The following is a 137,476-nucleotide window of genomic DNA, read 5'->3' on the forward strand; positions in this document are numbered from 1 at the left end:
AGAGTAGCTTGATGTCAGCAGCAGCCACAGACATCTCCCAGCTGTGAGATCTTAGGGGCTCATTCTTCAAGGGCTGGGATCCTGTTCTGTTGTTGTGCAGGTGGATTACCTGATAGCTTACAGTGTTCTCTGTGTGCTGTGTCAGCCTTTGTTTTATTCTGGTGTTCATCTTAATGGTTAACACAAGATGGATGAATTTTTAATATGGTGGGATTCAGAGAAACACCCAAGATGGCACTTGGGTTGCTCTTCCTGTTTGTTGATAGTATTGGAGAATATAAACTGTGGTTTCTGTGGTCTGAGCAGTGACTTTCTGAAGCCACACTGCCTAGGTTAGGCACAGGTAGAAATCTGCTCTTCAGCCATCTTCTGAAGATCTTCAGTTGTCCTCCTGCCTTCCCAGGGGTTATCTCAGAGTTCAAAAGCTGCATTTCCAGGCTGGTCTCACAGGACTGGAGCTGTGTGTTGGCTGCAGAGCCCAGTGGGAGCATCTCTCCCCAGGAGGCCAGTGAGGGGACAGGGTTACATGGGATTCCATTGTGCTTCAATTTAAAGTTTTCTCTTTCTGGAGTGCTGTGCATTTGTGTTTCGTGGAACATGGCTGTTCTGGTCACTGAAAGTGGGCTGATGAGTGGCAGTGTAGTGGACAAAATACCTGTGTAAGCCTCTGACACCTGTCTGATCTTTCTTTTTCCTCTCTTTTTCAGTTTAGTCATCAAAGAAAAGACTTAAGAAATGAAGAAGAAGAGAAAATGAAATTCCAGCAATAAGAAATGAACAAAAGAATTGGAACTGAAGACCTTAAGTGCTTGCTTTTTGCTGTTGACCAGATTACTAGAACTATCTGCATTATCTATGCAGCATGGGGTTTTTATTATTTTTACCTAAAGAAGTCTCCTTTTGGAAACTATAAACACGTTTTTTAAAAGCCTGTTTTTTCTCAATATACCTTTAAAGGTTTTTAAATTGTTTCATATCTGGTCAAGTTGAGATTTTTAAGAACCTCATTTTTAATTTGTATGAAATATACACCTGATTTTTTCAAGTCAAACTGCAAGCATCTGTTAATAAAGGTCTTAAAGAATTGCCTTGTGTGCTTAGTCATTTTAAACTCGCTTCTGGATGAGGGGGTTTCAGTTTAGTGTTCATAAAGGATTGGGGGGAAAATTGCTTTTATTTCTTCAGGCATTCAGGCTGTTGAGGTAAAATGTAAAAAGAAGTGTTTGAGCCCTATTGCAGCTGGCTGGGAAGTTGGGTGAAGAGAGATCCTTGGTGTCAGTGCAGTGCATCCCCAGGAGTTCTTTTGCTGCCATGTCCCAGCTGCAATTTGGTTGTCAGAAAACTGAGGTGATGTGGGGGTTCTTGAAAAAAAACAAAACCAACACCATCAAAAAACCCCCAGAACTTCAACTAGCACAGCTGGTCTTGTTCACTTAGAACGTGTTTTGGTACAAGTGAGTTGCAAGAATTGCTAGTGAGTGGGAAGGGGAATGGAGGGAAAACCAGGGTTGGTGCAGGAACGTGGAACCTGCAATGCTGGGGGCTCTGGTGTCTGCCCAGGCTTGGTTCAACCATCCCACTCCCCTCTACGTGGGCTGCCTCTCCTCTGGAGGCAGATTTTGGAGAACCCAGGAGCCTTTCCAGGTGGTGACAGGCCCCTGGTGTCCCTGTGGTGTCTGACCAGGCAGTCTGCCAGCCCTTGGGTTGCAGAGCATGGAAACAGTTGCACCTCGCAGAGGAACTGCCTGTTGCTGCACCTGGGGCTGGGGGGGCTGCCCCGGGGACTTCCCCAGCTCTGCCAGAGCTCTGCTCCCAGTTGCTGCTCACACAGCCCCACAGCTCACTGGGCTGGCTCTGGTAGCATCAGTTAGAAATTGCTGGTGATGAACATGCCTGGCATCAAGCACCTAGTGGGTGAGCATTGCTCTGCTGGCAGGTTTGAGAGCTCTCCTTTCTGTGTGCTCATGAGCTCTCCCGTTGTGTCCTGCCAACTCCTGCTCCTCCTAACTTTCCCATGTGCTCCAGTGCCAGCCACTCCACAGGGCTGGTAGGTCCTGCTCTCTCACTCCTGACTGCCCATCCTCCAGGTGTGCCAGCCAGGAGCTGCCCATCCTCTGGACCACAGACACCCTGCTGGGAGCAGCAAACTGTTAGTCCTGTTCTTTGTCACACAGCTCTAGTGATTGGATTTCTTAATTGTTTGTTTGTTTGTTTTTCCAGGTCCCAGGGGAAAAAATAGTAGCTTTTAAAAAGGTGGTAATTTCCTAATTAGCCTATGCTAATAATAGACTAACAAAGCAAGACAGACTTGCTGTGTCCTGCAGCACGGGAGTGGGGCCAGTGGTGGTTTTGCACAGCTGCAGTGAAGCAATAGAGGAGCTGCCTCTCAGCTTCATGTGAGACTAGAGTGATGGCCCCATCTTCCCTGGGACAGACACTTTGGGAGGACCCTTGAAACTCTTCCTGTGTGTGGGGGGCTGGTGTTCTGCAGGCTGCCTCTGTGCCTGAAGTGCTGCTGCAGGTCTCTGCTGCAGGAACTGTTTGTAGCTGTGGGGCAACGTCTGCTCCAGCCAGGGGCTTGGTCTGCTGCCTTTTGGTGTCTCAGAGCTCATAGTGAGGAGCTTGCTTCCCAGCTTCCCTGTGCTGACATGGTTTCTGTGCTCACCATTGGGTGGGAAGTGAGGAAATGAGGACAGAAACAGCATTCAGCAATTGGAAGGAGTGGGGTCGTGATAATTTTGGAGTCCAGTTTGTTTTCATCGTGGTTTGCAAGTGAAGGTGGTTGATAATTCACATGAGAAACCGAATTAGAGCACCTGCAATAGGCTTCAACCTGACTTGCCTCTACGTGCTGCTGTGTCTGGCTGCAGGGTTCTTCCAGGGATCCATCACCCAAGGATAAGATTAATGCTTCAGGCTGCCAGCTTCACCCAGTTTTTGGGTGCAAACCCTGTGCTGCCAAATTTCTGAGAGCAAGGGCAGTTTCCAGCAGGGCTGGTGCAGGGTGACCAGGGCTGCCAGCCACGTGGAGCCAGTGTTGCTCCATCAGAAAAGGCTTCCCCCTGCATTCCTCAAAGCAGCAGCTGTGTCAGAGAACCTCCTTTGCTCTCCGAGTCCCAGCAAGCTCCCCAGGGGTCTGGAAGCATCTTTTCTGAAAGGAACACAATTCTGGGGTTTGTTTTCATGGAACCTGGATGGAAGTGTAAAAAGAAAAAAGACCCCTTCTGAGGGTGACTTTTGGAACACCCTTGCATTTCTGCAGCCGCTGATGCTGCAGCTCGTGTGCCCCTATGATTGGAGCCTTAAAGCAACCACAGAGATCTCTTGGTGTAGGTGATGGTGCTTTAATAGGGTCAGCCTGTGAGGAGAGAGTTGTCCACAGTGGGGCTGGGGGCAGGAGGTGCCCATCACACACGGGAGTCCATGGCATACATCTTGCTGGTGGTCGTTCGGGGCTGGGGAAGCCTCTTGGGTTGCCAGTGGCTGCTGGGGTCTGCGAGGAAAGAGTTGGGCTTGTGTCATGTCCATCTGCAAAGCAGGGGGGCTTGGGGTGCACCACAGCATGAGGATGTGGCAGGAGATATTAACCCAGTCACCCCGTGCTGTGTGGTCAACTTCCACCCCTTGGGACCAGACAAGGGCTGGAGATGATGCCTGGCAAGGCATCACCTGCCCCATGTCCCTGGTGACCCCCACGGCCAGATTGCCACTGGCACATCCTTGTAGCCACTGGCACATCCTTGTAGCCACTGGCTTAGGCTGTGGCTGGTCACAGTGATACAGCTCCAGCACAGCCACTGCTGTGGGTAGAGAGGTCAACACACATTCACCAGGACTTTGAGGTCCCACAACTGTGGATGGAGCATTTTTGCACCCCCTTGGTGCCCTTATGGGGTCCTCACTCAGCACAGTCCTGCCTGGAACGCCCCAGCTGAGGTGCACAGGCAGCTGTGAGGGGGCTCCCCTTGCTTTGGCCGGACCCTGCAGTAAGTGCCTGCACCCTCTGAGCTGGTCCTTCACCCCGTGTCCATCCTGCAGGGCCAAAAGTTACTTAAGGTGGGGTGGGGTGGGACAGACTGACCTGCGCGGGTGTAGAGGCAGCAGGTCAGCAGAACAGATGCCATCAAGCAGCCCGTTGAACCAGCCATCCCCAGCCAGCATGACCACCCGAAGTCATAGTGGACTCCCAGGAATATATTGTGTGACACCAGCGTGGCCCTCTCCACATACACATCTACTGCATACCACACGGAGCCCACCAAACCCAGAAGGCCTAGGAGGAGGAATGGGGCTGGTTAAGAAAGGACCATGCAACCCCCCCATGCTCCCCAAGACCCCCTGAGGGGGGACCCCTGACTCCCAGCATCCCTGTGGGACATGAAGTCCATCTGCCCCTGAGCTCTCCCAGCCACATACTTGCAACACCAAGGATGACACCAGCCCCATAGCACATCTTCAGTTTGACATGAGGCTCTTCCTTGAGGAGCTTGATGCAGTCAAGTCCAAGGATCAATGTAGCCAAAGCCAGGCCAGCCAGGAGGTCCCCTGTGATCAGCAAGGTCCTTGTCACCACAATCTTCACTGAGCAGGGAAGGAAAAAAGCCCAGAAAAGGGAGTGAGGTATTGTCAGAGGAACTGGTCTCCCCACTCCAGATTGCAGTCTGTGTCCCTGCTGGAGTCATCCAGCTCTCCAGTGGTCATGTCCATAGGAGATGTCTACACTAGAAGCCACCAACCCCATGCCTACCATGGTGCTGTAGGCAAGGTGCTTACCAAACTCAGCTGAAACCTTGCAAGAGGACTGAATAAGCCCTTTATATCATGTAAGTTATTAGACCAGCTCAAGGCACCAAACAATCTAGGTGCACCAATCAGCACCTGGGATGTGGTCCAGGTGCTCGAGACCTTCTTGCACGGGCTTCAGCTGAAGATGCTGCTGTCCAGCCTGTCTGGTTTTTCCTCCCAGTTGTGTAGCGGGTGTTTTGAACAGCAAACATCAACATACCACTGAACACCAGGAGAGGTGGTGGGGTTGGCATCCCCAGCTGTGTGCAGCGTGACTCCTCCCTACAAAGCTTTGTCCCCAGAGCAGCACCATAGCCCTGCTTTAGTCCATGCTGACCTCTTGTTCCCTTGTTCACTGCCTGAATTTATGTTGTCCCGTGTCATCACCCTATAGGAGGGTTCTTCTGTGCAAGGCAAGAAGTCTCCAGACCAGGCTATGAGCTGTCCATGAGCTGAGGACACAAGTGGGAATGGCCCTCACACCTGCAGGCAGCAGTGACAGGGTTGCAAACCCCACCATGCCCCGTAGGGTAGGAGCTGCACTTGGGCTCTGTGTGCCAAAACACCTTTGCTGTCAGGTGGCACAGCTTCATGGCCTCTCTTCTGCTTGGTGACTCCATGGCAGGTCTGGCTGAACCCTGGGTTCAAGCTGTGCTAAAGGGGCAGGAGACCCAGAGAAGCCCTGGACCTGCCTTGCTAACTGGTGGAAGTCAGCCCTCTGCATGAGGATCATCACCTCAAAAAAGGTAAGAGGGAAACCTCTCAGCTATGAACTTGAAAAATGCCTCCAGGCCGTGGTATCTTACCTGGATGGTCTGCCAAAATGGAGTCATACTGGTCACAGGTCCTGACCCCATCCTGCATGTTGGTGACACACTCCCTCCAAAGCCCCCGGCATTTGTGACTTACCTGGAAGCAGAAGAAAGACACCCAAGGAAAAAACACCAACAAGCACCCCAGCTTCCCAGAGATACCCCAACCCAGCAAGGCAGATCTGCAGGCTATCTCCTCCATAGCTGGACACGTCCCTCTGACTCTCTACCCATGCCATGGTGTTTGTCTTCTCCTTTTGCTCCAGCATTTCCCTGTCTCTCCAATCCTCTAATCCTCCAACTCATGCAGAAAGCAGTGGGTTTGTCCCACCATGTCCCCTTTCCAAGCCCGTGGAGACGTGGTGCAGCCCCGTGGATGTCAAGGCACTCACCTTGCTCCCAGCTGCTAAACTTGAACATGGTTGCTCTGCTCACCTCCAAGCTGTCATCTGCATTCACCATCCAGCAATCCGTGCACGTGGCAAGGAGCAAGAAGAGGGTTGAGAGAAGAGCAAGAGCAAAGGCTGTCATCTGCAGGGCTGTGCTCATGGGGCCACCTGCAAGGACACAGAGACATCTACCACCTCTGCTCTGGCCACTTCCCAGGTACCTGATCCATCAAGAGCAAAGTGCCACCTAGGCCAGGGAGTCCTCTGGATCCCTCTGAGTGATCTGGGCCCCATCTGATGGGTCTTAGTGCTGCCAATATTATCTCATACCCTGAAGAGGGGTTGAGCAACCAGGTTTGCATAAAGGTGGGGCCTTTAGGGATACATTAATTTTGGAGTGGAGTGGAGACATACCCCCATCAGGTTGCTCTCTAGATGTCCTCTCTTCCAAACAGACCATCTGAAGTTGCCAACCATTAGTACTTGCTCTTTGCAAATCAAGAGCTGGAAACTGTTGTCAACCTACTACTGTTGTCAAAGCCTGTGATCTGAATGTGTGTCTCCTGATATCCTGAGGTTTTCCAGATGCCTCCAGTGCTGCAGCCATGTGATGCAGTGGGAAGATCATCTACCTTTTCTTGCTTCCCCCCCCCCACAATAAAAGCAATGAAGTGCTGAAACATCCAGGCTGGAGCACAAGCAGATGTGCCACGGAGGTGTCCTAAGCTCAAACTGCAAGCCCAAAGAGAGCATCTCCCATTATGGAGGTGGATGAGGGCTGCTGGAACTTGATGTGAGTGCCCTTGAGTGCTGCCAGGGCTTTCCAAAGACCAAAAAAGGATGGACCATCGTTGCCAGAGATGGAGGGACTCTTCAGAGAGGGGACCCGTGCCCAAGGGGTGGAATGGAGGACACGGTATCTCCACAGCCTGGCCATGAGTCTTGCTTTGCTCTGTCTTGCACCCCAAGATGCTAAATATTTTAGTGCCTTGAGCTGCAACCCCTGAGACAGCCCTTTGAGCAGAGAGGTTCCCGTGAGTAGGTTAATTAACGAAACCTCATGGGTCTCTGAGCTGCTTGGGTTAATTATGCTAGGGTGATGACTCTTCACCAGGGAAGAGTTGTGACCTTCAGCCCGACGCTGCCCGCCCTGGCGTGGCACTGCCTTGTGCAGCTGAGGTAGGAAGGAATTCTCCCACAACATCCCCTCCTGGCATGTCACTGGGAGCAGAGGCACCACTGACCCCACCTCTTCAGGCATTGCCACCAGCTCCAAGCTGAGAGTGTCAGTTATTAGCAGGCAGCCTCTCAGACCCTAATTTACACTGGTTTTTAATTTCCCAGACTCCCTTCTGAGCTAGCTCTCTATAACCTTGGGGTTTTTTTTTCCACTAGATCCTGCCTGGTTTGGAGCTCTTGAAGAAAATCTGTTCAGCCATTTGAGCCCTATGAGCAAGTAAAATAAGAGAAGGAAGAAAACGAAGCAAAACCACGACCTGAAACTGCAAAGGAATAAAAAAGGGCTCAGGGGGGAGCGTTACCTTCACTGCAGGCTCATCCTTGCTGGGGTGGGACGGTGGCAAAAGATCCTTGTCCTCACTGTCTGGGGAGGTGGCTCTTGAAGGTTTTAAAGGGCCGGGGGGATGTGGTCCTGACCCCAGCGGGTCAGAGAGGGGCAGTGCAGTGCCTGCTGGAGCCTCTGCTGGGGTATATAAGGTTTCTCTGAGGCACGTCAGATGGGCTTTGTGCTCCACAGCATGATGGGCTTCCCTGTGGTTAAAACTCTTAATACGGTGGAAGCAGAGCCTCTCAAAAAAATATCACATGGGGTAACCCGTGGAAACCCGCTGGGAACACTCCCCAGGTGGGAGACTCTGTGTCCCAGGTGAATATCCCACAGTTTCTAATTAGAACTTTTAATTACTAACCCAGGGGCCTGAGATATGCTGGGTCCCCAGGTCTGGTGCGAGGGAATCGGAGTAATAGAGGTGGCTGGAGAAAGAAGCTCAAGTGTGAGTGGGATAATTAAAACCCCTTGGTCAGGCACGCAGCCAACAATTAAGCCCTTTTCATTTTTCCCATGAAGTGGAAAACAAGCAGTAACCACTGCAGTGGGTAATGGCTCGGACAGCGTGCCTGGTCAGTCCACAACAAGGGTTTTGTGATCCTGGGAAGTTGTGTCCTGGCTGCCTGGCCCTTGGAATTGCCCTCAAACCTGCAGGTTTGCTAGCTGATCCCTTGCTATTTGGAAAAAAAAATTGGGTTTGCTCCCACTGTCTTGTGTCGTGGCACCTCCTGAGCAGCCCTGGGATCAGCCTCCCCTGCAGGGCCATCCCTGCACCCTGCTCACCCAGCCCCACGGCAAGCACAGGGAGTCACAGAGTCATGGAATGGTTTGGGCTGGAAGGGACCTTCAAGATCATCCAGTTCCAACCTCCTGCATGGGCAGGGACACCTCCCACCAGCCCAGGCTGCTCCAAGCCCCATCCAACCTGCCCTTCAACACTGCCAGGGCTGGGGCAGCCACAGCTTCCCTGGGCAACCTGGGCCAGGGTCTCACCACCCTCACAGTGAACAATTCCCTCCTCATGTCTAATCTAAATCTCCTCTCTTCAAGTTTAAACCATCCCCCCTTGTCCTCTCCCTCCCTGCCCTTGTCCCAAGTCCCTCCCCAGCTTTCCTGGAGCCCCTTCAGGCACTTCAAAGCCACTACAAGGTCACCTCAGAGCCCCCTCTTCTCCAGGCTGAAACATCCTTATTTCCATTTGACAGGTCATATTTAAGAGATGCACTTGGGGGTTTTTGAGTGTGGTGGGTTTTTTTTTGTTGTTGGTTGGTTGTTTTTTTTGTTTTGTTTTGTTTTCCCCTGATGATAATGCTCTCTGCAGCACTAAACAGGGGGAGGGATTTTGGCAACACCCCTGGGTCTTGGCAAATCCATGAGCTTCAGCCCTGCCGAGGCACCCGCTGGCTGGACGGCTGTGGCTGCTGCTGCTTTGTTGTGGGTTCTCCTGTTTTCCCAGAACTTCAGCACATGGCAGGTCCAACACTCAGGCATGAGTACTGAAATGTCCAGGAGGGTTTCTGTGCTTTCATTTCATTTTCATGGGCTGCATCAAAAGACACACAGCCAGCTGGTCAGGAGAGGTGGTTCTCACCCTCCGGTCTGCTCTGTGAGACCCACCTGGAGCTCTGTGTCCAGTCCTGGAGTCCCCAGCAGAAGAAGGACATAGAGCTCCTCAAGCATGTCCAGAGGAGGCCACGAAGATGATCAGAGGGCTGGAGCAGCTCCCCTGTGAAGACAGGCTGAGGAAGTTGGGGTTGTTCAGCCTGGAGAAGAGGAGGCTCCGTGGTGACCTTAGAGCACCTTCCCAATATCTGAAGGGCCCTACAAGAAAGCTGGTGGGGCTTTTGACACGGGTGTGGAGTGGGAGGACAAGGGGCAATGGTTTGAAGCTTAAAGAGGGGAGATTCAGGTTGGATATTAGGAAAAAGTTCTTCCCTGTGAGGTGGTGAGAGCCTAGCCAGGTTGCCCAGGGAAGCTGTGGCTGCCCCATCCCTGGCAGTGTTGAAGGGCAGGTTGGATGGGGCTTGGAGCAACCTGGGCTGGTGGGAGGTGTCCCTGCCCATGTAAGAAAGTTGGAACTAGATGATCTTGAAGGTCCCTTCCAACCTGAGCCATTCTATGATTCCATGATTTTCCATCACTTACATTTCAGGAACTTGGGGCACTTGGACATCCACGACATGAAATTCTGGTGTAGCCCCAAGCAACACAAAACTGCAGGTGCATGCCCTGGGGATACCCATAAAAAGGCTTTATTTTTCTTTTCTGCTCATTTAAACAGTCTGTTGATTATCTATCAAACTAATCAGCCTTGTCAATTATCAGCTGAAACCTTTTGGAAGTTTCAAAAGATACAGGCAGAGGGGCAGATCTATCAGTCGTTGAATAATGAAGATAATTTCCCTGGTTAATGAAGCTGATAATCTAGGTTGGTAAAACCAGTTTGCTAAAAGAATTGTGCTGACAGGAGACCCAAATCTTTGTGCTGGCAGGAACAAATGAAAAGAAATAGAGATGTTTCCTGTGATGGGACCATCTCATGGAGGTGGAGGAGTCTTGGTAGGGCACGTCAACAAATAAAATGGAATCAAGATTACTAAAAAAACCCCCAAAGAAACCAAAATGAAACCACCATCAAATAAAAGCAGTCGTGGCTCAGAAATGTGAGAAAAGCCCCTTTGCTTGTGGAGCAGCTGCCCAGGGCAGCTGGATATAACAAGGATTGTTGAAATGGATTTTTTTACATTATGCTAATTTATTATCAAAAATTATCATTGTTTTTCTCCTACCCTGTTACTCATGTGGAATTTATTCTGCTGCACTTTGGTGAGATTTGCCCTGATCTTGGGGGGGATTGGGGGTGGATTTTCCTTTTCCCCCTCATTTCTGCCTATGTAAAACTGAACATAATTTCACAGGGGTTTGTATTCTAGCAAGAGGTATGACCAGGGAATGAAATCTTGATCGTTATGCTGATTTTATTAAAGAAAAGCAGTGTACTGGGGAGGGGGGGGGGACAACATTTCAGGCTGGATGGGGTGGGGACTGAGGCAGATGCCACGTGTTGCAGTGCGCCCGGCGTCCCGTCCCCATGTTTTATCCTGCTTTGCCCTGTGCAAAACACACGAGGGATTGTCTGGAGGACAGTGGGGGCCTTTATACCCCTGAGCATGTTATTGCTGCTCAGCTCTTTTTTTCCCACCCACCCTCCTCTTTGTTGTGCTTCCAGCCTGCGTGTCCAGCCCCAAGGAGCCTTCGGGTGACTCATGCGGATCTCGTGGGAGCCTCCAAGGACCTCAAATCCCTGCTCGTGGAGATGGGGTATGTTTGTAGGCCAGGTGCCAGGAGCTGGGTGAGGATGCTGAAATAAGAAACTGGATGTGCAAAAACCCCGGGTGGAAAGTAGAAGACCCCAAGGAAAACCAGGGACATCATCATGTGGGGGAGGGGGGGGGGTGGGTTCTCCCCCTTTGCAGGGAAAGCAAAAACCATCTTAAATTAGCAAAATGCCTAATTAGGCACAAGCCAGTTCTGAACGAATGGAAAATGGGTGATAATAAGGGAGAGCCCAGCTCTGAGGGTCCAGAAGAATGTGAGTAAGAGGAGGGTGCTGGTTGCACTTCAGCCTTGGGAGGAGCCCAGCTGAGGAACCCGCTGGAAGCACAAGATGCTGGGTGCAACCCTGCTGCATGGACATCTGGGCTTCCATCATGGGTCTGGCTTTCAGCCAAGCAATTTTTAAGGCCCTATCCCCTCCTCTGAGGGGCAACACGTGGCAAAAAGGCACAAGACACTCAGCTGGCACCTGCCCAGGATGGCAAAACCTGCGCAGCATGGGGAGAAGTTGCTTTGACCCAGCCAAGGAGCCACTTGCAGGGGGCTGGGCCAGATTTGGAAGGAGGGGGGGGGGAAACAAAGAGACAATTTTAGGAAGGCACCCAGGACTGGAAATATTTTAATACCACTGAGTCACAATTTTTAGTACAAACAATCAGCAAAAAAAAAATGCATTTAAAAATCCCAACGGGTCCCATCCCCACAGCCACGCACGGAAAAGTTAATGCAATTTTGTATTAAAAGAATAAAACCACTCTTGTACAGAAAGCTGGACTCTTGGGATAAAAATACCACTTTAGATCGATTCTTTTTTGAAGCACAAGTATTCCTTTTCAATCCTTACTGCAGGAGCTTTTGGTGTGCATTTTTGGAGTGGAACCCCCAGAAGTCGGGCTCCACCAACCAAGCACCTGATGGGTGAAGACAAGACTATAAGCACTGTTCTCCCCTGATGGGTGAAGAAGACATTTTTACAGGGGGTCTGCAATTTAAAAGAGAAAGAGGGATGTTAGTCCCAGGTGAGAAAGAGAAAACACACCCTCTGGACAAAAAATAGCATCACTTCCCCTCCAGCATGGACCAGGACCCAAAGCGGTGCATGGACATCAAACACTATAGAGGGAAATAAAATCAAAAATTAAATAAAATCATCAAATCATAGAATGGGTTGGAAGGGACCTTCAAGATCATCCAGATCCAACCCCCCTGCATGGGCAGGGACACCTCCCACCAGCCCAGGTTGCTCCAAGCCCCATCCAACCTGCCCTTCAACACTGCCAGGGATGGGGCAGCCACAGCTTCTCTGGGCAACCTGGGCCAGGGTCTCACCACCCTCACAGGGAAGAATTTCTTCCTAATGTCTCACCTAAATCTCTTCTCTTCAAGTTTTGATCCATCACCTCTTGTCCTCTCCCTCCCTGCCCTTGTCCCAAGTCCCTCCCCATCTTTCCTGGAGCCCCTTCAGGCACTGGAAGCTGCTCTAAGGTCTCCCTGGAGCCTTCTCTTCTCCAGGCTGGACACCCCAACTCTCCCAGCCTGTCCTCATAATGACCCTTTGGATCATTTTTGTGGCCTCCTCTGGACACGTTCCAATGGGTCCACATCTTCCTTGTGTTGGAGAAGAGAGGAAAATAAAATCAAGCCGAAGAGAATTTAAAAATCAGCTCCTCCAGCTAATTTGGGTTAAAAAGAATTAAAACAATAAAGAATAATCAAGCTCTTTGGATCATTTCTGCTGTTTGGGGCAGGTTAGCTGGCATAGCAGGAGCAACATGGATGGACAGATGGAGACAAGGGGAGTCTTGGGGGGGTTTATGGATGAAATCAGAGCTGTGGTGCTTGCAGAGCCGTTAGGAGCCATCAGGACGAGGTACAAGGAGGTGGAGACAATGAGCACGTTGGTGTATGATGACTTCACCGTCAGCTCCAGGGAATGGGGGCAGGAGGGGGTGGGAAAGAGGGATTTGGACTCAGCAGGGAGGCATCAAAACTGATGTGGCTGTCCATCTGCTACCTGACTGGATCAGGTAAAATAAAAACAAACCGCTGGTTTGTGTTCAAAGCCCCTTTTTTTGCCTGCTTTAATTTGTCCAATGTTATTTATTCTTCTGCTTAACAAGGCCACATACTTTCTCCCTGTGCCTGGTGAGAAATAAGCCCAGGGCAGCCCTGAGCTGGCAGAGCTCAGCTGGAACCCCAGCAACTGGGCAGCTTCTAATTCCTTGTCTGCTCGAATCAAGAATTAACAATAATAATAATTAATAATTGATAATAATAGTAATAAAAATTCTAAATGTTTCCTTTGGGTAGCAGTGAGGCAGAAGCATCCCTCTGCCAAAAGTGGGGACAGGCCTCCTTGAGCCCCAGGTTGGGCTGGGTCTGATACTTGGTGGGCTTCATCCTGGGAAAACCGAGCACTGGCTTCGCTCCCCACTTGCTCTTGACACCAGGGCTGCAGGATGCCCAGCCCGGGGAGTCACAGCACAAAGCACCTCCACGCAGAACCTCCCAGGGCACCAGCACCAAGCCCCTGCAGGGGCCAGCTTGGCTCTGCTGCTGCCTGTGCTCCACAGCATGTGTGGCAGACACGGTCCTGCTGCCCACAGCCCGGCCATCCCTGTGGGGGCAACCCCTCTGGATGGGGCGAGCAGTGACAGCTACAGGAGCTGTGACCCCCCCAGAACACCCTGGTTTAGAGGACGGTGCTGCAAACAGTTCTGAACCCTGGAAGATGAGGAGGAACAGGAAGGTCTCCTGGGGCATCCGGGAGCCACGCAAGGTGGGAGCGCCGGGGTCTTGCCTGTTTTTGGGAGGGGAGGGAGGCGTTGGGTGGCAGGAGGGCAGGGTTAGGAATCAGACGTACTCCCGGGCCGTGGAAGGCTGTGACTGCTGGTAGTACTGCTGCCCTCGCCGCTCCTTGGTGGGGCAGGAGCAGCACAGGAGGGACCCCCCCAGCACGGCGAGGCTGGCAGCCCCCCAGCCGATGAAGAGAGCCGAGCCGAACTCGTACCTGCAGGGAGAGAGAGGGGAGCATCAAGGGAGGGGGGACAGAAAAGCCAGGAGGGCAAACTGAAACAGGCACAAGGATGCTTGAAGGCCTGACTACAGCAACAGGCAACATCGAGGCACAAGTTGGGTTGTCTTCTCTCTGGCCATTCCCATCTTTCATGTTGGCTGGATCCAGCTACTAGGCTTCCCTGTGCTTTCATCCTCTCTTGGGCTGAAGCTCCAGGTGAGCACTCTTGCTCTCTCCCAGATCAAAGTCGGTGGTGGTACCAGCTACAGATTTTGTACCTGGGAGACCTTCTGCACCACAGCAGCTGTGGGATAGCATAGGTCCCACCACGACTACTCAGCGCATCTGCCTATGACCCCGTGGTGCCAGAAGGGGCAAAGTCCTGCAGGAAGCACAGCAACAAGGTGGGATTTGGATAAAGAGCACCCTCCAAGCTTGGCTTTACCTGGCGTTGACGGGGACAGTGCTCTCTCTGAAGAACTCGTAGGTCACCTGTGTTGCGTACAAAGACACGGCGGCCAGGGTGCACAGACCTGGATGTCAAACATTGAACATCAGCAACACCCAGTCCATCACCAGACCAGCTCCTCACCCTTTTTTTTTTTTTTTTTTTTTCCCCATCAAACAGCTTTTAGAAAGTGTTCTGAGTTCTTCTCCATCAGAGAGGCCCAAGGGTTGGAGCTGCCTTACCGGAGAGGACGAAGAGGATGCCACCAGCAACAGCGATGCGGCTCTTGGTAACAGGGTCCTCTTCTCCAACTTTGGTGCATTTCATGCCCACCACGCTGACAATTATGCCGAAGAAGCCCAGGAGGAGAGAAATCACCATTAGAGCCCGGGAGGTCTGGATGTGAACTGCAAAGGGTGGGAAGAAAAGCCACTAGCCAGCAAGTGCTTCCAGGGAGAGCCGGGCTCTCCCAAAGCAAGGTCACCTTGGCCTGTGCTGGGGATGAACCTGCCCTCAGCCCCGTCACTGCTGAGTGGCTCCTGGGTCCCCCCCCTTTCTTGCACTGCTGGGGAGACCTCAGCTCAACTTGGGGCACAGCTCCCAAAGCCTCTGTGCTCTTCCTCTGCCACACTCCTCCTCACCATGAGTTCCCAGGCTGAGAAGCACTTGGCTTGCAGCAACACCACAGGCAGTGATGCAGAGCACTGGGGGTTATGATGTCCCCACGGGGCACTGGTGGTCCCCAAACATGTTGCCCACCCCGGTAACCAAACCCATAGGGCCAGGGCAGGTCTCAGGCACACAAAGGGGCTCAAAGCCAGGGAGACCAGAGGGGCCCAGACCCCTCCGGTGTTGGGAGCCCAGAACAGCTCAGATCCCAAAGTGGAGGGGAGAGGCTTGGACTCACGTGGGGGCTCATACCAGTGGGGGGCAAAGGGGGCTCAGACCCTTTTGAGGGGGGCTTAGGAGCATTAGAGGGGCTTAGACCCCTGGCTGAATGGCTCAGACCTGCAGAGGACACAGATCTCTGGGGGGGCCAGGGTTGTTCAGAGCTGTGGGGCCACTCAGATGTGGAGAGGGTACAGACCTGCTGGAGTTGGGGTTTCCATTCACAGAGCTCAGACCCATATTGGGAGGGGGATCAAACCCACAGAGGGCTCAAACCCATATTGGGGGGATCAAACCCACAGAGGGCTCAGACCCATATGGGGGGGGGATCAAACCCACAGAGGGCTCAGACCCATATTGGGGGGGGGGTGGGATCAAACCCCCAGAGGGCTCAGACCCATATGGGGGGGGATCAAACCCACAGAGGGCTCAGACCCATATAGGGGGGGATCAAACCCACAGAGGGCTCGGACCCATATTGGGGGGATCAAACCCACAGAGGGCTCGGACCCATATTGGGGGGGGGATCAAACCCACAGAGGGTTCAAACCCATATTGGGGGGATCAAACCCACAGTGGGCTCAGACCCATATTGGGGGGGGGGGGAATCAAACCCACAGAGGGCTCAGACCCATATGGGGGGGGATCAAACCCACATGGGGGGATCAAACCCACAGAGGGCTCAGACCTATATTGGGGGGGGGTGGGATCAAACCCCCAGAGGGCTCAGACCCATATGGGGGGGGGGATCAAACCCACAGAGAGCTCAAACCCATATTGGGGGGATCAAACCCACAGTGGGCTCAGACCCATATGGGGGGGGATCAAACCCACACGGGGGGATCAAACCCACAGAGGGCTCAGACCCATATGGGGGGGGATCAAACCCACACGGGGGGATCAAACCCACAGAGGGCTCAGACCCATATGGGGGGGGGATCAAACCCACACGGGGGGATCAAACCCACAGAGGGCTCGGACCCGCAAGGGCAGCTCGGAAACCCAGGGCAGCTCCGTCCCCCCGGAGGCAGCGGGGCAGCTCCCCAGCGCTCCCTCCCCCCCTGTACCCACCGTCGAGGGAGAGCAGCGAGTCGTGCAGGCGGCACTGGACCTGCCCGGTGCTCTGGGCAGCGCAGCTCATCCACAGCCCCTCGTGGAGCCCCACGGCCGTGATGATGGCGTCCCCGGCGTACGAGCTCTGCCTCCACTGCGGCAGCACGGCCGCCGCCAGCGCCGACACCCACCCGCCCAGCGCCAACAGGTACCCCCCCAGCTCCCGCGCCCCGCCGCCCATCGCCGCCGCCTCGGGCCGGCCGCGCTGCCCCGGCCCCGCCACGGCCCCGCGCTGCCCCGGCCCGCCCCCGGGGAGGAGGGAGAAGCCGTCGGGGGGAGCTTGAGGGAGAGGATGGGGGGGGGCAGGACCGGGCTGTGGGTGTATTGGGTTCTTGAGGAGGGAGAAGCCGTCGGGGGGGAGCTTGAGGGAGAGATATGGGGGGGGGAGGACCGGGCTGTGGGTGTATTGGGTTCTTGAGGAGGGAGATGCCGTCGGGGGGGAGCTTGAGGGAGAGATGGGGGGGGGGGGCAGGACCGGGCTGTGGGTGTATTGGGTTCTTGAGGAGGGAGATGCCGTCGGGGGGAGCTTGAGGGAGAGATGGGGGGGGGGGCAGGACCGGGCTGTGGGTGTATTGGGTTCTTGAGGAGGGAGAAGCCGTCGGGGGGAGCTTGAGGGAAAGATGGGGGGGTGGGGGGGAGGACCGGGGTGTGGGTGTATTGGGTTCTAGAGGAGGGAGAAGCCGTCGGGGGGAGCTTGAGGGAGAGATGGGGGGGGGGGAGGACCGGGCTGTGGGTGTATTGGGTTCTTGAGGAGGGAGAAGCCGTCGGGGGGAGCTTGAGGGAAAGATGGGGGGGTGGGGGGGAGGACCGGGGTGTGGGTGTATTGGGTTCTTGGGGAGGGAGAAGCCGTCGGGGGGAGCTTGAGGGAGAGATGGGGGGGGGGGGGGAGGACCGGGCTGTGGGTGTTTTGGGTTCTTGAGGAGGGAGAAGCCGTCGGGGGGGAGCTTGAGGGAGAGATGGGGGGGGGGGGGACGGGACCGGGCTGTGGGTGTATTGGGTTCTTGGGGAGGGGGGGCGGGATGCGGGGCTTGGGAGAGACACGTTCGGGTGGCGAAAGGGGGGGGGGGGTTTGGGGCGCAGTGGGGCTGGGTTTGGGGCTTGGGTGTTGAGGTTGGGGGAGTTGAGGTTTTGAAGGGGGGAGGATGGGGATTTGGGGTAACGTTTGGGTTGAGGGGGGGGGGTGTGTGAAAATGTGGGGCCTGGGTGGGGGGAGGTTTGGGGGGTGGGGGGAAATATGGGGGGTGGGGGGAGAGGAGTAGCGTGGTGGTGTGTGTGTCTGTGTCTGTGTCTGTCTGTGTGTAAGATTGGGGTCCAGGGGAAGAATTTGGGGCCCGGAAAGGTGAAGATGTGGGTTTAGGTGTGGAAAGATTTGGGGGCCTGGGGGAAGAGTTAAGATTTGGATCTGAGGGGGAGAGATTTGGTTCTCAGGTGGAGTGACTTGGGGCCAGAGTGGGAGATTGGTGATCTGGGAGAAGAACTGGGTCTTGAGGGGATATCTGGGGCATGGGGGGGTCTTTGGGGCATGGGGGGTTTTTGGGGCATGGCGGACATGGGGACACCCCAACTGACAGTGAAAGGACGTGGGAAAATGGGGGTCCCCATGGGAGTAAGGGCAGGGGAGCTGGCAGAGGTGGGCCCCTACCCCATCCATCACCCCTGCCTGGGAACAGGGCAGCCCCCTCCAGCTGCAGAGGCTCCGGGGGTAGTTCCAGGCATTCAGCACAGGAGCAGGGAAGGGAGTTGTGCCCCCCACACACACTGCCAGGCCTGACCCTCCTTCCCCTCTCCGTGTGGGGAATCCTGGCACAGCACCACGGGCACCCACAAGAGCTGGCATTGACTGCGGAATCACCCTGCAGGAGGGGGACGTGGGGGGGGGGGTGTGTGTGTGTGTGGGGGGGACACGTGCCACTGCCTGGGTGACACCAAGCAAGTGGCAGCCCCGGGACCTGGCAATCGTTAACTGCCCCAGCCTCATCAGCAGTCCACTCACGCGCTTGGCTGGCCAGGGGTCAAACACCAGGATGGTGGGCAACCACCAGTGGGACCATCCACCCATTCATCCTGGAGAAATCATCCCCCAGGACCCACCTCACCCCTCTCCTCCCACCTCGATGCTGGGCCCGACCTGCCCTATGTCCTCTGCAAATATTATGGGGGGCGGGGGGGCCTGGCCCCACAGCGTGGGGCAGGATTTATGTCCTCACATTCCCCAGATGGTTATGGTAATGGCCAGGGCTGGACACCCGCAGGAACAATTCTGTGCCCTGTTCCAGGGGTGCCACCCTGCTCAATGTCCTTCTTGTTCAAGGACGGTTCCCTCCTCCCCAAAATTGTGGGTCCCTTCCCACTCTGCAGGAGTGGGTTCCAAGGGATGCTGTGGCTCTTAGCCAGGGTTTGCATTGTCCCTGAGGAAAATCCCCTGGGACCTGCTTGCCCCCTCAAAAAAAGCCCCCCCCAAAACACCTTCCTGGGGTTGCAGAGCTACAGAACGCTTGGGTAAATGCTGACAAGGAGGGAAGGATGTGTCCCAACACCAGATGACAGCCAAGGGTGGGGAAAAAAGCAGCCTCCAGTCCCCAACTCAGCGAGTGAGAGCTTAGGAAAAAAAAAAAAAGGGCATTTATTCATCCATTTTCTACAGAAGGCACTTAAATAGTGGCAGTTTTGGCCAAGGGGAAAGGCACGTGTCCACTACCATGGAACTGGGTCCTCATCCCTAAAAGAACATCCCTCCCTTGTCCCCCATGTCCACCCCAGAGTCTCTGTGGCAGCCCCAGGTCAGCTCTGCAGGGGGGATGCTGGATGTTGCAGGGGTGGTGCAGGGCACCCCCAGTTCCCCATCCCACATCAGCTGGGGGTGGAGGGGGGTCCAGCCTGGCAGCCCCATGGCTGAGCAGCCTGAAGCCACAATGCTGGTGGCACTGCTCCTGGCAGGGAGCTCCTTGTCCCTGTGGGAAGTCATAGCTCATCTTTCCCCACCGCAACAGCAGCTGGTGGCTCCTGCTTCGGCTCCTGCAGCAAATCCTTCTCTTCTGGGCTGAAAAGCATCTTCACCAGGTCGTCCGCTTGCACACGCTCCTGTGGGGCAGACCCACGGGGGTAAGCATGGCCATTATCCCCCCCAAGGACACCCACCCACTGCCAGGGAGGGAGCCTACCCGCTCGCTGTGTCGGGGGTCCAGGGTGAACCAGAGGGCGATGGCACAGCGCTGGCCCTTGGTCACAGCTTTCACCCCGTGGGGGTTCTCTGAGCCAGAGGAGAAGCCCACGGCACGACCACACTGTGGCTGAACCTCTGCCTGCAATGGATGGAAGAGCCTCATCAGGTGAGGGGGAGAGTTGGTCCCCCTCAATCTACGTTCAGCCCTTGAAGTGGCAGCAAGGACTTCCACAGAGTGATGCTGGTTGGAAAAGACAGAATCATAGAGTCATAGAATGGTTAAGGTTGGAAGAGACCTTAAAGATCATCAAGTTCCAACCGTGAGCAGGGAACCCAATCACTAGACCAGGTTGCAAAAAAACCTTGTCCAACCTGGCCTTAAAAACCTCCAGGGATGGGGCATCAACAGCCTGCTGGGCAACCCGTTCCAGTTCCTCACCACCCTTATGGTGAAGAATTTCTTCCTAATATCTCACCTAAATCATTGAGATCATCGAGTCCAACCATAAACCCAGCTCTACCAAGTCTGATGCTAAATCATCTCTCTCAGCACCAGATCTACATGTCTTTTAAACACCTCCAGGGATGGTGACTCAACCACCTCCCTGGTGGGAGCCTGTGCCAGTGTTTAATTACACTTTCAGTTAAGAAGTTTCTCCCAATATCCAGTCTAAACCTCCTCTGGTGAAACTTGAGGCCATTTCCTCTTGTCCCATCACTTGTTCCTGGGGAGCAGAGCCTGACCCCCCCTGGCTCCAACCTCCTCTCAGGCAGTTGCAGAGCCAGAAGGTCTCCCCTCACCTCCTTGTCCACAGGCTGGACACCCCCAGCTCCCTCAGCTTATATTCAGCTGCTGTTGACCAACACCCCCAGGTCCTTTTCTTGCTGGGCACTTCCCAGGCACTCTGCCCCAAGCCTGGAGCATTGCAGGGGGCTCTTGTGACCCTTGTTGAACCTCATACAATTGTCCTTGGCCCATCATTCCCAGGGGATGGAGCCAGCAGGCAGGAGCTGGGATTGGTGCTGCACATGGATCCTTAAGGAGCTGAGCTACTTACAGTCTCGGTCTTGGCATCCAGCTCAGTGAAGTAGAAAGCTCCTCCTTCAAAGTCCCCGTTGAGGTAGAGGATGGCACTAAAGGAAGCAGGGGACAAGCAGAAGTGATCATTATCACCCCAGACCACAGCTCCAGTAGCTGGGAGCTCCTCTAACACCACAGCAAGAGCTAGAGGCAGGAGAGCCCGGTTTGGGTTGTCAGCCCACCCTGCTCCTCCCAACCCTGGTGCCACAAAGCCATGGTGCCCTCAGGTGAGGAAGCTCTGATGATACCACTAGTACCTGTAATCCCGGAAGGTGTAGGCTGGAGGTTCCTTCACACACACCAGGGCTTCTGCATTGAGGATGCAGTTGTCCACGTGCACCTCATGACTGTTGTCACTTCTACCTTCTTGCTTCTCTAGGGTGGAACAAGACCTGGCACATCAGGATCCCTTTGTCCCTGCAGGACCATGAACTATCCCAAATCACCAGGAGCTAGGAGGTGACAAGAAGGTCACCTGTAGCCTAAAACCCTTTCATTTGCTGAAGTGACCACGAGAGGCCATTCTGGCAGCACAAGCCTCTGTTGACTTGTGCCACAGCAATTCCATGGTTCTCCAGTCACAGCCTCTCCCAGCACCCAACCCCAACTGCCTCTGGGTGATGAAATCTGGTATGGCATGAAGCCACCTACTCCACTGGAGACAACCAACAGAGCTGCTCATCTTCCCAAACCAGGCTTAGGGATGAGCTCCCCACACCTTCCCTTTGGGAAAAGGAGCAGGTTAGGGAGAACCAAGGAGGTCTCCAAGGAAAGGTCCAAGACTAGACCACCCCAGCTGTGGGAGAGGGCCCAGACAGGACAAGAGGCTGAAGGGAGATTTGCTCCTCCTTGGCCACGCTCACCATCAATGGCTGTACGGCACACCAGGTGGGAGTAGGAGAAGTGGAGAGGGACCTCCAGGCGGAAATAGGACTCCATCATGTGCCGCACCTTCTCTGTCATGTTGTAGTAGAGGTAGGCACTCTGCAGGGGCACCCTGCCCTCCTGGCCCAGCTGTGGGGGATGGACAGGACATGGGCTCAGCCCCAGGCAGGCTGGGCAAGCACGGGCAGCTGCCCACCTTCAAACCTCTCACTCTCTTGCCTCCACAGCCTGTTTCCAACCCCTTCCCACAGCCGCCCTAACCTTGAGGGCCTTGAGGACAGTCACACCATGGAAGGTCTCACTGGGAGTGTGAGGAGATGTCTTCCCACGATAGCCATCCCCGGCCGAGGCAGCTGCCTGCAAAGCCCAATCAGAGAGTTACCAGTCTGACTTCTGAGCCCCAGGATGGGACTCTTCAGCACCGTCCCTGTCCGCTCCTCCTGTCCCCCCACTCACGTTGGAGAGTGCCTGCAGCTCTTGGCACTCCTTGGTGGAAAGGACCCCATCCACCACCACGCGCTGGGAGCCATTCAGGGCCTTGGAGTTCATGGTGACACTGGCTCCTTCGTACACTAAGGGGCCACCTGTGGCACAAACGGGATCAGAAGGGAACAGGGATGGGTGCCACCAGCCCTGGGGTACAGCGCTGGGGGAAGCAGCGGTCCTGCCACCTGCTCCTGCCACAACCCATGCAGAGGGCCCGTGAGCTGGCAGAAGGGACGTGGAGGTCCCCACCCCACTTCCCCTCCTGGCCCTCCACACCTTCTCGGATGAACTTGCTCATATCAGCAGACTCCTTGGCCTTCTCCTCGACCAGCGTCTCGATCTCCTTCATGAGGTTGCCGATCTCCTCCGAGATGCGCGCTGCCGTCTCCCGCTCCACCCTGGGTGTGTGTCAGCCATCAGCTCCACTGCCCCACGGCCCCACGTCAGGAAGGAGGGGCACTAGCACAAGGGCAGGACAAGCTGTCTTCAGGGACTGGTGACAAAGCCCAAGGATGGAGAGAGCCATCTCGACGCAACCCTCACCCTACGCTGCTCGGGATGACCTACCCGTTCTTATCAGCCCAAGGGTTGATGGGGAGCAAAGTTCTGCTCTCCAGCAACATCTCCCAGCCCCAACATCAAAATCCCTCCCTGGCAGCAGCTCCAAGGCCTTTGGCCCAAACCCCCTGGCGGAGGAGGAATACATCCCATCAGTCCCCACATTGGGTGGCCTTGGCCAGTGGCTTGGGAGAGGACTCACTTCTGTTTCTCTCGCAGTCTTTTTGGTATCACCTCTTCAGGTGTCCAAGTGTCCTGCAGCCAGAAGAACAACATCATCAGGAACTGGATCAGGATCGGGCTGCAACACAGACCCCCCCATCCTCCTTCACCTGTCCACCACGTTCAGGCTGGTCCAGCACCACTCACCGGATCCACGAATGGGATGCCAAAGACATCGTAACTGAAGAAGAGCAGCTCCTTCTCCATCAGGCTTCGTTGGTGGTACACCTGGATCTCCTGGATGAGGGGCAGAGGGACAGGGTGAGGGCATGGCAGCAGGCCTCTGGGAAGACCCTGAGCAAGGGCAGGAGGGCGCAGGGTTTACATCATTCCTGCAGTCCTTGCTCCAGACCCGCAGCCCTGGTTTCCTGGTCAAGTAAGTGGCTTTCCCCATCCTGCACGAAGCTCCCTGTCCTGTGTGGATGAGCCCTGGAGAGAGGACGGGGAAAGACAGAGGCACAGGCACATCCCTCCTGCAGGAAGCTCTCTGGAAGCTGATTCCCTTCCCTGCTCCACCTCACACAGGGCAGAAACCTCCACCCCACCTGCTACCTCCCAGGCAGCACCCAAGCATCTGGATCCAGCTATTTGGAAGCCAAATCCTCTCCTTTTTAAGCAATTTCACTTCAGTTGTGGAAGTCTGTACCAGAGGTGGGCTCAGATTCTCTGAAGAAGTCTGTCCTTTTGCTGACCTCTCCCACAAGAGCTGGTCCATCCATACAAGCTTGTATGGATACAAGTGCTTCACTTGGCCAAAGATATTTTGCCCATGATGTTTCTCAGTCTCTCAGCTTATTTTCCAGCTTGTAGGGTCTTGCATGCATCCATTCCTCTCCACCTTGACACCAAAGGGTGGCTGGGCCAGAGCAGACCCCAAAATCTCTGCAAATGCTACGAGTCCCAGGAGGGGAGAAGATGTCCTTGCAACAGCTCATCCTAGTCAGTCACTCACCTCTCGGGGTTGGATGGGTCCTGCCAGGTTCTCCCCCAGGACAGCAGTGTAATAAGCCAAATTCTGGTTCATCACCTCATCATTTGGGAAGAAGAGCAAATAGGTTTTGGTGCATTCAATGGCTTTTTCATAATTTCCACCTGCAAAGAGAAATGGGGCTGTTATGGCACGGGCAAGAGCATAAGAGATGGAGCAAACATGGATATGGAGGAGGCACAAGAAAGTCCTTAGTGTTCTCCAAAGAGGCACCCAAGTGGGGTAGATACCCTGGAGCAGAGAGAACTACCAACATGGGTAGAGCTTTTGACACAAGTGTGTAATGAGAGGACAAGGGGCAATGGTTTGAAGCTTAATGAGGGGATATTCAGGTTGGACTTTAGGAAAAAGTTATTTTCTGTGAGGGTGGTGCATCAAAAGAAGGGTGACCAGCAGGTCAATGGAAGGGATTCTGCCCTTCTACTCCTTCATGAGATGCCATCTGGAGGACTGTGTCCAGTTCTGGGGTCCACAGCACAGGAAGGACAAGGAGCTGGCCAGAGGAGGCCATAAGAATTATTTGAGGGCTGGAGCAGCTCTGCTGTGAGGCCAGGCTGAGAGAGCTGGGGTTGTTGAGCTTGGAGAAGGATCCAGGCAGATCTTGTAGCCTTTCCATACATAACAGAGGCTTACAAGAAAGATTGAGAGAACTTGTTACCAAGGCTTGTTGTGACAGGACGAGGGGCAATGGTTTGAAGCTGAAAGAAGGTAGATTTAGGTTGGGTGTAAGGAGCAAAATTTGTATTATGAGGGTGATGAGACACTGGCCCAGGTTGCCCAGAAAAGTTATCCATGACTTGAAGGAAGTGTTCAAGACCAGGTTGGATGTGGCTCTGAGCAACCTGGTCTAGATGTCCCTGCATCTTGGGTTGGATTAGATGATCTCTGAAGGTCCCCTCCCTCCTCAAACCATTCTGTGGGTCTGTGATTTCTGCCAGTGAAGAACAGCCCATGCAGTGCATGATGTCCAGCAACGCTGACCTAAAGAGGACAGGGCAATGAGTTACTTACTGTTGTAGTAGGCAAACTGGAGGTAGTTGAAGTGTGAGGGTAGAAAATCCTCCAAGGGCTTCTCCCTTCCAGGCTGGGAGGCCAGCTCTGTAACACAGCCCTGCTTGCAGCTTAGTACCTGCATGTAGTGATCTGGTGGAGACAAACCTCATGTCACTGTTCATGGTCACCCAAGGGATGGTGGATAGAACCTTGAGGAACATTAAAGGGTTTCCACTCCAACCCTGCCTGCAGCAGGGCTGTTGACAGCTTCTTGGTGTTGGAAACCCTCGAGGATCATGGTTGCCCACCCCTGTGTGACTGGTGGTGGGGGTGGTGGGGAGAGCTGTCCCCAGCTCTCTGGGGACAGACTGGCTATTGTCAGCCTCCCACCCTTGTGTTCTGGTAATCCTCTACTGGTCCTCCACATCCCTCTGGAATTTGTGGGGGCTCCTGGGCATCACCCCCAGTGCTGAGAGTGGACAAACACCTACTGCCACTTACTGGCCACGTTCCTCCTAGTGAAACCTAGGGTGATGTTTGCCCTCTTTGGGGACCACCACCACCTCCCAGGACTGTCTCCAACTCTCGGGACAGGACACGGCACACGCAGCTCCTACCTGTGATGGCCTGGAAAAGGTCTGCGTTGTACTCCAGGTAGTTGTAGCCCTCATAGTCGTAGGGCCCCTCACAGAGCGCACGGCACTCGGCGTCCGCCAGAAAATACTCCTGCAGGGCCTTCTCCAGGTGCAGGATGGCAGCAGCCGGCTGCTCCTCCGTGTAAAACCGGACACCCAGCCTGAACTCGCTCTGCGGAGGGATGAGAAACGAAAGGGGGACTCAACACCCCACTCCCTGTGGTGGAGCATCCAGGCTGCCTGGTCCCCACGGGGTAGGGACGGACCCCCCGGCACCACAGCCACGTCTCACGAGCTCGCCCAGCTGCCGTGCGACCTCCCTGGCTGCCCAAGCTGGGAGGGAGAGAAGGAGGGAGGGAGGTGGTCTCACCAGGTGAGGTTTGGCCTCCAGGTCGGTGAAGTCTTCCTCGAGGACGCCGGCCATGGCTTGGTAGTACTCCAGGTTCTGCCTCATCTCCTGGTGCCCGGGGTTGGCCACGAAGAAGGTGTGGGCGGCAGCAGCGGCCTTTGCCGGCCGGTTCATCTGGGTGGGATTGGGGGGGGGGGGGGGTTGAGCTGGGTCCCGGGGCAGAGGGGTGGGGGTCCCGGGAAAGGGGGTCTCGGGGCAAGGGGTCCCGGGGAAGGGGGAGAGGGGGGGCCCGGGGCAGGGTGGTCCCGGGGCATGGGGGGGATCCTGGGGCAGGGGGGAGGGTCCCTGGGCAGGGGGTCCCGCGGTGGGGCAGTCCCGGGGCAGAGGGGTGGGGGTCCCGGGGCAGGGGGTCTCAGGGCAGGGCGGGAGGGGGTCCCGGGGCAGGGGGCTGGGGGTCCCTGGGCATGGGGGGGATCCTGGAGAAGGGGGGGGGGGTCCCGGAGCAGGGGGGGGTGTCCCGGGGCAGGGAGGGGGTCCTGCGGCAGGGCTGGGGGGGGTTCCCGGGGCAGAGGGGGGGGGTCCCGCGGCGGGGCGGTCCCAGGGCAGGGAGGGGGGTGTCCCGGGGCAGGGAGGGGGTCCCGCGGCGGGGTGGGGGGGGGGGTCCCGGGGCAGGGGGGCGGGTCCCGCGGCGGGGCGGTCCCAGGGCAGGGAGGGGGGGGGGGTCCCGGGGCAGGGAGGGGGTCCCGTGGCGGGGCGGGGGGCGGTGACGGGGGCGGCTCCGCCGAGCTCCAACGTGGCACTGCGGGGGGAGGGACGGGCAGGGCCCGGGGGCCGCCGTCCGACAAACCAGGACCGCTCGCCAGGGCGGACAACCGGACCTCTGGGGTCCCGGGACCCTCCCAGGGTGTCGTGTGTGTTCCCCCCTCCCCCCAATCCCGGATCCCGCTGCACCGGGACAAGCCCCAGCCCCTTCCCGCGGTCATTGCCGGTCCCGCCGCCCCCCGGCCCCCCATCCCCGTCCCGCTCCCGCACCTTAAAATAGGCGACCTGCAGGTAGTTGTAAGGGCTGCGCTTGCTGAACTCGCGGTCCAGCTCGTCGCCCAGCCGGTAGCGGGAGGGCGCGGGGGGCCCGCAGCCCCGCAGGCAGGCGGCCCGGCGCAGCAACCCGCGGAAGAAGAGCAGGTCGCGGAGCACGGGCTCGGGCTGGGGCGGGGGCGGCGGCCCCGCCGTGCCGTTGGCGCAGCGCAGGCGGCAGCGGGCCAGGCGGGAGCGCAGGGCCGCCCGCGCCCGCAGCGCCCGCTCCATCTGCAGCACCACGCCGGGCCAGTCCCCCCGCGCGTAGGCGTCCGCCCCCGCGGCGAACAGCGCGTCCGGGGGCTGCGCCGGCAGCGGGGGGTCTCCCGGGTCTTGCCCCGCCGCCATCGCCCCCAGCAGCGCCAGCAGCAGCGCGGGCAGCGCCATCACCGAGCCCGGCCCGGCACGGCACGGCCCGGCACGGCGGAACCGCGGCCCCCCCCCCGGACGGAAGGGGCGGGGCTCGGCGGGGCCGGGATGGCGGCGGAGGGAGGCGCGGAGCCCGGCGGCGGGGCCGGCCTGGCCCTGGTGGAGGGCAGCGGGGGCCGCGCCGCCCGTCTGGCGGACCCGGGGGACCTAGTGGCCCTGGCCCGGCAGGTGCAGCAGGTGAGGGCCGAGTCCCGGCGCCGGCGGGACCGGGGAGGCCGTGCCCGGTGCCCCGCTCCGGTGCCCGGTGCCCCGTGTCCCGTGCCCCGCTCCGGTGCCCCGTGTCCCGCTCCGGTGCCCGGTGCCCCGTGTCCCGTGCCCCGCTCCGGTGCCCCGTGTCCCGGTGCCCCGTGTCCCGGTGCCCGGTGCCCCGTGTCCCGGTGCCCCGTGTCCCGCTCCGGTGCCCGGTGCCCCGTGTCCCGTGCCCCGCTCCGGTGCCCCGTGTCCCGGTGCCCCGTGTCCCGGTGCCCGGTGCCCCGTGTCCCGGTGCCCCGTGTCCCGCTCCGGTGCCCGGTGTCTCGCTCCGGTGCCCGCTGCCGGGTGTCCCGGTGTCCCGTGTCCCGCTCCGGTGCCCGGTGCCCCGCTCCGGTATCCCGTGTCCCTCTCCGGTGCCCGGTGTCCCGTGTCCCGCTCCGCTGCCCGGTGCCCCGCTCCGGTGCCCGGTGCCCCGTGTCCCGCTCCGGTGCCCGGTGCCCCGCTCCGGTGCCCGGTGCCCGGTGCCCCGCTCCGGTGCCCGCTGTCCCGCTCCCTCCCGGCTGTCTCCGGGATGCCTCCTCAGCCGGCCGCGATGCCAGCCGACACGTCGCTCGGCTCCCGGGACGTGTCCCCCGGCAGGCTGCCGCTCTGTGCCGCCGTGCCCTCCCCCGCGCCCCGCTCTCCGTCCCCAGCCCCCCCAGCACGGTCCCGTCTCCCCCGGTGGGCCAGACGATGCCTCCGGTGCCTCCCGTCGCGCCTCGGTGCCTCGCGCTGTGTCTTGCTGCCCCCCAGTGACTCCCAGAGCATCTCGCTAAGCTCCCAGTCCACCCCAGCGTGCCCTCCTGCCTCCCAGCGTGTCCCACTGCCTTTATTCCATCATACTGTTCCACCGCCCGCTCTCCCAGGTCCATCCCAGCACCTCCTGGTGGGTCCCACTTCCCCTTCAGTTCCTCCCAGTGCATCCCGGTGCCTCCTCCTACATCACACGGACTTCCAGGACTAAATCCTAGTCCAGTAGACCCCCCAGATCTTCTCAGGCCGCCCACATGCTTCCTTTACGTCCTACTTCCTCCTCCCAGTACATCCCACTACCTGTTGGCCCTTCCCAGTGTGTCCTGCTGCCACCTGGGCGCTCCCAAGTGCCCGAGATCCTGACTCCAGGGCTGTCACCCCGCTGCCCACGGGGCAGCTCCTGCACCACCCGCAGTGAAAGGCTTGGGTGAGGCCGTGGCTGCTGCCCCTGCACAGCCTGCAGGGCTCTTCCCAGCCTGACCAGACCTCGTTCTTCCCTGGCAGGCCGACGACTTCATCCGAGCAAACGCCTGCAATAAACTGACTGTCATTGCTGAGCAGATCCGGTCCCTGCAGGAGCAGGCTCGGAAGGTGAGGCTGCCCCTGTCAGCTGGGCAGAAGGCTCCTTCCCTTCTGCTTGCAGGAGGGAGACGTTGGGTGTCTAACTTGACCAACAGGTGTTTGGGAAGATCTGTGGCCTGGATGGGGCCAGGAGCCAAGTGGAGAAGATTCAGTGGGAAAATAATGAGGGTTTATTGTCTGGTATCAGCTGGGGATGGGGGAGGGTTGGTTTTGGTGCTGTCCCTGAGTGCTCTGTGCATTAAGGAGGAGTTGTGTTAAGGTGGAGGAGCAAGGGCTGCGTGTCAAGAGCATCTTGGGTGTCAGGAAGGACCTCTGTCTGGTCCTGTCTGAGATGACTGGTTTTGGGACAGGTGACTCCTGTCTCTGTAGTGTATGTGCTGTGCTTCTGCAAGGACTCAGTGCAGTGCATTGGTGACGTGGCTTTGGCTGGATCTGAGCCCCTGGGAGAAGAGGAGCTGTTACCTGACAACGGGTTTGGATTTCCAGGTTGTCCCAGCTCATTTCCTGGAGCAGGTGGCTCTGGCAGTAAGTCCAGTGGGGCTTAGCTGTCCAATTCAGACTTCACCCTTGGGGGTGAAATCTCAGAGCCTGAGTGGGAAAGGATCTGCCAGTCACTGGCCTGCTGCCATCAAGGCCACTACATCATCTGATTGTGAACTGGTGGAGCTGGAGCTGTGGAACAATCAGCTGGTGGAGCTGGGGAGATGAATTCCCCTTTGTTTGCTGTCCTGTTCTTCAGGGATGATAGCAGGGAAGCCCTCAGGGTCTGGTAGCTGTGTATGGAAACAAGAAACAAGTCCAGCATGTGGTGGGGTCAGGCACAGAGGTGAACCTGGGGCTACAGAGAAGAGGTCCTTGATGCTTGTTGGTATCTCCACCTCTGTGGAGGGGAGCAGGAGCTCTGAGGTCCAGCTGACAGGGGACACTTGGAGAAAGCCATCTCTTTGGAAAACATCAGCTTCCTGGGGTAGTCAGGATGTGCCACGTGAAGCCAAATGTGCACCAAGGAGGATGATGCCTCACTAAGTTTGTCAGGTGATGTATCTTGGACCCTGACATGCTCTCATTTTATTTCAAGTGTGAACATTTAAAATTTGATTTTCAGGTCTTGGATGAAGCCAACAGAGATGCTGATCTGCACCATGTGGCCTGCAACCTTGTGAAGAAGCCAGGGAACATTTACTACATGTACAGGCGGGAGAGTGGCCAGCGATACTTCTCCATCCTGTCTCCCAAGGTGGGTATAACAGCCCCTCAGGAAGCAGAGAAGGCAAAAAACCCATGTTTGTGGTGCTTGGGCACTTCTGACAAAAACACCAACTTGATGGAGGCATTTGTTGGCTCCTGATCATTTGGTGTTTGTTCTTGACCTGAGTTACTCTGCTGGCATAAGAGCCATATTGTGATGTTCTCTTAGCTCTTGGTGGATGGACCTTTGGTGCATGGACCTCAGTTCAGCCTTTTGGTCCCTGCATTTCTTTCTCTGGAAGCAAACATGCCCCAGGCATTCCCTGTCTGACGTGGCTGTCTGGCAGTGTGGTCTTCTCAAGTGCTTCAGGCTAGAGAGGAATGAGTCTGCAGCTTGGTAGGGGTGTTATTGGAGGTGTCCACCTTCCAGGCCACTTGTTTTCTTAGGTAGGATGCAGGCTTCAGAGCAAAGCACTGAGCAGGTCAGGGAGATCTTATATCCCCAGGCCTCCCCTGCATCTTGGCCTGGTCTTAGCCTCAGGGCAGCTTATTTTTAGGTTAGAAAACAGGACGGTCACGTAGCTCAGGCTGCTGCAAAGGTGGTAGGGCTGTCCAGCAGAGCTGGGGCTGAGGGACAGCATGGCCCAGCTCCGAGGGGAACCGAGCAGTGAGTCTCTCCTTTCTCTTCTAGGAATGGGGGAGCAGTCCCCATGAATTTCTGGGTGCCTATAAGCTCCAGCACGACATGTCCTGGACTCCGTTTGAGGACCTTGCGAGACGAGATGCTGAAATAAACATCCTGGAGAAGCTGCTGAGCCGGCAGGCAGCGCTGCCTGCCTGTGCAGAGCCCAACTTCCAGGGCCTGACCCAGTGACACAAGTGACCACGAGGGCAGAGCAAGCAAGGAGAGCAAGAAACAAAAATCCTGATGCTGCCAGTGCTCCGTCTGTGTTTTAATGAGGCTAATTCTGCATTCAGTCTGACTGGATTTTCTAGTAATTGAGTAATTTATTTCTTTGACTTATGCCAAGCTGTAGTGAGAGGCAGATAATGTCAGGTGGAGCCAATTTTGCTTGGGGCAAAAAGCAAAAATGCTTTGGGCAGATGTGCTAATGCTATTAAAATACATCCTGCCTGGCTGGCTCTGGGGTAACTCACCATGTCTACCAGTGGCAGGTAATGATTTCAGGGCTGGATTTCTCCCCGTTGTTAAAATGCACATATTTAGTAATGCATCTATCTATGGCCTGGGAAGACCAGTCAAAACCCCATACAGAAGGGTCTGTTGTGACCTGAGTCTGTTGGTATCTGGTCCTGGGTGGTCCAAACCCCTGAGTCTGGCACACGGGGCAACCTGGAGCTCTCTTCTCTGGGAAGAGCATCCTCAAAGTGCCATCCAGCCTTCAGGTGCCTTCAAAAGATGTGTGTTTCACAGTCCTTGTGTGTTCCCCATAGCTTCAAGTTGCTGAGCTGTCAAGGTTAGGTAGGGACATGCAGGGACATCGAATGTGTCTGTGCCAGAGTCTCATCCCTAGCCCAGCATGGTTGAGCCTCTGCCTGGCAGAAACTTGGCCTCAGAGTCCATGCGGGACAATTCAAGCTCCTTTTCCCAGCTCGACCTCCTACATTTGAAGCACAAGGGCAGATGAGCAAAGTGTTCACAGAATCCCAGAATGGTCGGGGCTGGAAGAGACCTCCAAAGCAGCCTGTCCCAGGGCTCTGTCACCCTCACAGGAAGGAAGTTCTTCCTCATCTTGAGGTGGAACCTCCTGGGCTCCAGTTTGAACCCATTGCCCCTCGTCCTGTCCCAGGGCACAAGTGACAAGAGCTTGTCCTGCCTTCTTGCTGCCCTCATGTATTTATAGACATTCATTAGATCCCCCCTCAGGCTTCTCCTCTCCAGACTGAACAGCCCCAGGTCTCTCAGCCTTTCCTCACCAGGCAGGTGTTCCAGTCCCTTCATCATCCTTGTAGCCTCCCTTGGACTCTCCAGTAGATCCCTGTCCCTCTGGAACTGGGGAGCCCAGAGCTCAATACTCCAAGTGAGGTCTCACCAGGGCTGAGTAGAAGGGGAGGAGAACTCCAGGACACCACTGGCCTTCTTGGCCACAAGGGCACATTGTTGTTCACATGTTGCCTACCAGGACCCCAAGGTCCTTCTCCACAGAGCTGCTCTCTACCAGGTCACCTCCTAACCTGGACTGGTGCATTTTGTTGTTCCTTCCCAGGTGCAGGACTCTGCATTTGCTCTTGTTGAACCTCATGAGGTTTCTCTTGGCCCAGCTCTCCAGCCTGTCCTAATCTTGCTTACTGTTATTATTATTCCAGGGTGTAATTGATTCCTTATTGAGTCACAAGTGTCTGATTTGTTGTGTGTTTTTTCTCCCCGTGCTTGTTTCATCACCCCAGGTCTTATTTTACTGCATGTTACTAAATCTTAACTTGGAAGGGAGCAAGTTAATTACTGCATGGGCTCTGGCATTTTGTTAATTGCAGCAACATCAGAGATTGTCACGTGTTGGTTTGTGCTCATCTGGGAAAAGGGGATTCCTACCCCAGTTTTATCTGTTTCCTGTCATTAAAATCAATGACATGGGTAAGGGGATCAGAGTGATGCTTTTAGACACTGCAGCTTGTGATTCCACACGGGTCTTTGGTGGGATTTCACATGTACTTTCCTCCATCTCCAGCAAACCACCTGGAACTCTCCAGCATCCCACAGCTCCTCCAGGTGCTGGCAAGGCTTTTTCTTGGATTTTCCCCAAAGGAGCAGAACCCACAATGACTGTAGCTCCATAGGAGAGCACACAGAAGGTATGGAGAAGGAAGGCCTGGTGATGGTGGGCTCATGCTCAGTGCCCTGGGCACTGCAGGAGGCAGGGACGTGGCTGCCCGTGGTCCTGCTGCGGTGCAGAGAGAGGGAACCGTTCCTCCAGACCACCTCGCCTAGCTTTTTTTTTTCATCTCATGAAACCCAAAGAGCTGAGGCAACGTCGGAAGCTGCTGCAGAGCCCCGCGACCAGAGGATGCGCTGGAGGCTCCTGCCGCCGAGGGGCTGGTGCCGGGTGGAGGGTTCCCGAGGCCCTCGAGGGTCCCGATCTCATCTGCTCTGCTCAGCCCCGTCCTTCACGGGGTTTGTTTTTTTTTTTTTTTTGGCTGGACGGGGCAGATTTCGTCCAAAAAAAAACCATCCGGGAAGAGTTATCCCCCACCCAGGCGGGGTCTCCCGAACAAGAGCAGTTGTGACTCTGGCCCCTTTGCGTTTCAGCCTCAGCTCCAGGCAGGAGAAAAAAACAAACAAACAACCAAAAAACCGAGGGGGGGGGAAAAAAAAAACCGGAGGAATCCGGCAAAACCGCCCCCGGGGCGCGCGCGCACCGCCCCCCCCGCCCCCCCCGGAGGCCCCGCCCCCCTCCGGCCCCGCCCCGCCCCCTCCGGCCCCGCCCCGCCCCCGCTGCGTGCTGACGTCACGACGCGCCCCTGCGGCCCAGCCGAGGAGACCCCGCAGCGAGCTGCCAACGCCCGGCGGAGAGCCTGAGGTGAGCGCCCGGCCTGGCGCGGGGCCGCCGCGCTCCCCGCTGCCGCCTCTCGTTTCCCCCCCCGCTTTTTCTCCTCCCCCCGCATCTCTGGCTGGGGCTCCTGTCTCTCGGTAATAGCCTTCCTGCGGTGTGTGTGTGGGGGGGGGCCTCCGCCGGCGGGGGGGGCCCTTGCTCAGGCCCAGCCTGGGGGGGGCGTTGCGGGATGGAGCGGAGCCCCCCCCCCCCCCAGCCCCGGTGCGTGTTGCGGGGGTTGCGCGGCTTCGGTGAGGCTGGGTCTGCCGGGGAGAGGGGAGGGGGGGCGGCTGTGCTTGGTTTTCCCCTCCCCCGCTTCCTGGCGCGGCGGGGCGGGGGCCGGACCCGGGGCGCCGGGGAGCGGCGGCAGGAAGCGCTCCCGGGCCGGGTGCAGGAGCTGCCGCGGGGCCCCGGGCGTCTCCCCCCCCCCCGGCTGGGCCTTCCTGCTCCTGCCGAGGAGCTTCTCTGCCCTGGCTGACTGCGGGGAAACCCCCCCAGGATGAGCTGGTGGTCGTGGGGCCGTAGGTTGGGGTTTCTGGCGTCTTGCAGGCTGAGCGGTGCCGGGCGCCATAGCAGCTGGAAGCTGCAGTGGGGGTGCAGGCTCGGTGAAAAGCTTAGTTAAAGCTGTATGCACTGAAAAATGTCAGTTCCTACACGGGAAGGAGTTGGGAGGCGCTCCTTTTGCCTCCCTTGGTGACAGGTCGTTGGCTCACTCGAAGACCGTGCCATTGTACAGTGCCAGTGATGTTGCTGGTTTTGGCTAGGGTACCAGCCAGTGCTGCTTCGAGGCTTGGTGCTGACTGCATTTATCTTTGAAATCTAACTGAGATGTATTTTTGATTGCAGTATGTCACCCAGGTGTGTTTTAAAGGTTTGTTTTAGCCATCTGAACTTTTAGTCGTGTTTTCTTCCTGTAAGCAGGTAAAACTTGCAGCTGGTGACAACAGGGTGTTGTCAGCCAGGTAGCTGGGAACATAACAACTGGCATTGTCAAAACTTGTGCTTAATAAAGAGTTGCAAAGTGGTCAGAATTCTTGTTGCCCTGTCTGTGTGGGTAGTGCAGCTGATGGAGCCACAGCAGCTTTGCTCTTTTGACATGGGGAGGACAAGGCCTGAGCGAGGAGGCCATGTTAGATGACAACTGTGTACTCGGAAGTAATTCAGTCTGGCCATCTGTGATTGCCTTTGTCTCGTCTTCATCTGTGTTTCTTCTGTCCTAGGAAAGGAGGTGCTAGCTGCCTATTCAGAAGAAAGTGTTAAATCACAGTCCCTCAAACGACCTTTCTTTTTGGAAGGTTATTTAAAACCCAAGTCAAGCTTCTCATATTGCTGATCAGAGTATCTCAGTGAAGCACTTAAAGCTTTCCCTTTCAGTTAGCAAAAGGGTCTTTATCCAAAGCCAACTTTAGCAAGTCTTTGTATTCAGTTAGCTATACCTGGAGAGTGTTGTTTTGTGAACTGTTCCTTCCTGTTAGTGTAGTGTTACAGGGAAGGCAATATAGGCAAATGTATCTTTGATATGGGTCTTATGGGTGCAGGTGAGACTTGAATCAGTATTTTGGTAGCTGTAGAAAAGATTGTGTTTAAGCTACTGGCTTGTATGCTTCAGTAGCAATGAGGAAAAGGATTTTTAAATCTTGGCAAGGAATAAAAACTACTGTCATGCAAGATAAAACATGTTTCCAGTTTAGTAACATGTTCTAGGCAGAAATTTTAATAATTAGATTTGCATACTTTGAACTTGGTTATTCATGACCTGCAACTGATGCCCTTAGTTCCTTACCCTGCTTCAGGGTTATTTGTTTGGCTGAAAATGAAGGCCAGTTTTGGAAGCTTGTTGTGTTTTCACTGTTAAATAAAAATGTTCTGGAAGTCCTTGGCTCTCTGAAGTATCTAGAATAGAAACCATAGATCCTCTACTGAAAGGACAATAGTAAACAGAACTGGAGCCCACATGAACATCCTAGGGATTTTCCTGATGAGTGCATCTGCTTTTCTTACTTTCCTGTAAAGCATCTGAAAGGCTGATGTTAGGTGCAGGGTGAAGTTGACTGCTGATCATGATGTAAAAGTTCCTTCTGGTTAAAATGCAGCTGTAGTACTAAAATACAGATCTACATCTTAAGAACATAGACAACCAGACATCTTAATTACAGTCTTTTCAGCAGCTCAGCTGTCTGTTACCCTGCAAGCTTCAAAGTTAATGCAACATATTGATGTTGTTGGGATCCAACCCTGCTTCTGGCTCCTGAGAACTTGTACAGTAGATGAATATGTATAGCTGCAGTTAAGGTGTGTATAATCTGCTTTAAGGTAACTTGAGTGCTCACAGCTTTTAAAAGTCATCTATGGGCTTGTGTATTTTAGCCCTCTCTTTTCTCTGCCCACCTTCTGTGGGCAGCTGAGATTCCATCCTGTCATTAGGCTTTATTGTATGAATTTCAGTGATCCCAACTTCTAGCCTGTAAGGAGGAATCGTAGGGGGATGTAGTTATCCTTGGTTTTGAGGTTTTGTTCCTGAGCAAAGACTTTTTTTCCCCCCCCCTCTTTTTTCCTCTTGTAGAAAATGAAGGTGCTGACAAATTAAATGGAAGTGAAATCTGTTTCTGATACTCCAGGTAGCAAGAAGTTCTGTTTGTACTACTTACTGTATGTGGACTTCTGCCTTGGGCTCCCCATTATGCTAAATGCAGGTGAAAACCTCCCTATTTTTAGTATTTAATAAATGGCAATTAAAACAGTGTATTGAATAGGTAAGATTTTATGGTGAAGTTTTAAAGACATTTAAGGTATTTTACACTTCTGCAGCATAAAATAATTAAATAGCTTCCTTCAAGTGCTGTTTAAAATAGCTTACACCATACTAGCTAAAGGTATCTATCAGAGAAAGGATTACCCCTAAAATGGCAGGAAAAACCCTTGAGTTATCCCTCCCTGAGTGTGTATGGCTACCCATATAAAGTGAGAGGAGTAACAAAAATGGCAGTAAGACAAGATGTTCCCAGTGACCAGTGCTGCATTGTTGTTGGGTGGAAGAACTGGGTTTGTTTATCCACTCCTGGATGTGCAGTAAACTGGAAACAGTGGAGGCAAGAAGTAGGGTTTCAACAATGCTGTGATGTAATTGGTCTTTGTAATCTTCCTGCTGAATTTCAGGTAGTGATTTCTGTTTTAAAGAGTTGTAAAACTTCAGAGTGCTGTTTGGCCTGTTTTCTTATCAGCACAGCAGTTGTCACTTTTCATAACATTGACTGATTTTTCTTCCTAACAAGTAACATTTTATAAAAATAGAACAGTTCTGCAAAATCTTAAAAAAAACATTGTTCTGTTGGTGTTTGAGCACTGGAACCAGCTCCCCAGGGCAGTGGTCACAGCACCCAAGCCTACCTGAGTTCAAGAAGCCTTTGGATGATGCTCTCAGGCACATGGGGTGATTCCTGGGGGGGACAGCAGTTGGACTTGATGATCCTGATGGGTCCCTTCCAACCCAGCATATTCTAGGATTCTGTGAATATATTCATGAATATTCATTATTATGAATAATTTTAAGCTCTTGTTCTGCTAATCCACCCCATTACTTTTGGATGTTATGGTGTAATTCCTAGCATGGGAGTTTTTCCCTGCTCTGTTCTCTTGTGTGAAAAACCAAACCAAAACCTATTTCAGTAAAAAAAGCCCTGCAGGGGCTTCTTTGGAGCCTTTCTGTCAGGAGGTGGTGTCCAGCAAGCAGCTCATCTGTACTGAAACTTCTCTGGCTGTGGTCAGATTATGTGGCATCAGTGCATGTGTTCTCAGCATATACCAGATTAGGGCAGGGTGAAGCTAATACAGTGTTACAGCAAACCTAAAGCTGTGTAGTCCAGTGGGGCTAGTGAGGCCCAAGGGGCAGACTGTAGGATGGGAGAGAAATGGTGTTGCTGTGGTGCCAGACTCGCAGCAATAGCTAGGGCTGCCAGAATTGTCTTGGTTTGTAACAAGCTGTTTTGAATTGCTCAGCTCTTTTTAAGTTGAAAGATGCTGTGCTGTGTATTTGGCCAATGATGAGTGTTCTGTTTTGGGGGAAAAAAAATGACAAAAATGCTCCTGCAGCTTTAGATGTAAGGAAAGAAGGCATTTGTCACTTCATCAACTGGTGTAGCTGTTTGTGTTGGTCCAGCTGTGGCTGGTAAACAGCTGAATGCAAAAGGGCTTGTGGGAGGGCTGTGTGCTGGACTTGGATCCAATAGTGGGCATGCTCTGGTTGTGGTTCACCTTGGTGTGTTTGAGCAGAAAGCTGGAGTTTAATTATTTTTTTATTTTTTTTTAGCACTTGTGTAGTGTGTCTGAGCTAAAGGTTTAGTTCCTTTCAGAAAGATCCTCTTCCTCCCTGTCCTGGGGTGGGGACTGTTAGTTCTTGAGCATCTTCTGCATTTACCTACCACTGAGAAGCTGCCAGTTGCCCAACTGACTCTTGGTTGTGCTGCCTTCTTGGCCATGGCACTGTGGGTGGCTTGTTTTGTGCTGTGCAGAAGAGGCTGCTGGCAGCTGCTCTGGTTCCTTCCTCTGGTTAGGTGAGTGCAGAGCAACCTCTCCTGCTTCAGTCCTGGTGTTAATGAGCTTTCCAGCTGGTTTTTTTTGCACTAGTTTTAATAAAAATGCCAACTTTTTTTGGTGTGTGTTTGTTTTTAAACAAAGATTCATCTCTTGAGTCCTCAGACGGTACGTTGCTACTCAGCCTGAGCTATCCCCCCAAAACACACCACATCTACGAGGCACCCTTCAGGAGGTGAGCAGGAAGCACCTACAGCTGTCCCATTCCCTCAGCTGAACAGGAAAGAGGGGCAGTCTGTTAAAACTGAGATGCGTGCAGGGTGCTTCCCATTATGCAAAACTGTGCCTCAAAATAAAGGAACTTCTGCCAGTGTCTGTTTTACCACTATTACATTTAGGTGGCTGTGGGTATGGGGAGGCCAGTGTGTGCCATGATTTGGTAGTATGCATGAATATGTATATGTACAGCTTGTATTTGGAAGTATTAAGTGTGAAACTAAGCTAATAGTTTTTTTTTGTTTGGTTTTTTTTCTTTTTAATGTGGTATTAAAATACTGAACAGGGTTTTGTTACACTGTAGGGTAAAACAGCTTCCTTTAGAGTATGAAAATGAAGGGTAATAGTGTAAGATTGAAGTGCCTTTGGCAGAGGAGGACTTGCTGTAAGCCACCATGCTTCCCAGTGTTTAATGTAGGGCAGATTTTCCCAGTGCAGATGACTGGTCTTGACAGTGTAACTTTAACCAGAGTGGTGACAGAGAAGTTGACAATTTTGCTTCTTTCTGTTGAGTTTGTGATGAAGTTGAAGTAGTTATTTTGAACCGTGAAATGGGATAGAGAGGCAATGCCAGTGCTAAAGCAGGTGAGCAGAGGTAGGCATGGTGGCACCCCAGTGTAACTGGTGTGGCAGCAAAGAGCCCGCTGAGTCATACTCTGTCTGACCAGACTGCATGGGCAGCTTTCTTGTTTTGAATTTAGGATTAAAATAGGATGACCTTTTGCCTTCTTATTTTGACGTTGTAGAACTTGAAACATGTTACAGTACTGCAGGTAGCTTAGGTTCAGTCTCCTAAAATTCCCCACCCAGGTGTCTTCACTTCCTGTTTTACATGTATCACCAGTGTTCTGTGAGGAGCTCTTACAAAAGTGTGTGAAGTAGCTGTCAATTCTTACATAATATGAAGAAAGTTGCATTAAGTGTAGAAAATACCAGTTGATTTCAGTTGCATTTTGAAAGAGATTCTGTGCTTCTCCCTTGGCAGCTTTTCGAGGAAGGGGTGCATCAAAACAACAAAAATGTTGGGGTACACAGGCCCTGTTGAGTGGCAGACTTAGGGATGCTCCAAGATCCCAGACACGTACTTTATGTCAAACAGAGATTCCCACAATGATAGCAAATTCTGTGGGTTTCAAGGATGACTTCAGCCTGAGAACTACATCAGGTCTGTCATGGTGCTGGTCCAGCTACGCTGGAGATCCCATGACCCTTCACACAGCTCGCTTTTGTGGGTCTGCTTAAACGTTTCCCATTCTTGCATCCAACTCCAGGTTGAGACTGTGGGTGTGGGCAGGAGTATGAGATGGAGCCCACCAGTGTGCTCTGCTGCTGTGAGTCTTTCCAGTTTCAGATTGAGACCAGCTGGCTGCAGATCTGGATTTTTAATGACATTCTTGTGCTTATCTTGACACCACCTTAGCATAATGGCACTTTTTTAACCATGTGTCTCATAATTAGATAACTCCTTATAAACTGAATAGCAACACTGTTTCCTGGAGATGGTATTCCCTTGTGCAGTGCAAGAGATTTAAAGGATTGTCTGACTTGTTAGTGGCAGTTACACAAACAAAATAATGCTTTAAAAGAGATGTCTTTTTCAAGATCCTGATGATGTACAGGTTGTTTTCTTGAGTCCATTTTGTTTGCTTTTTGTAGGTTTTGCCATAGACTTAATAATTTGCCTGGCTCTAAGGGAACACAACTGCTGCGCTGGTGGTTTGTAGTTGAGCAGTCTTTTTAAGGTCCCTTCAAGAAACTAAATACCCAGGACTTAAGCTCAACTTGGAACCTTTGAAAGCAACCTCATTTATGCATACGTGTGTGCCTGCAGTAGTCTGAGCTGTGGGCAAGACAGGCAGGTGATCTTGAGCATCAGGTGGTGCAAAGGATGAAAAAAAAGGAAAAAAAGATGAAATTTGAAAGAATTGCTAGCGTAAAAGTGGCAGATGTGTTTACTTCTGGGGTGAGACCTCAGCAAAGATGATTTCTAGCAGGCTGAAAGGTGGGCTTTGGGCTGGAAGGTGTAGGCAGTGTCTGCAAACAGCTGCTGTACATGTGCAGAAGTGAATCCTGGCTGTGGTAATGTTTCTCTTGAAACCAGTTGCTGTGCCTGCTAGTCTTTCTGGAGCTCATTCAATCAGCAGCTACCATTGGTGTTTTGCATCATGGTTTTGTGACGATACCAGTGTAGTAAGAGGTCCAGGGTCTTAAAACTCTATGGTTGACAGCTGAACTTTTGTTGTCTCTTCATTGGTGGTTTGCCATCTCTCCAGGGAACTGCTGCATGGTGTGAGGAATCTTTGTGATCAAGTGTTTGCTGGGCCAGGTTTATAGTACCAGCAGGCAATTACTGCCTTCTTCATAGAATACCTGGTAGGTATCTCAGGTGGGGAAAACCTGTTTGCTGGGATTGTAATAGCTGATTATCTGTCTTTGGTGTCCCAGATTTCAGAGCTATTGCTTTGAAAAGCAGAAGTGTTAGTTTGTAATAGGATAGAGGAGGTGGCAGAGGGCAAGGACCTTGAAATGGTAGGGCAACGGTGCTTTGCACAAATTATCAAATACAAACAAATACTTTATTTATAATTGTGTGTTTTTTATAAGACATGAAATGAAAGCAGTGTGGAAGGGTAAAAGTGGCTAGCAGATCAGCATGAGTAAAATGCTGTGAATATTGTTAATTTCATTGTGGACTCCTGAGTGCTTTGGCCCCACAGGAGTTAAATGACTAACCTGTTTATTGTAAAATTACATTGCTTGGGAAAAAAAAGAAATCATAGTCTTCAGAATGGGCTGTGCTTGTTTTCTTGCAGTGTGGGTTGGAGTCTCAGACAGGATCTGGCAGCTGTGATGTGCAGGTTAAGCTTAGACTTGTGAGTTATGGTGTATACTAAGGAGCATCATGAAATGGTTCCCGGTCCTCAGCTGGCAGTTGGCTGCAGCAAGCTGTGTGTACCGGTACCTGGGGTGAAATGGCAGCAGTTTCAGGGCTGCCTGAGCTGCCTGAAAGAGGAAGTTGTGCTGCTGAGGCTCAACAGGAAGCTGGTGCAGAATGTGTAGACAGATTTGACAGCTTGGTTTCCTCTGGCTAGGAGAATGTACACATTTCAACCCAAAAACAGACACCTTAGCAAGCTTAAATGCTTGTGGTTTCTGCATCAAATGGCTATTACAGTGAGAGTGAAGGCGAGACAAGATCATACTTATTTCTTTTAGGAGGGAACATTGTGTATAAAGACCCACAAATTTCATTTAGCTCTTCACAGTCAGTAGTTCATATTGCTGCTAGAATATATTGCTGCTACTCTGCATTACAGTAAATTTTAAAAAATAAGGGGCTCCCATAGTAACACTGCATTTCATATTTTTGCCATTAAAATGGGAAAACTAGGCATGCACAAGAGGGGTTGTGGCCCTCAGTGTCAGGGTGCATTTGAGACAGCATTTCTTGCAACTTGTGCTTGGTAAGTGGGAACCTGCCATAGGTACCATGAATTTTTTCAGCCTTTTGTGTCTTCTGGTGTCTGTACAGGCCTGTGTGGAGAAAGTAGGAAATGTCAAGTTGTCCTTTTTACTAGGGGGTATTACCTATCTACAGCATCCCGCTGGAAACTGTTGACTGTTCATTGCAACGCTCACATATCTCAGTAACTAATTCTTGGGTTTAATTCTAAAAGTAAATCAGCTGTCTTTCATAAAAATGTAATCGAACTTTAAAGCAAGATACTGTAGAATGGGCCTACTGAGTCTGGAATAGAAACTGACAAGAGTTTACGAGGCATTTGTAATCCACAGTTGCCAGGAGGTTAGATCCTTGTTCTCCAGAATGCTCTTGAGTTCTTTGAAATCCTGCTGGTGTGATCAACTGCTGAACAGGTTAAAATTTACAAATATTGTGAGTATGATCAGTTAATGTGTACTTACCGAAATACTGGAGTTATAATTAGAATACAAAGAGGCTTGAAAAATTTAATTTGGTCATCTTTTTAAAAAGAGGTCTTCAGATCTTGTTGAACAGAGCTAAGATTGACTGCCTTGCATTACATTCCCAGTCTTACCAGCTCTCCTCTCTGGCCTTGTCCAGATGGTTCACAATTACAAGGCTCAAAATCCACTCACTGCACTCAAACTGAGATGACTTTAGCGCTTTCCAGTCTGTCTCAATTCCCCCAGATATTTAAAAGTACTCAGAATGTTTTCTAACTCTGCTGGGTATTGCATATGTTGCCTTCCTTTTATTAGGCTACTTCAGAGGGGGAATAAACCCAAGCCCCTTCTGACTTCTTTGTTTCTCCCTCCCCTGGCGTCACATTTTGGGGATGAGTTATTGTCTAGTCATACCTCATATTGGACTAAATTACTTTTAAACCACACGTCAATTGTGTGTGTGTCTTTAAAGCTTTCCCATGGAAGAGTAGGTCCCTGGATAGTGAACCTAAGCTTCCTAAAAAGGAGCCTGTTTTCAGCTGTGTTCTGTAGTCCTATTAGAAGAAGAAAACAGCTCATCCTACTAATCTAGAAAGCCGACTAATCCAAGTAAAATAACTTATTCAACAACTCTACTTTCCCACTGGTAGGACTTTATAGGTCTAGGCTTAGGACTCTAAGTCTGTTTAAAACTTAGGCTATCTTATTTCAGTATTTAAAGATAAAATTATATAGCCATTAAAAAAAAAAAAAAGGTGAGGGGCACCCTTTACCTAAAGATGTGCTTAAATGCATTTTGGTCTTTAAAAGACCTAATCCTGAAGTGTCTACTGGGCTGGAGGTGAGCAGTTGACTGTCACATCTCACACAGTTGTTTATTTGGTACACAGAGAACTTGATCGGGCCAGTTCAGTGTTTTTCATGGTAAATTTTTTAGTATCTTTCTTTAGAAAGAAAAAAAAAATAAACCTCTTAGGTTGTTCCAGGTCCCCTGTTGTGGAGTTCAGCATCTGCATTATGCTCCAGAGTGAGGCCTTGGGTTATTTGCACTGTTTTGTTCCCACTGTCAGAAAACTGAAAGGGTAGAGTCAGCTGGTAGGAGAGGGTGGTGTGTGGTGAGCGCAGAGCCTCTGCCTTTCAGAATCACAGAATGGGCATGGTTGGAATGGACCTCGGAGGATCATCGAGTCCAACCCATCTGCCAGAGCAGGACCAAAACTAGGGCAGATCACTCAGAAGGGCATCCAGACAGATCTGGAAAGTCTCCAGAGAAGGAGACCCCACAACCTGTATGGGCAGCCTGTCCCAGGGCTCTGTCACCCTCACAGGAAAGAAGTTCTTCCTCATGTTGAGCTGGAATTTCCTGGGCTCCAGTTTGAATCCATTGCCCCTCATCCTGTCCCAGGGCACAAGTGACAAGAGCTTGTCCCTGCCTTCATGACCCCCAGCCCTTATGTATTTATAGACATGAATTAGATCCCCCCTCAATCTTCTCCTCTCTAGACTGAAAAGCCCCAGGTCTCTTAGAGCCTCACACTGACATCCCAGTGTAGGGTGGTACATGTTTGAATGGGTAATGTGGACTGTGCTGACCCTTTACTTTGGGAGAGAATTTGAGGTGCAGGGTGAGAGTAAGCAGTAGTTTTATAAGGAAGACTCTTTATTTGAACTTCTTGTGTTCTCTACTATACAAGATTACACAGATAAAGTTGGTCACTGACTGCAAGAATCAGAATTGACTTAATGTCTACAAATACCTCCAGGGTGGGTGTCAAGAATGGGCCAGTCTCTTTTCAGTGGTGCCTGTGATAGGATGAGGGGAAATGGCACCAAGTGACAACACAGGAAGTTCCATCTCAACGTGAGGAGAAACTGCTTTCCTGTGAAGGTGATGGATCCCTGGGACAGGCTGCCCAGAGAGGCTGTGGAGTCTCCTTCTCTGGAGACTTTCAAGACCTTTTGGACACATTCCTGTGTGACCTGCCCTGGGTGTTCCTGCTGCAGCAGGGGGGTTGGACTTGATCTTCAGAGGTCCTTTCCAACCCCTTGATTCTATGATTCTGTGACTGTTGTAGGAATAATGCAGTCTGCATGCAAAGTATATGTATGCAGCTTGTGCTTTGTCTTAGCTGAAGTGTTGGACCTGGGCCTTTACCAAAGTGCAGCAGCTTCTCTGCCAGAGCCAGTGTGGGCCCTTGGCTGTGTCTGAGGACAGGCAAAAAGTGAAGTTTTGCAGGACAGCTGTGTGATTTGATGTGCTTTCCAATGCCTTGGTTTCATTTTGTTGCTTGCTTGATGTTTTCTGGAGTAAGGAGTCACAAATTTAAATTTATTATTTTTTTTTTTTAAGGCACCTATGAGCTTTCCTGGTATGTACAGCATTTTACGATTTATAGTTGGAGATTGGTATGTTGCAATGCATAGGAAATACTTGAGAATCTGTTTTTTTTCTCTAGTGTGCTTTCTAGGTTCTGGAATGGCTGTCTTGAAGCAGCTTGGGGCTTGGAGCAACCTGGTCTGGTGGGAGGTGTCCCTGCCCATGCAGGGGGGTTGGAACTAGATGATCTTTAAGATCCCTTCCAACCCAGACCATTCTAGGAAATGGTGGAGAAAGCCAATGTGGAAAGTTGTTTTGTACTAAATTTATTAACTCTGGAAGGAATTAACGAAGGCTGCTACCTGTGCTGTTCAGCAACACAGTTTTGGGTAAATCCCCAGACAAAAAGCAGATAGATGGTGGTGCCTTTCTGTATGGATAAGGCTGACAAACTGACAAGGCATGCTGGTAATTTAGGCTGGTTTTAGTTGGAGTGCACTTGAATTGGTTAGCTAGGCCTGATAACTGTTTTGATGCGTTTTCCTTTTAAAATCTACTTAAGTGACTCATCCCTTTCCATCTTTGTTTTGAGCATTTGGGACTGAGTTGCTGTGTTCTATTGTCTGCTTTCTTTCTGGTGACTTCTTTAATTCTAAAATGTTACTTTTTCTTTGTGATCGGTGCCACCAGTGTGGTCCCTTAGCAGTGGAGGCAGTATTGAATGATATTACTTAGATATAAATGTTTGAGCTGGCCTGAACACAGAAATGTCTTTTGAAATGGAAACGATTGCTTTGTCCTTCTGACTAAATGTGTGTTTGTTTTAGGGCCAAGTCTCAGAGCTTTTTGTAGATTAATGAAGGGCCTGTTGATATGGCTTAGCTGTACATGTTGCTGATCATCCTGTGTGAAACTGAGGTCAGCACAAAGCAACAGATCATATTATTTTGATATTGAAACACAGCACTATGTAGAGGACTGGTGATAATGCCCGATGCCTTTGCAAATCCTTCATTGTATATATCGTGTCATGTGTGATGTATCAGATGCTGGCTGGTGTCCTGCTCTGAGAGTCTTGGCTACCATTTCCTAAATTTCATAGAATCCTAGAATATGCTGGGTTGGAAGGGACCCATCAGGATCATTGAGTCCAACTCCTGTCTCTGTGTAGGGCGCCCCAATAATCACCCCATGTGCTTGAGAGCATCATCCTAAGGCTTCTCGAGCTCAGGCAGGCTTGATGCTGTGACCACTGCCCTGGGGAGCTGGTTCCAGTGCTCAACCACCCTCTGGGGGAAAAACCTTTTCCTGATATCCAACCTAAACCTCAGCCTCCTCTTCTGCAAGCTGAACAATCCAAGTGACCTCAGCAGCTCCTCATAAGTCATCCCTTCCAGACCCTTCCCCATCCTCCTTACTGTCCTTTGGACACTCTCCAGTCAATCTCTCTTAGGCTTGTGGGAATTGTGGGGATTAGTATTCCCTTACAAGTACTGTTACCTTTCCTTGCAAGTGTGGCGAGGTGATATACATGAAATCATGTTGCTACTTGTGACCACAGCGTTCAAAAACCTGGAGTTGTGTTGTATTTCTTCCAGATCACTCTGAGAAGTGAAATCCCCAGGAAGTGCCCACATGCATAGTTCTGTAGGCATCAATTCCATGTGTGAGTGCAGTTACCCAGAGCTGAGAGCCATGGCAACATCCTTCCTAGGCTAATGCATTGCCACCATTTGGAGGGTAAATTTGCCACAGTGGGTGTCTCTTCTTGTCCTCTCCCCCTACACCTTGGCAGGATGTAACTCAGTTTGCAAGTCTTTCCTGTCTTAATAAAAGTACTTCCAATAATACGAAAATGTTGAAGGTCAGTGGGAACATTGCCACTAGGCTTGTGGGGGTCAGGATTTCACACCTGTATGTGAATGAACAGCCAGAGGCCTGGTACTTTTCTAATTAAAGTAATATACTGAGGAAGGACAGCTGTCTGGCACTGGAGGTTGCTGGCTACTATTTGGAGGAGGCATTGATAGCAAATACTGACTTAGTTCATGTGCTAAAATCTATGCTGGAACAGTGTTGGAAGTAGCTGGGTGCATCATGATTTTGTAATAGGAATAATAGGATTCCTAGGGAGCTGGATGCCCTGCTGTCGTGCCCTGGTGCTGTCAGCTACTTCAAACGGGGAGTGAAGATACATGTTAAAAAGCATCTTTAACCAAAAGATTGTAGAAGTGTATTTGGGCCTTAAAGAACGTAGAGGTGGAATTAATAATGTTAACTTCTGTCTGTACCTGCTTATGTTTATCCCATGAGCTAGCTTCAGAGCTCATACTGTGGTGTTCCCTGCTGAGCTTTCTTTACTGAAGTGCTCTCCAGAGGGAAGATCTCCTGGGTAGTGTGTATGCTGCTCAGCAGCTATCAAGACTCATGCTTACACTTCAGCACATCTAAGGCCGGATACTTCCAGGCATTAAAAACAGTCTGGAAAAGCCTAAAGACCTTTTTTGTGTACCTCTTCCCTGGGTAAAACCTTAGTCTTAAGTGGTGTTTGGCAAGTGTATGCAGTGGGAGGAGCCTAGCTGTAGGAAGGAGGTATTTGCATTTATCAATATGAGCAGCTTCCTATTATGTGCGTGATGCACGTACCTGCAAACTCATTGAGGAATGTTTTTCATTTTCTAAACGAGCTGTTAGTGGTTTGGGCTCCAGTCAAAGCTCATCAATGCTATCTAGTGAGTAAAAGAAACATCTAAATATCTTTTTTTTTTTTTCTTCTAGGTTCTGGTTGGCATTGATTTCTAGTAGACTTCAGCTATGCAGACGATCAAGTGTGTAGTCGTGGGTGATGGTGCTGTTGGTAAAACCTGTCTCTTAATTTCTTACACAACAAATAAATTCCCCTCGGAATATGTACCAACGGTAAGTGTGAGAATGGCTCCACGTGTTCTTTATGCATGATGGGGTAGGGTAGCATGAGTTTCCTTCCTAACTAACCTTTGTGGCCTGCATGCCTTAATGCTTGTTCTTACAGCCTGCTTTCCTGTTGGAGACTGTCACGGAAAGTGCTGAACAGTCTGCTACACTGCTGCTACTTATCTTTTGTATTACCTGGTAAGGCTGGGCTGCCTTTTCTGCATCTGGTCAGTTCTTTCTGCCTGACTGCTCTGCAGAATCTGGGCTTCTGTTTGTTGATGGTCCCCTGTTGAATTCTATGAGCAACATTATTTGTAATTGTTAGGACTGCTACGTGGAGAGCAAGCAGCAGGAACACCTTCTCTCCAGCTTTATCTCTCAGTTCTTGCTACACCCTAATTTTTAGGGAAAAAGATCAAGTTGGGAGGAGTTTGACTGCTTGTGAGGCATGTGCATTATCTTTCTAATAGGAAAGTGCTTTTCTTAATATTGCATATGCAAGATCACTGTACTGATGCTGAAGTGGTGCAGTTTTTTTAGGGAGGTTGCTACAACGGACATCTGGGTGCTCTTCTTACTAGTTTCACTGTTACAGACCTAAATAGGCTATCCTGTACCACGTATACGAATTGGAAGAGTTTACCTAGGTTCCTCAAACAAATTTGGATCTGGAAATGCATTACAAGAAGTTGAACACCTGCTGGTGAAAGGGTCAAGAATCTTTTCTGCTGTTATAAAGCAACTTAACGAACAGACAGCTCCCCTAAGATGTTAGATGGCGCTGCCTGATTGCTTTTCTGGAGTAATTACTGCTTTATAAAAATGTTCTTTGTTGAAAAATCCCACTTTCTCTATTTTGAGGTGTTGGCTTTGTACAGTATCCATAGATTTTCAACTTGCCAAATTTGAGGTTTTTTAGGAGTAGGACAGACTTCCATGAAAGAAAAACGTTTGTGTTCAGTTGTAGATCAGGACTAAGGATGAAAGGACTCCCAAACCTGAGAGTATTCAGATTGGACACAGTGGCCACTGTTAGAAACCTGAGGCTTGTGCTGTAGGCATGGAGACCCAAGGTCAGCATCCTCTGTTATGGACTGGTAGAGAGGTTGTGTTTGAAACAGTTTTGCCATTCTCAAGTTTTTGAGGACGGTGTCAAGTATCCTGCTGTGAAGCTTTTGGAACAACCACATCCTATGCTGAACCTGTGGAAATCTGCTGGCCTCATTTAAGTTCTTCTTTATGGTCACAACAAAAGTGGTCAGTGAGTTCAGGCAGTGAGTGTTCCTGTGCTTATTCTTAGTGAAGTGACTGTTAATTATGCTAACAAATGTTATGATCACAGTGTGTATTTTGAAAGCTTGCTGTCCTGCAGGTGGTAGTGCTGTCTATAAAACCTTGCCAGCAAGCAGGATGGAAAAGCTTCTAAAAGAAACAAAGTTCCTTGTCAGTAAAGTGTGCTTAAGGTGTGCTAAGGCTTATTTATAGTGCCCTTTAAAACTCCCCCATGTTTCTGGCATAGTATTTGCCGTTGAACCTCATGATTTGAGGAACTTGCTGTTCTCGGGATATCACAGGCCTGTTCTTAATTCTGTGGGTAGCCTGAAGGCATATTTCATAGTCTGCAAACTGGTAAGTAACCATATACTTCTAGTATAAATGGGCAGACATAGCAGATAGCTTGCTTTTATTTTAGGAACAGTGCTGTCTGAGGGTTGATAAACAATGTCCCTAGAATGTTTATGGCTGAGTAAGTACCCTGGAATAAAGTGGGTAGGACTCAAACTGCTTGACAAAAATGTTTAAGTAGGAAAAGAACCTGGTAAATACTGGTGGTAGCTCAAGGCAAACCAGGATTCCAGATGCAGCAGCTACTGTGAAGCTCTTGAGAGGAAGATGGCCCCCTTCTTTGTTGAAGGTGTACAGGGCACAAAGCAGTCAGTACAAGTTAGGAATGCTTTAGCAAAGTAGTAACAATCTGGCTTCACACTGGGCTGCTCTGTGTGTACAGGCACTGGTATCAACTGCCTGTACTGTTGCCCTGTGTAGCAGCTTGTGCAGCAGTGTGACCAAAACACGAATAGAGAACACACCAGTTTTGACTGATGAGTGGCTGTTTGTTTTGCAGCTCTTCCTCTTTTTTTAGAGGGTATTTCTCAGTGGGAGAGATACTGGTACTGCCAGTGGTATGTCGCCTGCATGTTTTTGATGTCATTGCTGTTCTCAAAACAAGCTGCAAAGGACATATCCATGGAAAGGCACTGGAAGTGTTTGGGTAGTGGCAGATTAGGTGTGAGACCTGGAGCATGAAGTCTCATGCCACCTGCTGGATTGGGCTGTCTGGCACTGACAGGAATTGAAGCTTCTTGTTGGGCTGATTGTTTAGGGGCTCTGATTGTTTAGGGGCTAATTGAGCTCTGGTTTTGAACCTGTTTGGCACAATTGAGGCTGAGATTGCCTGTGGATTATGCTATGAGACTGTAGTTGCCAGGGCTGTCTGAAGGCTAGCCTTGTAACCCTGGCCTCATTAGGGCTGAACCCCTGACCTTTTCAGTAGTAGTACACATTTTGCAGATAGGGAGCATAAAAAAAATCATGAGGGCGGAGAATGCCTGCTAATCTCCCTAGAGGGCAGCTACAAGTACTGTGGCTGACTTCCTGTCCTCTGGGTGAAAATGAGGGGGTGTCTTTGGGTGATTGAGCTGCTGACCATCTCGCATCTGAATGAGCAAATGCTCTGACCTTCAGCATAGAGCATTCCAGTTTCTTGATCTATACCTTGCAGTAGATGAGTCCATCTTAACCTGTCCCTTGGAGTCTTGATATAATAGCCATGACATAGTATGTGAAATGCTTTCCACCCTTCTCCAGCCTCCAGTCTTACGGTGGCTGGATGCTTTCTGGGGTGTTCAGTAAGGAGAACACTCAATGCAATGTGTGAAGGATCAGGGTGCAAATAATGGAGGTGAGTGTTGATATCTCTTGCAGTGCTTTAAGTCTTGAATGCTAAAAAATTAGTGTGGTGTCAGGTATTGCTTTAATCAGAACAATCAGGTAGAAAGGAGACACAACTGAACCCTTGTTTTTTCAGCTTTGAAGTTCTGTCTTGCTGGTCTTCTCTCAATTTTTACTGGGATTTTTTCAAGGACCTAAGCTCTTGCTAAATAGATGCATGTGACTGCTTATTTCTCCGTGTCCCTCCCTCCTTATTCCCATGAAAAGCTTTTGTGATGACTGCTGGCCTCTAATGTTGGGGTTTACTTCAGCTGCAGGAGCTGCTCAGACTTCAGTTTCACATTGAAGCAGGGCTTCCTTATCCTTATTCAGAGACCTCACCTGCCTGAGTAACCTTGCAGCACAGTGTTCAGGGACAGTTTTGAGTGTTGTTTGTTTGTTTTTTTTTTTACAGTGGGAAGAATTTTTTTGCCAAGGATGCTTTCCAAAATACTGTCTACTGTGGTTCTGAAGATAAAATAGTTATTGAAATTAAGGGTGCTGACCTCAGAAAGCACATTCTGTAATGCTGAGTATGTGGTTGTTCAAGGAGAAGGTCCTCATGCTCAGTTGTGTTTAAACAAGTTACTGGGTGAAACATTTTTGGTAGCGTTAGCTTTTGATCTGTGAAATGAGTCAGCCCTTGAGGACAGGATTGTGCCAGATGCTGCACAGAGACAGTGTATCTCGGTCTTGTGGAGCTGGATTCTCCATTTAGCTTGAGAGTAAATTTAAAACACTTTTTTTGACCAACTATATTGCATGCTCCAAAGACAGAGAATCAATTCCTGTTGAAAAGATGAACATTCTGTTGAATTCTCTAGGTGTTCAGAAAGATGAGCTCAGAGGACTGTGGGAAGAAGCCCCAGAGGTCTCTTCCCTGAAGGGCAGGGCTGAAGTTAATCACTTCTGTCTTTGTGGGGATGTGTTTACTGTGTCAGACCAAGTGTGAAGGTTTTGGTGGCAATGTGGGAAACCTATTGGACACAATTGCAGGCAAGAGCTGTTACAGGTGTTTTGCTCAGTGGCTTTTATGCTGTTATATGCAGTGGCCTTAGTGGGCCTTTGCTTTAGATACCTTATGGAAACAGCTCTTGCATTCCTGTTCCAGTGGATTTGTCCTGTTAACAGCCTTAATGGTAGTGGCATCGTAAGCCTAATTGCTTTGTTACCCTGTGCAGATGACTCTACCACCAACTGGAGATGGTCTGGCAAGGTGAGCCAGGTGATGGTTTGAAAAGATGGTTTATTCACATCTGCTCTAATGTGTTTCTCTTCTTACCAGGTTTTCGATAACTATGCTGTAACAGTGATGATTGGAGGAGAGCCTTACACCCTCGGCCTCTTTGATACTGCAGGTGAGAAGAAACCAAGTGCTTTTGTGATTGTAACTGTCCAAGCCTTAATTGGGGTGATGTTGAACATACAGTTGTGGGATTTTTTTAAATGAAAAGAGAAAATCTTTCTTGATGCTTCATTCCTGAGTTGCTAAAGTGAGTTTATTTAAAACAAACAAACAAACCAAGAAAACCTCCACTTCTTCTGGGCTGCAGTGATCACACACTGGTAGAATTCACGGTCTGAAGGGATATGACTCAGAAAAGAAGCATAGTCAGGACCCTGAATTTTAGGAAAGCAAACTTGTAGCTCTTCAAGGAATTAGTCAGTAGGACCCCCTGAGAAACAGTCCTCAGGGGTCAAGGGAGCAGAACAAAGCAAGCAGATCTTTAAGTTTGCTTTCCATAGAACACGAAAGATCTGAATCCCCAGGTGCAAGAAGTCAAGCAAGGAAGGGAAGAGACCAGCATGGCCAAAAAGGTCCCTGTGCACTGCAGGGGGATTCAGCTTGATGACCCTTAAAGGCCCCTTCCAACCCAAAGCCTTCCATAATTCTTTTAGAACTGTTTTGTTTTATGACACCTGATGACAACTTTCAAACTTTCACCTCTAATCTAGGTGATCCCTGAAAGACAAGAGGTTTCTGTGTTTACAAACAAAATTAAAAGGAGAAAGTTCTGTTGAATAAAATATATGGATTGTATGTGTTTTTTGTTTAGTAAACAGCCTATTTTTTGACTAAATATCAAGACAGAATGACTAACATTAGAACATATTAGATGTCCATGTGGCGTGTCTGCATTCTGAACATGGATGAAATGGGCATTCTTGACATGGATGAAACCAGGATGTTGTGTGGAGTTTCATAATCCTTCTCACTGTGCACTTTTAAAAATAAATCTGCAGGCTTCTCTAGGGTCGTTAGACTGTATGTCAGTTTCTGACTGGAGAAAGGTTAAAGAGCTACGCACACTGCTTTTCACGTGTCAAGATTTGGCAAGGAAGGGTGGAAACTGGGTCAACTACTGTCCAGTCCCCAACCCATAATAATACCAGAGTGGTATGGCAGTATCTGGTATTGTAAAGTCTCCTTCAGGATGGACCGTCCAGAGAGCTTAGTTGGTAAGGTGTTATCTGAAATTGTCTAGATAGAATTTAATTTGACTGGTTCCAGCTGTACAGTTGCATTGTTAGTGTCTTATTTGATTCATGAAATGATCTTAGGTTTCCAATTACATGACAGTTTCAATTAGCTCTTCACATTCTTCTCCCAAATGTGATCTGTGTATTATTTATTGCAAACTCCCTACTTCATGGATAAGGAGTTCATGGAGAAGAAAGACTCCTTCCTGACACTCGTGTCGGCTGCTGTAGGGGACCAGTACTTAGATAGGTTTCAACTGCAGCATTCTGGTATCTGCATTGATGAAAGTTCTGTTGGATCCTTCTCTGCCTTTTTTTTCTACTGAGGTCCTCTGGGTTCAGGCCTTTTGGACACTGTTGCACATGTATATCCATATCCTGCATACTTGTGTGCTGCCTATCAACACAAGTACACTAATCCATCAGGTAATGCTGAAAACTGAAGTTTGCAAGTGGCTTCAGCTCACATAGGTGACTCTACACACCTGTAAATCTAAAAGCTTTCCTTTTGGAGTGGGGCTTCTGCTGTAGGAGGCTTTGACTCTTTAAAGGCCACCTGCTTTTTGCTGAATAGCCAGCACCAGTTACAGACCTAACAAGGGATAAAACGGCTCTTGCTCTCTTGTCTAAGAAAAAAAAGTCTTTTGTTTTCAACTTGTATGATGGAGACAGAGCTTTTTGTAGTAGCCTGTTAATTGCAACAAGGTGTTTTGGTCAGTGCTCAGCTTCTCCATGTCCAGCCAAGCGTGATAGCTGCAACAAGCTGTTGAGGCTTCCACCTTCAAACTGTAGATCTTCCTCCATTGAGATGTCTCGAGTGTTAAGTCGAGTCCATCAAGATCTCAGAAGTCTTTGTCTGTGTGATGGTGAGAGTGCATCAGTTGAAATCTGAGGCTTTTTGAACAAGTGTTCCCATGTTGGTTGCCAGCAGGTACAGCAGCTTCTTTAGTGCCAGGTTTGCTTTCTGAAAACAGCTCTACTGAACTGAACAGGAGTGAAGAGGGAGCTCAGGCAGAGTGACGCTGGTGGGTCAGTGCTAGCGGTGCCCTGCAGGGACTGCCTGCTCTCCTGCAGGCCCAGAGGGGAGAGCCTGGCTGTCTCTGAAGCACAGTCTGTGCCAAGACTTGGCTGCATTTTTGGGGGAATGCTTTTGGACAGCCTGAATGTGCTCACCTGTCACAGCAGCATTCTCTTCCTGCTTGGAGGACACTTCAGGTATTTGCAAGCATAAGTCAGAGTGTTCTAGTGAACAAAACTGCCTTTTTTCTCTCCAAACAGCAGGATTTTTTCAGGGTAATGCAATCTGGTGGCATAATACTTTTAATGAATGGACTAGGTTTGGAAGACCTTATTTAAAACCACATCCATGTTCTGGGACTTTTTGTTATGATGGAGGAAATTATTATGCAGTCTGAAGATGTCTGATCTAAATGTTTATTAGCACGTACTCCTGTCAGACATTCCAGCTCTCTCCTGTGACTTAAAGCAGCTCGTTGTTGCATAGCAACTGAATGAATTCTGGATTTGAAAACTAGGATCTTCAGATGTTGTGTTCAGAGCATGTGTATTTGCTTTTTCTAGCTCTAATATTGTGTTAATTTTCTCCTCACAGGTCAGGAAGACTACGATAGGTTACGACCGCTCAGCTATCCACAGACAGATGTATTTCTGGTCTGCTTTTCAGTGGTGTCTCCTTCTTCGTTTGAAAATGTGAAAGAAAAGGTTGGTTGAACTCAGCCTAAAAAGGGAGCTGCTGCAGGGATTTCAGAAACATGCGGAGTTATCTTAAGGGCTTAATAACAAATACTGTGCCTTCTCTGTCTTTAGTGGGTACCTGAAATTACTCACCACTGTCCAAAGACTCCTTTCCTGCTTGTTGGGACCCAAATTGATCTAAGAGATGATCCCTCAACAATTGAGAAACTTGCCAAGAACAAGCAGAAGCCCATAACTCCAGAGACGGCTGAAAAACTAGCCCGGGACCTGAAGGCTGTCAAGTATGTGGAATGCTCTGCACTTACGCAGGTGAGTTGCTCTTTGATGATTTTTGCTTGCTTATATTCCATACTTTTTTCCAGTCATGGGAAAAGAACTCAATAGTGATGTGAAAGTATAATAAGCTTCGTTTCTGCTGTCGACACTTTTGCTTTCCCTTTGTCCTGTTTTATGGCACACGGAGCTGGCAGTGGTACACAGACAATCAGCCTGTGAAGACAGGCCTAGTGTAAAGGGATGATGGAGGAGGATGTGCTTGCTGAGTTTGCTTTTGTGTTGGAGCAAAACAGCTCTTGAAATTGTAGAAGGTGTCTTACAGACAAGTGGGTTGGGACACAGAATGCAGCTCAATGCTGAAGCAAGCAGACAAATTAAAAAAACTTCCTCATAGAAGTCAGTTCTGGTACTTCCAAGACTAGAAGCCTTTGTAGTTGACAGCTTCTTTCTCTTCCTCTGGTGGTGAGCTGTTTCCTGTGTCCACCTTAAGGTGGAAACATAAAACAGCAATGAAATAGTTCTAAAGGCATAAATGTGGTGATGTTGTGTGAAATAACTTATTGACATGAGTCTAAAGCCAACTAAAACAGATAATTTGAGGCTGGGAAACATGTTCATCCTTTCCTTTTAAGTTAGGAATACTAGGGTGGGGTGGATGGGAGCCATGGGCTGGCTAGCTGCCCTGGTGCTTTGACTTTGGATGCCCTGGCAATTTAATCTTGTGTCTATTCTTGCAGAATTGACTACAGCTCTCTAACAATTTCCTTAACCCTACTCTGTAGAGGATTTGTCCCTCTACGATGTGCATGGAATTAGGGCTGCACAGTATTAAGTCCCACAGTCTTTTCAGTTTTGTTGTGCATTCATCTCTAGTATCTTGAGTACTCAACTTGATTGCTAAACTTCATGAAGCCTGAAGTCCTGCTTATCTTGTACCTTTTGCCCAGATTACATGTTGACTCTTCCATTTGGGATCCTAAGACTTTTTTTGTAACAAAGCTTTGTCTGAGTGTTTGCTGAGAAGGAAGAGGCTTTTGATAGAACTGGGCAGGACACTGGCATGGGAGGTTGTATGTGTTGTGGCGAGGCATCCTGCAGTGTGTCCTGGCAATCCCTGAGCAAAAGGTGGTCTTGGCTGTGCTTTCTTACTGCCCATACACAAGCTGAGGGTTATTTGTGCTTAAGCTGTAATTCTCTTGGATTTGGTCAGTTCTGAAACTGAACCTAAAAGCCATTTTAGATGGTGTCTGGCACATCCTGAATGCTGCTGCTAACTAGGCTGTAGAACCTGCTAGTTGTTTAAATACATACTAGGACTTCTGTCCTGTATTGTTTTTTTCAACCCTTTACTCCATAAACTTCCCTTCTTTAGTTTCCTCAAGTTGTGTGGAAGCACTTAGAATTACCAGAGTAAGAGTTGGTATGATTAAAAATGTCAGTGTTTATCCATTCTTTTTATTTCCAGAGAGACTAAACTGTATCTGTTGCAGAGAACAGCTTTATGCCCTTGGAAGTTCAGCCTGAGTTTCTTCCAGAGCACTAGTGCTTCAATACCCATTGATGGTTTTAGGAATCAAGAGTAACCTGGGAAGGAGGGTTCAGAAGCCTTCTCACCTGGAACACTAGTTGGTTTGCATCTGCTCTCTTCTTCCTTTGTTTGTTGTTGATTCCCCCCACAAAACACCTTTTTCCTTGTTCTGTCACTAATAGCTGCTAAACAGAAATGTAGATTATCTGTGAAGGGTTGTTTAAAGTTCCTGCCAGTGATCTAGCTGGAACCTTGCTCAACACAGAAGTTGGCTGGCTTTCCTAGCCAGGAGTGTTCCTACCTGCAAGGCAGTGTCATAGTACCTGTTTTCAACTGAAGCTAGGCTGAGCTAGGTGGTTCATTCTCTGCCTTGGTTTCCATTTACACGCTTCACCTCATCTAGGGTGTTTTTTTCCTTTCCAATGAATTTAAAAATGCCTTCAACTCCAGTAGCAAGTAATCATAAAACTTGAGTCAGAGTGTGTTTATTTTTCCTGAGAGGAAGACTTTGCTTGTCTGTGCAAAAGAGTCGATGTTCTGAAAGTACTAGATGAGTTGTTAGCACCTGAGTCTTTTCTGTAAAGACAGAGTATCTTCTCCTCCTTGATTTTGGATGACTCTACAGTACTGAGTCGTCAGTTCCATCCCCTCTTTCCTCAGGTTGTGGAATCCTTTTTTATGATGAAGGCACTTTGAATGTTGGTCTTCAACTTCTGTCTACAAAATAGTACCCAACACCACTGTAAAATGTGGTGAACACTTTGCTACTAGGAAAGGGTGACTGACAAAAATGTTACAAGGAAAATTATTAATCCTTCTATTCTGAGTGGACTTTCTAAAGCTCAGTGCTAGTACCTAACATGAGACCTTTGAAATAATTTCCTGTTTTCTCCCTCATGCTGAGTTGGCAGCTTTGACACAGTTGGATTTATAAAGTGTCTTAAACTGCACATGAACAGAGGGGGTCAAGTGAGGCTGGGCTCATCTGCTCCCCAGTGCAACACAGGAGCCATGTTACTTTAACTGGAGCATGGAGGTCTGGGTGCCAGTGAACACAGTTCCCCTCCTGTGGTTACTTTTACATCATCCAAGCTTTTAACCCCACTTTCATTTTCAGAAGAATTTTCTCCCTGTCCTGTTTTTTTCTCTTCTCTTACCCCAGTTTTTTGCTAGCTACTTCAAAACAAATCCCAAATTTTGTTCTCTTAAATTAATTTCTCATGTGCAATAGGAAAATGAAAAAGGAGTCCCCCAGCAGGAGAATCAGAACTGTCTTGACTCTTGCCCTGCCTGAGTTTTTAATCTAACAGTACATAATTGAGTTTATACTACAGCTTTACTCTCACAGAGAAAGAAAATCTAATTAGTACTCAAGTTTCACATAGAGACTTCAAATAAATAATGGCTAGCTCTTTTGTCAGCCTTGGTTGCAAATAATTTAAAAAATAAGGAAAAGTTGCTGGGGAAGAGGTACAGAATGATTGTACATGATAATTTCCTTCTGTTCTTTCAAACATAATCTTGCATGTAACATGATGGACTTAAATGCTTCTGGATGGAATTGCCCTAGAGATCTCCCATGTATGTGCTTTATTAAAAAAGATTAAAGACTTGTTTAAATGGATATGTCCAGTCTAATCTGTGAGGGAGAAATAAGTTACATTTAAGTGATTAAAAAAAACCCACCCAAATAACATAATTTTGCAAAGGCTACAGATTTTTACAGGAAGTGAAGCTTTTCCCTTTGGCTGGCATAAAACAGTTCTGAGTTCATGAAGGTTACACTCATGACAGTAGATTTAGGCGAGTCCAGTTAGCATAAACTGAGCCAGGTTTCACTTCTGGTGTGCATGTGGGAATGGGAGTGGTGGCACACTGAGTGTTCTGCTGTGCCAGTAGCAAAGGCAGTGCATGCTTCGTGCTCCCATGTGATCCCTGCAGATCCGTGCAGCTCTGGGACTGCTTGGCTGGTGTTGGATCTCAGCTGCTCCAATCCTAACACCGTTCCTGCCACGCTGTGACTTGAGTGGTTAAACTTGCTTTGTTAACTAAACTGAATAACTGAAATGCACCATTTCCATACTAGTTCTCAATGTCAGGCTGGCAGCGCTGGTGAGGTGCTGCATTGCTTCTGAAAAGACTGCTAGCTAATGCCAGAAGGGTACTGCTTCGATCCCAGATCCTGTTTTCTCAGCCATCTGGAGATCTTCAGTTATTCAGGGGCTGAATTCACAAAGCAGAGGAGTTGTTGGGAGCTTTTGCTCTGGATTAGCTACCACTGGGGTAATTGGGAGCAGTGATTCCCTGCGTCTGAGGTGCTTGCTTATCCACAGTGGGTGACTGCACAAGGTTTATCTGACCTCTTGGATCCCTGTGGTGGGGCAAGCTGGTCTCCAGTGTGTTTATTCCTGTGTAAACTCCCAAAGTGTATATTCAGCAGTTAAGTGGAAACCACCATCCTTTGTGCAGCCCCTCCCACCCCTGTTTCTTGCCAGTTGCCACTGTGTGCCTCAGCCCTTCTGGGTGTTCATTTTGTCCAACTTGGTCTGTCATGTGTTCTGTTTGTCTCTGACATTCACTTCTGGGTCATCTAAATGAGGTTTCCTCCTGGGATCTACTTTGTTTTTTGCAAAGTAAATCTGTTTACTGCCTTTGTGAATTCAGCCTGGTCTATCCTAAATGCTCTTTATATGTGCTTTTTTTTTTTTTTTGTCTAATCCTCTAACCTGGCTGCTGTTTTTTCTCCTCCCCTCTGTCTTGTAGAGAGGTCTGAAGAATGTGTTTGATGAGGCTATCCTAGCTGCCCTCGAGCCTCCGGAAACTCAGCCCAAAAGGAAGTGCTGTATATTCTAAACTTTCTCCTTCCCCTCTTGCTGCTGCTTCCTCTGTCCCACTACTGTAGAAACCTGGTTAAAAAAAAAAAATAAAAAAAAATAAAACCACCTTGATTGAAAGCTGTTGTGCCTGCTTATCATCTTAGAGTAACCTCTGTATTAGCTCTTGGACCGAAAACAATACTTAAGACCTTTAGTAAAACGTTGTGACCGCGGAACATGAACTGGACTCGCTTAACTCTCTGCTGCTTGGGTTGCCAGATGTGGGTAGCTTTATAATTCAGGCTGTTGGGGAAAAGGATCTGGTTACATCATTATTTAAAGAAAAATCAAAAGAGTAAGATGTGATGTTTGATCTTCCTGAATCCGGCTGGAAGAAACGATGCGTGTTTTTTCAATTTCTACTTGTGACTCTTGTTAACTGTATTTGCATGACAAAAATACATGAAACGGTGATCTGCAAGTTACACTGTAATGTGAAGGGTTTTCTGGTTCTCCTTTGTGCTGTGAGATGTTTTTTCTGTTGCTATTGCTTTGGCTGTCTGTGCTGTAGTGGAGTATTTGTGAGTCCTTGGGGGGGAAGGAAATAATCAATGTACTTGCTACTGCTTTATGAACTGTTTAAGATTCTTGCTTTCACTACCATGGTAGACCTCTTCATTTCAATAATAGATCCTTAAAGCCTGTTACTGTAAGATGTAAAGCTGCTGCTTACTATCATGCTTCTGATTTTTATTGTTTTAAGGAGAAAGCATCGATTGTAGCTTGTCTTTAAATTTTGAAATTAAAAATTGCAGTTGTTTGTATAAATGACTGATGAAGCTTTATTCCGATTTGCACTTCCTGGCTTCAGTTTAACACTTGAGGCAATGTACAACACCTGCTTCGAACTCCTCTCATCTTGACTTCTCTGACACCATGCACTGGTGTACTGGCTTCCAGCCAGAGGGTGTTTGGGGCCAGAAGCCTGAGCAGAGCGTGTTCTGGACTGATTTTTTCATTGCATGTTGCCTTGTCTCTCCTCTCCCCTGGCACATGGGTGTCTGCACTGCTGCACTCGGCGTGCTCCAGGTCAAACTCTTCCATTTGAATGCAGCACTTTCTGCTTTGTCATTAGCATGTGAAATGTGTTGGTAGCTTACTGATGATAAAAATTGCCTTCAGGAAATGACTTTGGTATGTGTGTTTTGCTTCTTGTGAAGTATACTGGGCTGGTCTCAAAGGACTTGTGTTCCTCTTCAGAAAATCAGATGCTGTGCTGAGGAGCAGCTAACCACAGCTTGGCCAGAGCCTAGCTGAGCAAAGGAGACTCTGGGGGTTGTAGATGGCAGATGTCAATTTGTCATTACAGGAGTTTGCCTGCCACTTGGTTTTCTGTGGTTTTGTCTGTGTGAAAACTAAAAAATGAGACTGCCCCTTTCTCTCTTTGCCCCTTTTCAGAAAGGCCTAAAGAATGTATTTGACGAAGCGATATTGGCTGCCCTGGAGCCTCCGGAGCCGAAGAAGACCCGCAGGTGTGTGCTGCTATGAACGTCCCTCCAGAGCCCCTTCTGCAAACCTGGTGTTTGATGTCATACTAAAAGCAATGTTTAAATCAAACTAAAGATTCAAATTTTAAAACTTGTTTTCGCAATAATGACAAATGCCCTGCACTCCCAACTCCCCCACACGATCCCTGTGTGAGATGAGAATGTTAGTGTTTATTCCCCAGTGCCCCCTCAATTCAGTTAAACTAGTTAATTTTGAGTAATTATGTATTATCAGAAAACACTGATCAGTACTAGTTTTTTATTTTGTTTACTGTTTCTAATTTTTTGTTTAAAATCCAGGCATGCTTGTGATGACTCTTTCTGTAACAGACTAATTCTAGGCTGTTTTACTGAAGCCTTGTCCCTTATGCCAGTATGGCAAGATTTTGTTCTGGTTTCAGGAACTTCTAGGGCTGTTATGCAGCCAGCCAGCAGCCTGAGTGTGATCAGAATTTAGTACTAAATACAAATACAGGAAAGTAAGATGTCCCAAGCTGGTGCTCCTCTAAGAAGGAGTGTAGAAAAAAATATCTGCATCTCCTCTGAAGTTGCCTTGTGTCTCTTTCCCTGGCTTCCCACTGTGCAGGTTATAAATTTCTACCCCATCCTCTAAGTTATGAAGCCTTAGGAATAGGAGAATCTTTTTCTCTGGATGCACCATCAGACTTGAAACTAGCTTGCCAGTCTCTTCCTTAATCTTGACTTCATAAGCTTTTGTCATGTGATGAAGAAATAACTGCACCTTTTCAAGCATGCCCAGCTGATTTAGTTGGCTTTTAACAAATCCATCTTCTGCCAGTCCTTAATTGTTGGAGAAATGCTTACAATGACCAGCATATACACTGCTGTTTGGACACTCTGAAAGCACCTGGTGTATGTTAAGACAGGTTTTGGAGAAAACTGGCCCTGGTGGTGCATCTCTTACTGGATGGCTTGGCATGTTCAGGGAGGGGTGGAAAGATAGGCCTGTGGCAGTAGGAAGGATCTGCAGGGAGGGGTGTCTAGTGTTTAGTTTGGCACCATGTAGGGACCAGTTAAGGGAATCCCCTTTGTCTGCATTTTGCTCATAAGCAACCTTGAACCTGTAAGACAGGCTCCAGCCCACTGAGGATTGTGTGCAGGGTCTTTATGTAAGCTGACTGCAGTCTCCTAGGGATTTTACCAAAAATACATTTTGGCTTGCAAATTCCAAGTTTTTGAAGACTTAGGGAATCTTCTCCATTTCCCAGAATTCTGATTTCCTGTAGACTCATTAGTGTTGAACCAATGCTTTTTCATGTCTAAGTTCTTTGTATATGCATTCTTTTCAGATGTATTAAACATAAAGTATCTTCACAAGCCTGCCTGAGGGTAGTTATTTCCCTTACCTTTCTCTTGAGTGGGAAGGACTCGTGAATATGGCTTTTATCCCTTCTGTGCCCCACTCTCTGCCTTGCAAGTTAGCTTGGATTTTTTCTTAATGCTTAATCCTGTCAGTTCATGTTGTCCCTCATCTCTGCTTCTGGCCTCAGTTTTGTCAAGATCACCCTGATCTGCTGTGTTTTTGTTGTCATACCTAAGAGAGGGCTTGGTGGCCCTGCACAAAGGAAATACTTGTGCATGTTCCCAAGTATTAAAAGTTAGCTTTTGAGGCTTATTTGGCTCATGCACCTCTTCTGTCAAGAGGCTAGACTTTGTGGAAGTTTCCTGTTCCCTGCTCATGGGCAGACAGCAAAAACCCTGAAGAGACAAATGGCATCATGCCTAGCTTCCTCCCAAAAATGCACAGGACTTAATATGTCTTTTTGTTAATTCTCCAAAGAAACAGTGAAGTCTTACACTGTTAATGCATGATGGATTCAAACTGGAGCACAGAAAGTTCCACCTCAACATGAGGAAGAACTTCTTTCCTTTGAGGGCTACAGAGCACTGGAACAGGCTCCCCAGAGAGGTTGTGGAGTCTCCTTCTCTGGAGACTTGCAAGACCTGTCTGGATGCCCTTCTGAGTGAGCTGCCCTAGTTTTGGTCCTGCTGTAGCAGGTGGGTTGGACTTGGATCTTCTGACGTCCCTTCCAAGCCCTGACATTCTGTGATTCTGTGATTAAAACACATTCCAAAGAGCCTTGTTAAAGGTCACTTTTATTTTAAGAAACTGACTTGTGGGTGCTGTAATATGAAAGGTTAGTGTAAAATGTGTGCTTTTTATGTTTCATAGTGATGACTGCTGCTGTTCAACTTTGCAGTTAAGGTTTTAATTGCTGTCTTCTATGGGGTGCTCCCAGTTTAAAGTACTGCTGGGACTTAACCATGCTTGGTGACAGCTGAGTGTTGGTGGCTGGGTTGTGTGCTTACAGCAGACTGAAAAGGGCTTCTGCACCTTCTAATAGCTAACCCTGATTCATATGTCTAAAGCCAGCAGCAAGACTGGTGACCAAGGGATTGCCTGCCTGAAACCAGGCAGAGGTCTGAAGTGGAGGGAGAACCCCTTAGGACTTCTGCTTTAAGTCTCAGGATTCCCTCCAGAGCCAAGTTTAACCTCATGGCACTGATTTACCAAAACAGATGTTATTGCTTAGCCAAGTGGACCTTCAAGAAAGGACTGGCATAGGTCACTGCTGGAAGAGGTATCCAAAGGGACCAGATAGCTACAGGCAACCCCCACGTGCATCCTTTTCAAGAGTGGTGCTGCTTTCTTCCTCTCAGTGTTGCATTAGCTTGGCAAAAAAATTTTCTGACGGCACCATGAATGTGCTAAGACATAGCTGTCCCAGTCCAGAGAGAGGAAGAGATGCTGGAGTTGGTTAAACAAGCTCAGCATGATCACTGTGCCCTTTCTCTGGAGCTCAGCAGTGAGGTCTCTCTCAAACTGGGTGTGAGATGTGCACTTCGTTGCCAGATTGCACAAGCCTAAGAGCACCTTGGTGACTGTCTCCCTGTGTGAAGGCATGCCAAACAGGGCAAAAGCAGACAAGCCACCACTTTCTTCCCCTTCTGGGAGTGCTATTTTCAGGTAGCAGGTTGGAAAGCAAAGATCTTGGAGGGAGGTGGAAATACTTAGTATTTCCCTTGGTATTAGTCTGGCAATCCAGTGTGTGGTATGAACTGGGATTGCCTCACATTGCAACTTTCACAACAGAGGACTGGCCTGTCTGAAGATGCATCCACAGCACAGTGCTGTTTTCCTTCACCCATGAAGATTCTTGAGGAACCTGTAGTAGCTCACTAGCACCAAAGTGCATAAGGTCTGGGCTGGGTTCTTAACCAACTGCTACACCTGTTGATGATGTCCCTTGTGAAGGGCCAAAATCTCTGATGGGAAGGTATGTGAGAATCATATTAAAATTGCTCCAAGGACTGAAGGCTGCATGGAAACTGAGCAGCTTGTTTCAACAGCTGGGGTGGACAGCAATTTCTTACTGCAATCTTAGGGTTGTTCACTTAGCTCTTACATTAAACAGCCACCTCCCCTGCATAAGGACCAGGCTGGTGAATGGTGTTTGTTGGTTGCCTCTCGTGTGAAACTCTTGTTCCTAGTGCTAAGTCAAGTTTTGCTTAAAAGCAGGTTGTGAGCAGAGCTCCTGCTTCTCTTGGCTACTGGAAACAAGCATCTCCGTGTCTACCTGCTGCTTGTCTCTGAAGCAGTGATCATGTCCTTTCCCTGCCTTGGTGGTATGTTCTCACACCATCCTTCACATTAGCCCAGTTGAGCTGTACAGGGAGACAATTACATTCCCTAATTGCACAGAAATGTAACAGTCAAGATTCTGTGAACCTGCAGGATACTTTCCTGTTGATCTGGTGGGCTCTACTGACTGTTTTCCATGGTCAAGCTTATGTCAAAATGACTACGAGGGAGGAGGTAGGAGGGAAGATTTGGCACAGAGGGTTAGGGAGGAGGTGGGAGCATGCACAGAGTGACCAGTTCAGCTGTATCAGGTAAATACATGTATGCAAAAAAAGACACAAAAAGCCAGTTTGTTTTCTCATTGTCCTGTTGTCAATAGTTGAAATATGGAAACTGAGGACTGTTGGCTAAATAGGTAAGTATTGAATGTGGGGAGAAGTCCTCCCTCTCTTCTAAGTGACATACTTGCATCAGAAATCTAAAACAAGAATTTGGACTCCAGGACTGGGGGGAAGAGATGCTCCAGGGCAGCAGTTGCTTTTCTGAGCAGGAGATAACTTGAAGCACACTTAAGCTCAGTCCTTGCCTTGCTGAATTAGGTAATTATGTGGAAATTTCCTCTGTGTATAAGCTGATCTAACTAACCCTACTGATTCTGTAGCTGCTGGTGCAAACATGGTCTCTGCATGGCTCCTGTAATTCAGACTGGTGCTAAAATTGTGTTAAACTAGTCTTTTTTTCTCTCCAAACTTCCCTGTTACGTGCCTTCAGAAACATGTTGGAGATGTGAACTTTATCTTGCTCTCCTGTCCCTGCTTTCCTGGGGGCAATGGGAAATGATATTCAGCCTTTGAAAAAGTGGTGCCACTAAACAACAGCTAGAGCTGGGGTCATCTTAAGTGTTTGGGAGATGATGGAGACAGGCTGAGCTCTGCAGCCTTCCCAGGAGGGAGTTCACTTTGCTCAGCCATATTCTTCACTCCTCTCCTCAGTAACATGCTAGTTCTTGCCATCAGCCTTGTGCGTTGTTACTTACCTAGGTGTGGCCCTTACTAAACAAAGGGTAGGGTATGGTGTGATTTGATTTGGTGATGTGTCCTCTCTCAGGAGCTTTTTGGAGCAACTGCATGTTTACCAGCACCACTGAGTCACCCAAGCTCTTCAGCAGTTTGTTTCATGGCAGTGCCCAAACTGTGGTACACCACTGGGCTAGTGCTGCCCCGTGCCTGAAAGGCTTTCTGAGCAGTGTGCTATCTCATCTGACCTGGGATGGTCCTCTTTGTAGTTTACTCCCTCTGCTTGAGTTATGTCTGTCTGCTTTTCCTTTCATAAGCTGTGCCCAGAAGAGAGATTGGACAAGATGCAGCTCCTTTATTGCTAGGTGAGATCGGTGTGCAAATCTCTGAGTACTTGACATAACTTTATTTCACGTTCCAGAGTGTTTCAGAGTGTTGGATTTGTACTAGGCAAAATTTAAATGGGATATTGTCCTTCAAGCAGCTCTTAGAGTTTGGGTCTTTGGGCCCCAGCTAGAAGGGCCCCCTGGAAAGCGTGCAGTGTTGCTGTTGGGTTTGGTTTCACTTGGCAGATCTGTTCATCCTGTCTCTGCCATTTGCTGCTGCAGACACAGCTAAAAACAGGCTGATGGTTTTGGCATGTTCCCAAGAGGCAGCAATGTCCTCAGTTACTTGGCCACCATCTAGGTCTCGTTTTGCAGCTGGTAGCAGCTGCCTCCTTTTCAAAGCAGACTTTGAGTGAGATTTGCAAGAGCTGTTGTCAGAACTGCCCCCTATCCAGCCTTCCTGTTGCCTTAACTTACAGAAACCACTCACGCTCTGACCGTGCAGCTCTTCTACATGGAGTGCTTCATGGTCCTGTGCTGGGGAGGTGCAGTGCTTCACTTTTCCTTGCTGCTCATGCTCTGCTTCCTCTGAGAAGCTTCCTCACTGTTGCTTGTCTTCAACCCCCAGTCTCCTGTCTGAGGACTGCAAGTCACTGTTTGGGTGCCTGGAGACCTTCCTGCTATTGAGTAGTAAAACAAATAGAGAAGATCAAGCATGAAAGAAGAAAGTACTGCTTCAAAAACTGTAAAAAAAAAAAAATCCCTAAATTGCTTGAACTAATTAGGTCTAGCTGGTGAAAGGAGCAGGCCTCTGCTCCTGGCAGTGCCTTTCTGCTGGTTTTGTCACCTTAGGTCCTGGTGATCTGTCCTCTGTTTCATGAGCTGAATCAGTTCCTGAAACCCAGCCTGGGAAAAAGGAAACTGTGAGCAGTGAGCTGTTGGTTGGCTGGAGCTCTTCTGTGAACTCCTGCCCTAAATGACTTGTCCAGGATTATGCAAGAAACTAGTAGCTGGGCACAGGCTTGAGCTCAGTAGTGAGGTTGTCTTAACTGGAGATCCTGCTGCCCTGTCATAACCACACTGTCAGGTCCAGGACCTCCTTCCTCTTCCCTCATAAGCTGCTGTCAACTGACCAACTCCTCACTGTGCTGAGGCAAGATAAAAATATCATTTATCCTGGACTTAGACCAGGATAAAGAGCCTGGATAAAAAAGAAGCTGCCTTTAGCTGAGACAGAGGAGCCCGGATAAGGGGTGGGGGAATGAAACTCCTGTCTGATTTATGAGGACTCTCTTGAGTATAGTTTTAATATTTTTCAGACCAAGGCTTCTCAGCTTTGTTGGAGGTTAAGAGTGTGTGACAAAGCTATTTGTCTGATCACCACTAATCTAGTGGTCCCTGAAAATTAGTAAAGTCCAATACTTGAAAGGGGCCTACATCAAAGCTGGGGAGGGTCTTTTCATCAGAGAAGACAGTGGTAGGACAAGGGGTGATGGTTTTAAATTGAGAGAGGGGAGATACTAGGAAGAAATTCTTCACTCTCAGGGTGGTGAGGAACTGGGATGGGTTGCCCAGCAGGTTGTTGATGCCCCAGCCCTGGAGGTTTTTAAGGCCAGGTTGGATGAGGTTTTGTGCAGCCTGGTCTGGTGGTGGGGATCCCTGCTCATGGCAGGGGGGTTGGAACCGGATGATCTTTAAGGTCCCTTCCAACCTTTAATGATTCTATGATTCCTTAACCTCAAGGAGCTCTTGGGCCTGAATTGTGAAAGTGAGCATCCCTGCTGAGGACCAGCCTGGCTCAGCTGCTGTGTGGTGGGTGCTGGCAGGCCCACCGGGCTGCCCTCAGACCTCGCCCCTCGCCTCCTCACGCTTCAGCCCGGGTGCCTGCTGGGGTGGCTTCTGACTTGCCGTGGGGCGGTAGCCGGGCGAGCAGTTCTCAGCGCTCAGAAAATGAGGTGTTGAAGGTGGCCAAGGCCGTAGCGGTTGCGTTTCAAGCTGCCCTCTGGTGGTTTCGGACAGAGGGACCGAGATGAGCTGCGGTAGCCACGGCGGCTGCTCCGGAGCAGCCTCTGCAGCGCCCGGGGCTGAGCGGCGTGGGACACGCTGGGCTGGGCTCCGGTAGCCTCCTGGGTGCCCTGCAGTGGTGCCTGGGCCATGGATGCTGCTGCTAAAGCCTGATGAGGGACTAAACGAAGGCTTGGTATGTGCAGGGGAAGTGGCTGGGTGGTGGATGCAGGGGAACTGAAGCAGGAAAACCCAGGCTGAAGGTCTTGAAGCAGCTTCTTCGTGGGCTCTCTGGTAAGAGATGGGCTGGAGCTTTGAAGCACAGGTTTACAATCACTTTTAATCCTTTGCCATCAGTTTTGGTGCTGGGATAAACTGTATGAAAAGTATCTTATATGTATATATATATATATATGTATGAAAAGTATTTTATATCTCAAGTTCCTGACTTTTAGGCTTTATGCATGTGTGAAAAAACTTGCTTCTGTTAGCTTTGGATTTCCAGCTTCTCCTTTGTTTTGAAAAAGTCAGGACCCTGCTGAGGATGTGCTTGCTCCTCCTGTGCCTCCACTTGCATGTGAAAGATGTAGTTAAGTGTGTGAACAAACAGCCTAAACCTTACAGTTCAATGAGTGTACTGATCCCATCTGTACCTTCACTGGAGATACTGGTCAGAGCTGGATGAACACTGCAGGTGTGTGTGGTATCTCTGCTTGTTGTCTGGGTGGCTGATATTTCCCTGGTAGCAGTCACAGTGTGAGAGCTATATAAAAACGTGGAGCATCTGCAGGAGCTGTGCTGACATCCCAGCAGTGGAGGAGTCACAAGCCTTGCTGCTGCAAAGTCCAGCTCCTCTTTCCTGCATGGAAGTGATTTCTGTACAAGTCCGGGTCACTGAAGACCTGCCAACACTCAGCATGTGGGAGGGCACCAGCAGCTCTTACTTCAGGGTGATGCTGCTCACCAGAGCATACCTGTGATTTCATGGGGAGGAGATTTCTATCCCACATGTGCAGAGGAGAGTGGTTACTTCATCTATAATACAGCCCTGGAAAGACAGATGGGTAGTAAGTAGAGTGCTGCTTACATCTTCCATGAACTTAGCATGGGGTCTAGAGCCAGGGGTGTTCCCTGTCACGTAGATGTGACCTCCCTGTGCTCCCAGTGACACACTTAGAGCTAGAGGGAGCTTATCCAGGAGAAACTCGAAGCTCTTGACCCTTTCTGAGTGTTTTGGGAACATCAGATAGGTGGGGAGGTTCCCTTGCCAAGAGCTGCAGCAACAGTGAAGCATGTAGGTGTCTTGCCTCCTCCTTCATGATACTTTGCTGATTTGAAGGTGTTTCTCTTCCCATCAGGTGAGCATCTTTGAAAAGCCCTGCACCCCTGCTCTGTGGCTAGTCCTGGCTTGTATTATTTGTTTCCCAAATCTTGTCCCTCCTACCTTTCACAGTTTGAGACGTAAGAGGAACTTGAGATCCTAGCAGAGTGCAGGATGCTTTCCAGAGCTCTCCGCAGGGTGGTCTCCTAGTGTATGGTTTCTGAGTTGTTTGCCTAGCTGCCTTTCACCTGTTTGTCCCAATTCTGGGCTGTGTACCTTCCTTACATCCAGGGGTCGGTGTAGAGGGAAAAGCATTTCCTTTTAAATGCAACCATGGGCACAGAGTGGGGTTAACATGGGCAAAACCAGGAGCAGCAGGTGACAGCTGGGAGCTGGCAGTAAGTGCCTTCATGCAGTAAGTGCCTTCATGCACAAGGAGGGAACTGATGTCTTCCAAGTGAGGTAAGTGACTGCTGTGGCCCTTGAGGAATTGTTTCATCCTTCTCACCAGCCTGGCAGCTCAGCTTCTTTCTTCACACCTTGTGTGGGCTGTATGTGTGCAGTGGTGGTGCTGAGCTGTGCTGGGTGTAGAGGGGATGCTTGAGTACCTGTAGGAGCTAACAGTATGGGCAAGACTTGCCCTGTAAACGTGCTCTGGCTTCTTCCTCCTGTGGAGTGTCTGACTTGGGCGCCACTTCTAGAAACTGCTGAGGTGTTGTCCTGGCAGCCAAGAGGCTGTTGCTTGTTTCCTGTGAGGAGACACGAGGGCTGGGTCTCTGGTGTGCTCCTGCACTGACGGGGAGAGAGGAGATCTGGCCACATCTGAGCAGTGCAGCTAATCCACGTTCTGCAAAGATGAAGCAAGAGACAGAAGGGCTGGTGGACAGGAGGGGGGTCCATGATACGGTTGCATGGTCACTGCTCTCTGTTTTTATCCAAAGTTTGGTTTTAAGAGTCATTGGCTGGCCCATCCTGAAATATAACATCCCTGGCTTCATCCCAGGTGGTGACAATGTTGGCATGCTCATGTGGCTGCTGAGGTTGCCACCAACAGCTGGGGACACGTGACAACCCAGGAGGTGACTGTGGCAGATCCCTGGAGTTGTTCAGCCCTGTGTAGGAGTTGGAGCCTCCTGTGCCAGCAGAGAGTGAGCTAATGAGCATTGATTCAGCTGTGGATTTGTCCTGGCCCTGGGTCACATCCTGATAGAGGATGGGTCTGCTCAGCTCTCCAGGCGCAGCGTGTTGCTGTGCAGCAGGAAGTGGATGTTTGGAGGCTCCCACAGGGTGAGTCAGAGATGCTGTGGCCATAGCTGATGTGGTGTCACCACCTTTGCTCTCTGTCAGGATTTGCCTGTGGGAAGCCCTGAAGTTTGTCCTGTATTACCTTCAGTCTAACTTGCCAGAGTGTGTAGCAGCAATCACAGATTTCTGGTACCCAAAAATCTAGCTCAGGAGCACAAGAAGAAGCTTTTTCCATGACACTGCATTTCTCCCCTTATGTTTCCACATGAGCAGTGCATCTCTTGGAGTAAACCAGGCAGGTATTACTTCCTGTAGGCAAAGTTTTTACAGGCCTAGGGGACACTTACAGTGTGTTTCTTTGTTTTTGTTTTGTTTTAATTGGGGACAAAGAAATGAGCCCACCAGCATCTTCTGAGGATGGCCAGCAGGATGTTTTATCTGAGGCAGATAAGTCTGGACTCCTACACTGCAGCTGCTGTTGTTTCCCAAGCACCATGAATTCCTTGAGGATGCCTGGCACCTCTGGGACACCAGCAGCAGTGAAGGCTCGTGTGGATATCATAGAATCCTAGAATATGCTGAGTTGGAAGGGACCCATCAGGATCACCGAGTCCAACTCCTGTCCCTGTGTAGGGCACCCCAAGAATCACCCCATGGGCCTGAGAGCATCATCCAAAGGCTTCTTGAGCTCAGGCAGGCTTGGTGCTGTGACCACTGCCCTGGGGAGCTGGTTCCAGTGCTCAACCACCCTCTGGGGGAAAAACCTTCTCCTGATATCCAACCCCAACCTCCCCTGCTTCAGCTTCCTGCCATTTCCCCCAGTCCTGTCCCTGGTCACAGGAGGGAAGGGATCAGGACCTGCCCCATCTCTTCCCCTGGTGAGGAACCACAGGCTGCAGTGAGGTCACCCCTCAGCCTCCTCTTCTCCAGGCTGAACAATCCCAGTGACCTCAGCAGCTCCTCAGAAGACATCCCTTCCAGACCCTTCCCCATCCTCGTGGCTCTCCTCTGGACACTCTCCAGTAGCTTGATGGCCTTTTGACACGGGGGTGCCCAGCCCTGCAGGCAGTGCTCCAGGTGAGGCTGCACCAGAGCAGGGTTGTGCCCCAGGGCAGGGTTGGCCCTCCTGGCTCCACAACATATCTGCTGTGCCTGGCATGGAGAGCATCTCTGGTGCAAACTGGCATCCCTGCCATGGGAGGGACCCTGTGGGGCAGCTGGGAAGGACTGTAAGGAATCCTTCTTCCTGAGGAGGAAGGAGCAGCAGGAACCACCAGACTGAACTGACTCCAAACCCCTCTCCCTGTGCCCCTGGGGGAAGGAGGGAGAGAAACCAGGAGCAAAGGGATTTGGGAAGAAGGGAGGGGTGGGGTGAGGTGTGTGAGCCCTGCTCTGGGGGTGTCTGTGTCATGTGGGCATCAGAATAGTGTGAAATTAAACTATTATTTTTCCCCAAGTTGAATCTGTTTTGCCTATGACCAGAACTGGTGAGTGAACCCTCCTTGTCTTGACCCACGACCTCCTAGTTGGGTTTTCTCTTCCCCATCCCACAGTGGGGAGAAGGGTCTTGAGCAGCTGCCTGGTTCTTTGTTGTCAGCTGGTCCTAAACCACGATAGTTCCCCACATTTTCTTAGTATCCTCTGACCCTGATCCTCAGTTTTCTCATATATCATATATGCAAACTGGGGCACAGGAGATTCCATGTAAATGTGAGGAAAAGCTGCTTTACCGTGGGGGTGATGGAGCCCTGGGACAGGCTGCCCAGAGAGGCTGGGGAGTCTCCTCTGGAGACTTTCAAACCCACTCGGACACCTTCCTGTGGGATGTGCTCTGGGTGACCCTGCTCTGGCAGGGGGGTTGGACTAGATGATCTTTCGAGGTCCCTTCCAACCCCTAAGATCCTGTGATCTTCTGCAATTGTTCCCTTTCCATCTATCCATCTTTCCACAGCTTGTCTCTTCTTCCCCTGCCTCCATTTTGCCTTCAGTTCTTTTGAGCTGCCTCTTCTTAGGTTCCCTCTTCCCCAGAGGGAGAGCTCATTTATGGAGTAATGTGAAGAGGTGCTGGCAAGTAACATCAGGAGATGGAGCTGAGCAGCAGATCCCACGTGCCAAAGCCTTTTTACAGACATCACAGCAGGCTGTAGGACCTACCAAGGGTTGTGCCCCTGATTCCTGTGGGGTCATGTATCCTTGAAGCTTTTAGGAGGGTGAAAACCTGCTGCCAAAGCTGGGCTGGCCTTGCTGCAGCCCCTTGAGCAGGTGTGGGGAGAGCTGGCTGCTTGCTCTGGGTTACAGGGAGACTTGTACCCCCCTGTCTTGGGGGGGTTAAGCAACACCAGCTCTTCAGGCTTTCCCGGGGGCTGAGAGTTGGTGCTGTTGTGATTGTTTTGGTTTGGTTTTTTTAAATATGACACTCTAGAGCCTTTTCCAAGAGGCAAAGCAAAAGTTATTAGTGTTACGTTTGCTCAACCTTAACTACAGCTGAACAAACTTTGTTTTCCCTCCTTAGGAATTATTATTTGGGTGAAAATTAAAACGGTTTACTTGTTAGTGCCATTACGTGGTATCATGTGCTTTTCTTTCTTTCCTTTTTCTATTTCCTATTCTTCACGATCCTGAAGATCATGGGCAGCAGGCCTGTGTGGCTCCATCCAGCCCACGTTCTTTTCAATTGAGCTAGCAGCCAAGGTGACTTGGGAGCGTGGTGGAAATGTTAAGCCCCTTTCCTTTGAACCTGCTGATTTTAAAAAATGAAAATATTATTCCAAAAAAAAGTTATTAACCACTTCTGCACACAGGAGAAACAGATGTCAGGCAGGTGGCATCCTTGCTTTTGTGGGATGTGGCCACCTTAGCTGTTTGGGGTGGGTTTTCAGGCTTCTGGCATGTAGGTGCAGACCCCCTGCCTCTGATGGATGCTGTCTTGGCCCAAGACACGTTATCTCCAGAGCTGGGGTCTCATCAGCAGGATGCTTTGCAGGGTCGTGGTCCACCCCCTTGCCTTGACTCCACTGCAGAGCGTCAGTGGCTGAGAAGTGACCAAAGAGACCAGTCTTGGCCAGATTACAGAGGGTTTGGGCAATTTTGGGCACCACCATATCAGAAGGCCATCAAGCTACTGGAGAGTGTCCAGAGGAGAGCCACGAGGATGGGGAAGGGTCTGGAAGGGATGTCTTCTGAGGAGCTGCTGAGGTCACTGGGATTGTTCAGCCTGGAGAAGAGGAGGCTGAGGGGTGACCTCACTGCAGCCTGTGGTTCCTCACCAGGGGAAGAGATGGGGCAGGTCCTGATCTTTTCCCTCCTGTGACCAGGGACAGGACTGGGGGAAATGGCAGGAAGCTGAAGCAGGGGAGGTTGGGGTTGGATATCAGGAGAAGGTTTTTCCCCCAGAGGGTGGTTGAGCACTGGAACCAGCTCCCCAGGGCAGTGGTCACAGCACCAAGCCTGCCTGAGCTCAAGAAGCCTTTGGATGATGCTCTGAGGCCCATGGGGTGATTCTTGGGGCGCCCTACACAGGGACAGGAGTTGGACTCGGTGATCCTGATGGGTCCCTTCCAACCCAGCGTATATTCTGTGATTCTGTGGTTTTGAGCAGCCTGCCCTGGCGCTGCGGGCAGCCCCTCTGTGCAGGGATTCCCCAGCCCACTAGATGGCAAACACGTAAAACATTTGCCTCTCCTCTTCTGGCTGGGGACGAGCCCTGTGCGCGGGGTGTTCGCAGCGCCAAGGAGCGGGCTGGAGAGATTCTTCTTCTTTTTTTTTCTTCTTCTTTCTTTCCTGCCGGGGGCCTGTCTGCACCAGCAGCCACCGGCTGTAGGTCTAGTGCCATCATTTACATTTCCAGGGATGAGCAGCGTCCGGCTGGGTTGCCCAGAGCAGCCTCGGCTCTGTTGGTTTTGGCTTCCTTTGGATGAACCCGGCCCTGGTTTCGAGAGGATCGGGAGGAAGAGGAAAGAGGCGAGGGTGTTGAGTGGGGGGAGTTGGTGCCACTGACGGGCTGTGCAGCCTGGGTTTCTCCTGCAGGTTCTGGAGCGAGCTCATCCTGAGCGCCTCTTTGCCCCAAAGCTGTGTCCCTCTGGGCTGGTTTCTGTATGGGGACAGGAGAGTAGGCAGCAAGTGCTGAGCCCCTGTCAGCTGCCCTGCTCTGGGGTTTCTAGAAGCCTGGAGCAGTTGCCGTGTTGGCCGGACCCCCCCTTGCATTCTTTTGCAAGCCTCTGCTGTCCCTTCAGTACTGCTCTGTTTCCCGTGGTAGCCCTGGTGAACCTGGGCTGAGCTGGTCTCTTGGGTGAAAAGAAATTGCTAAGCTGGATGGTACAAGCCTGTCCCAAGGAGGACACTGCCACCAGGCTGATACCTCTCCCCAACTTTGGCTTCTGGACCTTTTCACATTCTTGAGTGAGGGAGGATACGGCTCAGGTTTGTGGGCTGGGACTTCTTTTGAGGGCTCAGCAAAACAGGGGGAGTGTCTTCTTTCTCCCCAGAGTGAGGAAGCTTGAATCTCTTCAGGGTGACATGTCTCATGTGGTGTAGAAGAGCTGCTGCCAGCTCCAGATGCTGCCCAGGGAGCCTGGGGATGTGGCTTTCTCTACAATGGAGCTGGAGACGTTTTCGAGATGTCTGAGTAATTAAGGGGCTTGATGGATGCAGGTACTGAGGTTCCTCTTAAAACCTCTCCAGGCTAAAATCTGTACCTTGGGGGAATGAAATCTCTTTGAAAATCTGGCCAGAGCTTAGCCACTGTGCCTAGGAAGAAGTATTGCTTTTGAAGATGGGACTGTGTTGCTCAAGGGGGCTTTTGGAAATGTGATCTTTGACCCCGTGCCCTGATCAAGCCTGTCCTGTTTCCTAGCCCTGTCTGGAGACATGACAGGCTGGTGGCCCTGGGCTGCCTGCTCTGACTGAGGTGGGTGTTCAGGTGCACTCCTAACCCTGGGAGGAATGAGGAAGAGTCTGGGCCGTGTGATGTGTCCACAACTCCGTGAGGTCTGCCTGGAGGGTGTGCAGTGCTTGTGTTCAGTGATGAACTTGGCTGTGATTGCAGGGAAGCCTTAGCGTGTTGCTCTGGGCATCTACTTTTTGCCCAAGTCCTTCCTCAGACCCGTGCAGTGTGTCCCTGCTGTGCTGTGTGGGGCTGGCTTTGCCTCTTCAGGGAGGAGCACCTGGAGGTTGATTCCTGCTTCAAGCTCCTTCATTTGAAGTGTCTGCCCTTTACTCTCCACTAGTTTCATTCTGGCTTGGCTCTAGCCTGGCTCCAGCATGGGTTAATCTGTCAAACTGGTTTTAACAAACCCACCCAGACCATCAATGATCTCAGATCTCTGCCTCCTCTCCCCTCCTGTGACCGATGGCAATTTGGGTTCAAAAACAATAGTCCTGGTCTGATAGACCTGATTTCATTCTGTGGGGAGATTGTAGGTTTGGTTGTTGAAGATAACTGAGTTGACGTGGTCGGCTCCAGCTGGGCAAAACGTTCAATTTACTGTCGTGGTGTTTAAAAATTAGCACAGCAAACCACAAAAGGATTGTCTTGCTCGCTCGACCTGCTGCTTGTGTCCTGTGTGGGGCCAGCCTGCCAAAGGGAGCAGGGGATCTGGTGATGGACATCCCTGCCGTGGGGCAGGTGCTGGGGGTTAGTGGAGGCTTTTGCCACCCTTCCTGAAGTGGAGCCTTGGGGTACTGCCTCAGAGGCAGAGTGGAAGGGAAGGGAGATGGAGCACTCCCCATATCTGCTCTGGGGAGACCCAAGGTGACTTTTTGAGTCACCTGTCGAGGTGCCTTTGCTGTGGCCAGAGGTGATGTGCACCCTTTCCCAGCTCCCAGTGTGCCTTTCCTGTGTCCCTGTGGGGGTGTTCCCAATGTAGCAGTACTCAGGAGGGCTGAGATCCTGTGGCACCCAGACTCATTGGAGATGTGGGTGACCCTGGCTTCTGCCTTCTTGCCTTTCCCAGCAGGAATCACAGCCCAACCCCAGAGCCCAGGGCTTGCTCCTGGCTCGCCCTGCACAGGCACCGTGTGCATAGCCAGGTTTCCAGTCCCTTCCTCACCTGCCCCTGCCTTCAGAGGGAAGATCTAACCATGTGAAGAGAACGAAGCCTGAGAGCTACAGCCACATTATTCCCCATCTGCACCAGATGCAATTTATTCATGTCTTGGGTGGAGTTAGCACATGTCAGGCTGGAGGGAGCACAGTGCACCCCGTGGATCCCGCCAGGGCCAGAGTTCTGGGGGAGGCTTCATGTGCTGTGTGTTCATTGCCAGACCCCTTCTCACTTACCCCCAAGGCACCCCCAGAAAGCTGGGATGGGACCAAGGCTCCTTCCCAGGTACCCAAGCAATCCTGCAGCTTTCCACAGGTGATGATCCAAAGGCCAACACTGTGACCTGGAGTCTTGGAGAATGAACATGAGTGAGGGGGGGGACGTAAAACCAGCACTGGCAGAGCTTCTGCTGGCTCTGGTGACCCACAGGAACACCTCAGGTCCGGCGTGCTGGTTTAGGAAAGTCTGTGTCACTGTGTTTTCCTTTCTGGGAGCAGCTCAGAGAACCAGGGCTCCAGTATGCAGCTGGGTCTGTCAGTCTTTTGACACTGCCCTGTCCAAAAAGCCCCTGAACCCGCTGGCTTAGCTTGCCAGCTCTGGCTCCTTGCCTGCATCCCTCCTGAAGGCTGGTTGGAAGGCACAGAGCAAGCACTTGCATCTGCTGTGATGTTGCTTGCAGCAACAAAAAGGATCATTTTGGTGACTCTTGAGTGTTGTCAGAGCTTGAAGGACCAGAGACCCACACCACAGCCAGCACCAGAGGCTGAGACCTGGCTGCGTGTCAGCTGGATTGCTGGATACTGGTGTCTCAGAAGGGCTGGCTGGGAAGGTCTCCTTGTTTTGTGGAGGTCCTGGTAGCTGGGGGGCCAAGACAAAATGGAAGCCTTGGTTTATCCAAGCTTTCCTGAGCCTGGGCAGTGGTTGCAGCAGGTCCCTGGTTTTAAGGGACATCAGTGGGTGGCAATATGCTTTGAGTGTCCTGTCTGCAGCTGGGTTGATGCTGGGGTAGAAGTCTTATTGGTGGCAGAGAGCACTGGGTCAGACCCAGCTGGGCTGGGGCAGGCTCTGTTCCTGCCCTCTGGGGGTTTGTTCCTCTTTTGGCTCTTTCCTTGTGTGAGTAGGGTGGAGATCTGGTGGGCAGATGTCCTAGGAGTTCTCCTGCCTCCACCACATTCCTGAAGTGAGCTGGTGCTGGTGTGGCATCTGTACAGCTCATCTCAGGGCATGTTTAGCATTTTATGGCTTCTTTCCTTCTGCCCACGGTGCTGAGGGTGAAACCCTGGGGATGTGGCAGCAGCCAAATCACAGCCACTTGGATGCACTGGATTGATGGAACACACTGAGGAGGCACTGAGCAGTTGGCCAAGCCCTGCTGCCTGAGGTGAGTGCCCAAGAGCAGCCCAGTCCAGGCTCTCCCAGTGAGGCCAAAATGTGCATCCATCCACCAACCTCTGCCCTGGCTCCCTCGCGTTTTCCTCTGCTGTGGCTTTGTGGATTCAGGGTGCATGCAGGCATGGTGGAAAGGAGCCCAAGGGCTGGGCAGAGGTGGAAAAGGGGCTGCTTTGTGTCTGTCGTGTGGCCTTCCCAGCCCACTGGCAGCCCCCCAAGCCCTCCAGCTTCTGCCACTCCCTCCCGTTCCTGGCAGCCCCCAGTCCTCGGCTCCTTGGGGCACTTGCACGAGGCACCATTCCCTGAATGTCCTTTTCCCTCACCACTATGGGCTCCAGCACAGGGAATCCTGGCCAAGATCACAGGATAGCTTAAGGGTTTTAAGAGATAGGAGGCTTAATAACTTGACTCCAGGACCTCCCCATCGCCTGCTTCGGCAGTGGCTGTGATTTTGCAGCTCATGTAGGAGCATGTCCAGAGCCAGGCATCACTGCTGGGCTGAATCTCCAGCTGTGTGCTGCAACAGGGAGTGCACAGACCTCTGCTCGCTGCAGAGGACTGAGCATCTTGTGGGCCCAAAGGCTGGCGTGCAGGCTGGGACTCTTGGAGATGTCAGTCCCCCTGTCTGGGTGGGCTGGATGAGCCTGGCTTCTGCAGGGACAATGTGGTTGCTCCTCTACTGGGTCATGGGGCTGGTTAGGGGAGGGTGAGCAGGATGAGCAGTCAAGCCCCTGCCTGTCGGAGTGTGCTTGGAGGGACCCTGAGGTGACAGCAGTTTGTCCCTGGCCACGCAGGGGAGTTTGGGGCTGATGCTTGGTGAAGCAGCTCTTCTCCAGCATGATCCTGGCCTGGGTGAGGGGTGGTATAAATACAGCCCCAACTACAGGAGCAGTGAATGCTGAGGAGGTGGCACCACTGGGGTCACAGCCTCTCTGATGCCACCAGTGATCCCTAGTACCTGCTGATCCCAGGCGAGACCTGGTGCTCAGCGCTTCCATGACCCTGCTGGCTGCACTCCTGCACTTCTCCTGACACGTCTTCTGGTTTGCCAGGTCTGATGGGTGCTGGGCTGCTGCCCTGGGGCTGTCTCAGGGTGCTTGCACAAGGCGGGCTCAGGACTGTGTGGGTGACACCCTGGCCTGGCAGTGGCAGCGTGCTGCCCTGGACCAAAGGGCTCCAAGCAGAGCTGGGCTGGTGTGCCAATGGTTTTCTGCCATCTCCCCTCACTGGGTTTGTCTCCTGGAGAGCAGCCTGGGTCCCTTGGATACAGGACGTATCCAGCATTCTCTCCTTGGAGATTACAGACCTGATTTTAACTCTGCAAACCCAGTGCACCCACAGTCACAACATGCCTCAGAAAAACCTGGAAGCCGTGCTTGTGCTGCAGCAGCGTGAGGTTCAAACAGGAGCCTCTGGGTGAGTCCCAAACCCAGGGACTGCTGCCAAGCTCAGGAGCATCCCTGGCTCCAGAATAGAGCAGGCAACCCCTGTGGTGGCCCACTGGCCCAAAGTGCCTGAGCCAAGCAGCAGGGACCAGCAGTGGGACAAGGGGGCCCAGCAACAGTTTTTCCCCCCCCACTCCCCAAGTTGTTATTTCAGCTGCTGGAGCCTCCGCAGGGCTGAAAACACCCCGCAGGTGCTGGTTGCAAGAACCTTCTCCCCTCCACCCTGACAGCCCCTGAAACCTCCTGCTCCCCAGCTCGGGACTCCCTTGCCATCCCTTCCCAGACCTCGCACCTCTCCCCGCCCTGCACCCCCTGGGACGAGCTCTGCATACACGAGTCCTTGTTGCCTCCATCCCCGCTCCAGCCCTTAACAGAGGCTGCTTTTCTGCTGGCGGCAGCGCCGGCGGCCCCGGCCACCGAGCTCCAGCCCTCCAGGGCTGCCTCTTAACCTGGAGCAGCCGTGGGTTACTCGTGTTGTTCTTGGCAGGGCCGCCCCAGCCCTCCGAAACAGAGGTGAGTGTGCTCGGGGGCGTGGGGCGCGGGCCAGTGCCCCTGTTTGTGTTGGACCCACCGTGCAGGGAATGAGTTCAGCTGGGCTGCTAACGGGGTGCAGGGCAGGGACAGCACGCGTGGCCGGGGGGAGCTGGGCCCCTGCTGTGCTGCTCAGGGCCCCCCGAGACTTCCCTGGCTCACCTCTCCTGGCTACATCAGCCCCACTGGGGGCAGGGGGGTTTTGGCTGTGACCCTGCTGCCCGGGAGTCCTGTGAGTGATGCTCTGCTCTTCGTGGGGACGGGGCAGCCCCCTCCCCTGCCCCACCTCAGCCCTCCTGGGCTAGAGAAGGGGGATTGGCAGGGAAGGGGCTTTCCTGTCCCAGATTCCCATGCTGAGCCCTGTTGGCTTTTTGTCTCAGCCCAGGTTTGCTCTCGGGCTTGTTTGTAAATCCCCCAGTGCTCTGACTGGGACCAGTCCAGGGCTGGGAAGGACAAGCTGTGGGCAAGGAGGGTTTTGCCCCACAGAAGTGCTGCCCTGTCACGTCAGCAAGGGCTGACCCCCTCCATACCTGTTGCTTTGCTGGACCTGGTCCTGCTTTGGGGCTGGGGTGGTGGTGTGGTGGAAAGGGGTCTGATTCCTTGTTCCTGCTGTAGGAGCAGCTGAGCACAGGCAGGAGAGCAGAGATCTTGAAAGCACCACCCTGTGTGTTGTACCGAGTGTTTCTTACTTCCAGCAGTGCCAGCATCAAAGCCTGGGGTGCACGTTGTAGGTCTGCTGAGCGTTTCCCTTTGCAGGCTGGACTCAGCATTGCTCCATTTGAGGAAGCCAAATTCACCACAGCATCAGCTGTCCCATCTGTGGTGGGAGGGCATGTCCTTTTTCAGAGGTGGACGGGATCCAGGGCAGGAGGAGGACCTGCCAGAGGTTCTCCTGGCCTTGGGAAGAGGCCACAAACCCCACCACCATCCTTCATGCAGCCACGACTGTGCAGCTGACCCGTGGCACCCCCAGGGAGATGTGCATGTATGTGGCTCTAGGCCAGGTCAAGGACAGGAATCCCCAGGCAGGCTTAGGTCCCTGGGGTGGACATGGTCCTTATCCCTCTGAGATTTAGCAGTGACTGTTGCTTTCAGCTTCTGTGGGCTAAGCCAGGCAGCCCAGACCCTGCAGCCCTGCTGGGGGCTGTGCTGGCTGCCCCATCCTGCCTTTGCCCTCTCCCACCCCTCCTGCTCCCCTCCTCCTGCTTTCCTTTAGCAATTGTCCTTTAAAAGCCCAAACACCCATTGTCCAAACGGGGATTAAACACCATCTGTGCAAACTTTGAGGCCATTTTCGGTGACTGGGAGGAAACAGATGACTCAGGGAGAGGTTTCAACACAGATTGGCTGTGACCCCGGGTGGATCTTGGTGGAGCAGCCCTGTTAACCCAGGCACCTCCTGGCTGCATTTTGAGGCTCATGGCATGGGAGCCAGCAGTGGTTTTCAGACTGCTGTGGGGTCACCCCTGAGCTGGGAGGTGTTGCCAACCAGCTGGCCCTCCTCTCAGAGCTTTGCTCCATCTGGTCCCACTGGTGGCTTCTGAGTTCTGGTTTTGAGTAATGCTGGTGGGAAGGGGATGCAGGGCATTGACAGTGTTGAGGTCAGTCTGCACTAGTGTGGGGCCCCCCACAAGACCCTTGTGTTTTGGCTCTTTTCTCTCAACATGTTGTCTGAAGTGTCCCTGGAGGAATGTGACAGTAAGCACTGCATCCCCTAGTGAATGCCACCAGATGCTTCCACATGCAAGCAAGAAATTCGTGCTCCAAGTAGCTTCTCTCTGTTACCACCTCACCTGCCCCAAGCGTGACATGTTCCCACAGCCCATCTGGGCTGGGATGCCCCCCAAACTGAGGACATGGTGGTGGTGAGGTGCATGGGAGGCTGAGGAGCAGGCTGCTGGCCACAATGGTCCAGCAGTGAGGAGCACTTGGCCAAGGTAGGAATTTCAGCAGGACTCATCCAGCTGTTGCAGGGTGAAGAGGGAGGTGTTTGCTGCTGGTCTCCTTTTAGTCAACCTGAGTGGCTGGTGTCATCTCTGAGCCGTGCAGGGGCTCCATGAAGGGAGGCCAACTTCTCTGCAAACCCCCTGCCTTGGCAAGCTCCAACCAAGGACCCCTTGGGTCCAGTGTCCCGAGTAAGGGAATTGTAGGAAGGACAACAGATGTAAAGGCAGTTAAAGTTGGGAAGACTGAGGGGATCACACTTTTTGAAGGGTGGTGATTTAGTTGATCCTGTGATTACAGGAGGTGGATCTGGGTGCTGAGGAAGGCAGGTACAACTAAGCACAAGGAGCTGACCAGAGATCCCTGGGTGATGGATGTGAGACAGATGGGTGAAATGCTCCTGAGTTTTGTTTGTAGGGGAAAAAGAAATTCCAGGCTTGCAAGTTTTTCCCCTTTGCTCCATGTTTTTGTTGTTTCCCAGCTTTACCATCGCTTCTTCTGGCTTGCCAGGACACTGCTCTGGTGGCAGTGAAGCAACTCTGAGGTCAGGTCCAACAGCAAGGATGAGGCAGGGCTGGACTTGAAGTGCTTGAAGATATGGAAGGAGCACCAGGAAGATGCTCCTCGTTTGGGAGTGTTTTGTTCAGCTCCTGCTCATGGTGCTGTCCATGGAAGTGTGCATGAGGTGTGTCAGCTCCCTGCTTTGCTGGGGACATGCCTGTATCTCAGTCTGGTGTCCTGTGCACAGCTCAGGGTCTTCAGATCCTGAGAGATGGTGGTTGGGGACAGGAAATAAGTAGCCTTCCACGAGGAGCTGTGATTAAGACAGCTTTACACCCCAAGTCTGGCCTGGCTGGGTACAATAACCCCAGAAGTTGGTGAAATTATCAGGCAGAGCTTAAACAGAATGTTCTGAAGACAGTGCTAAGGCAGGTGGGATTTTGCTTGGCTTAACACACAAAGCAGAGGAAAAAAGGAGAGGAAAGACTTTCCCCTTTGGAGGTCTTGGCAGGTTCAATTTCCAGTGAAAGTCAAAGAGTTAAACTGATCTGTTGGGAGTTCTGAGTGTTTGTCTAAAAGAAAAGTGGCAGGTGAAAGGGGTAATGGACCAGTTTGTGAAGCAATGCAGTGTGTTCAAGTTATCCAAGGGTCAGAGCTGGATAGAAGGAAATGGGAGATGGAGGCAGAAATAGGGTGGGGAAAAAAAATCAGCCTGAGGTGCCTTCCTCATGGGTTGCTACAAAGGAAAAAAGGGGTTGGCATTATTGAGACCCTTGTGATTTTGTTTATTGGAGGGGACTTTTATTGTACTCTCAGAATTAAGCTCAGGGCCTCTCCCAGACCCTCCTGAGCTGGGTTTGGCTGGGAAAGCATGGGCAGGATCTGCTAAAGTGCCTGGGAACGTCCTTGGAAGTGGCTGTTGTGCTCAGATGAGCTGTGAGATGCCCTGTGCCATCCCTAACGGGGTGCTGGGATCCTTCCCTCCCTCCTCCAGCGTGCTGGGCTGTGGGTGCTCAGTCCCACGGCAGGATTGGGCTCCTCCCAAACCTCTGATGGGCCGAGCCCTTCCTACAGCCCCAGTGAAAACCCCTGCTCTGCCCCTGCCCAACCCATCTACTTGTCCTCTTGCCTCCAGAGGGCTGGGGGATCTTCTTCATGGGGAAGCAGGCAGGCAGGTGGGGCTTGCATCCCCTGCACCTTCCCATGGTCCCAACTGGGAAACTGCTTTGCTAGGAGAGCCTGGGCACCTCCAAAGAGCTCCTCTGAAAACTGTGGCAGATCCATGCAGAAAGATTTCATGGAAATTTGCCCTCACTCTTAACTGGCTTTTACAACCTTGGCTTCATCTGCTCTCCAGGCACCATCCTCACTAGTCCAGAGTTCAGCTGCTCCTGGTTTGCCTGGTTCTGGGAGCTTTCCAGCTGATGCTTGGCTGTGAAACCTGGGGAGGTGCTGTGGCACCTTCAGTACTGCCTCTGCTCTGAGCCTCCTGCCTGGACAGGCTCCTCAGCTCCAAAATCTCCATGGCCACAACTTTGTTCCTCTAGATGGTATGTTGTCACCTCCAGCATCTTTACCTGCTAAAGCCTTTATGTTGGCAGCTCTCTCCTGGCCATGGTTTTGGGAGATGCTCTCCCATTGCATGACTCTCCTCTCTTATCAGGGCTTCTGTGCCTTTGACACTCACCAAGGAGACCAGGATTATGTTCAAACCTCTGCGTGGTTTGCAGGTACAACAACATACACCAGCCTTCTCTAAACAAGAGAAGGTAAAAGGAAAAAGCCCAAGAGTGAAGTGTAGTTGATGCATGAACCTCCTGAGTCTGCAGGCAGCCTGGAGCAAGGACTTGGAGGTGTCATCCCCACAATGTTCTTTATCAACCCAGCTTTTCCCAGCTGAAGTACGTGGGAAATTGAGATGGCAAAGTGATTTTGTTGAGAAAAGACACAAAGGACTGATTTATTTTGCATCTAATGCAGCTCTGAGGCCCTCCCAGATGTTCTGTGTTTCTTGGTGGGATTGAAGCTGCTGCAGATTTTCCAGCTGGCTGTGGGAAGGAGAGCAGTTACACCAGGCCAAGTCCCACACGAGCTATCTGCAGGGCTTCCACTGCTGCTGTTTCACTTTGGCTGTTCTGCCTTTCCCCATGTTCATCTCAAAGTTCATTTTTCTTGATTCCATCCTGGAAGTCCTGTCTGTTCCACTCTCCCCCTGGTGATCCTTGTCCCTTGGAGAGTCCTGGTGTGACATGGGTTGTATGTTTTCTTCTTTCCCACCTTCGTTATTTGTTCCTCCTACTTACTGTCCAGACCTGGTGTCTTTCATTGCTTGGCTTTGATGAAACAACACAGACATGGTGCCATCACACCAGCTTCCATGAATCACAGAATCAGAGAATTGTTCTTGTTGGAAAAGACCTTTAAGAGAATCGATTCCAACCATAACCCAGCTGTACCAGCCACTGACCCAGCTCTACCAAGTTCAGTGCTTAAACCATGTCCCTCAGCACCACATCTTCATGTCTTTTAAACACCTCCAGGGATGGTGTTTCAACAACCTCCCTGGGCAGCCTGTGCCAGTGTTTAATTACCCTTTCAGTTAAGAAGTTTCTCCCAATATCCAGTCTAAACCTCCTCTGGTGCAACTTGAGGCCATTTCCTCTTGTTCCATCCCTTGTTCCTGGGGAGCAGAGCCTGACCCCCCTGGCTCCAACCTCCTCTCAGGCAGCTGCAGAGCCAGCAGGTCTCCCCTCACCTCCTGGTCTCCAGGCTGGATACCCCCAGCTCCCTCAGCTGCTCTTCATAATGCAAGAGGCAGCCCTGGAGCTGCAAGACCTGCTCTTCCATGCTCATGCTCATTTGTCTTCATCACTGCAGCTCTAGTGAGGTCTGCTGATGGACCTGGGACAAGCCTGCCTGTGCCTCTAAAACAGAGCAAGCCAAGTGGAAGGAAGGAAGCATGGCTCATTGCAAAAGATGAAGTGCTTGAGTTGACATGCCTGTAACTTTCCAGAGAGAGGACTTTGCTGTAGAATAGCAAGCTGCCCCATGAAGCCTTCTGAGATGCATTTCCTATGGTCCTGCTGTGAGCCTGGAGAGTGTTGCTGTTGTGCAAAACATCCTGCTGCAGGCAGAGGCTCCGGAACATCTTCATGGTGTCCTTGGAAGTGGCTGTCAGCTCATGGTCCCCCTGTGGTTGACCTCAGATAGCTCATCTGTTATCCCTGGTGATTCTGTGAGGCAATTTCTTTCCAGTATTCCAGATTTTTTCTCTCTTCCAGCTGAGCTGCATGTAAACCACAGTGTCTCAACCCCTGGCACTTCTCTGAACACGTTTTCTATTTCTGTGCTCTTCCTTGGAGATCTTGTTTTATAGCAAAGTTTGAAGGTATCTCCAGTCCTGCCACACTGGATTTTCTGCAGAACTTCCTTCCTGGGCAGCTTTTTGCAGTACAACAGGGTGCCTGAACTGTCTTTTTCTCAGAAGCAGCCTCAAAACTCCCTCTTAGATTTCTAATTCTCAGATTCAAAACTCCTCTGCTGATCAACTTCCACATCAACTTCCTCTCACTCAGAAAAGTTGAGATTTTTGAGGCTGTAAATTGCATGTGTTGTGAGGTCCTGGGCCTTGGTTTTCTTTGGTGGGAACTGTAGAGAAGGTGCAGTTACACTATAATTCTTGCCTGGCCATACCAATTTTTCTGGCAGTTCCTTGACATGTGATGGGAACAGATCATGGATCTCTCATTTCTGGAGCAGGAAGGCAGTTCTTGTAGATACGTGTAGTGGAAATCATCTCACAGGCCAAAAGATGGGAGCTGGAGAAGCTGATGGTTTCTTGGGTTATGATGTGGGGGAAAAGTCACAGTTTTGCAGAGCTCCTCCTTGATGAACAGTGGTCCTGTTCTGGCAAAGAGTGCATGAGACCATCTTCTGGGTGCCTGGGGATGATAAGGCAGGTGAGAGAGGTAACCAGCCATCGTGGCTTTGGTTCCTGGTCCATACACCAGTAGTCTTGTGAAGGGACCTTCTTTAATTGGTTGTCACCTGCTTTGCCACCCTGCTTGACATCCTTCTTTTGGAAAGGGCTGGAGACAGAGATGAGACCTTCTCATAGGCTGAGTTTGGCTCTCACACAGCTCAGTGAGGCTAGGACATCAGAAGAAAGAAGACATTGCATTTCCAGCCCCTCCTTGCTGTAATAGCTCTCACTTGTGTGTGAGGAACTCACATGGGTGTTCCTGTTATTATCATAGAATCATCCTGGTTGGAAGGGACCTTGAAGATCATCAGGTCCAACCATCACCTAAATCCACCAACCATCACCTCATCTACCCGTTCAGTGCTTCAATCATGTCCCTCAGCACCACATCTACATTTCTTTTAAACACTCTCAGGGATGGTGACTCCACCACCTCCCTGGGCAGCCTGTTCCACTGTCCAACCCCTCTTTGGGTAAAGAAATTATTTGATATCCAGTCTAAACCTCCCCTGGTGCAGCTTCAGGCCATTTCCTCAGGTCCTGTCATCATTCACTTGAGAGAAGAGCCCAACTCCCACCTCCCTACAACCTCCTTTCAGGCAGTTGTAGAGAGCAAGGAGGTCTCCCCTCAGCCTCCTCTTCTTCCAACTAAACAAGCCCAGTTCCCTCAGCCTCTCCTCAAAGGACTTGCTCTCCAGACCTTCCTGTCTTGCCTTGCTTCCTGTGGATGCAGTTATGGGAGCAAAGCTGAGATAGTTTCCTAGATCAGAGCTGGAGGAACAAGTGAGCTCAACAACTGCTCAGGGGTTTTGGCTGTTGTTTTTTGGGTTTTTTTTTGTTGTTGTTTGTTTTTTTCCCTGCACTGTTGATTCAAATTAAGACTTGCAGTTTGTGCCTTTGGAGGTCTGGAAGGAGAGGACCCCTGATGTATGATTTGGCTGCTTTGCATGAAGCCTTGAGGCATTGTCCAGGGCAGGCTGAGCTTCTGCAGTGGTACAGAGACTCTTTGCAGCCAGCATGGCTTGCTCCTGTGCTCAAGGAAATACTGATGGTCGGGTTTGGGTTGGGGACAGGAATGGAAATCTGGATGGCCAGGTCAGGAGGCCAGCCTGGGGAAGCTTGTCGTTCCTGGGGTCTGAGCACAGGCAGAAGGATGGGGTCTGTTTGTGGCCACATCCCTGGGGAGGGGCTCTGCCAGTGCAGGAACACCCCAGGATAGCTGTGTGTCAGGAGGAGGGGAGCAGCTGCAGCAGGTGCTGCTCCAGAGCCAGATGTTGGCATGGACCAGCCTGCCTGCTGAGACGTGGGGCCTGATCCTCCAGGGCCTGACCCCCCAGCTCCTGCCCTTCCTCCCCCCCTGCCTGCCCGGGCTGTTACAATCCAGTCTAAGGCAGGTTGCACAATTTATTTTCCTGTACTTAAAGCAGGATTTTGGCAGCCAGGGTCGGGAGGCCTCTCTGAGGAGCTCTGGCTGGACGCCCCTCTGCTGTCACGGGATCGTGCTGCTGTCAAAGGTTCTGCTCCCCTGGTGTCCTCCAGCGTGGCCTTCTGCACAGCCTGGGGCTGATGGAGGCAGCCAGGACACTGCTGACATCTGCAGCAAGTGTCAGGAGGAGCCATGCTCACCCCAGCATCAGTGATGTGTGGCCAAACTGAGGTGAGACCCATCAGTTCCTGTGACGTGGCAGCTGTAAAGAAGCCTCATCTTCTGCCATCTGCCCACGCAGAGACACCATCCCATCCTTAAAGCATGTTTTCTCAGGGGTCCCAGGCTCTTGCTTCCTGCTGTCTCCATCACCTGGCTTCTCCCTAGCCAGATGGTAAACTCATGTGGAGAAAGGGAGAGCAGGAGATACAGGAGAATGACTGTGGTCACCACTGCAGGAATAGGTTCTCCTCCCCATCTGTTCTGCCCTGGTGAGACCATATCTGAAGTGTTGTGTCCAGTTCTGGGCTCCCCAGTTCCAGAGGGATATACTGGAGAGTCCCAGGGAGGCTATGGGGATGATGAAGGGACTGGAACATCTGTCTGATGAGGAAAGGCTGAGAGACCTGGGGCTGTTCAGTCTGGAGAAGACTGAGAGGGGACCTGGTGAATGTCTACAACTATCTGCAGGGTGGGTGTCAGGAAGGGGCCAGTCTGTGTTCAGTGGTGCCTGTGACAGGACGAGGGGAAACGGCACCAAGTGACAACACAGGAAGTTCCACCTCAACATGAGGAGAAACTTCTTTCCTGTGAGGGTGACAGAGCCCTGGGACAGGCTGCCCAGAGAGGCTGTGGAGTCTCCTTCTCTGGAGACTTTCCAGACCCATCTGGATGTTCCTGTGTGACCTGCCCTGGGTGTTCCTGCTGCAGCAGGGGGGTTGGACTCGATGATCTTCAGAGGTCCCTTCCAAGCCCTCTGATTCTGTGATTCTGTGGCCATTCAGAGGGGTTTGCTGCCAGGGTCACCGATGGTGTGAGGGAGGGCAAGGACACGAGTGCTGGTTCGTGCTGTGCAGGAGCACTGGTGGTGGCAGGAGGGGGGGATGAGTTGCTTTGCAGGAAGAGCAGTGCGTGAGGCTGAGGGAGGGAGGATGAGATAGTTGGGAGTGATGAAAAGTGTTCATGGGCAATAAAGTGCATGAGGGTGATGTGGCCAAAACAGCCCGAGAGAAACCTCAGCTCTTGGCTGTGTCGTGCTCAGGACATAGTGGGGGGAGGTGGCAGAAGTGAAGCCCAGAGCATGAAGTAGGTGAGTTTGAAGGTATGTGACACATGGGGCAGGTTTTTGAGGAGGAAAGGTGAAGAAAAAAGGAGGAGCAGAAAATGGTGGTGAAGCTGGGAGTTTGGGGAATGGGAAAAAATGATGGAGTTACCCATCTGCTGGAGCAGGGCGGGGAGGACTTGGAGGGGATGTCCTGTTTTTGCCACGATGATCTCAAGTTGGCAGTGGGACATCCAGGAAGGTTTATGAGTGGGAGAAGCCGGGTGGAGATGTTGGCCTGCAAGTCCTTGGAGGAGCAATGACCTCACCAGGGAGCGGGTGTTGAGGGGGTCAAGGAGGAGGAACGAGTGCTGAGCCTGTGGGGCTGGCACAGAGTGGGTGTGTGGAGGCTCGTGGTGGTGGGGAGCAGCTTCGTGGGATGGTCTTGAATGTGTGGGGGATGTATGGGACAGGCTGAGCAGGTGTAGGGCGCCGGAGGAGGGCATGAACATCTTCCTCTGTCCATGGTTGCAGAGAAGCTGGCATCTCCCTGCAACTCTTTTCAGCATGGGGGTGAAGGACATCTTCATTTCACCACCGTGCTGGGAGGTGGGGGAGCGGAGGTGACCTTCACCTGGGGCAGAAGCTGGGTCGGGACAGGGAGGGATGGAGCTGGGAGGTTGTGGGATGGGCTCCATCGGGGGAAGAGAGGAGCTGTTTGAAGGAAGGGTTTTTGGGAAGGCTTAGGGCTCATTTTCTCCCATCCTATCACCCTGTTTCTGCAACTGTGGTTAAACTTAACAAAGTAGCCCTCAACCCCTGCCACCCAGCTCGAAGGCACCTGGAGACCACTGGCAAGATGTTCCCAGCAGCACATAGAGCAGCTGTGCCCCCCTGCCTGTGTGCAGGGGAGGAGAGCTCTGTTCTAAGCAGGGGGATGTCAGTGCCCAGGAGGAAGTCACAGAGTTACCAGTGGCCTCTTAAGCCAGCGGGGTGTCAGGTGCTTGGCTCAGAAGTGTGTGTGAGCTCTTCTTCCACTGACGGGAAAAGGGATGCAGTCTGTGGTCCAAACACCAGCATCTCCTGAGGAGGGACAGGGACAACCCTAGTGTCCCCTTTGCACTGTCAGGAGGCGCTACCTGGGCACCTCTTCTCCTAACATGGGCTCTCAGAAGGAGACCAGGACCTGGTGTTTGCACCACTTGGTGGTTTTACACAGCCTATTAGAGCCTGATTGGTAGGAGAAGAAAAGCCTGTGGCTCTTCCAGCATAAACATTATTTAATAGATAAAGTAAATATGAAAAAAAGAGGCATTTTTTCCCCTCCTCTGGTGCTAAAATTTACAGTTGTGAGAAGAGCCAGAGTGCTGCAGAGCCGGGTTCCTCCGGGTGACATTTACAGGGCTCAGCTTTCCTTGCAGCTTGAAAAAAAATCCCCTTGTGCAGAGATTATCTCCACACTGATCTGGATTGTCTTGTTCAGCTTTGGCCCTCATCCTAGATGGACAACAAGCAGAAAACTTGGCCAGTGGCCTAAGGTCCGTGGCCTCCTCTGCACGAGCTGGGAAGAGGAGGAGCAGTCTCCAAGGTACTTGAGAAGTTGCAGCCTTGGGGGGGGGAAAGAGATGGAGCCGGGATGGGGGGAAGCTTAGATCTCCCCTGAGGGTTTCATACTGCACCCTTGGCCAACAGAACCACTGAGAGAGGCAACCCCTGCTCCGTGCTGCTCTGATGAGCAGATTCCCTGGTTTGCACTGAAGTGGACCAACCCAGAGTGGCTCCACCTCGGGGTGTCCCCAGGCTGTCAGTCCTCCTGCCGCCTGGCACCCTTTGCTGAAGGTTTCTTGGGGCTGGGGCTGGGCAGGCAGGATGGAAGCAGCCAGCGGGTAGTGGAGGGATGTCTCAGCACAAGCCTCCCTCACCCTGCGCTGCTTCAAGTCAGTTGTCAGCAGCTTTCCAGCCGGATGGTGTCTGGAGACCTTCCAGCCACCACAGCCTCTCCCCCAGCCCATCACTGCCACGGAACAGACAGGACGGAGCGTGTGTCTGTGCCTTCCCCCCCCCCCCAACCTTTCCCCTCGCAAGATGAAGCAAGGAAGAAAAACAAAGCCTGCAGGTTTGCAAAGACCACCCAGCCCAGAGGGTGATGGGCTCAGCTCTGGGCTTTCCAGGACCACGCAGGGAGCTCACAGCTGGCACAGGAGGGCTCAGCAGCGCCGGCTCCTCGTCGCGCTGGGGGCGAACGTTCCTGTCGGCTCAAGGGGCCGTTTCCAGGTTCTTCTCCTGCTCCCCTTTTTGCCTCTGGATTCACAGACAAGTGGGCGAGGGAGAGAGAACCCGGTTCGCTTTCCACCTCCCCTCACGGTGCCCCTCTGCTTATTAGTTCTCCAAATACTTGGTCCTGCAGCCCAGCAGCAATGATCTGCACTAACCCAACTGCGGGCGGAGGGGAAGTGGAGCGAGTAGGACAGCGTGTTCTCCTCATGGCAGCGCTCCAGGCCGGCCTGGGGAGGGTAAGATGGGGCAGCTGGGGCCCTGCTGCACTCAGTCCTGGTGGCAGCATCCCTTGGGCTCAACAGAGCATGAGCATTGCCTTTCCTTTCAACATCTTTTCCCCACCCCCCCCGCCAAATTGCTCCACTTCATACTTTTGATTTTTTTTCTGTAGCCGATGGGACAGGGACTGTCTGTCCCCAGACACCTCACTGGGTGTGAAGAACAGGCATGTGGAGGAGGAGACCTGGCTGTGGGATGCTGGTGAGCAAGGGGCTGTGGGCAATGATGGGAGAGAAGAAAACAAATCCCCTGGGATTTCCTCTCATCACCTCCCAGCTCCATTGAAAGTCATTGGATTGTAGGTACCATGGTCTCTCTGGACCCTCTTCACAGTCACCAGCTCAGCAAGATGCTGGAGAAGTGAGGGGGGAGAAGGGGCCTTCGAGAGGAAGGAGAGTGTGATGGGAATAGTGTAGCCTCCAACAGCCATAAGCAGCTGCTGAGGAGCTTCTGTAAATCCCAGTGGCCACTGGAGCTGCTCTGAAATCCACTCAATGCCCAGGAAGCCGTTGAGCATCCCACAGGGGGATGCAAGAGTGTCCCACCTCCCCTTCAGATACTGCTCCCCCTGGCTATGTTTTCCCAACATTCAGCTTAACTCCTGGGGTCTTTGCTACCCCATCACCCCCTGCCCATCCCGTGTGATGCAAGTGCTGGCTCTGCTCCATCCCCTCCCAAGGCTCAGCCAAGGCAAGCGCTGCTCTGGGATGCTCAGCACATGCCTTGAACAATAGCTGCACCAGAAGATACCAAGTGCCTAGTGCTGACCTTGGCTGCAGCACCTGCCCTTTGCAGTGCTCTGGAGTCAGCAGGAGCTCATCCGATGACCGCAGGCAACACGCAGGTCCCCAGCCAGCTGCTGGCAGCAGACACGTCCCTGCTGGCAACAGGACACCCTGGGGTTCTGGCTCCAGGAAGAAACAAAACAAGCAACCAAAGCAAAATGAAAAAAAGCCAACAATGATCATTTTTTTTTTTTTTAAACTTTAAATATTTTTTTTTCTCTTTAAAATCTGTTTTCCTCTGAGAGGGGGGGGTCTGTCTCTGTCAGGAGCTGCGCTCTCCCTGCAGCGTCTGGGATTCTTCCTCAGTCCTGGCCGTGGGGCAAGGGAGAAGCAGGGTCAGTTGGAGAGGAGGATGGGTGGACACTCCCCTCCATGCATCACCGGCACGTATGTATTTCCACCACCCGATGGCAGGGTTTGCACTTGACAGAGCAGCACCAGTGGAATTTGCAACTGCACCTTTCCACAACCTCCACCTCGTCCGTGTGAAAGCCCCGGCCGCAGCACATCAGCTCGCAGCCGTCGATGGCCTTGGAGGTCTTGTTGCACTGCCGGCCACTGGTGCCCAGCACCCCGTTCTTGAGGTCATGGTCACAGAAGTCAGGACTGGAGTCCAGGTAGACAAGGTCCTCGTCCGTGTGTGGCTTGAACTGGGAGTTTTTGGGCACCAGCACTTTGGTGGAGCCGATCTCGCTCTGCTCGACCTCGGTGGCACCGTCAAACTTCTCCTTCAGGACATTGCCCACTTTGCGGAAGGGGGGCATGGCTTTCCAGCAGGTCTTGAACTCGCACGAGCCTGACACTCCATGACACTTGCACTCCACCCGCATGTTGTTCAGGATAGCCTGGAGGAACAGACACAAGAAACAAGAGGGGTCGGTCAGCTTGGGGTGGACACCGCGAGGAGGATGCGATGTAGGGGGTCTGGAAGGGTCATGCAGAAAGTGATGAAATGAAGCCAAACAGGCTGAAGCAGCGGCTGCAGAGCCCAGCTGGGATGCTGCCGAGCTGCACTGGCTGTCCAGGTTTCCCCCTCACCATTACCTTCCTGCCTGCCTCGTTGTTGTGGAGGTTCATTAAGGCTCTGTTGGAAGAAGCCCCTTTGCTCCTCTCCCGGACGTCGACGAAGGACTGCGAGAAGGCCACGCCGTAGGCGATGTTGTCAGAGCAGCCTGACCACTGGAAGCCTAAGGCAGAGAGCACGGAGGAGCCAGGTTACAGCCAGCCTGCCCTGCTCACCCTCTCCAGCTAACATGCAGCTGGCCTGCCCACCCTGCCCTCCAGCTCGGCTGGGCTGCCTCGGGGAGCTGGAGAGCGTCATCCTAGAGGCAGGACACGGACAAGGGCTTTCTCTGCCCCAAGGGTGATGCCCTCCTGGACCAACAGATTTCATTTTTTTGTTTTCTTTTCACTCTTCCCTCCTTTCTGGTTGGCTCCAGGGTGAGCATCCCCACGCTTGGCCCATTTAGCCCCCCAGCCTGGCTGCCCCCCCAGCACGCTTACCCTGCGGGCTGCCTCCCTGCACCGTGCGGTCGCAGCCGCACTTGTCCAGCTCGCCGCTGCTGCAGGCGCGGGTCACGGCGAAGGCCACCCCTGCTGAGGAGATGGCATAGACAAATGCTGCCTCCCGTGTCCCTGCAACGGCACAAACGTGGTGAGAAACATGGCAGCAAGTCCAGGGCACACAAGAGGGCTTTCTGGAGGGGCCGCTTGCCTGTGTCTCTGCTCGTTTTCCCTCCTAATGCTGGTGTTGCACATCAACTCCCTCGAAAAGCTAGTCTGAAAACTGGCTCTTGGCAAAATCATGCCACGCAGAGCTGTGAAGTCAAGGGCTTTTCTCCTTCTATTCCTCCCAAGATGGGGTAATCCGTGCATGCACACACCCATCCTCCCTATTCCCAGGGATGCTGTTTGCTTTCTGCCAAGCTTGAACCAGTCCCAGCAGAAACACCTTGGCACTGGGAGAGCATTTGCAGCAGTGACAGCCCTGACTTGCAGCAGTGAAGAATCTGGGAACTGTCCCACAAGGTTAAAAACATGAATATGATGCAAAGGCCAATGTGGGGAGAGCTATTCAGAGCTTCTGTGGAGAGACTGTCTTGTCTGGTGCTTGCAGGGTGTCTTGGCCATGAAATCCATCCTGCATCCAAAACAGTTGGCTGCTTTCCACATCCAGATCCTCGTTCATCCTGTAGCTCCCAGCACCTCCCAAACTACCCTGCAAAACCCCACTCTGCTCCCAAAGAGGAGCAAGACCCCACTGGTCCCCAGGGTGCAGACCCTCCCCAGTCCTTGTGCCTGCCCGGGCCATGGCACACGATTAGGAAGAGCTTGTTTGGGAAGTCAGGGGACATCCCTGGGCAGAAACACACAGGACAGCTGGCCAGGAATCAGCTCTTGTGCCACCCAAATCCCCACCATCCTCCGAGGCTGGCTGAGAACACAGCCCCTCTGTCTCTGGGCGAGGAGGGCTGGCACTGGGGGCAGTCCTGTGCTGTGGGGATGGGGGTGGCTTGTGGGCAAACATCACCCTGCCTTGCTGGTTGGACAGAAGGCTTGTAGTGAGAGGACAAGGGGCAACGGTTTTAAACTGAAAGAAGAGAGATTTAGGTTAGAGATCAGGTGGTGAGACACTGGAACAGGCTGCCCAGAGCAGCTGTGGAAGCTGCATCCCTGGAAGTGTTCAAGAGCAGGTTGGATAGGGCTCTGAGCAACCTGGTCTAGTGGGAGGTGTCTCTACCCATGCAGGGGGGGTTGGAACCCCATGATTTTTAAGGTCCCTTCCAACTCTAACCATTCTATGGTTCTATGATTCTACTCTGGTGGTCGCAGGCCTGACTTTGGTGGCCCATCTGTAGTCTGGCCTGGGCAGCAGTGGCTGGGGAGGACCCAGCCAGCGTGGGTACTGAACTGCCTCCAAGTTAATCGAGGTTAATAGTAGGATTGTGTTGGTTGGTTTGTGCTGTGGCTGCTTAAAAAGAGAAGACTTTTAGTTTCTGGTATTTCTGGTATTTCCAGTCCCTGAACCTTCACAAGAAGGGATCTTCACCCTTGTGTGAGGGGAGGAAAGTCAAACGAGGAGCTGGAGGGGAGGATCTGGCTTCTGGGTCCTGGGGTGGGAAGTGAGACAGTGCATCAGAGATGCCAGTGGCACCCGAGGAGAGGCAAGGGCCACTTCAGTGGTTTCCAGGGGTTACAGAGGGGCTTTCCCCTCCATCTCCTCACCCCAGTGCTCCGAGTCCTTGCTTGGTTGGGTCACAGCTCGGCGTCTCTGGGACACCTGTGTGCAGCTGGGGTGAGAGGGGCTGGGGGCTGCCCTGGCCTTAAGCTCCCAGTGGGGGCTGGCAGCTGGGGGCTGGGGGGTGCTGGTGCTGTCAGAGGCTCCAGCGCCGTGTGTTGTACTCGTACCGAGCAGCAGAGGGCTGTCCTCTGCTGGCCCACAGACAGCTCCTCTGCAGAGCATCGTGCCAGCCTGGCCCGGCCACCCTGCTGCAGCTCCTGGGCTTGATGGGGCAGAGATTAGACTAGAGGGGGGCTGTAGGGCCCTGCTGGAACCTGGCATGTCCCTCTACTAGGTCCAGGCTCTCTGGATGCCCTGAGCTGGTGCTTCCATGCAATAGGGACCCGCTGGCTGTGAAAAGACTGGGAAGAGGAAGCACCCAGCAGCTGAGTCACTGTGGTCTGGATGTGCTGCCCCCCAAGAGCAGTCAGAAAAACCCCACTGAGATGCCCAGGGAAGACCCAGCCCCGGCTCACTCCTCCTCTCTCCAGCCCCCCGCTCAGGGGCGAAGCAGCAAAGCCCGGGGACGGCTGTCACAGCCGTGTCCCCACGCAGCAGCTCCCGGGCTCGTGTCCTCCCAGCTCACCTTGTGTGACCACCTTGCCAAAGACAGGCAGCGTGTCCAGCGTGGAGCAGTTCCAGCGGCGGTTGCGGAACTGGAACTGGCACTCCTCGATGGCCAGCTGGGCGCCGCGCCGCACCGAGTCCATCACCTCCAGGTTCCTCTTGCACATCTGCACCTGGCGCTGGATCAAGCCCTTCAGCTTCTCACAGGTCTCCTCCTCGGAGATGCTCCCCACCGAAGACAGCTTTGCCAGGTACCTGCCGTGACAGCCAGCAGAACTGGTTAGGAGGCAAGGGCTGGGGCAGCAGGAACCCATATTCATCTGGGACACCCTGCACCCGAGTGAGGAGACCTAGCCTCATCCTCTCCACAGCTGAGACCTGGCACCCCTCTGGGGTCACCTTAAATTTGCCACTGCGGTGGCTCCAAAGGATGCATTTTTGTCTGGCAGAGAGCAAGCCCAAGCAAAACAACCATCCCTCTTCAGCCCAGTCCCCTGTCCCTCGGGCAGCCCAGCTGCTGGCTCCCCTTTGCCTCTGTTGCCTGCAAGGAAGATATTTTCGGCGTTGTCTGACCATGCCCAGTCAGGTCTCCTGAGTACCAGCACATCCAAGTGCTACTAGGAAAAGCCAGAGGTCTCTGAAGTCAGCCAAAACAAGCAGGACAGGCTCTTGGCTGCCAGCTCCAGCTGCCACACAGCTCCCACAGCATGGCTGTGTGCTCACCACCAACAAACATTGCCCTCCAAACCACTTCCCTCCTGGAGCCTGCTTTTAGCTCCCCTAGCCCCCAGCAGGCAGGGATGGCCCCTGGGAGCTGCCAGGTTTCCTGTCACTTGGGATTCAAGCAGAGCGTGAAGTGGGGAAGGCAGAGTCAGGAGCCTGCAGTGGGCAAAACCACACACACTGGGCTCCTGAACCTGGCTGTGAGGTCTTTGTCGACTGGGAGAGGACTGGAGGTGACCATGTGCTGTGACCATCCCATCCTCAGCAGAAGCAGTTACAGAGCTGCTCTTGAGCACTGGCATTAGGGGACATGGGAAGCTGCCCCTTCTGGGACAAGCACCCCACAAGCTCTTGGCATCTCCCCACTGAGCACATGGGCAAGATGGTCTCTCCCGTGCATCCCAGTAACCCAGCTCGCCACGACCACCATGTGGGTCTGCTCACCCATTTCCCAGGCCCAACCTCCTGTCCCAGCCTCTGGATCCCAGAGGGCTTTTAAGACAGACCAGCACAGCTCAGTCAGGATGTTGGATAATCCCAGATCCTCTCTCTGTGCCTGTGCTGGCACGTGCCTTGCTGAGCCTCCCTCCCTGCTGTGGCTGCTGGCACCCGCTGCCAGTGACACTGCCACCAGCAGAGCTCTGTCCTGCCACAGAGCAGGGAGCTCCCCTGCACAGGGCAAGCAAAACTCATCTCTGCGCCCACTGACCCCACCAAGCTTGAACGCCCTTGGGAAACCAGCAGCCTCAGCTCACATTGCTGCCTCGTCTGTACCAACAGATGCGAGGACTGAGCAAAAGCTTTTTGGCAACCTCATTCCTTGACTCTGGGTTTCCCAGCCCTGCAGAGCTCGTGGACTTCTTTGTTTTGTTTTCTTGTTTTTTTGCCTCCTCCTAAAGTTGCGACATCCTGCTCAGGATTTTTCCTTTGAAGCCCTGCTTGCCTCTGCAAAGTGACTGTGCAAAAGTGGCTCCTGCTCCCTGTCCTGTTCCCATGTGTCCCAGGAGCCAGATCTGCTGACTTCAGCCACAAAAATCAAGCTGTCACAGCCGCTTCCTCCCATTAGCCCTGCCAGCCTGCCCCAGGAGGAGAGCACAGGATTTTCTCTTCCGTGCATCAGCAGAATTATTCACCAGCTTGGTTTTGTGCTCGCAACTGGGGGGCCGTGGGAGATGGGGAGAGAGCCAGCTCGGCTCTCAGGGCCCGTGGGGAGGCTGCCTGGTGAGCTGTCAGGAGCATTCAGCCTCCCTGTGCGTGGAGACCACTGGGTGAGACGCCTCTCGGACAGCGGGAGGGGGCAGGCAGCCAAGTTCTCTTCCAGCCTTTATACCAGCTCAGCATCTTTGCCCGAGGCTTTCTGCTCCTCCAAGGGCAGAGCCCTTGTTGCAGAGGACCAGCAGCACAAGGCTGGCTCAGAAAGCCCACCCTGGCAATCCCAGGGCTGCCACCTTTCTGCGGGTCCCTGTTCTGTGCTGCGGTCCCTGGGCGTGGAACGTTGACAGTTGCTGTTCCCACACCTTGCTGCACTCAGCTGCCACAGGATGAAGGCAGCAAATCACCCTTGGAAGCTTTGATGCTGAGCAAACCCGGGGTGACTGTGACAACCATGTCCCGCCCCCCCAGGTCCAGCCATCATCTCAGCCTGGGCATGGGGAAGCTGACACACAGCAGAGTGGTGAGACTCATCCCAAAGCACCACGGGTTGGTTGAGCACTTTTGAGCCTGGAAGCCAAGAAAACCAGATTCTGCCTCCAGTACTAACCCCTTGTGCTGATCTGGCTTCTCCCTCCTCCTGCAACTTCAGCAGCATTTATTGTACCAGGGAACCAGCTCCTGCCAAGGAGTCAGTGCCCAGCCCAGCTGCAGGCACCTCATCAGGAGAGAGCCAAGCACCCTGGGGCTCAGCTACATGAACACCAGCTCTGCTCAGGGTGGGGGCATCATCTCCTCTTATACATTTCTCAGTTTGCTGGATTTCTCCAGGCCGTGGAGATTATAAATCAAAATTCAGAAATTCAAAGCACACATGAAGAAAAGTGTGACAAGAGCCTTTCAAGCCTTTCCAAGCAGATGTGCCTGATAAGATGCCTCCCCAGCAAACATTTAATAACTGTTTGGGATGATAAAACAAAGGCCAAAGATGCTTCAAAGATAGGTACAGCTCTCCAAGAACAGTTTGTTTTCCAAGGCAGGCAAATAAGATGAAGTTGTCCAGAACGGTGCTCTGGTCTCTCTCCCCATGACAAGTCCTCTTTGTGCCATCACCCCTGTTCAGCCCATGCATGTCTGCCCCTCCCTGGGGCTGGAGGCAACTATGCCTAAAATGCCATGGCCCCATCAGACTTTCAGTCTCCTACACCCCGGGAATACCAGCATTGCTTTCCAAACAAGGTGGGTTTTTTTTGATAGGCAGGCTGCCATCCTGTTGACTGATCCAGGAGGGATCCAGAGGTTGAGTGAAAGGTGCAAGGAAGGACCTTTTTCAAGTGTAAGGCAGCTTTGAGGCTTTCACATGAGGCTTTTTCTCTCCACACCACATTCAGGGGCACATGGCAGGAACACCTCAATTCTTTTCCCCTCTCTGGGGAGCTGAAGGGCAAGATAAGAGCTAGGAAGTGTCCTCTGTCCTCACCAGCACTCTAAGATGCTTCCATGCTGCAACTCACAGAGCGTTTCTCAGGGCTGGGGAGCCCAAGCAAGGTACCAAACCCATCCACAGCATCCCAGGGTCACCATGAAAACCCAGCTCTAGCAGTGCTAGGTCCTTAATGAGCACCTTGATCCAAGCTCCATTATCCTGGACTGAGGTGGTAGAAACCAGACAAAGCCTTTGTTTACCCCCCCACAGAGCAGGACAGGCATAACAGGAGGATACCCTGTCTGCAAGGTCTTAGTGCAGATCTCCATCCTGATAGCTGTGCAGAGCTCTAGGTTCTGACTGAAGTCTCACATGCAGCCTCAAAACAGCCCTGCTTGTAGGAAAACAAACCAAAAAAAGCCCAAATAATGGAATAATGGCATCTTTTCTTTTTTTCCCAAAATTGGGCAAAGAGAGTTTCAAGGGGTGAGCTTCTGCCCAAGCCATTTGGTCAAGTTTTGTCTTCTTGCTTGGCATTGAGGCTTCTTTTCTCCTGCCTTTAAATCAAGACCAGCCACTCACAGAACAAGCTCCCTTTTCATAGAAGTCACTGATTTAACACAAAACTGATGGAAAACACTTCAATTTTGTTTTTTTTCCACCCGCAGATGAAGATCGAAGCCCCATAATTTAAGTGGCTGCAGTTGATCCACCCTGAAAGATGGCAAATAAGGAAACCTCAAGCCCAGGCAGCTTTGGAAGGGCTGGGGAGGGGAAAGCCCTACTCACATAAAAGTGACTGTAACAATTTCAGAAGGAAGAATAATCGATGTAATGACAAGATGACACTGGAAGAGCCACAGTGCGTGGCAGATGGAGCCAGAAGGAGAGGGGATTCCCTGCCTTGGGAAGGTGTGGAAATTTGAGTCATTGAGTCATTGACAAATTCTCAATAGAGGCCAGGGAGGATGTAAGAGATGCCTTGGAGGAAGCATCAATCTCTTGAACGAGTTTCCAGCATGAGAACTCTTTGTATTATCTCATTTTGGGAACATTTTCCTAAAGATGGCAACACTCGGACCCAGGCCAGTGGTAGCACTGGTTTGTTTATCTCTCAGAGATGCTGCGAAGTCAGATGAGCTCAGAAGCTTCACCCTGGGCAGCCTGACTGGGATACCTGCCTGGCCAGGGTCCCAGAAGTGTTGTTGAGGTCTTGGATTGTGGAGATGCTCTTCTCAGAGAGGCAGCCTCTCCAACCATCCTTTCTGCTCAGGGAGTAACCAAGTCAGCCGAGATCACCAGTGCGTTTCTGTCTCTTGTGGCTGGACATATGGCCAGCCAGTGACTCAGAGCTGTGCTTGGGATGGAAACTGCCTTGTGCAGAGAGGTTTCTTCTGAGGAAGAACAAAAGGCCTGTTGATGACAGAAGAAACAACAGTGCGTGGAGATCGACAGATGGATGCATGTGAAGAGAGAGAGGCACGGCTGGGACACCAGAAGGAGCCATCCTGCAGCTATGGAGAAGGGCATGATCTTTTTCCTTGTTGCTTCCCCCCTCTCCACCAAGCAGAGAGAAGACATGGGGAGATGTCCCAGGGCTGGCAGGTCAAAGGATGTTCTAAGTGGGCCAGAGAGCCCACGTTCTTCTTGTGGTGTTCCGCACTGGGCTTCGTACTACCTTTCCCTGTGCCATCATGGCCAAGTACCACCCACATCCTCAGCCTGGTTCAGGCCTGCCAACCTGGGCATGTTCCTGGCAGGACCCGCTGGAGATCTGCAACCTGCAAGGTGGCCCTTATCCAACTGATGGCTCTGCAGCAGGACATGTCCCTCCCAGAGACTAAACATCCCTCTCCCGGGATTAAATATCCAACCTTTCCCTTCCAAGTGTAAACCATGACTTACAAAGTCATCATCCGAGAGTCTGTCTGGTCTCTTCCCTGGAAGGAAAGCAGCTCTGTGGCACAGTCCTTCCTGTCACAGTTGCTGCACGTTTCATCTCTTGGCTGAAACCATGCTCTTCACAGTCTGATCTCCACCTCCAGTTAGCAGCTGCCAAAGCAGCCACCCAGTAGGAGGCACTGCATGTTCAGCAGGACCTGCCTACAGACCCTGGTGTGCAGCTCCACTGAGCTCAAAGGTGAGCCTACAGCTCAAATCCTGCCCCTCCACACCTCAGCCCCTGCACCCACACCACACATTGTCTAGGATGCGTGCCTAGCAAACACCCACCTACCCAGGCACCAGCCACTGGTGGTGGCTTGCCTCCTTCAAGCCCCTGGGGACAGCAAGGTGGCCCCAGCTGCTGGTCCTGAGCCAGTGCTGCTTCTTGCCTTTCTGAGCATTAAGGGGCAAAATCTCCACTTTGTGATGGGGAAGGCCAGGATGGAAGTTGGGAAGACCCTGAGAGCAACATCCACTTTGGAAACCTGCTTTGGATGTGTAGGGAACATCCTTGACTGCATCCTCCTTTATAAGCCACCAGAAGCTGCTCCTGGGCTCAGGTACAACAGCAAAGCCTTGTTGCAAGAGGAGGCAAGTGCAAGATACTGAGCTGAGCTGGGTGGGAATTCCCCTCATGCAGTGCTCCAGGCCAGACCTAGCTGGAGAAAGCCTGATCACTTTTGAGTTCAATCAGCATTTGCAGATACGTGGCAGCAGAAGCCTCCTGCAGGATCAGTTCCATCTCGCCCAACTCCCAACAGACCCCAGGCTGCTCTCCATCAGCCAAACTACTAAATTAATCTTTTCCCCAACATGATTTCCTGAAAGCACAACCCTGGCTCCAGTTCTGCTGAGCCAGCCAGATCCTGCACAGCACCTTCCCAGCTGCAAACCTTGACAGCCCATCCAGCCACTCCCGGGGGGCCTGGAGGATGCTGAGGGGTTCACCTACAGGCACAGGGGCAGACAACCTGGGGCTGGAGCCAAACAAAAGTCACCTGTGCTTTGTATCCAGAGCAGCATCTGCCATTCAAGCAGCCTTGGATGACTCAGGCTTTTGTGGATTTGCAAGGCTTTCAAGCTTTCTGAAAAAATTCACCTAGAGCCAGCATCACTCTGCTTGTAAGGAAATGCAGCAAAACCTCCTGGTAACCTCCAGGATTGCTCAGCAATTTCATCATTAAGAAAGCCCAGATAAATGACTCTAATGCATTTTTCTCTATCCACAAGGATGAAAACTGTGAGGAAAGTAGTTCTCAGCAGAGCAACATAAACTATTTTTGCTTAAATGCCCAACTCCAGTTCTGACTCACGGAGTCACAGCAAAAAGAGGAATTTGCTTCTTGCTGTTACTTGTATTTGGAGCTGATCTGATTCTGCACAACCTGGGGTGCAGAGTGGTTCTGTCTCATGGCCATCCTCCCTAGAATAAGGCTCTGCTACTAAAGGTTGGAATGTGGCTTTCTTTGAGGCTTCCTTAGGAATAGACTGAAGTGCCTGTCACAGCTGAGGAGGCTGAGAGCATCGATCCCTCCCACCCTGAAATCCTCCTGCCAGACAGGACCAGAACTCAGAGACAAGCCAAACTGGTTGGAAGTCCAGCACCAAGACTGGCCAAGGTCTCTTGTCTCCACAGGATGCAACCCTTCAAGCCAGTCCGTTTTCATTGCTGTTCTTGTCAAAAGGAGCAGGACATAAAATAACTTAAAAAAAAAGAATAATAAATATTTCCAGTGGAGGCTGCTGGTTTCACTCTCCCACCCCAGGCCCTGGGGGAATGGGTGTCACTGGTTGCATTCACCAACCTTGCAGACCCTGCAGGACCCCCAGAGCTATGCCAAGGAGCCCTGGGCACCCCAGAAGCAAGAGCTGCTCACCCAACTCACACCAGCCCTCAGAGCAAGGAAACTCCCCATCAAACCCCATGGCTGGAACCCACCACCCCAGCTGCCAGAGCAGATGTGACTTGGGGAACCTCCTTGGTGCTGTCTTCACACCAAAACCCAAGAGCACAGGGAGAGGAGAGGGGCAGGAGCAGCTCTGCCCTGGAGCTAACTGCTCCTGCTGAGTCAGCAGCTCCAGCATCTGCTGGGAAAAGAGGCCAGTTCCTGGCCAGGTGGAAAGGGAAGGTTGCAATGACAATGCAAAGAATCTCACAGCAAATGAAATGCAGCCAGGCTCAAGGCTAAGTGAGCTCTCCCCACTGCCAGAGCTGGTGAGACCTTAAAAACAAGAATGAAGTCCAGTTTAAAACCAGAGGGATGCTAGTGTAGGACCCAGGGATGCTGCTTCCCAGATCCTTCACATTGCACAATGACCCAGACCAGCACAACATGGGCATTCAGGCTGCTCTTGCAACATCTCCTCTGCAAAGAGGGCAGGGATGAGGACAGAGAACTAGGCCTTGCATTTGTGATGTTCAGATGGAAGGTGGCCAGAGAAACCCAAACTCTTTCCATCCCTCCCTCTCCAAGCCTCAGAATTGGTCACTATCAGAGAGCAGCTGCTTAAGCAGGCTTGTTCTGACACTTGCAAACTCTTCAAGCTTTCCCAGACTGCTCAAATTATTATTATTTTTATTTATTTATTTTTTAAAGCCCATGGGCTTTTTGGGTTATGGGTTTTACAACCCGTTTCTATGGGCTTCAAGGCCCATCTGTGCTCCTGGCCCTTTAAGCCAAGTCTCCAACCCAGACGGAAGTTTTAAACCCCTGTAAATAGGGGGTAGAGGGAGCTGCTGGTGGCACACCCTGCTCTGCAGCAGCATAACCACATCTCAGACTATCCAGTGTACATCTGGAGAGCCTCCACCAAAGCCAGTTTTAGCTGCAAGAAAACGGAGGGAGGCTGTAATGATTCCCAGAGAGCTTGGCAACGAGGGGTGTCACCCATAAAGGACCCTGCCCTGTTGCACCCCCATGGTCTCCAGGCACAGAATTTCCTCTCATAATTCAAACCACCCCAACAGCTACAGATCACAGCAGCCCCAACACCCCGTGCAGTTAGTGGGAGCTTACATCCACACCCTCCTTTGCACATTTTGTTGGCTCACCTCTTCAGGTGGACTTCTCCCCCCACCCAAACCAAACCAATGAGTAAACAAATAGCTACATGACTGCTCACCCCTTACTTCCCCCTGGCACCAGAGCCTGGTGCTCCCATGCCAGCTTCAAAGAGGTGTTGGTTTGGCTGAAGCCCTCTAGAAACCCGCCCAGCATGGAGATGGTTTTGGTCCACTAAGAGAACATGCTTCTAAACCCCCACTCCTGTACGTGGGGGTTCAAGAGCTGAGACGAGCCAGTGAAATGCAAATTGCTTTGGAAAGCAGCTCAGCTGTTTCCCCTAGATAAAGCAGGTCCCTGGACTCCTCCAGGGATAAATTAGAAGCCAGAGTGGACTTTTCCAGGCACAACTAGCTAAACGGCACAAACTACAGCCCTTTTTACAGTTCTGTGCCTGAAGAGGCAGGAGGAAAAGCTTTAAAACTGAGTCTCCAAAGGCAAGAGGAAGAGCAAACCTGAGGCTTCCATGTGAAGGGGGAGCAGAGCATCTCTTCAGATTTAGAGAAGAGAGGGTTGCTGGATAGGGAGCAAGCCAAGCAGCAACTCCCAAAATTCAGTCACTGAAGAAAACCACCTGAGGATTGTTTCCTAAGCAGAGAGAAAGTAGCTTGGTCTGTTTCATGCAAGTGTTTGGCAAAGTCCCTTCCAGCTCAATGGTCGCTACAGCAGAGCGACCCCCCCAGCAGGTACCTACACCACCTCCCTTTTCTATGGGATGGGGTGGTTCAGAGGACACCAGTTGCATGGCTAAACCCAGCCCTTCCCCACAAAGCCAGGCTTACAGAAAACCTTCAGCTCAAGTGTTGCAAGTGGTGTCTCTCTGAAGCGCTGGGGGAGAACGAGTCCGGACAGGTCGAAAGAAGCTTTAGGGGGAAAAGAAAAAAAAAAAGTCACAACTGAACTTAATCACTAATCCAGCAGGTTTCTGGAAAAGCAAACTTCACCACGGGCTGCCACCCCTCGCACACACCTATGTGTAGAAATATGTGCCTGGTGAGGCAGGATCGGGCCCCAGGTGCTGGGCTGGCAGCGCCCAGGTGCCCCTGTGATAAATCAGAGCACAGCAGAGCCCCCACGTGTGAGGCTTCGTGAAGATGAACGAGGCTCACTCATTCCTCGAATATCTGATAACTCCTGGGATCCTTCTAACTCTGTTTATTGCCTCCAGCAGCCTTTGTTTCTGATGTGAGAAGATAAACAATGGGAATTGTCTTAATCCAAAAGGCAAAGAATAAAAAGCACCGAGCGGGGGACGATCCTTTTATCACGATGCATTTGCAACATCAAAAAAAAGGTTGACCCCCTTCCTTTCAAATGCACTGAGATGCATCTGCTTTTCCTCCCCTGTTGGCAGGAATGAACCCCTCTGCTCTCCCACAGTCCAGCCCCCCCCCCCCCCCTGCCCACCCTTCGCTTTGCCAGCCCGGGTGGCTGCACACACTCCTCCCTCAAACCACCCCTCTGCCTCAGCTGCCCAAACATGATCCCAGCTGCGTGTGGTACCACAGAGCAGGGGGTCCCACCTCTGCCCATCCACGCCAGTTGGCTTGTTGACCTCACTCACAGAATCCTCCTTCACCAGGCACTGCTCCATACCTGTCCCTGGGCAGCCAAGGCTGCTCCACTCCCTGGACCTGCCATCATCCCACAGGGCTTCCTCAGCAGGACTTTCTTCCCGCAGGAAAAACACTCCCACAGGTCCCAATATATCTTCACCAAAAGTGTGACAGCTTAAAAAGACCACCTTGATAGCTGCTATGATCCACCCACCACTTGCCAGAGATGCGTGGTGCTCAAGTTGCTCCATCTGGCAAAGGAGGAGGGGAGGAGGACTCAGTGCCACCACGTCCCAGGCAGCTGCTGATGGGTGAGCACCTTTTCCCACAGGCAGGACACTGGGAGAACGCTGCTGACCTAGCCCTTCCCCTGCATGTAGGGAGTAGCCTCTGAAACCCACAGCTGCCAGCGTGCCAAAGCTAAAGGCAGGAAAGGTGGGAGAGGACTCCTCGGGCAGGGATGTGCTTGTGGGACCCTGCCCACCTGGCCACAGGTGTCGGGAGAGGCACAAACCCCTCAGGCTCCTTCATGCACACAGCCCCAGGGACTCTCCACCCGGCCGTGGCATACCTGCCCTTTTTCCCCCAGGAGACCTGAAGAGGTGAGACAGAGGTGGCCCAGGTTCTCAACCCAGAGAGTGGGTCTGCTGGGTGCCTCCACCGGGAACTAATTAGCTGACGGCAGCCAGCGACGCTGGGAGCAGGGGAAGAGCCATCTCCCACCAGGCAAAATTAATTAGGAAGAACCAGCGCCTTCATTCAAAATGAGGTGGGAAGGTGCTGTCATGCTCCATCCCCTCTGCCCCGGCGTGGGGCTGGGGGGGGGGGGGGGTCTCCCCAGAAGACAGTCCCACCGCCTTGGCAAACATGCAGGAATTTTCCAGAACGATTTCTGCCCCTGTTTACCTTACACATGATTTCAGTGTTTGTTCAGCGGGTTCCCGACGTCGCCGGGCTCCTCTGCAGCGTGGGACAGCCCCCCGCCGCCCATCCTCCCCGCGGGAACGGGGGTGCGAGGCGCGGGCACAGCCCTGCCCACCGCAAACCCCCCGCACGCTCGGCAGCCCCAGCCCTGCCAAATCCTTCCCCTGGACCGCCGGCCCCCGCCAAGGCGCCCTGCCAAGCCCCGCGCCCTGCTCTGACCTGCTGCCCCCACCTTCCCGCTGCCCTCCCCGCCCGCCGTCATATCACTTCAGGACAAAAAGGGCCCCGGGGGGGCCAGATAACCCCCCCCGGCCGGCCAGCCTCGGGGACAGACCGGCCCCGAGCGGCCGGGGAGGGTCGGCATCCCCTGCAGCCCGCGGGTGCGGGAGGGCAGCGGGTCCCCGGCCCGACGCCCCGTCGGGCAGCGAGCAGCATCGTTGCGGGGGTTTCGCCCGCCCCCCCCCTCATCCCCCTCTCCCCGGCGCTGCCCCGACCCCGGCGGCACCTGCCCCGGCGCCCCGGGGGGGCATCAACAAGTGCCCACCTCCCCCCCCCCCTCCGCCTCGCCCCTACTCACAGCCAGTTGCTGGCGTTGGCCGAGAAGGTGGCGAGGATGATGAGCAGCAAGGAGCGCAGGGAGTACTCCGGGCTCATCCTGGAGGGCAGAGCGAGCGGAGCCGGCGGCGGCAGCAGCCCCGGCAGCCCCCCCCCGGCCCGGCCCGGCCCGGCCCGGCCCCCCCGCCTCCCCGGGGCAGCCGCCGCCGCAGGTGGGCGCCGGGCGGGAGCGGCGGCGGGCGCTGCCCGGTGGATGCGCCCGCGGCGGCCGCCGAGTCCGACTGTCAGCTCGGCCGGCCCATCCCGGGATGGAGCGGCGGGCCCGGGGGGGCGGGCCGGGGGGCGGGGGCAGCCCCAGCCCCGCCGCTGCCTGGGCGGGACCCGCCGGTGGGGACACCCCCGGGGGCGGGACGGCGGCAGGGAGGGCCGGAGGGGGTGGGTGGGGGGGTCTGTCCCGCTCCCTGCCTCCCGCGGAGACCTCCCGGTGACCACCACGACCCCTCGGATGGGTTTGGTGGGTGGGATGGGGCACGGCTGGGGGGGGGGGGGGGGGTTGCTTCCTCCGTAGAACTGCAGGGAGAGATGGGGGCATCGGGTGGAGGGAGGTGGGGGGGGGGGGAGTGGGGTCGTTTCTCTCTCGTTTGATGCTCTGAGGGTGATTTCGGCGTGGCTGTGTAAAGACAGAGCCCTCAGGGTGGGCTGCGTGTCGCTGGGAGCAGCCCCAGGCATCGCCCCGTCACCAGCACCCCCCCCCCGAGAAGCAGGGGTTCCCCCCCGAGAGGCAGGGGTTCCCCCCCGAGAAGCAGGGGTTCCCCCCCGAGAGGCAGGGGTTCCCCCCCGCCCCGGGGGCTGAGCCCGCGCCGCGGGGCTTGAAAATTCACTGAGAAGGAGCCGCGTCTTGAGGGGAAGGCGTGGATCAGAGGGGAGCGGTGTCTGGGAGCGGGAGGAGGTGGCAAAACCCTCTGGGTGCCTCCAGAGGGGCTGCCCCGGGCGGGGGGAGCGCCCAGCCGGGGGCTCCGGGCTGCCCGTGGGGAGCGTGGTGCTTGCCCGAGTGCCGAGGCTTGAACTGCTCTCTGAACTTGTCTAGAAAGGTCCACCTGTGGGAACCCCAAGAACTCCTAGCAGCCTGGCTTGCCTACCCCGAGGGCCAGGAGAAGTGGGGATCCCAGTCTCCTCTCCCACCCACCGTGCCTCCATTTTTCCCCTGTGGGTACAAACGACTTAATTTCAAGGCAGAAGGGACACGAGATGGCTGCTCAGTGTGAAATCCAAGATCTCAGGCAGCCCTCAACCACACACCAAGTCTCCCCTTGACAATGTTATTAGTTAGGTACATTACTAAAACCTCTTGCTGCCATCTATAAAATCTTGCCAAGCTGGTTTGGAGCTATTCAAAATCGCTTTTGTCTTTTCAACTCCATTTTCCTGCTCTCCGTGTAGCCAGGACACACTTATTCAAAGCATTGCAGCTTGCACTGGGCTGCACACATGCCTGTCTCAATGTATTACACCTACTTTAAAATCTCTGCATTAGTTCCCTGTCAAAGCAAGGATTTAATTTCAAAGTGCTTTGACTTATACTCCAGCTCCTGACAGGCAGCAGCCCACCCTCACCTAGTCATTCATCTCGCTTTCACATCCTTGCTGATTATCCTGCTTGAAAGGGGGATGCTGGCTGCTTTGCCAGTGAATCGAAGGTTGTTGCCGTGAGCCCCAACTGGGTAATTCAGTGCAACTGGAGCTGATTAATCTGGCTCATCATTTGAGACAAAGCCGTGGCCTTCCTCTGGCTTCTAATCGCTTTGGGTGTTGAGTGAAGTCGTCAGGAAGGCAAGAGCTAATTGAAAGGCTAAGGGGAAGGAGAGGTTAGAGAGCCACGGCTGGCTGGCCAGAGCCACGTGGGTTCATGGGAATATCATATTTTTAGGCCTCAGATGTACGATCCCCCCCCCTCCCCTGCAAGGAGAAGCACCAGCCAGTTCCACAGGAGCTGGAGGAGTGGACGTGGACCCTGATTTCTGCCTGGCCCACTGAGGCAGCTTGGCTGGTGTGGGCACTTGCACCCTGAGGAGCGTCCCTGGTTGAGATGCTCCTGGTGCCTGAGCTGGTGGGCTGCTGGCTGGCTCAGGGCCCCCTGCAGCTCTCAACTCTGATGGCAGGTGGGTGCCTGACAGGAGCTGGAAGACCTCTGTGAGATGCCATATTTTGATTTCCCAGGGCCTTTTGTACGGGCCCTCTGTGCTCTGGGTGATGTGGGAGGCTCCTCTGGTCCATGGTGTCCCTTTCCAGCACCTGGCTCCAGACTTTTTTTGGTGTCCTTGAGTTAAGGCCATGTTAGGTGGGTGAAGGAGGTGTCTGGAAAGGCAGATCACTCTGCTCCTCATCCTGCTAGCAGCAGTGGACATTGCCAACCACTTGGCTTCAGCACCCCTGGAGGCACTCCCCCATGGGTCTGCTGTCTTCTCCTTTTCACTTCCCACGTTCTGCTTACAACACACCTGCCTTGACACCTCCCCTGGCCTGGATGAGGAGCTGTAGAGCATGTCCACCTCCTCCCGCACCAGGTTCAAGCCCACTCTCTCCAGCCTGGCAGGCAGAGCAGGGGGGAACATCCTGACTTCCTCAGAAGGGAGAGGCACGTGCAGAAGGTGTGACTGCCAGGTTGTCTGCAGCAGTGGGATCATGTCCATGGAATGCCCTGGGGCTAGGGCATCCATGGAGCAGGGGCTCCACCCCAGAGGGAAGGCAGAGGCAGACATATCTGGAGTGAGTGACCCAGGAGGGAAGCACTGCATGAGCTGTCTGTGGAGATGGTAACAGTGCCCAGGGCAGGAGGGGTGTTTGTTGTACAGCGTCTGCAGTGGGGGAGATTGTGAGTGTAACTGGGCAGAATATGGAAATGGACACTCACCAGGGGAGGGGAGTCTCTTGGGCACCTCAGAGATGCCCATGAAGCACTTGCTCAGTTGTTACCTTCAGACTAGGTGCTTTCTGCAAGCTGGTCTCTTACTCAGAAGGTGGCAGGTTGCTCCAAAGCACAGCTGGTTTGGAAGGGGAAGGCCCAGATCCAGGAGGGCATTGAAGGAGGTACCAGTCTCCTGGCCTTGCCCATCGGTGCAGAGCATCCTGCATAGCAGAGCCCCTCCTCTGCTGCCCTCTCAGGACTGCAGCTGGGGGCAAAGGGTCCTTGTCACCCCCAGTGTGGCCTGGTGCTCAGTGCCTGCCCATGACCCCTGTGCTGCTGGATATCACTTTTCATTAATGCCTGTGGGTTGCTGTAATGAGCAGCAAAACTCCATGAGGTAAGAAGGGTCCATTTGATGTGCAAAGGTTTCAGTGAACGGGAAGAGGAATAAAATGCATCTGAGGAGTCTTTCACAGGCTTGCCAAGGGGCTTCTCTGTTCAAAGGCTGCAGAGAAGTTGCCACTGCCATCTCACAGGAGGGGAAAAAGTCCCAGCAGTTGTAGCAAGAAGGGGGTTTCCAGCTCTGAGGCCAATGTGAGAGCACAGAGTTTGCAAAGTTCCATGCAAAAGTGTAGCCAGATTCTGGATGATGTCTGAGGCCAATGGGAGAGCACAGAGTTTGCAAAGCTCCATGCAAAAGTGTAGCCAGGTTCTGGATGATGTAAATACAACAACACTGAGGAATAAGTGCAGGCAGGTAGCACTCTTGCTCCGTTCTTGGATCTGGCCAGTGCTATTAGTCTTAGAGGTTGTGGGAGATATTTTACAGGTTCTTTTTGATTTTCTGGTGCCCGTGGGGCTTACCAAATGGTACTGAAAGTGGGGGAGTCTGCCATCTGGATGGTGGTCTCAGCTGTGCCATAGGCAAAAGAGCTACAAGACACAGGGAGGCAAAACTCCTGGGTGAATCTGGGGCTGCGAGAGTTGCTGAATAGAAATAAATCATAAATATGGGACACTTAGCAACAGTACATGTATTAATCCTCTCCTGGAGAAAGAACAAGCTGTTCTGAGAGCCTCCACGCCAGAAAACACAGGACAATTGTACTCCTTTATAGAAACCTGTGGTTTTTCTGATGAAATTTATTTCAAACTATCCAAACACTTCGGGGCGGCGCGATGGCTGCTCAGAGAAGGTGCTGTCTAGGGGTGCAGTTCCCAAACAGAAGCAGCTTTGCAGAGATGAAAATGGCTCTGACAAAAGAACTGTGTCCAGTGCATTATAAACAGAAAGCAAGCAGTTGCTGCAGCCCATGCCTACCTGGTTGGCTCAGTCCAACACAATGGTCACTATAAAACCAAGACCGTCCTTTTTCAGCTGCAGCAGGAAACCTTGAGCCCCGTGTGGGTGGTTGAGCACTTCAGCACGTGGGAGGTGGATTGGTTTGTGTGGGTCTTCAGAAAAGGCAGGTGCAGAAATGCAGGCCGAGCAAACCCGCCAGGCCGTTCCCTGCAATCTGGTGCTAAAGGGAAAATTAACCCCTCTGGGTTTCTTGTCAAATATGGCAGTGGAAAAAGAAAAAAAGAAAGCAAGCAAAAGCTGAGAAGCTTGGGATTTCAGGGTTTTGCTTGTAGGTGGTGCCTCTGAACCCTTTTCTCTGAGAAAAGGGTCTATGGTGAGTTTGTGGGTGCTGTCCATGCAGGAATTTATCAGCATCTCTGAGTATGGTGAATGCTTTCAAACCCTTCCATTGCAGAAAGAGCCAAGTCTTTCACCAGCCAAATAGATCCTGTTTTTCATAGGGCTGCAAAAGAATTGGAACAAGGGACCAGTTCAGAGGAACTGGTATCATGGTTCCAGCCTCTGGGGTTTAAAATAGATCACAACTAACTTCACCATTTCCTGGGTGCTGTCCAAACCAAACAGATTTAGTGCTGCCAAAGCAAATCTGGATCCAGGTGCTGGCCAGGTGGTTGTAAATGGTGCTGCATGGGTGGTGAGGCAGCACCAGAGCACCAGCCAGCTACTGCAGCCTTTGCCCTCCTCACCCTGCCCAGGGAGAAAAGGAGATTTCGGGCTGGTCAGACACATAACACCCTGACTGACTCCTCTTCAGGGCTTGTTATACCCCCAGGCATTCAGGGGAGCCAAGACTTCATCCCCTGTGGTGGGAACTGTGGGGAGCCACCATCAGAGCGTGGTGATCACCAGGACTGCAAAGGGTCTTCCAGGTTGGTGATTGCCAGGAAAGCACTGGGCAGAGATGAGCATCTCTGACCACTCATGACTTGCAGTGGGATTAACTTCCCCCTTAGCACATGGCAGATAAAACCTACTCCTGCACCAGCTGGTGGTACCAACACTGAAGTGCTCAGCTTAAGTGATGTCCACAGCTCTCATCCCATGTGTGACCATTTTTAAAGGAGGTTGTGGGCACGTGTCTCTCTCTGGCTCTCTGCTGGCACCACCCAACCTGTCCAAGCTCTTGCCAGTGTGGTTTTGGCCCAGCCCACTTGGACCTGGCAGGGCAGGTCCAGGCAAAATTCCAAGGAAGTCTTGTCCCAAGGAATGGGATGGACAGGGCAGCTTTGGTTTAGGTTTACCTGTGTGTTACCTAGCCTGTCCATACCATGACTATCTGTGCCACCACAGCCTCGTCTCTTTTGTAGGCATAGCCTTTTGGGAACACAAACCCAGAGGTGGAAAGGGACAGAAATGAAGGTCTGCAAAAGGAATATTGTGGCCAGCAGGAGCAGGGAGGTGATCCTGCAACTCTGCTCAGCCTTGGTGAGGCTGCACCTCGAGCACTGGGTGCAGGTTTGGGCACCACAGGATAGGAAGGACACGGAGGTGCTGGAGAGGGGGCAGAGAAGGGCAACCAGGCTGATGAGGGGTCTGGAGAACAGGTCTGATGAGGAAAGACTGAAGGAGCTGGGGGTGTTCAGCCTGGAGAAGAGGAGGCTGAAGGGAGACCTCATTGCTCTCTACAACTGCTTGACAGGAGGTTGTGGTGAGGTGGGTGTTGCCTCTTCTCCCTGGTGACAGTGGTAGGACAAGAGGAGATGGGGTCAAGTGGCACCAGGGGAGGTTCAGGCTGGATATCAGGAAAAATGTCTTCAGAGAAAGAGTGGTGAGGCCTTGGCACAGGCTGCCCAGGGAGGTGGTGGAGGCACCATCCCTGGAGGTGCTCAAAAAGGGGTGGATGTGATGTTTTGGGAGATGGTTTAGTGGTTGGGGGTTGTAGGGTGGATGGTTGGACTTGATGATCTGGAAGGTCTTTTCCAGCCTTGATGATTCTGTGCTTCTGTGAAAAGGCAGGTGCTGATTGGGTTATTTGCCCCACAGGTGGTGAACAAAGTGCTAGTGGAAAACACTGCCTAAGTCTCAGGTGGGATCTAAAAACTGCACACTGGACCCTGGAAAGAGCCTCCAAGCTTCTCCCTGGGAGGATACACACATAGAGAAATGAGCTTCTCTGTGCCAGTGGAGAAGTCCAAGGCCAAAGGCCTCTGCTGAATCCCACCCAAGGTGTCTGCCTTCTCAATGCAGAATTCCCTCTCTTCCTCAGCAAAGTGGCTGTGGAGCTTGCCTTGACAAAGCCCTTTGAAGGCTGTAGGGCCTATATGTAAGGAACAGGATGCTTTCCATCTTTGGCTATCAGACAGATGACAAGACACTGGCCTTATGTCTGCCCCATGGCAGAGCATGGTTATGTCTGGAGGACATCAACCTGTCTTCCCCCTCCATGAGTGGGGAATGTTTCAAGTGCAGACAGCATTTCCCTTCCACACCCACCTCCAGGAGGTTCCAATGGTTGTGCTGAACCACCTCTTCTACTGGCTTAATGTATGATTTGTGTCTACAAAGTGGAGGACCCAGAAACCTCAGAGATGAGCAGCAGCATCTTGAGAGCTGGTCCTTTGCTTACTGGGGCCTCTCAGAGGCACAGGGAGCAAAGTGTTGACTGTGGCTTCACAGCTTCTTCATGCTGGAGGCTGAAGAAGGTGCATGGATAGGGTGTTGTTTCCTGGTTTGGAAGAAGATGCAGGGCTGGGCTTTGGGAGGTAACCAAGGGGCAGGTTCCTGCACTCAGACCACGTCTGAGTTCCCTGCTTTGCCAAAATGCAATAGAGAATTGCATCTGATTGCCTCCCCAAATTGTGGCTCCTTCTGACACACGTTAGGAATGGTGCCTGCAGAGCAGTGCTGGGCTGGCTGTGGCTCTTCATTTTCATTTTCTCTTGTTGCAGGAAACTTCTTATTTTAAGTACTATCCTTTGTAGAAATGACTAATTAAACAACAGGACAGGAAATGTAAGAGACAGTAAAATCCCTTCAGCTGTTCCAGCACATTTCTACGTAAATATGGTGGTAAAATGATGAAAACAAAGGCTTTTGCAGACAAAGGCAAGTGAGAGATTTGGTGACACAGCAGTGAAAAATCTATACTTTGTTATAATAAAGAGAAACCACCGTGTTTATCCTGTGTCTTGGAGGATTTGGTGCAATTATTCTTAGGAAGGGAGGGAAGCCACACAGAAATCAGAACAGCCCAGATTTTTTGCTAAAATATTTGTACAAATCAGGTTATTCAACTACAGCAAAGGATTTCTTTGGAGCTGTTGCTTCTGAAATGATCCTGCAGAACTGGAAGGACCGTAACCGCTTGACTTTAATAGCTGGCTCCATACAATGCAAACCTGATCAGTGAAGCTTGAAATGTCTGTGGCAGGGGAGAAAGGCCAAGTTTTATGGCTCTGCGGAAGAGTATGGGACAAAAAAGCTGCACACGGGGGAAGGCAACTGCTGATCTCCCACCTGCCAAAAGTCACTTTGCGCTCAGAGACGCGGGGTGGATGTTCTGTGCTGGCGGGGGCTGCCTTCTGCCAGGGTTGGTTGGGCTGGGAGGAGCTGGACTTTTGGGGACCCCCCCCTTCACCCAGCCTCCCCCCACAGGGTTTGGGCAGCCTCTTTATGCTTGCCACCCACCCGGGCTGCGTGGCCCTGGGCAGGGACCCCACAGAAACCACCCCAGCAACACACGGAAGGATTTCGGGGCACAACGTCTGACTTTCGGTTTTGCCTCCAGCGAAGGCTAAAAATGTTTCCCATCACTCAGAGGTGTCAGGTTGTTTAGCTGGGGACTGGGAACGGCCCTCGGAACATCTCGCTTGCACATGGCCCTGAATATCTCAGCAAATCACTCGTAGCTGATTGAAATAAAGGAAATACAGCAGCTCAGTTTGGCCGATGGGCTCTGCAGAGCAACACAACCACTGCATTTTGCATTGATCATAAATCAGGATTTATTATCCCACCTGGCAAATATTGACTTCATTTTTATTTTTTTTCCCCCTCCTTGGTTGGCACTTCCTTCCCACGTCAATACAGTAGTGTTCATCCCAACTGCAGGCAATAGTTTCTTATTAACATTTCAGCTGTAGAAGTGCAGAGCCTCTGAATCATCTTAGATGTTCCCCAGAAACCCCCAGACCTCTGGTCGTTGGTTTTCAACCTGTCTTGGTTTGCTGGGTGAAAAACATTTTCCTGTGGAGATGCAGCCCCTCCTAAAGCAACTGAACTGTACTGATAACAGGCTCCAGGGGGATGAGCTACTTTCTGTGGGCCTTGCAGAAGCAGGGGCTGGCAGATCAGAGGTTCAAAAGTGCATATCCTAGAGATATGTGGGAGACAGGTGATCAGCTCGACATGAATTGTTTGGCAGATTGAACGTAGAGGGGCTCCTGAGTCTTGGGGCAGCTTTGCTTTAAAAGATCTCTTAACAGAAATCACCAGGAATGGGACTGTTGAGGTGAACAAGGGCTGTGGGTACTTCACAGCATCACAGTATCTGGTTGGAAAAGACCTTCAAGATCATCGAGTCCAACCACCACCCTCACTCTGCCACGTCCACCACTAAACCCTGTCCCCTGGCACCACATCTGCCTTTTTAGATGTCTCCAGGGATGGTGGCTCAATCACCTCCTGGGACGGCCTGGATCACCCAGTCCAACTCCTGCCCCAGGACAGGACAACCCCAAAGTTCATGCCATGTCCCTGAGGGTGTTGTCCAAAATGCTTCTTGAACATTGTCACCTCGGTGCCATTCCTGCTTCCCTGGGGAGCCCCTTCCAGTGCTCCACCACCCCCTAGGGTGGGTGGGTGGGCGGGTAGGTCCTTGAGTGTGTTTGACCCGTGAATATGCACATCTAGGTGGATTTTGATTTGTGAATTCAGCTTGAAGTCAGGGCAGTGTTCATGAGCCAGGGCACGGGCAGTCAGTCCCTCTCCTCATCCGTGGGAAAGCTCCTGGGAGTGGCTGCAGGAGCCCAGCTGGCTGAGGCTGCAGCCCTGGGGTTTCTCCAGAGGACAACAAAGAGATAGGATGTAAATACCCCAGAGCCAGGGAAATGGGGAAATGCAGAGGGGCTCAGACACAGGAAATTTGGGAAGGAGACAGGATCAGAAAGGCACGTGCTCACAATCTCACCCAGGTTAACGAGAAGGAATGAAACGGCTGGAGAAAGGAGAGGGGAAACTCCACGTGTTTGGGGAACAAGCCATGGGCAGGTGGAAAGATCCAAGAGGCCTTCGAGGAGGCTAAATAGTAAGTGGAGAGGAGAGTAAAATGATAGATTGTGTTGTCCATGTATCTGTGCTTCTTGTACTCAGCAACCAGGAGCTGATGGATAATGGAGCAACATCTTGTCTTCCTCACGAGGAGAGTTGTACCTCCAGAGTAACTCCTTAGGGGTTTCTGAGCAAAAGCAAGTGAAGGGATGGCTGAGGGGGGTGAGGAGGATCTGAGCACTGTTTCCAGGGCTGCTGGATCCAATGTCCTCTCCCATCAAAGGGGTAATAATTCATCTTTGTGGCCTGGACACACAATGAACACTGTGGGCTACCAGGATCACAAGTGCCCAGCCACAGGGTGAACCACTGAGGGCTGAGAGGCAGGAGCCCTACAAGGATGGCATTAGCAAGGCAGACTGAGAGCAGAGCTCTGGGGTGACCTACCAGGGATGCACTACCAGGGGTGCTCTTGAGTTGCAACCAATGAAGAAGAGATGCCAGGAGCAGGAAGGCACAGCACAGAAACCCAGCAGTGGAACTGGAGGGTGCAGGGCTTTATGGTTTGGGTTGGAAGAGACCTTCAAGATCATCCAGCCCCAACCCCCTGCATGGGCAGGGACACCTCCCACCAGCCCAGGCTGCTCCAAGCCCCATCCAACCTGCCCTTCAACACTGCCAGGGATGGGGCAGCCACAGCTTCCCTGGGCAACCTGGGCCAGGGTCTCACCATCCACACATTAAGGAATTTCCTCCTCATGTCTCACCTAAATCTCCCCTCTCCCACTTTTCATCCCTCCCCCCTTGTCCCATCCCTCCCTGCCCTTGTCCCAAGTCCCTCCCCAGCTTTCCTGGAGCCCCTTCAGGCACTGGAAGGTGCTCTCAGGTCTCCCTGGAGCCTTCTCTTCTCCAGGCTGAACACCCCAACTCTCCCAGCCTGTCACCAGAGCAGAGCTGCTCCAGCCCTTGGATCATCTCTGTGGCCTCCTCTGGACTTGCTTCAACAGCTCCATGTCCTTCTTGTGTTGGGAGCTCCAGAATTTGACACAGTACTCCAGGTGGGGTCTCATGAGAGCCAAGTTAAGGGGGAAAACCAGTGTCTCAGGGAAGAGGGATGTTATGAGTGCAGGAGATCCCTAACACAGATATTTTTCTGAAGAAGATGCTCAGCATCAAGGGAAATGCCCTGTGTCAAGACCCTCCAGGCATTAAGCATCCTGGAGACTGAAGCTAAGAGGTTGGCCACATTCCTCCTCCCAAGGGTTTCTTCAGTGTCCTCTGATTTGGACACTGAAGGGTTCCTTCTGCTCATGGGAACCCATTCTTCCCCTGGAGAGGGAGAAACAGCAGAACCCATGGATGGAAGGGAGGCCTTGGGGATGCTGAGGTTGTGGGTGGGGATGCTGTGCCAGGACTTGTAACACACTACAGTGGTTTCTGAAACACCTGAGAGCCTGAGGGCATCACTGGTCTGCTGGATCCTTTTGAGCTCCTCAGACAGGCCCTTTGATGTGAGTTGCAGGAGACACCATCCCACAGAGGCCAGATGCCCAATAGACTGTGGGCACCTCATGTGTGGCAGTCCACCACAAAGGGTCCAACACATCTTCCTTAAGAGTAACCACCTGAAAAGGGGGTGTAAACCCTAAGGCAAGACCCTGGGGTCTTTTCTTAATCTGTCCTCTCCAGCTGGTGTTCACCCCATCTCCCCCCAGTGGGTCATTTTTGCAGAGTCTTGGCAAAGCTGTAGAGAAGCCCATAAAAGTTCTCAAAACTAGACTTTTTTGGGGGGGTGAGTAGGTGAAATGAATTCATCCCTGGCAGCCACGTGAGGAGAACCCAAAAGTGACATTTGTGAACGGTTTGTTGAGGCATTTTGCCTCAGAAAGGGTTTCTCAGAAGGGGACATCACAGCAGCAAGTCAGGCTCCCCAGGGCCACAGAGCTGCTGCCACAGATGCCAGAACTCATGAGTGCAGCCATTGGTGACTCAGGGGTCTCAGAGGACTCCCAGTTGTAAATGCTGACATGGATGGATGGGTCATCTTCCATCCTAGAAACACTGGGCAAAGTGACAGACTTCATACAGCCCCAGGATGTTGCATGGCTCAGGAAATACCTTGGGGCACATCTGGCATTGAGGGAAAGCCAAAGGGAAGATGTGCAACCATCTCTTTGGCTTTCTACCAAGCTGAGAGGAGCAGGATGGAATGACCAGTGTGCAGGACCCAGGCCTGCTGAAATAAGTAGAAAAACAAACCAGTTTTTATTGCTATGACTTTCCTTCCCAAAGTGCATCTTTTGGTAATTCTTCATTTTTCACTTTACTGATTCTTCCACTTGGGGAAATTCCTAGTTTTCAAGAAAATTAGGGAAGATCTAGAGCACTGATTTCCAAGCAGTTCCTCTCCAGAGGTGCAGGAGGTGCCCAGTGGCATCCAAGAAGGCCACCAGCATCCTGGCCTGCAGCAGGAGCAGTGTGGGCAGCAGGAGCAGAGGGGTGATGCTGCCCCTGTGCTGGGCACTGGTGAGGCTGCTCCTTGAGTCCTGTGTGCAGGTCTGGGCCCCTCACTGCAAGAAGGATGTTGAGTTGTCCAGAGGAGCCACCAAGCTGGTGAAGGGTCTGGAGAGCAAGTCCTTTGAGGAGAGGCTGAGGGAACTGGGGTTGTTTAGTTAGAAGAAGAGGAGGCTGAGGGGAGACCTCCTTGCTCTCTACAACTGCCTGAAAGGAGGTTGTAGGGAGGTGGGAGTTGGGCTCTTCTCTCAAGTGAATGATGACAGGACCTGAGGAAATGGCCTGAAGCTGCACCAGGGGAGGTTTAGGCTGGAGATTGGGAAAAATTTCTTTACCCAGAGAGGGGTTGGACAGTGGAACAGGCTGCCCAGGGAGGTGGTGGAGTCACCATCCCTGGAAGTGTTTAAAAGAAATGTAGATGTGGTGCTGAGGGACATGATTGAAGCACTGAACGGGTAGATGAGGTGATGGTTGGTGGATTTAGGTGATGGTTGGACTGATGATCTCCAAGGTCCCTTCCAACCAGGATGACTCTGTGATTCTGTGAGATGATGGCAAGAACCTCAGGGTGGATCCTGGAGACCCTGCATTCACAGCATCCTTTCCAGCAGAAACCCTGATGCCCAGTGTACAAGGTTGACTCATTTGGGGACCTCGTTTTAGAAAGAAATCAAAACACTCTTTGAGATACACTTGGAAGGATCTGGCCTAATCCCAGAATGCTCAGCAGATTCCTAGGGTGTCCCATCATGTCTTATGGACATCTGCTTTAGCATTGTTTCAAACTCAAGAGGAGTCTGTCCTCCCAGCAAAGGAAACACTCTGCTGGTTGACCACAGTTCTTCTCTCCTGAGCAAACTGGGGCAGTTTGTGTTGTTGTGTGGGATATATGGAAACATGAAGCTGTGAAAAAATGTCAGTTGCCCGAGAGAATTAGCAAAACAGACAGTAGATGTTGAGGAAAGCAAGATCAGTGCCCCATGGTGCACACACAGCTAGCAGGGTGCCCTACCTGTTGTGGTTTTCAGGACTAGATACAATCTTCACCATAACTGCAGCAAGGAAAGAAGTTTCAGTCCCACCCTGTGGTCGTGCTATGGATGTGAGGAACATGAAACCAGAATCCTTGAGGAAGTCCAAGTTACCAGTGATGCAGAATGCTACATCCTAGCTGTGGGGAGGAGGAACCTTCTGCTTTGAAGCCTGGATGGTCGTAACACGTCTTCATCTGCAGGCAGCAGCTCCCAGAAGTGAATTCCAGTTAATCATAGAGTGGTTTGAGTTGAAAGGGACCTTGAAGTTCATCTAGTTCCAACCCCCAGCCCTCTCCAAAAACCACCTCCTGTCAGGCAGGGGAGCATTTACAAACTCTGGCTCCTGTGACTGGCTGTCACCTTGTCCTGTTTGGCCAAGCCATCCTCCAGCCATTCCTAGTCTGGCTGCTGGAGAGGACTGGGGAGCTGGGAATGTCTTGCTTGCCTTGATGGACCAGCCCTTCCCTCCAGAAAGCCCTTGCCCTGCCGTGGCTGACGGAGGCTGACGCTCAGCGCGGGGCAGCAGCAGCACTTCTTCTTGGAGGTCCTCTTTGTGCACCAGCAGGCCTGGCCGTGCTGCCAGCCAGCACAGCACCTCCGAAGAATCTCCAAGGCCAGAATTTGTGGAGACCAGCCCAAGGGTGAGCACCCGCTCCCCGGGGTGGCCAGGAGCATGCTGGCTAGGACACGCCACTAGAGGGGGACACAGCCACGTGGAACGGGACACGGCCACCAGCCACCAGCGTGGACCTGGGGGGCAGATTCAGTGGCCCAGTGACCAGGTGGCCAGCATGAGCCACTGCTGTCCCAGACCTTCTGGCCCTCGGCTGCCCCTGGTGCTGGAGGTCGACCGGTCCCCAGGCACCGGGAGGTGATGGGCACCTTGAGCTCTGCCCATCTCGCCATCTCTCACCATCTGGTTGGTGGTGAAGCCAACGGAGGTGGGGTGGGATGGAGCGGACGTCGCTCTTCGCTCTTCCTGCCCGTCCTTGATAGGACTCCAGGGGCTGGCTGGCATCTTCCAGGTCCAGAAATCCTGGCAACCCTGCGCCGGGTCTGCTCGGTGTGTGTGGAGTGGGCGCGTGGCGCGGTGAGATGTGATCTGTGGGGAAGACCCCAAAATGACTCAGATGAGAAGAAGAGTTGCAAGAGTTTTCACACGTTCACTTTTCCTTGACTGCGGCGTCTCTTTAAAAACAGATGACTCATCTGAGATAACCAGGCAGGCCTTGAGCCTGGTGTTGTGACCTGCAGCCTCCTGCTTCTCTTTCTTCTCAGACCTTTTCCTGAGGGCTTCAAGCTGCAGAGGCTGCTGATGGCACAGCTGGTTTGATCTTGGGTGTGTATACCTGAAGGTAAGGCAAGGCTTCAGAGGAACCTGAAGGAGGATGGGATATGATTCCTACCAAATCATAACAACATCAATGATTAATTCTTCTGCTGTCTCGGGAAGCTACAATGTTGTGGGTCACACTCCCTCCAAAAGGGGTGTACCTGGGCGTGAATGATGCTGCTGGTCTTCTGCTCATCTGGAAGTGAGTTAGCTATTTATGTGGTTGCAGGGTCCATCTGCTGAGTGAAGCCAGAGGTGTGATGCCCACCTGAGATGTGGTGGAGAGAGGATGACAGTGTTCAGAGAGGGATGCAGGGTCCAACCATGACATTTGATGCCCCTGGTGCCTTTTGCACGCTCGTTCAGCACGGGTGGTGTCTGAGGATGGGGCAAGGAGAAGTGTCCCTCTCAGCTACTTGTGAGTGCCAGGGGGGCATGTGTGGCTTGGGTGATCTCCTGTTGTACACCTGCAGGATGGACATGGGTGGTCTGGGTGGATGTGGGATTGAAGAGTGTGTGTGTTTGGGTGGGATTACGTGACTTAGGAAGCACTTCCTCATGGAAAGTGTGATCAGACGTTGGGATGGGCTGCCCAGGGAAGCAGTGGAGGCACCATCCCTGGAGGTGTCCAAGGAAAGGCTGGAGGTGGCACTTAGTGCCATGGTCTGGCTGTTGCGGTGGTGTCAGGTCACAGGTTGGACTCGATCTTAGAGGTCTCTTCCAGCCTTGGTGATTCTGTGGTTCTGTGGCTCCACAGCATGTCTCCAGAAGTGGCAGTTCATGGGGCATACCTAGTCCTGCACACCGTGGATCTCATCCTCAGCAGAGCACACAAAAGCTCTGACAGAGGTGCCTCTGCCAAACCAAACAGTTCTCTGCAAGTGAGGGGTGATGGAAGGGGATCCTGGGACCTGCAGGTGCAGGCAAACCTGCAGACAGAAGCTCAATAGAGATGTCCAGGAAGGCCCAAAACATCTGCATCAAAATCTCCCCTGGTTATGCTCTTCTCTGGACAACAGAGGCTGTTACCAGGAGCAGTGATCCATGCAGCTTGATCCACAGCTCCCGTTTTTGTCAGAACCCATGCAAACCCCAGCAGTGGTTTGCAGTCAACCACAGCAGTTTTGTACTTCATCTGAAAGCAAAAAGGACTCAAAATTCAATCTGGAGCAGATGAATTCAGACTGGGTGACTTGCCATGCCCAGCAGATAAGAGGAAGAGAAATTTGCATTTTGTTAAGTACTTTGCTGAATCTGACAGTAATTTCTCCTGCTCAAATGGTAGGGACTTTCTGTACTAGATTTCCTGCTGACTGAAACCCTCCGTGGCAGGGAAATTACTTAGGATTTCTTGGTATAAATGCTTATGAATTTCTGCAATTGGTTGCAGAACGAGCAGCTCATTTTAGCACCCCAGGGAAACACAAGGATGAGGTTTCACGCCGTGAATTTTGATGGGAGTTCAATGTCAGGGCCCTTCAGGGAGCCCTGAAAATCACAGCCCTTGGTGTGGAATTTTCGGTCCTTAGAAACAATGCTATTTATTTGGGTGTGCCTGTGAGCTGAGGGCCAGTCAAACATCAGCTCTTTGTAGCTCCTGCCAGACCCTGGATCTCCAAGTTTATTATTTTAATCTATAGTTACAAGGGAAGAGCTGAGCCCTGATGCACAACCCCATCCTGTGCTGTCCTTCCCCTGGTCCACCACCCTGCTCAGCTCCATTTGATGCATTTGGCCAAGGACCTTTACCTGGACCTACAGAAGGCCTCAGAGATGTGACATGTAAGGGCCAAAAGGGTAGTTGTGGGAGGGGAATTTGCTCCTGTCAGGCCAAGTCTGGGCAGCTGGGCACCTACAGCAAGTGCAGGAGCTCAGAGGAGCCAAGTAGAAGCTGCACTGTGCTGATCCCCAGGACTGAAGGAGGAGGAGGAGGTGCTGACCTCTTCTCTCTGGTGACCAGCGATAGAAGCCAGGGGGATGGTAGGAAGATGTGCAGGGGGAGGTTTAGGTTGGGCATTAGGAAGAGATTCTTCACCCAGAGGGTGGTGGAGCACTGGAAGGGGCTCCCCAGGGAAGCAGGAATGGCACTGAGCCTCACAATGTTCAAGAAGCATTTGGACAACACCCTCAGGGACATGGTGTGAGCTTTGGGGTTGTCCTGTTCTGGGGTGGGAGTTGGACTGGGTGATCCAGGCCGTCCCAGGAGGTGGTTGAGCCACCATCCCTGGAGACATCTAAAAAGGCAGATGTGGTGCCAGGGGACAGGGTTTAGTGGTGGACGTGGCAGAGTGAGGGTGGTGGTTGGACTCGATGATCTTGAAGGTCTTTTCCAACCAGAGTGACCCTGTGATCCTGTGATAGATGGGAGCCACTGAGAAAATCACTGGGAAAAGATCTCTTTGGCTGTCCCAGAGAAGGGGTAGGAGGCAGAAAAACTTGGGGAAAGTCTCCCTGAAGCATTTAGTCCCACGAAGATCATGTGAATTTCAACTTTGTCATCTGCAATATCAGTGCTGGCAGCCCATGCCTGAAAAATACCTGCAGCTTTGGAAAGAGGAACCCTTGCCATGATCTTCACCTTTCTCAAGAGAAAAGGCATGAAATCCCCAGCTTTGCTTCAGGGTACAAGCACCCACCCAGCAATGTCTTGAGCAGTTCCCACTGCAATGACCTTATTGCCCTGACTCACATCTTCCTGGCCCAGTTCTCCTCTCCCTCCCTGCCTGCTCTGCCCGCCTGCTGGCAGGGTGCTGGGGGCCCTGCAGCTGCCTGCAGCTCCCTCTGCACTCCTGAGTGATGGGGCCCATAACCAGTCTGGCAGCAGCTCTGCTGTGCTGCCATCCACCTCCTGAGGAGCAAATCTGCCCCACGCTCTTCCTGGTAGACAACCTGGCAGCTCTTGTTCTCTGCAGAAACTCTGTGGCTCTGGGCAAACCCAGAGGTGTTTGTACCCAGCTGAGCACTGGCTGGGCAGGAAATTCAACTGAAAGATTGGGAAGGTCATAAAAAAAAAAAAAAAAGGCTGGGTGAAAACCAGCATTATTCCATGAACATCAACATCCAGGTCCAGGGATGTGTGTTGTCTCCTCTCCTGTGTCTGCAGCCTGTGATTCACCACTCCCTCTGCTGTGTCAGGAGGACAACTTGCAGCAGCCCTGGTTTGGGTGGGGAAGGGGTTAACGGGGTTTTGCATCTCCCTCAAAGCCAGCTCTGGGTGGTGGGGAGAACTGAGGACTTGCAAACCAAAAACTCCCAGCATCAGAGGCTGGGAGGCAGTGAGATGCAGGGACATGGTCCTTGGCTGGTGCTCCTGCCCTCTGGCAAGGAGCACGTTGCTGTGGGCCTTTAGATTGATGTGGGGAAGACAAGAACAGTTTCCCACAGATGACAATGAGTTGCTGGAACTTAGGAGGACTCTGACTTTGTGCAACAATGGGGGGATAGAGCTTGGAAGTAAGGGGGGAGGGGGGCACTTGCCCCAACGAGGGAAGCTCACTTGACTTGCAGGCAGCATCCTCATCAATCCTGGTGGCCCATCACTTGAGGGTGGTCCTTTAGCTCACACCTGGCTGTGGCAGGCAGCACTGAGGGCTGCCAGGCTGGACTGATCAGCTCCAGGACCCAAGGAGGCTTGAAGAACCGGGCAGCCCTCAGCACCTCACACCCACGCACCCCTCTGTGCCCGGGGGTCTCAGGTGGGAGACTCTTGGGTGACCCTTTGGTGCCAGGTGAGTCCTTGTTTGTGCAGTTGCCCGGCGGCTAAGGTGTATTTATAGCTGCTGGTAAATCAGAGCCAGGCAGCTGAGCCACTGGGCTGCTTCCAAGGGCTGCTCATGCCGATCTGGCAGGGGCTGGAGGCAGGTTACATATTTACACATTAGTTTAAAATGTGGATTCTTTCCCCCCCGGGGGCCCAGAATGGCTCATAGGCAGCTGCTCCAGTCATCAGCTCAGCTCCTATTTATTTGTGTTTGCCCAACGTTTAGTCAGTATTTACACAATAGACGCAATATTAGTAATATCTGCAGTAATTTATATGATACCAAATGGGATTTCTCCTGGCCAATGGGCTGCCTGGGGACTTGGCCCCTGCTCCCTTTTAAAAGCTTGAAGAAGTACAAATTAACAAGCCGTAAAATAACGTCTTCATAAAAGAACAGGGAGGGGGTCGGGGAGGGGGAAAGGCCAGATCCTCGGAGGTGCTGAGTGATCGTGACAGCCCTGAGGGCTGCTGGGGATGGAGGGTGCTCAACACCTGTGCAGAGCAGGGCTCAGCTGTCTTGCGAGGAGGAGGACGGGCACTCTGTGGCTGTCCTGGTGTGGACATCAGCATTTCTCCCTGCTGGATGCTGGTGGCAGCAAGGGGGACCCCCTTGCCCTCCAGGCAGTGGCTGGGGACCACATGGCACCTGGGTGGAAAGCTCCTGGTTTCATCATCTCCCGCTTCTGTAGGTGCCCATGGTTTGAGGAGGCATCTAAGCTTTGGGGGAGGGATGGGACTGGGGGGCGTGTGGCAGCAGCATTGCCCAGGATGGAAGACTGTGCACATCCATCATCTCCACCGTTGGATCCTGCTTCCACCCTGGTCCTCTGGGGACAGGGCTGCTGCAGGGACCAACCGAGGGACCACTGCACCTGGAGGGCACGTTTCCCTGTGAGATAAACTAAGATGAGAAAGTGTGGGGAACACCTTCATGTCGACCACTGTTTTCCCATCTTCCTGCTGAAGAGCAAGAAATGGAAGCATTGCAGGAAGGGGGCTGGGGTTGGAACTTGCTTTTACTTAATCCATGAACTTTTGGGTAGTCCATGAGCAAAAGACTAACCCCAATGTTGTGCCTTAACAGCAGATCCCCTTTTTCATTTCCTGAGTGTGATCACTCTGGGAAAAGTGACTTCCCAGCTGTCATCTTCTCTGGCCTGTGCTCCCCTCTGCCAGGGTGCACCAAGCATCCTGCCCTGTGCCTCCAGTCGCTGTGTGACACCAGGATGGGAGGAACTCTGTGAAAGCAGCTCTTGCAGGTTCCCTTGTCTTCATGCACAGTTGCAAAGCCCTGGTGGATCTCTTGGTTCACTGGAGCCCCTGCAAAGTCCCCGACCAGTGCTGGCTGCTGTAGATTAGGGTGTGAATATAGGGAGAATAAGAGCACCCTGTGCTCTCTAGAGCTGCTGGTGCCTCAGCAGCTGCCCTCAGCACCTTGTGACCTGCAGCCAGAGACATCAGACCAAAGGTTCTGTTTCTCTGCTGAAATTTTGTGTTGGCTCCACCTCTGCCTGAGCCACCCTCAGCCCCGGGGACAGTTTGGCCTCAGTCCTTTCATATCCCTGCAGTGATCACACCCTGCTGCTGCCCGGCTGGCGAGGAGCTCTGGGGAGGGGTGAAGCCTCCAGCTTTCTTTTCCCTTTGCATTTCCCCTCCCGCCCTCTCCTGATGCCAGGGGACTTTGCCATTTCATCTGTGCCACCCATAGCCACCCTGGCTGTCACAGCCCACTTCCTGGGCATCACCCTGTGCTGGTGAGAAGGGTTGTCCTCCTCCTGCTCCTGCCTCTTGGCCAGGGGTATGAAGCACCTGGCAGCGTGGCAGCATGGGCCAGGGGGATGGTGGCCTGAGATGATGGTGTGGAGGTGGTGGCAAAGGGTTGGGGATGGAGGGTGGGGTCTTGAAGCATAACGTAACTGCAGGGCACGTGGTCCAGGGGGGCTGGGAGCACGAGGAGGCGTGTGTTGTATTTCAAGCAGCTTCACAGTGTCTCTGCCTCTGGAGCCACTTGCCATATTCAAACCAGATGCAATATCCGCTTGTCAGCAGCGTGGTGAGCACGGGGGGATTTCACTCATATGGGCTGGACCTGTCCCAAGCCAAACAAATGATGGAAAGTCACAATTAACCCAATCTCAAATCTAATCCGCTCTGAGTGCTTCTCTGTCCTGGGCTCTGCCTGCTCCACACGGTGGTGACTTGCCTCCAGATATGTGTGAGGAGATGTTAGACACTTGGCCAATAAAGCAGATGTCAGGAGTTGGGAACGGGGGGGCTGGGGATGGTGCTGCTGCTTTGGTAGGCTGAGCATGGTGAAGGGGTGCATGACACCTTCACCTCTGGAGATAGGAGGGATGAGAGTGAGAGGCAGTCTGCTGGGAGCTGGACATGGACCCAGCTTGTAACCCATCACCCATTTTAGTTCCATCTTGGCTCCCTCAGGACCCGCACACTTGGGTGGCAGCAGCCTTGCACCAGCAGGTGTGTGGGGAAGGAATGACACAAGGCTGAGATCATGAATGGGAAGGGACCAGGTGACAGGTGCCACCATCTCCAAGAGCATGGTGATGAATGTTGGACGTGAGAGTAGGAACAGGCAGGTGATGCACAGAGAGCAGGTCTTAGCTAAGCTATGGCAGGTCCAAGGAGATCACAAGAAGCTCTGGATGCTCTCGTAGGGACTTCCCAGCTCTGTTCACCAAGTATGTTGCCACAGCCAAAGCAGGGGAGGAATGTGCCTGTTTCAACTGACCCCTGTGCTTAGTTCAGGGCTGACTCCACAGGGTGTCAGATGTTCCCAAGACTGAACTGTCCCTCTCAACAGTTTCTGGCTCGATCACACCCGTTCCCCTTTTCATGTCCCTCTTATTGTCAGCCAGTTAGGCTGCCTGTGCTGCCAGCAGCCTGCAGGAGCACCCTTACAAAAAGGACTTCAGCAAAGTCTGTGGGCTTTGCTTTTTCTTCAGCATGGTGTCCTCCCTGAAAGGGAGAGGAAAAGCTCTTGCACACCTCTTCCATGGCCCTCCTGACAATGGATGTCTTCTAAATGCATAGTCTCTGCCCAGTTTGCTAGCTTTCTATCTCTTGTTTAGGATTTTCTGGGACACTCCCTACTGTAGAGGCCTTGAGCTCTGAGTTTGAGTCTATCTGACTCTCATAAGTTATCCTGGAGAATGTTCAGGGCTGTCTTGGGAGAACATCTCTGTGGAGAGATGTTGCTTGAAGAAGCTGGTTGTGGTGCTGCTCAGGGAGCCCAGGGGGAACACACCCAAGGGAAACACCCCCAGGAGTACCACTGGCTTCCTCCCAACCTCAGAGGTTCTTTCCTTGTCTCAGGTGGACCTCAGACCTTGGGGAAATACTGTCTCTGCTCAGGTCCCAGGGAAGTTACAGAATTTGGGATTTGCATTCCACTGGGTTGGGCTTGTCAGCTCAGAAGTAGCTCAAATCTGGCAGCACAGACTCCAAGCTGCTGTCAGAGCTCAGGGAACTTCCTGACCTGGTGCATGGCTACCTTGTGTGGCAGAGAACCTTCAGCCATGCCTTAGGTCATGGGAGGGACCTTTCTCACCCAGCCCTGCTCATGACAGGAAAGCACATCATGGTGAAGGAGTGCATGACACCTTCTCCTCTGGAGACAGGAGGGATGACAGTGAGAGGCAGTCTGCTGGGAGCTGGACATGGACTCAAGGTGCTTGCAACCCCTCACCCTTTCTGATTCCACCTTGGCCCATGCATGAACCTCTCCCACCTCCTCTACCTCCACCTGCAATGACAAATCCCCATGTTCTTGTGCAAGCCACGGTCAGCTGGATCCATCCCAGGTGTTCCCCTGTGCAGTACAGGGTGCTTGTGCTCCAACATCCCACCACCATTGCCCCTTGCTCTGCCTCCCATCTGCAGGGGGTGGTCCTGCTCTGCAGCCCTGAGCTCTGCTCTCCTCTCCCAGCTTCTTGCAATTCCAACAGCTCCAAGGAAGACCAGGACAGTTCCCTCATCTCATGTCAGCCTTGCTTCCTCCCAGGGCCTGTCTGTCAGCTTAGCAAGCTGTTTGGGCTGAATTTCTCTGTCTGGGTCCCTTTGTAGCTCATTTCACTACTTCTGTCTGGATGCCTGGTGACCAAACAGGCACCATGGCCTGATGATGGCAGCCAGCATGGCCACAGGGCCCTCTGAATGCCCTATGGCTCTTTTCCTGGGTCAATGATGCTGCTCCAGCACAGATGCTCTTTGCTTGAGCTGTTCCATCCAGGGGTGGCTTGGGCTGGTGCTGAGGGCATGTCTGGCCCTTGTCACAAGGCCCAGCTGTGCTGAAGCTGCTGCTTTCTCCCTGGGGGCTGGCCAATCCAAAAGATCAGAAGTGTGGGGGGACTAACTCCAAGCCCCTCCAGCCCCCTGCCCTTAGAGCCTCTACCTGGACAGAGCCTGGGCTCTATCAGCAGGCAACCACCTTCCTGGAGCCTCCAGCAAGGACTGGGTGATGAGCTATAACCAGGGAGCATCTCCTTTCTGACTGAGCCCCCTAACACTCAGAGCTGCTCTCCAGGACCCTCCATGGGTCTTGAAACCCCTGCTGTGAAGCCTTAATGCAGGAATGGACATTCAGGAGTACATTTCCCAAGCCTTCTCCTGGATCTGATGTCCACAGTGAGGGCCAGTACCAGGCCACCTTCCTGGGTTGAATGTGGGCTGCTATGACAGAGTCCCAAAGGGGACTCTGGGGGTTTATGCAGACCAGGCTCACTGGTGTGGGCCATACCCAGTATTTCATTCAAACTGGGTGAGTTTCTGGGATTCTCCCTTGACTGATGCTCTGGGCAGTGGGAGCAGGAGGGTAAATGTACTTGGGAGCAGGATGTGCAGACAGACAAACACTCCAGAGAAGAAGAAGGATGGAAAACAGCCCACATCTGGGAGCTGGAGAAGTTGGATGCTTTCAGAAAGTGTTTGCTCTAATGTGGGAAGGCTCCTGGAAATGATGGTGTGGTCTCACTCCATGGGGCTCCTCCTAGTATCTCCATCATATATGACTAGAAACCTGTTTCTAAAAGGCTGAAGGCACTCCTGCACCCTCACCAAAAATGTGCCAAGGTGTCATTTGCAGCCATGCACATGTTGGATGATGCCTCCATCCATCCTGCTGTATTTGAAGATGCACCCAGACTTCTGCCTTGCCACATCTGGGGACAAACTCACACACAAGTGAAAAGTGCCAAAGTGCTTAAATGCCAAAGGTGAGGAAATCACCAGGTCTCAGTAACCAGGTGAGCCAGGGCTATCTTTGTTGCTCCATCCACACTCCAGCAGACAAGGCTGGGGATGCAGTGTCCTGCTAGCACTATGTTCCTTGTCCCCCATTCTGCCTTCTGCCTTCTCACCTCATCTCTGCTAGTCTGTTCCTGTAGCTTGGTGTCCCCAGCTGGCATGGAGGATTCCAGATGAGATGCATTTCAAGTAGGATACTATGAAGGAACCTTGGTGAGCCTGCCTCCCTGCCACTTAGAATCATAGAATGATTTGGGTTGGAAAGGACCTTAAAGATCATCCAGTTCCAACCCCCTGCATGGGCAGGGACACCTCCCACCAGCCCAGGCTGCTCCAAGCCCCATCCAACCTGCCCTTCAACACTGCCAGGGATGGGGCAGCCACAGCTTCCCTGGGCAACCTGTTCCAGCATCTCACCACCCTCACAGGGAAGAACTTTTTCCTAATGTCCAACCTGAATCTCCCCTCTTTAAGCTTCAAACCATTGCCCCTTGTCCTCTCACTCCACACCCGTGTCAAAAGCCCCACCAGCTTTCTTGTAGGGCCCTTCAGATATTGGGAAGTTGCTCTAAGGTCACCACGGAGCCTCCTCTTCTCCAGGCTGAACAACCCCAACTTCCTCAGCCTGTCTTCACAGGGGAGCTGCTCCAGCCCTCTGATCATCTTCGTGGCCTCCTCTGGACATGCTCGAGGAGCTCTGTGTCCTTCTTCTGCTGGGGACTCCAGAACTGGACACAGAGCTCCAGGTGGGGTCTCAGCAGAGCAGACTGGAGGGTGAGAACCACCTCTCCTGACCAGCTGGCTGTGTGTCTTTTGATGCAGCCCAGGACACGGTGGCTTTCTCATCCCTCTGCCCAGTGGAGCAGGGTTCATTTGGTGAGGGCCAAAGGCAGCAAGGAGTTTGCAGCAAGGAAGGTGGCTCTGACATGTGCTTGCAAAGTGTTAATGAGTCAAGACCAGGTATGTCACAGGTCTGGCTTTAAAAATGAGAGGAAAGCAAAGCATGACCTGCAGGCTCTTTAGGTGTCATCTGCAAGCAGAGTGCTACAAAAACATCTTCACAGGCCAGGATGAAGCAAGCAGCCTGTCTTCACTAATCCCCTGACTCCAGCAGCTGCATCTTGAAGGAAACAGCAAATCCTGCGAGAAGAACTGGCCGTGCTGCAGTGTCCTTGGAAGCCTGGTCTGCTGCACTGCTGGGCCCTTGTTGTGCATCCTCTGGTGTTTGAGCTGGTGGGAAGGTACTGGGTGGGGTTTCCTTGGGCACCACAGGGCCTCTCTGCCAAGAGTACATGACATGACACTTGCATGTCTGCGTGAGGATGGGATGATTTCCACCAGGGTGGGGCTCGGAGTCCTTTGCCAGTGCTGGACCTCAGAAATCCTCTTCTCTTAGGCCAGTTAGAGGCCGTCCCCACTGGAGACCATCTCAGCAGCCAGACAGGGATGCAGGGCCATCCTGCTGTCCAGCTCCATGTAATGGTACACTGGGGCCTCAGCATGGCCAGGCCATCTCCATGGAAGCCACCCCACAGCCTGGACATGTGGAGCAACCAGCTGGCCCTGTCCTTGGCCACAGGAGCTGAGACACCAGCAGATCATTCCCTGCTCCTCTGCCATCCCCAGGCTCTCTTGCTGTGCTCTGGGCAGTTTTGGAAGAGCATTTTGTTGCAGCAATCTGTTTATGAGCAAGAAAACCAGCTGATGCAGTGGGGTATTTGCAGCGAGGGCTTTGCTTAATCATCCAGTGGGGACAGCCAGGGAAAAGCAAGTTGGGATCTGGCCACTTTGACAGGACAGTCCAGCTGGCAAGTGGTGAGCATTTGTCCCTTCCAGGGGTTACAGATGTGTGCTGGACACTGTGGGAATGGGATTTTATAATAGTAATTAGTTTATTCCTGAGGTAAGCAGTATAAATAGGAGAAAAATTTGCTTCCTGTTCCAATGCAAATAACCAACTGGCAGCCAGTTGGAAAAGGGCCATCAAATATCAAAAGCCAAACAGGGGACTGTGTCAGCTCTCTATCCCCTTCTGGCTTATTTGCATGCTGGTTGGTAGAGGAATGTTTCTCTTTAGGTTACTAAATTTACTAGCTTACTGTATTTTTGTAGCTTGGGGCTGGTTATTTGAGTGGCCACTGGCCAACTGGCTGCCTACTGTTGATGTGAATGGCTGGTGGCCAGCATTTGTCACCAGGTCTCTGAGCATTCCAGACCCAATTGACATTATTGACCCAGGAGAATGGGCTTCTTCTCAGCTGGGCTGACCCCACGGCAGCAGCAGAGCTGTGTGTCACAGCCCAGCAGGCTTCTCCTCCACCAGCCACGAGCCTCTTGCTGCCTGAGCTCTTGGGGTAACCCTGGGTTTTCTTTCTGCCTCTCTTGCTAGCTTTTAATTTTCCCTGCAGTGGGATAAGGGACAGCTAGGAAGAACTCCTGCTCCGTGGAGTGGTTACTCTCTGCTGGGTGGTGCTTCCTAACAGCTATTTGGCCTCTCCCTGCACCTGTGAGATTCTCCTCCTGCTCCAAGAAACGCTGCTTCTGGGTTTTCCCCTTTGTTCACAACCAGTCCCAAACTGGTATGGGATCCCCAGCCACTGCACACCCTGGTTTGAGCAGAGCAGGACCCTGCTTGGCTTTGGGTTCCGTTTCTCTCCCTGTGATGTCCAGATGGGACAAAGCTTCCCTCCTCTCATGGAGGAGAAGCAGATGGTTGATGTCACACTGACATCCATCCAAACCAGAGACCCCTTGTCTGCCTATTGAAGCTGTACTGGCAGAATGGTGCTCCAGTCCCTTCTCACCAAGACCTGCAGCAAAAGCAGACTTTATTTTCCTTCTTTTCTATGCTAGAACCACCTGGCCATGTTCCTTGGTCTTCTTGGTCATCTTTCAAGCAACTGGATTCTCTTCCTCACGCTGGTGCTTTCCCAGGAGAGGATGCAGCAAGATTTTGGGGACCCTTGGCTGTGGCTGTTTCCTCAGGCCCCTGGCATGTCCCTCCATCTCCCCCTCCACCTCTTCATCTGCTGTCCTACCTTCTTGACAGCTTCCTTTGTCAGCTTTGCAAAGACAAGTCACTTCTTGCAGCAGAGCAAAATACCAGCCTCCCTTCATCCACCTCTGTCCATAGTCCCAGTCTTGTGTGTTTGGGGTCTCACTCTTCTCTGTCCCTACATCTCTCTGCTGAGTGTGTCCACCTGGAACTCATTTGATGGCAGCAACCAGATGAACCTCCCTGCCTGTTCATCTCATTCATGTGGGATCTCTGTGTGGGACCAGCCCCTTGATTAATGCAGATCCTTAGTCTGTAAGGGCAGCACAAAAGGTCATGTCCTTCCTGTGTCTAGTGACAAAAACATTTCATGGGAGCTTTGCCTCAGCCTGTGGCCAGGTCCATAAGTTCCTCCTGTTTGCCTGGAGAAACTCCACCCACTACATGTAGGTGGCTCAGTGTTTTCCCACAATGGAAGACTCAGAGCTGAGTGCATCACGACTCTGCCAGCTCTCATAGTTGAGGCTGGAGTTGTTCCCCCAGGCTGGTATTTGGGGTTTGTTTTGCTAGAGAATGTGGGAAATGGAGTTAAAATGATCCTCAAAATAAGGTCAAGAGGAATGCCCTGCAGGACCTAGGTGAGGAACAGGCTGTGGAAAGCTCAGTGGAGGAACAGTCTGGTGTTAGGAAGATCTTCATCAGTCTCTTGGATTTTTCCCAATCCTGGCCAAGGGCCATCTTTTCCATGCACCTTGCCTTGGAGATGGACACCATGGGTGAGAAGTGACCTCAGCCCTGGTGTGGACACTGCTCCCATGGCGACCTGGAAGGGGACAGGGTCACCAGAGCTCAACATGAGTGGTTCTCCAGAGCCCAGAGGGACTGAGGTTGGTGCAGGGCCCTGCACAGACACCAGTGTTCCCTGTTGACCAGGCTGAGCTCCCTGGGATCTTGAGAGGGCTTAACACCAACCCCTCTGACTTGCCTGGGGACCTTCATAAAATCATCTGCATGCATCTCATAGAATCATGGAATGGTTTAGGTTGGAAGGGACCCTGCAGATCATCTAGTTCCAACCCCCTGCATGGGCAGGGACGCTTCTCAATAGATCAGGTTGCTCAAGGCCCCATCCAACCCGGCCTTGAAGACCTCCAGGGAGTGGGCAGAGCTGTGGAAGAGCTGCGTGTTCCTGAATTTAATGTACCTTGTCTGGCTGGAGCATGCACTGCAAGAGGCAGATGCTCCCAGGATGGTTTATGGCACCTGAGATGCACGGGATGATGATCCCTGTGTCTCAGGGTCCCTGCAGGCACAGGAGGGAATTGCTCCAGTGACACCAGCTGCCAACACCCAGATTCACGAGGATATCTGGGTGTGTTGTGACGTCCAAACCCCCTTGTAAATCTGAGCCCACTCCTCCTACTGCTCTGGAGTGAAACGATGTCTTCATGCTGAAATACTCTGGGAGAGGCTGTTTGGGTCAGTCTCAGATGAGCCTTTCCTCACAGCAGTGGTCAACCCCAGACCCTGCAGGGCTGCAGTGTGAAGAAGGAGGAGCTGTGGGCTCTAGCTACGTTCACAGCCATGGTCAGCAGGGCTGCAGGTCCCTGGCAGCACAGCCCATGGCACAGTACTTGTTTATTTTCCTTGCTCTCTTGCTTCTACACACACTTCTGGTGCTGGGTGGCTCCACGTGGATTCTCTCTCCAGATCTCCCTGGAGATGCTGGTGAGTCAGCAGGGCTATGGCTGCCAAGGAGGGGGTGGATTTAGGGTCCCTGTGCCCCTTCATTCCCCTCTGTCAACATGCAACTCCCATGAGCATGAGTCCTGCCACTGCCCTCCCAGCCCTCTCCTAGGACACAGGATGGCATCACTGCCTTTTTCTGAGCTCAGCCTGGCTGGGTGATGCTGGACAGGCCTCCAGGGACTGGGTGGAAGTTTTATATTAGCCCATCTGGGATGGAACATGGAAACCCAGCCATGAGGTGCCCGCAGGGGCTGAGAGCATCTCTGCCACTGCAGACTGAGCTGCAGGTGCCTGGAGAGCCCCAGACTCACCTTGACTTCCCCAGGACCCCAGGTCCCTGTGCCAGGACAGAAGGAAGATTGCTGGGGCATGTTCATTCAGAGGGCTGGAGCACCTCTCCCATGGAGACAGGCTGAGAGATTTGGGGTTGTTCAACCTGGAGAAGGCTCCAGGGAGACCTTAGAGCACCTTTCAGTACCTGAAGGGGCTCCAGAAAAGCTGGGGAGGGACTTGGGACAAGGGCAGGGAGTGACAGGATGAGGGGAAGCAGTTTCAATCTGGAAGAGGGGAGATTGAGGTTGGACATGAGGAGGAAAGTCTTGGCTGTGAGGGGGGTGAGACCCTGGCCCAGGTTGCCCAGGGAAGCTGTGGCTGCCCCATCCCTGGCAGTGTTGAAGGGCAGGTTGGATGGGGCTTGGAGCAGCCTGGGCTGGTGGGAGGTGTCCCTGCCCATGCAGGAGGTTGGGACTAGATGATCTTTGAGGTCCCTTCCAAGCCAAACCCTTCTGTGGTTCTATGATTCTACGCTTACACCTCAGGTGAGACCTGCTCTGAGACTCCAGCGGATGGTCACGCTCCCTGAGCCAACCCAGGGCTATCTCTGGCAGGGATGGGCTTTGGAGTCCCCTGGCCCCAGTGTCAGAGGGGGTTTGGGCTTGGCATGGGCTCCTGGCTCCTCTTTGCATCCAGCTGCCGCCACTGGTGTGAGCTCAACAAAACTCCTCCTCACCCTCCATCCCCCCTAAGGTGGGGAGCCCCTGCTGAGCTGCCTGGGGAATGAGGAGCTGCCACCACCAGCCCGGGGACTGCAGGAGAAGAGATTTCATCTCCTCACCCCTCATTCCTCCAGCCACTCTGCCAAACGCAGCCTCCCTCCCGCCGGCTCCGGCGCGTTCCCAGCCCGCCGCACCGACCCGCCTGGGATTGGTTTGATTTTAAAATCCTATTAGTCTTAAATTAATTGCCTTTTCTTGCAGAGCAGCGGGTTGGAACTGGCGGGCCTTCCTTGTAATTATTAACTGGGGAAAGGCTTGTGGGGAGAAAAGCTGCTGCTCCCCTGCTGGGTTGTGCTCTATAAGCACAGCCCTTCTGCCCCGCTTTCTTCTCCAGCTTTTGTTAACCAGCTCATCCCCTTTTGCTGATCACCCTTTTATTTAGGAAGGAATGGGGAAGCTTTGAACCTTGGAATTAAATTCTCCTCAGAGCTATGAAGAAGGGGCAAGTTTTGGCTCATTTCACTCACGGGGCAAGCGGGAAAAGCCCCAACGGGAACTGGAATGTGTTGGGGGGATGTCAAGGGGTTAATGCAGGGGGGGAGGACTGCAGCACCTGGGGAGATGATCCATGATCATGTCAGCTCTGCTGAGCCTTAGGGCAATGCTGAGTCCCTGCTTGCTTTGTGCAGGAGAGCTTTCCCCAGCACTGGATCCTCTCCCTTGTTCTGGCATAAGGACCCTCAGATCAAGCACAGGCCAGAAGGAGCCTTGGGCCGTTACTGCAAACACCTGGGGCACAATGGCCAGGCAGAGTTGGTTTTTTTAATGATGAAATTAGATGTTAGGAAATTTCTGACACCAAGACCTGGCCTTGGTTCACCTGTGGGATCAAGATAAAGGGCGTTTGCAGGTCAGACCCAACACCAAGTCGTGTATGTCCAGACCT

General features: G+C 52.3%; 6 protein-coding genes across 11 annotated transcripts; 2 read left to right on the forward strand and 4 right to left on the reverse strand.

Annotated features, from left to right (window-relative positions):
• Positions 1-3,407: 3,407 nt before the first annotated feature.
• Positions 3,408-6,146, reverse strand: LOC127393044 (claudin-16-like). The gene is made up of 5 exons (XM_051637679.1): positions 6,033-6,146; positions 5,592-5,694; positions 4,417-4,581; positions 4,082-4,273; positions 3,408-3,493 (listed from the first exon to the last, which is right to left on the reverse strand). Exons 1-5 carry the CDS (start codon positions 6,144-6,146, stop codon positions 3,408-3,410), a joined length of 660 nt encoding a protein of 219 aa, XP_051493639.1.
• A 5,600-nt stretch (positions 6,147-11,746) lies between these two features.
• Positions 11,747-16,535, reverse strand: CLDN19 (claudin 19). Its single transcript, XM_051637130.1, has 5 exons — positions 16,313-16,535; positions 14,596-14,760; positions 14,351-14,438; positions 13,753-13,899; positions 11,747-11,871 (listed from the first exon to the last, which is right to left on the reverse strand). Exons 1-5 carry the CDS (start codon positions 16,533-16,535, stop codon positions 11,820-11,822), a joined length of 675 nt encoding a protein of 224 aa, XP_051493090.1. The 3' UTR covers positions 11,747-11,819.
• A 2,418-nt stretch (positions 16,536-18,953) lies between these two features.
• On the reverse strand, positions 18,954-27,218 carry P3H1 (prolyl 3-hydroxylase 1). Its single transcript, XM_051637485.1, has 15 exons — positions 26,747-27,218; positions 25,736-25,888; positions 25,348-25,537; positions 24,749-24,880; positions 23,702-23,841; positions 22,897-22,986; positions 22,730-22,782; positions 22,246-22,367; positions 21,940-22,067; positions 21,745-21,840; positions 21,462-21,612; positions 20,856-20,973; positions 20,576-20,651; positions 19,516-19,656; positions 18,954-19,435 (listed from the first exon to the last, which is right to left on the reverse strand). The coding sequence occupies exons 1-15, from the start codon at positions 27,173-27,175 to the stop codon at positions 19,316-19,318; spliced, it is 2,139 nt and encodes a 712-aa protein (XP_051493445.1). The 5' UTR covers positions 27,176-27,218; the 3' UTR covers positions 18,954-19,315.
• A 36-nt stretch (positions 27,219-27,254) lies between these two features.
• C20H1orf50 (chromosome 20 C1orf50 homolog) lies at positions 27,255-32,576 on the forward strand. The gene is made up of 4 exons (XM_051637415.1): positions 27,255-27,394; positions 28,706-28,792; positions 29,889-30,020; positions 30,663-32,576. The coding sequence occupies exons 1-4, from the start codon at positions 27,266-27,268 to the stop codon at positions 30,843-30,845; spliced, it is 531 nt and encodes a 176-aa protein (XP_051493375.1). The 5' UTR covers positions 27,255-27,265; the 3' UTR covers positions 30,846-32,576.
• Positions 32,577-33,422: 846 nt separating this feature from the next.
• CDC42 (cell division cycle 42) lies at positions 33,423-62,178 on the forward strand. Of its 6 annotated transcripts, XM_051637410.1 has the most exons (7): positions 36,192-36,215; positions 47,351-47,491; positions 51,762-51,834; positions 54,570-54,679; positions 54,785-54,982; positions 56,440-56,578; positions 59,241-59,318. In XM_051637410.1, the coding sequence occupies exons 2-6, from the start codon at positions 47,387-47,389 to the stop codon at positions 56,530-56,532; spliced, it is 579 nt and encodes a 192-aa protein (XP_051493370.1). In that variant the 5' UTR covers positions 36,192-36,215; positions 47,351-47,386; the 3' UTR covers positions 56,533-56,578; positions 59,241-59,318. The 6 variants fall into 6 exon arrangements, with proteins under 6 accessions (XP_051493372.1, XP_051493369.1, XP_051493371.1 ...); XM_051637412.1 differs by lacking the exons at positions 36,192-36,215; positions 56,440-56,578; positions 59,241-59,318 and adding exons at positions 33,423-33,510; positions 60,752-62,178; XM_051637409.1 differs by lacking the exons at positions 36,192-36,215; positions 59,241-59,318 and adding an exon at positions 33,423-33,510 and having other exon boundaries at positions 56,440-56,576.
• Positions 62,179-92,399: 30,221 nt separating this feature from the next.
• Positions 92,400-107,830, reverse strand: WNT4 (Wnt family member 4). Its single transcript, XM_051637397.1, has 5 exons — positions 107,429-107,830; positions 96,084-96,319; positions 93,721-93,852; positions 93,262-93,404; positions 92,400-93,062 (listed from the first exon to the last, which is right to left on the reverse strand). The coding sequence occupies exons 1-5, from the start codon at positions 107,503-107,505 to the stop codon at positions 92,595-92,597; spliced, it is 1,056 nt and encodes a 351-aa protein (XP_051493357.1). The 5' UTR covers positions 107,506-107,830; the 3' UTR covers positions 92,400-92,594.
• Positions 107,831-137,476: the final 29,646 nt, after the last annotated feature.

The sequence above is a fragment of the Apus apus genome, chromosome 20, assembly GCF_020740795.1.
Source record: "Apus apus isolate bApuApu2 chromosome 20, bApuApu2.pri.cur, whole genome shotgun sequence".
Classification (NCBI taxonomy): domain Eukaryota; kingdom Metazoa; phylum Chordata; class Aves; order Apodiformes; family Apodidae; genus Apus; species Apus apus.

Bases quoted from the DNA above. Each gene is read 5' to 3' on its own strand.
- LOC127393044 (XM_051637679.1), bottom strand. From the start codon at position 6,146: ATGAGCACAGCCCTGCAGATGACAGCCTTTGCTCTTGCTCTTCTCTCA. The intron at 4,582-5,591 runs GTAAGATACCAC...TTCCCTGCTCAG, and splicing joins CATTTTGGCAGACCATCCAG to TGAAGATTGTGGTGACAAGG. The intron at 3,494-4,081 runs GTCAGTCTGTCC...CTTTCCTCGCAG, and splicing joins CTGCCTCTACACCCGCGCAG to ACCCCAGCAGCCACTGGCAA.
- CLDN19 (XM_051637130.1), bottom strand. From the start codon at position 16,535: ATGGGCGGCGGGGCGCGGGAGCTGGGGGGGTACCTGTTGGCGCTGGGC. The intron at 14,439-14,595 runs GTAAGGCAGCTC...TTTGACATCCAG, and splicing joins CATCCTCTTCGTCCTCTCCG to GTCTGTGCACCCTGGCCGCC. The intron at 13,900-14,350 runs GTAAAGCCAAGC...CTCTCCCTGCAG, and splicing joins ACTGTCCCCGTCAACGCCAG to GTACGAGTTCGGCTCGGCTC.
- P3H1 (XM_051637485.1), bottom strand. From the start codon at position 27,175: ATGGCGCTGCCCGCGCTGCTGCTGGCGCTGCTGGGGGCGATGGCGGCG. The intron at 22,783-22,896 runs GTGAGTGGTGCT...TTCTGGCTGCAG, and splicing joins GCATCCCATTCGTGGATCCG to GACACTTGGACACCTGAAGA. The intron at 20,974-21,461 runs GTGAGCGTGGCC...GTTCCACCCTAG, and splicing joins GTGCCGTACAGCCATTGATG to AGAAGCAAGAAGGTAGAAGT.
- C20H1orf50 (XM_051637415.1), top strand. From the start codon at position 27,266: ATGGCGGCGGAGGGAGGCGCGGAGCCCGGCGGCGGGGCCGGCCTGGCC. The intron at 28,793-29,888 runs GTGAGGCTGCCC...TTTGATTTTCAG, and splicing joins TGCAGGAGCAGGCTCGGAAG to GTCTTGGATGAAGCCAACAG. The intron at 30,021-30,662 runs GTGGGTATAACA...TTTCTCTTCTAG, and splicing joins TCTCCATCCTGTCTCCCAAG to GAATGGGGGAGCAGTCCCCA.
- CDC42 (XM_051637409.1), top strand. From the start codon at position 47,387: ATGCAGACGATCAAGTGTGTAGTCGTGGGTGATGGTGCTGTTGGTAAA. The intron at 51,835-54,569 runs GTGAGAAGAAAC...TTCTCCTCACAG, and splicing joins CGGCCTCTTTGATACTGCAG to GTCAGGAAGACTACGATAGG. The intron at 54,983-56,439 runs GTGAGTTGCTCT...TATCTGTTGCAG, and splicing joins AATGCTCTGCACTTACGCAG to AGAACAGCTTTATGCCCTTG.
- WNT4 (XM_051637397.1), bottom strand. From the start codon at position 107,505: ATGAGCCCGGAGTACTCCCTGCGCTCCTTGCTGCTCATCATCCTCGCC. The intron at 96,320-107,428 runs GTGAGTAGGGGC...CTGTCACGGCAG, and splicing joins GCCAACGCCAGCAACTGGCT to GTACCTGGCAAAGCTGTCTT. The intron at 93,405-93,720 runs GTAAGCGTGCTG...TCTCTGCCTTAG, and splicing joins GCAGGGAGGCAGCCCGCAGG to GCTTCCAGTGGTCAGGCTGC.